Source organism: Phacochoerus africanus, chromosome 8 (assembly GCF_016906955.1).
Source record: "Phacochoerus africanus isolate WHEZ1 chromosome 8, ROS_Pafr_v1, whole genome shotgun sequence".
Classification (NCBI taxonomy): Eukaryota; Metazoa; Chordata; class Mammalia; order Artiodactyla; family Suidae; genus Phacochoerus; species Phacochoerus africanus.
In genome coordinates, this window is record NC_062551.1 from 11,871,350 (window position 1) to 12,005,221 (window position 133,872).

General features: G+C 44.2%; 4 protein-coding genes, 1 long non-coding RNA gene and 1 pseudogene across 13 annotated transcripts; 4 read left to right on the forward strand and 2 right to left on the reverse strand.

Moving 5' to 3' along the window:
• Positions 1–27,701: 27,701 nt before the first annotated feature.
• LOC125133162 (40S ribosomal protein S18-like) lies at positions 27,702–31,362 on the forward strand (annotated as a pseudogene).
• A 457-nt stretch (positions 31,363–31,819) lies between these two features.
• Positions 31,820–44,083, forward strand: DUXB (double homeobox B). The gene is made up of 5 exons (XM_047791302.1): positions 31,820–31,823; positions 38,341–38,495; positions 41,056–41,161; positions 41,531–41,685; positions 42,656–44,083. The coding sequence occupies exons 1-5, from the start codon at positions 31,820–31,822 to the stop codon at positions 43,199–43,201; spliced, it is 966 nt and encodes a 321-aa protein (XP_047647258.1). The 3' UTR covers positions 43,202–44,083.
• Positions 44,084–57,097: 13,014 nt separating this feature from the next.
• Positions 57,098–66,792, reverse strand: TERF2IP (TERF2 interacting protein). Its single transcript, XM_047789810.1, has 3 exons — positions 65,999–66,792; positions 60,891–61,015; positions 57,098–58,467 (listed from the first exon to the last, which is right to left on the reverse strand). The coding sequence occupies exons 1-3, from the start codon at positions 66,675–66,677 to the stop codon at positions 58,066–58,068; spliced, it is 1,206 nt and encodes a 401-aa protein (XP_047645766.1). The 5' UTR covers positions 66,678–66,792; the 3' UTR covers positions 57,098–58,065.
• A 22-nt stretch (positions 66,793–66,814) lies between these two features.
• KARS1 (lysyl-tRNA synthetase 1) lies at positions 66,815–83,407 on the forward strand. 2 transcript variants are annotated; one of them, XM_047789808.1, is made up of 15 exons: positions 66,863–66,966; positions 69,174–69,353; positions 71,529–71,688; positions 72,528–72,693; positions 75,804–75,897; positions 76,245–76,431; positions 76,518–76,643; positions 78,488–78,607; positions 80,065–80,227; positions 80,338–80,511; positions 80,671–80,756; positions 81,086–81,171; positions 81,752–81,878; positions 82,506–82,649; positions 83,130–83,407. In XM_047789808.1, exons 2-15 carry the CDS (start codon positions 69,208–69,210, stop codon positions 83,226–83,228), a joined length of 1,878 nt encoding a protein of 625 aa, XP_047645764.1. In that variant the 5' UTR covers positions 66,863–66,966; positions 69,174–69,207; the 3' UTR covers positions 83,229–83,407. The 2 variants fall into 2 exon arrangements, with proteins under 2 accessions (XP_047645765.1, XP_047645764.1); XM_047789809.1 differs by lacking the exon at positions 69,174–69,353 and having other exon boundaries at positions 66,815–66,966.
• Positions 83,408–86,351: 2,944 nt separating this feature from the next.
• Positions 86,352–114,518, forward strand: ADAT1 (adenosine deaminase tRNA specific 1). 8 transcript variants are annotated; one of them, XM_047794046.1, is made up of 11 exons: positions 86,352–86,403; positions 89,423–89,613; positions 89,886–89,954; positions 90,898–90,952; positions 91,573–91,703; positions 95,582–96,185; positions 98,259–98,404; positions 99,426–99,525; positions 103,898–103,981; positions 110,400–110,486; positions 113,625–114,518. In XM_047794046.1, exons 2-11 carry the CDS (start codon positions 89,445–89,447, stop codon positions 113,755–113,757), a joined length of 1,578 nt encoding a protein of 525 aa, XP_047650002.1. In that variant the 5' UTR covers positions 86,352–86,403; positions 89,423–89,444; the 3' UTR covers positions 113,758–114,518. The 8 variants fall into 8 exon arrangements, with proteins under 8 accessions (XP_047650002.1, XP_047650005.1, XP_047650001.1 ...); XM_047794045.1 differs by lacking the exon at positions 86,352–86,403 and adding an exon at positions 86,410–87,044; XM_047794044.1 differs by lacking the exon at positions 86,352–86,403 and adding an exon at positions 86,414–86,492.
• On the reverse strand, positions 112,630–113,826 carry LOC125134578 (uncharacterized). Its single transcript, XR_007136690.1, has 2 exons — positions 113,677–113,826; positions 112,630–113,597 (listed from the first exon to the last, which is right to left on the reverse strand). It is a non-coding gene; the product is annotated as an uncharacterized LOC125134578 (long non-coding RNA).
• Positions 114,519–133,872: the final 19,354 nt, after the last annotated feature.

Consider the following 133,872-nt stretch of genomic DNA (forward strand, 5'->3'; position numbering starts at 1 on the left):
TCACTTATAACTGGAATCTAATATCCAGCATAAATGAACATCTCCACAGAAAAGAAAATCATGGACTTGGAGATAAGACTTGTGGCTGCCTGATGGGAGAGGGAGGGAGTGGGAGGGATCGGGAGCTTGGGGTTATCAGGTACAACTTAGAGTAGATTTACAAGGAGATCCTGCTGAGTAGCATTGAGAACTATGTCTAGATACTCATGTTGCAACAGAACAAAGGGTTGGGGGAAAAAATGTAAATGTAATGTATACATATAAGGATAACTTGATCTCCTTGCTGTACAGTGGGGAAAAAAAAAAAGAAACTAAATCAGTTTCACTGTTATGATAGCCTCTAATGTGCAATTGGCTCTGAAATATCCATTAATTATTTAAATAACACCATAAAATGTATTAATTCTTGCTCCAGTGGAAAAAAAAAAAAAAGAATGAACAGGACACTAGCACCGCGGCTTCTCTGGTTTTGACATGTTCTCAGTCTTTCCAAAGTCTAACACTGTTACCAATAAAGCATTTTCATTTTAAGCTTCCGAATACCATTGTTATCATTACTCCTCGCCTGACATGTGATTTTATTTCCACAACATAGTAAATTTTGATAGATCACAGTAATTTCAAACTCTGAGGATCTTTCAACTGTAGGAGTGAATTAGAAAGATATTTTTATATTGCCTATTTGAGATAACAGGTCCCAGCAACATGCTTCAGGCAAAACACATCAAAAGAAGGAACTGAAGGTTAAGCCTCCTTTTAGATCACAATTTTTATAACATCACAAAAACTTCTTGCCTAAAAGCAACCCAAATTATTAACTGCAAGATATTCTATATTCACCTCATTCAGCCTAGGGGAAAGAACAAAGCTGGTAGCTGGAGACACTTCCAGAGTTGAGGCACATTCGTCGTCTCATCGTGTCCTTCTAAGTCACTAGCACCAGAGAACAACATCGACGCACTCAGAGAGAAAATGCAAGTAAAACTCTCTGCAAAGCATTCTATTGCGTCGTATTTGAAAAGGTAATTCTCACACGGGAAGAAGCCAGAAGAAATTCAAGTCACGAAATTTAAATACCACGTCCAACAATTATTACCAGTGTATCCTACCCAAATCAGTTCATTATATTTAACACTCTCCAAGTTAGTGTTGGGGAGGGATCCCAATTCGATTTTTAAAAAATGTTTATGTATGTCCTTGGTTGTATGAAAAAGTTTCTTGCTGTGAAAATGAATCGTAGAGAATTGAAAAGGTCAAAGCTCTTTGCCTAAGATGCCGCTTATTATAGAGCAAGGTTTATATTCAGGGTAAGGTGGCTCCATGGGGCTCTGTACCCAAAAGAGTGTATTTACTGAACTATCCAGAGATACTCATTATGAGATGATTTCAAACATAAATGAATCCACTGACATTATCCATGAGCAACTTCAATAATAAGTTTGTATTGAATCAGGACTTTCTTGGTTTCGGTCCCTTTTGTGCAGGGCCTGATCTTTGACACATGCACAGACCCCACGAGGGTTGTATTAATACGGCGGCCCTGCTTAATAAATGCTTCTTTTTTCATCTTTATTGAGATATGATTAATATATTAAAATCACTTGCTTTGGGAGTTCCGTTGTGGTGCAGCAAAAATGAATCCGACTCGTATCCACAAAGATACAGGTTCTATTCCTGGCCTCACTCAGTGGGTCGGGGATCCGGTGTTGCTGTGGCTGTGGCATAGGCCTCAGTTGTAGCTCTGATTCAACCCCTAACTAGGGAACTTCCACATGCCGCGAGCGCGGCCTTAAAAAGAAAAAAAAAAAAAAAACAACTCACATTTATTGTATCCACCTTAACCAACGTAGACATATGCTTACACCTGTGATACCATCCCCACAGCCAAGACACTAATCAGGTCCATCACCTCCAAAATTTTCCTTGCATTCTTTTGAAGGTTTTTGTTTGCTACTGGTTTAGAGAGTTAGAACACTTTATAGGAGGTCTACCCCCTTGATGGATTTTAAACTGCACCGTAATGTGTTATTGAACGTAGATACTCCACCGAATAAGTGCCTTGTGATATCGATGGTGATGACAATGGACATGACATCAGGTACTATCACACATGTTCACTTATTCACACAATCAATGATTTCGTATTGATCACTCAATTGGTGCCAGGTCTCGTCTTGGCATTGGCGACAAGATGATAAAGAAAGAAAGCATGGCTCCTGACCTCAAAGTTTTATTACGTTTTAGTGACAGGAGAGAGAAAATACACACACACGTTGGGTGAATAAGGTTACTTTGAGAAAATGCTACGGAGAGTGCTAGGGAGAAGATACAGTCAATGGCGAGATAGGAAGTGATGGGACGGCTTCGCTGTAGTGAAGAGAGAGTGGTCAGCCCATCAGGCTGTCCTGCCCCTCCAAGGACCGCAGAGCTCCTACACTGAGAACACTGCGGGAAGCTGAAGTACTCCAGTAACAGATGTTTGAAGGTCAGATAAGGAATCAGGGCACCAACAAGAACATTCAGCTCACATCTGGTTTACACTGGGGTCTGCTTCAAAAAGTCTCCTGCTAGATTTGGCAGATGTACCTTTATACACATATAGCTCTATCCTGTTAGTGCTTTCAAAGGGTGTCTGCCTAAAGACGGGCCATCACTCTGACATTTCATACTGAATAGAAGAAGCACACTTTAGGGGAGTTCCCATCATGGTGCAGCAGAAACGAATCCAACTAGGAACCAGAAGGTTGTGGGATTGATCCCTGGCCATACTCAGTGGGTTAAGGATCCAGCGTTGCCATGAGCTGTGGTGTAGGTCTCAGATGTGGCTCAGGTCCTGCAGTTGCTGTGGCTCTGGTGTAGGCTGGCAGCTGTAGCTTCGATTAGACCCCTAGCCTGGGAACCTCCATATGCCGGGAGTGTGACCCCAAAAAGCAAAAAAAGAAAGAAAAATAAAAAACACTTTCAATTTTGTCTGGAAAGCAGAATTCGAGAACTGTGAATCCTGAGGGATTCCACGGAACTGTAGATACCATCATCACTCAGAAGTAAGAAATGAGAGGAGTTCCCTGGTTCACAGAAGGAAGAAAGGAAAGGGAGAGAGAAAGGAAGAGAGAGGGAGGGAGGGAGGAAAGAAGGAAGAAAGAAAGAGAGGGAAGGAGGGAAGAAGGGAGGAAAAAAGGAAGGAAAGGGAAATGGGATGCAATCTTCCTTTTTTTTTTTTTTGTCTTTTTGCTATTTCTTTGGGCCGCTCCCATGGCATATGGAGGTTCCCAGGCTAGGGGTCGAATCGGAGCTGTAGCCACTGGCCTACGCCAGAGCCACAGCAACGAGGGATCCCAGCCACGTCTGCAACCTACACCACAGCTCACGGCGAGAGCCGGATCATTAACCCACTGAGCAAGGGCAGGGACCGAACCCCCAACCTCATGGTTCCCAGTCGGATTCGTTAACCACTGCGCCACGACGGGAACTCCGGGATGCAATCTTCCAATCGACAAATCAACAAGGTAAAAATGCAATTTGGGAGGGAAAAAATGAACTGCAAATGGTCTGGGTATAAATGATAACCATTACTTTTAAAACATCTATTTTAGAACATCACATGACATTGAGACAAACCTCCTCTGAATTTATGTAAGATCTTTCGTGTAGCCAATGCAACTTGTTAACAGTAATTGATAAAATTCATACAAGAAAGATACCTGTAAAAGTGAGGCAGAAAGTGTAATGCTCCTCGCTATACTTAGGAAACTCAGCATCTTGAGTGAAAAAGCTGTGTTTATTTGAAGGACTCATGGGTGGGCAAAGAAATGGAAAGCTGGGTGCCAACTCCAGTCTTCTCAGGCCCCTTCTACAACGCGGTGGCAGATAACATAGGTCAGATATTCCAGTTTATCTCTGTTCTTTGTCCCAGTCCATGTGAGCTGCTCAAGCAATAATACTGTGGTTTATAACTAACAGAAATGTATTTCTCATAGTTCTAGAGGCTGGAAGTCTAAGATCAGGGAGCCCTAACAATTGGGTTCTGATGAAGCCCCCCTCCTGGCTGTGGACTGCCAACTTCTAGCTGTGTCCTTACAGGTAAGGGGTTGGCCTGAGAATCAATCACAAAGTTTTCTTTCTGAGATGATCCATCTTCACTTGTAATACGATAACGTTTTAGAACCTAATTGCTCTTTTTAATGTCTTTGCTATGTTAATTTACAAGAGGCGGAAATAAAATATATTTTTGGCAACATGTGGAAGTTCCCTGGCCAGCGATCAAACTTGAGCCACTGCAGTGACAACACTGAATCTTTAACTGTTAGGCTACCAGGGAACTCCTGAAATACATATTTTTTTAACCTGGACTGTAACTATTTATCTCAGTCTTAATTGAGTCTAATTCTTTGTCAACAGACAAGAAGGTCGTGCTTGGCATGTGGGGCTGTCCTCCTGCCTACACTCTGTGGTCTCTTTGTGCTGCAGTCCTGGCCGCCCAAACTGGAAGTCCTCTGAAAAGGCACGTGAATCCCAGGGTGCACAGAATGGTCCACAGAGGAAAAAGAGACTAGCAGCTCTCTATTAGCATTTGCTTTATCTAATAAATAAGAAGGAAATTAGACCGCTAATATTTACTGAGAAGAGTAATCTTCCTCAATTTACATGTAAAACGGTCGTGTGGCACATTTGCATGGACACCCTGCCAGGCTCAAAGAAATGGAACTTCACCTAGACATCTGCACTTTTTTGAAGTGAATAAAAGAATGCCAAGATGAAAATGTCCTGGATTCCCCTTAAATTAACCTCATTATGACATAAAACAGTGCTCTAATAAGACTTGACATAGGATCTGCAAAAATTCCTAAATTATCAATGCTTTCATTATTAACACAAAAGTTGTTTTGTGTAAACTTTGTAATCTACATAATGTACTATATAGGTACAATTTATAAATAATTAGATATAAATATACTGGATGTTTACTAAACTAGCCTTTTATTATAAAGGCTGTTGGTTCAAAAGACTTTTGGACACCACTTTAATCACATCAATCACTTAATCAAAAACTGCTGGGACGTTCCCATCATGGCGCAGCAGAAATGAATCCAACTTGGAACCATGAGATTTCGGGTTCGATCCCTGGCCTTGCTCAGTGGGTTAAGGATCTGGCGTTGCCGTGAGCTGTGGTGTAGGTCGCAGAGGTGGCTCGGATTTGGCGTTGCTATGGCTCTGGTGTAGGCCAGCGGCTACATTAGACCCCTAGGGCTCCGATTAGACCCCTAGCCTGGGAACCTCCATATGCCACAGGTGCAGCCCTAAAAGGACAAAAGGACAAAAACAAAATAAAATAAACTGTCATTGAACTTCCACTGGCTAAAAGGTGCAGTCCAAACTCTTATTGCGGCAAATCTGGCGCTTCACAAAGTGGCCCTTATTCGTACTTTCTGCCACTCCTCTAGGGCTCAGTCTTCCCTGAACTTGCTGTAATATTTTGAGCACCTCCCTCCTTCTACATGATATTTGCACTGTTGCAAATAAAGTATTATTTGCCCCCTTTCTCGAGTGGAAAGTTTCTACACATCTGCGAGTTGCCCACCTGCGTCTGCTCTCTGAGGCAGGGGACCAGCTTACCATTCTTCTCTGGAAGGGTCTTCTACACTGGACACGAATGCGTGTTAATCAGTGCCGTCATAAACATATTTAAGTGCATTTGAAGGTGGAAAATCACCCTACCCACTATATCATTTCTACTGCTGGGTCTTAGTGAGGAGAATCACTAAGGAATAGCACGCGTTATTTTAGGCAGAATGTCTTTATAAGTTTCACAATGAAGTTAAAAATCCCATGATAATGTATATGAGGATAAAGTAGAGCGCACGCGCACACACGCACACACACACACACGCACACACACAAAACAGGCTGGTATACTCAAAACAAATATATAATTTTCTGCATCTCGTGAAAGAACCTAGACTTTCTTTGCTCTTTGCCGGTTCTGAAAAGCATGTCAGCTGTGTAACATTGCCACCTAGTGGTAGACATCAAAACGCCAACTCAAAATAATCCTGTTTTCACTGTTTCAAAGATGTGTACATAAATGGTACCTTAACTTCTGGCCATGATAGAATAATAGGGAACAAATCTTCCCCTCCACCAGGGGAAAAAAAGAAGACAAAATACATCACATAATGGTTTGCAATATACTGAACAACAGGCAATATGTGGGACAGCGGTTCTGTGACACAGAAAAAACAAAACAAGCAAGGTCAGCCCTACAATCTCCCCACATTGCTGCCTGGAAAGAGATCCCAGGCCACAGAGCAAGGAGAGGAAGTCAGGGGGTGGGGGTAGGGGAGATAAGACAGCCTAGTGACTCATCATTGATCATGTATCAGCACTGGTTCATATTTGGAAGAAATGTGTGGCACTTATACAAGATGTTAACTATAAGAACTCTCTGTGCTCAGTTTTTCTGTAAACCTGAAACTGCTCAGCAGAGTGTGTGTGGGCGTGCAGTGTCGAGTGTGGCCAGGGCCAAATGGGGGGCCCTAGGTGAGGCATTCACAGAAGCTCATGGGCAGGCTTCTTGATGGAGTCTGCAAAGCAGTCAGTAGGATCTTAATGCCCTCTGGGAGTCCTACCTGCAACTCTCCCAGCCTCTTCCCAACCCCAATCCCGCAGCTCACATTCAGCCAAGAGCTGTCAGGAGCAAGAGAGGACCTTCCCCAGCGGCATCCCGTTTTCCTCCACGGGAGATCACAGGCTGAGAAGCTCGCTCTCTCCTGGCCCTAAGCTGTGCTGCTTTGGGGAAAGTGATGGCAGCAAAGTTAAGTTATTCTCTTATCCACTCCAATGCATCCAGACTTTTTTTTTTTTTAACTCCAACAGTGTGCTGGAAGTTTTCTGGGCCCTCAGACTTCCACAAAGGCTCTCTTGTCAGTGTCTTCTAGAGGCTCCTGGTCTGAGATAGAGCAGGGCTAGAGCTCCTTCACAAGCCCCTGCAGGGTCATCGCCAGGACCAACGCAGGGTGGGTGGGTTCCTTGGCACATGGTACTGGGCCCCGCAGATCCCACGAAGGCAATCTGTCTGTGGATGGATGCCAGATGTGTGCAGCTGGGTAGGTGGGACAATAAAAATGACTACCATCTGACACTGCCATGATGCTGACATCCTGGAGACATGCTGACATAGTGGGGAAGGATGCTACTGGCACCCAGTGGATACAGATAGTGCTAAACATCCTCCTCCACCTAGGACACTTCCCACAAAGAAGGATCCTGTACAAAACGCCAGTGGAGCCACAGTGGGGAAATGCTGATGAGCAATATCCAGTTTCAAAAAGGAAGAACAAAGCTGGGGGAATTAAACCACCTGACTTCAAGACTTAATATAAAGCCAGGGTGACCAAAACCACACAGGTAGACAAACAGATCAGTGGGACAGAATAGCAAGTACAGAAATAGACTCGGGCATGTCAGTTGATTTTCCACCAAGGCCCCAAGGCCATTTGGTGGGGAAAGGGTAATCTTTCAACAAATGGGACTGAAACAAGAAAAGGGATGTGTAGACCTCTACCCTTAATCTCACACCATATGCACAAATTACATTGTGGCATAGACCAATTTTAGGAGCTTAATCTATAAAAGTCTAGGGAAAAAAATCTAAGAGAAAGTCTTGGTGATCTTGGGATTGACAAGGTTGCTGAAATACAACACAAAGAGCACAAAGGTTTTTTTCTAAAGCAATAAATGAGACTTCATCCACGTATATTTTACATTCCTAGAAAAAGGTCTCTGGTCAGATCATGTGTGCATGGTCCGAAGCCAGGGGCTGGGAGGGACCCACCAGCTCAGGACACCAAGACTGCATGGGGGTAACCTCACTCTGTGCCGGCCAGAGGAGCAGAAGGTGGAGTCCATGCTTCCTCTTCCCACATCCGTGCCACTCTGCCTGGGCCTCCGTTTCCTCATCTTTGGAAGAGATGGCGGTGTGGGTCAGGCACACCCACAGCACTGACATTCACGGTGTGACAGTGGTACAGCTGGGGCTTTGCATTCTCAACATGGGGGTCACTCGCATTGAGACTGTGAGACCCAACATCATGTGGATTCCCACCGCCCCTGCCTGGAACCAGCTCAGTCCAGCCAAGCGACCAGATCAGGCTCTTGGTTTGCGTGCTGTGACCAAACTCCACACAAAGGGTGACACAAAGCTCCACACGAAGCTGTGCCCCATGAAAAGACAAAGCATAGTCCTGTGTGGAAACAATGGGCACCAGAGGATGACAAGAGAGCTGGACTTTGTGATCGGCCCTGGGCCAGGCCCTGGGTGTGCTCCCACCTGCCTTGTTCCTGATTCAGCCTGAAGCCCCCGGCCCCAGGAGGAACAGGGTTTGCCACCGTCAGAAACAAAAGATGAAGAGCAAAGTGTCAGGCTGACTGGAATACTGGGCATTTGGGCTCTTACCGTGGCAATTAAAAGGTTCTCTAAAGCACATTAATACTGACTTTTGTCCCACTCAGTAAGTTTACTTGAATCATTGAACCTTACATTTGGTAGGGCATTTTTTTTAATATGTAAAATGTACCTGAAAAAGGAGCATTGGCCAGGGTTTACTCTATTTGTCCCTCTCCCTCACCTCACCTGGTTGCCAGGCACCTGGTGTGGTTCTAGGCATGATGCTCTGAAAGTTCTCCAAAGTCTACTATGACCAGCAGTGTTCTAGACATGAGGCATCACAACAGTATTCATGATGCTGTGTCCTGCTGGACCTGGACATGTAGAGCTAGTCAGGAACAGCACTTCAGGGACCTCACACCAGACCCAGCTCTCCACTCATTGCTATATTCTGTGGCAGTCACGTTGGTTGTGATCAGAATGGTCATTATCAAGGTGTGTCTTCATTCAAATAGAGACGATCTAGACATTGGAGATTCTGCCTCTCTGGAGGAAAGACAATATGTCTTAGAGGTTTGCTTAACTGAAAATTAATCTGCTGGGAGTTTGGGGTTGCAAACTATAGTGGTTGCAAACTGTTACATTTAGAATGGATAAGCAATGAGGTCTTGCTGTATAGCACAGGGAACTATATCCAATCATTTATGACAGAACAGGATGAAAGATAATGAGAAAAAGAATACATATGCATGTATAACTGGGTCACTTTGCTGTACAGCAGAAATTGACAGAACACTGTAAACCAATTATTTAAAAAACATCACTGAATTTGAAGGGCTCAAGTCAACTTCAGTGGAACGCCTTTGAGAAGCTACAGTATCCCCAATAAGAAAATTGGAGACAAAAAAAAAAAGAAAGAAAATTGGAGGCCATTAATAAAGACCTAGGAACATTTAATCCTTTTCTTAGATGTAAAGTGGATGTTCCAAAGACTACCAAAAGAAAAATCTCAAAATAGAAAACAAGCTGAATTATGGCTGACATTACCAGAAAAATCCAGTCTTTACAAGGTACAGCATAGGACATAAAAAGTCAGGCAGTTGCTACTGCTACATACTTAAAACCCATTGGGAAAATGGAGAAGGAATTCAGGGATCTCATAAAATGCTCTGGAGGAAAATTCTCATCTTCAAGGAAAACTAACACTGTTTTCAAGAACAGCTGAATGAGTGTACAGGAGAATGCACACTCATTCATAATACGAAATAAAAAAATATTACAAAACTCTTCTTAAAAAGCCATATCAAGCTTCTGGGTGAACACTGAGAAAGATGGGGGATTGGGCACCTGCTCCTGAAGAAGACATGTGGATACTGGGAGCTTAGAATTGGATGTAACAAGTTCACCACCAAACAGAGACCACAGGGATGAAAAACCAAATGGGGTTTTGAAGACAATAAGTCATGTGGCCAAAAGAAATACCTATTTATCAACTCTTGAAAAAAAGGAAAGAAACCAATTGCATACTAACTGAACTAAGGAACATGAGACAATTGGTGTCCTTAACTCATAAAAATGTCTCCAAACTGGGAAAGCTTCACTGAAGTCAGAAAAAAAAAAAAGCACAGATAGAAAGGGACCTGTCACAGCTCCAGTGGAATTATAATTCAAATTCCTCCTTGAATTATATCAGGAAAAATAAAATGTTCACTAGATATCTAACCCATTTTAGAGGGAATGTATCTGCAAAGAAACGTACAGCAGAATCTTTCAAAAGCAGACCACAAATCCAGCCATTTGGACAAAGAGCTCAAAATATACAAAAGTACAACCAGCATTCTTTCAGGAAAATTTGTAAGAATTGCACAATATTACCAAAGCCTATTTAGAGAAAAGTTCTTGACAGTGATTGAAACCTCTGTTGGCTGAGTTCTGTACAGTGTCCCTCCATATTTTAAGAAAATGTATACCTGAGACAAACAGAGGAAGAAGGTAAGGTTTTGGGAAAGATGCTTATGTCCGTGAGTTTCAAATAGGACATTGGGTAGAGGCTGAAGAGGACCACTGTCCAGATCCTCAAGGAAGGAGCAGCCTCAGGCTGTAGCTGGTTGAAGATCCAAGCCCCTTCCAAGGATCAGGACCCCAGGGGATAGATCCCTCTAGCAGGTCAGCTTCATCCTGACACAGCAGATTTTTCTCAAGATCAAAAGAGACCCTGCCCTGGTCAGCTGCTAGGGACTTTGTTTTAATTCAACAAATCATGGGATTAGTTAGAAAAAGAAGAGCAAATAAAACCTAAAATCAGCAGAAGGAAGGGAATCATAAAGATCAGAGAGGAAATCAATAAAATAGAGTTTCAAAAAACAATAGAAAAAATTAATTAAACCAAGAGCTGGCTCTGTGAAGGGTAAACAAAATTGACAAACCTCTGGCCAGACTCACCAAGAAGAGGAGAGAAAGAACCCAAATAAATAAAATAAGAAATGAAAAAGGAGAAATCTCAATGGATATTGCAGAAGTACAAAAAAACCATAAGAGACTACTATGAACAATTATATGCCAACAAATTTGAAAACCTAGAAAAAATGGACAACTTTCTAGAGGATTGCAGCCCACCAAAACTGAATCAAGAAGAAATATATTAACTGAACAAACCAATAACTAGAAATAAAATCGAATATGTAATAAAAACACACCTTACAAACAAAAATCCAGGACCAGATGACTTCACAGGTGAATTCTATCGAACATACAAAGAAGAACTTATACCCATCTTTCTTAAATTTTTCCAAAAGGCTGAAGAAGAAGGAACACTTCCAAAGACATTCTATGATGCCACCATCACCCTAATTCCAAAACCAGACAAAGATACCACCAAAAAAGAAAACTATAGGCCAATATCTTTGATGAATATAGATGCAAAAATTCTGAACAAAATTTTAGCCAACCAAATCCAGCAACATATAAAAAAGATCATACAGCACAACCAAGTGGGATTCACCCCAGGTTCACAAGGAGGGTTCAACATACACAAATCAATCAACACCATACACCACATTAACAAAAGAAAAGTCAAAAACCACATGAGCATCTCAATAGATGCAGAAAAAGCATTTGACAAAGTCCAACATCCATTCATGACAAAAAAAACTCTCACCAAAGTGGGTACAGAGGGGACATAACATAATAAAAGCCACTTATGGCAAACCCACAGCAAATTTAATACTTAATGGAGAAAAGCTGAAAGCCTTCCTGCTTAAATCTGGAACAAGACAAGAATGCCCACTCTCACCACTGTTATTCAACATAGTATTGGAAGTCCTAGCCACAGCTATCAGACAAATGAAATAAAATGTATCCAAATTGGCAGAGAAGAGGTAAAATTGTCACTCTATGCACATGACATGATACTATATATAGAAAACCCTAAGAACTCCACACAAAAACTATTGGAACTGATCAATGAATTCAGCAAAGTAGCAGAATATAAGATTAATATTAAGAAATCAATTGCATTTCTGTATACTAACAATGAAATATTAGAAGAGGAATACAAAAATATGACACCTTTTAAAAATCACACCCCAAAAAATTAAATACCTAGGAATAAACCTGACCAAGGAGGTAGAAGACTTATATGCTGAGAACTATAATACATTAATCAAGCAAATTAAAGAGAAGTCAAAGAAATGGAAAGATATTCCATGCTCCCGGGTTGGAAGAATTAACATCGTAAAAATGGCCATACTACCCAAAGCAATCTACAGAGTCAATGAAATCCCTATCAAATTACCCATGACATTTTTCACAGAACTAGAACAAACAATCCAAAAATTTATATGGAACCATAAAAGACCCAGAATTGCCAAAGCAATCCTAAGGAACAAAAACCAAGCAGGAGGCATAATTCTCCCAGACTTCAGGCAATACTACAAAGCCACAGTAACCAAGACAGTGTGGTATAGTACCAAAACAGACATACAGACCAATGGAATAAAATAGAGAACCCAGAAATAAACCCAGACACCTATGGTCAGTTAATCTTCAGCAAAGGAGGCAAGAATATAAAATGAGGAAAAGACAGTCTTTTCAGAAAGTGGTGCTGGGAAAACTGGATAGCCACATGTAAATCAAAGAAACTAGAACACACTCTCACACCATGCACAAAAATAAACTCAAAATGGCTTAATGACTTAGACATAAGATACCATCAAACTCCTAAAAGAGAACATAGGCAAAACATTCTCTAACATCAACCTTAAAAATGTTTTCCTTAGGTCAGTCTCCCAAGGCAACAGAAATAAAAGCAAATATCTCCCAATGGGACCTAATCAAACTGACAAGCTTTTGCACAGCCAAGGAAACCATTAAAAAAAAAAAAAAAAGACAACCTAAGGAATGGGAGAAAATAGTTTCAAACAATGTAACTGACAGAGCTTAATCTCTATACAAACAACTTATACAACTCAACATAAAAAAAAAAAAAAAAAAATCCAATTGAAAAATGGTCAAAAGACCTGAATAGACATTTCTCCAAGAAGATGTACAGATGGCCAACAAGCACACGAAAAAATGCTCAACATTACTGATTATTAGAGAAGTGCAAATAAAAACTACTATGAGGTACCACCTCACATCTGTCAGAATGGCCATCATTAACAATTCAACAAATAAAGGCTGGAGAGGGTATAGAGAAAAAGAGTACCCTCCTACACTGTTGGTGGGAATGTAAATTGGTACAACCACTATGGAAAACAATATGGAGGTACCTCAGAAAACTGAATATAGAACCACCATATGAACCAAGAGTCCCACTCCCAGGCATATATCCAGACAAAACTTTCCTTGAAAAAGACACATGCACCCATACCTTCATTGCAGCACTGTTCATGATAGCCAAGACATGGGAACAACCTAAATGTCTATCAACAGCTGATTGGATAAAGAAGATGTGGTATAGGTACACAGTGGAATACTACTCAGCCATAAAAAAAATAAAGTAATGCCATTTGTAGCAATATGGATGGACCTAGAGACTCTCATACCAAGTGAAGTAAGTCAGAAAGAGAAAGACAAACACCCTATGATATCACTTATATCTGGAAGCTAATATACAGCACAAATGAAACTTTCCATAGAAAAGAAACTCATGGACTTGGAGAACAGACTTGTGATTGACAAGGGGGAGGGGGAGGGAGTGGGATGGACTGGGAGTTTAGCAAAATATTGCATTTGGAATGGATAAGCAATGAGATCCTACAGTATAGCACAGGGAGTTATATCTAGTCACTTGTGATGGAACATGATGGAGGATGATGTGAGAAAAAGAATATATATATATATGTATATGTATGTATGACTGGGTCACTTCGCTGTATAGTAGAAATTGACAGAACACTGTAACCAACTATAACAGAAAAAGTAAAAGTCATTAAGTTTTTTTTTAATCATGGGATCAGGAGTAGAGCTCACCTCTTATAAAAGCAGCAAAATTACAATGAACTGCTGAACAACCTTCAACCAAATAGACTGAAAACTATCAAAAAAGATATGCTACTCCAGAAGACAAAGAGGAGGCCACATCAAGATGGTAGGAGGGGTGATTTCATGATATAAGCAACCCCATGCTTATATCATGTAGGCAGCCAACAGACTGCAAAGTAACTGTATCACAGAGACTCACCTGCAGGAGTGAGAGTTCTGAGCCCCATGTCAGGTTCCCACTCCTCGGGATCTGGCACTGGGAGAAGGAGCCCCAGGAGCACCTGGCTCTGAAGGCCAGCAGGGCTTGTGTGCAGGAGCTCCACAGGACTGGGGGAAATGGAGACCCCATTCCTGAAAAGTTCACACAGGCTTTCATATGTACTGGGTTCCAGGGCAAAGCAGAGACTCCATAGGAATCTGGGTCAGACCTTACTGCACTGCTTGGAGGATCTCCTGGGGAAACAGGGGATATCTGTGTCTCATTGTGGGGGAAGGACATTGGAGGCAAATGTCTCTAGAATAAGCATCAGCATGTGCTCTTCTAGAGGTGGCCATTTTGGAGAAATCTGGTCCCACCCATCAGGACTGAGAAGCCCCAGGCCAAATAATAATCCAGGTGGGAACATAGCCCACCACCCCACCCATCAGTAAATAGACTTCCTAAAGACCCTCAGGCACACAGCCACCTCTAATCTCACCCAAAGACAAAGCCCCAGCCACCAGAGGGATAAGAATCAGCTCCATCTACTAGTGGGCAGGCACCAGTCCCTCCCATCAGGAAGCCTACAGCAAGCCCCCACACCAACTTCAGCCACAAGGGGCGCAGATATCAGAAGCAAGAGAGGCTACAACTCTATTGTCTGTAAAAAGGAGATCACACCAAAAATCTATACAAAATGAAAAGGCAGAGAATTATGACTCAGATAAGGGAGAGAAAAAAAAAAAGCAGAAAAACAGCTAAGTGATCTGGAGATTACCAACCTCCATGAAGAAGACTTTAGACTGATGATAGCAAAGATAATTCAAGATCTCGGAAATAAACTGGAGTCAAAGATTGATAAATTATAAGAAACACTGAGCAAAGAAATAGAAGATTTAAGGATTAAGCAAGCAGAGATGCAAAATACAATAACTGAAATAAAAAATTCATCAGACGCAAGCAACAGCAGAATACGGGAGGCAGAAGAATGAATAAGCAAGATGGAGGACAGACTAGTGGAAATCACTGATGTGGAACAGAAAAGAGAAAAAAGATGGAAAAGAAATGACGACAGTCTAAGAGAACTCTGGGACAACATTAAACACACCAACATCCGTATTATGGGACTCCTATAAGATTAAATGAGGTTGATAGTGTGGGCCTAATCTAAAAGGACTGGTGTGCTTATAGGAAGAAGAAATTTACACAGGCAGAAGGAAAATCCTGTGAGGGCACAGCAAGAAAGAGGCCCTCTGCAAGCCACCAAAAGAGGTCTTAGAAGAACTCAAACCTACCAACATCTTTACATAGGACTTCTAGTGTCCAGAACTGTGAGGAAACAAATTTCTGTTGCTTACGCCCCCCAGTCTGTGGTATTTTGCTATGGCAGCTCTAGCAATATGAAGCTAACATAGTGATCCCAGGAAGCTGACTTTTCTCTGGTTCTGTTAAGCGTCTGTTAAGCTTGCTGTGCTGTTTGCTGTAGCATGGAGCATCACCCTCCTCTTAACTCTTCTTCACCAGCGTCTCCATTGTGTTTGACAACACTCAGGCGTGGAATTTTCTCCAAGCTTTGTTCCATGAAGTCATTCCTTTCAGGCAGGCTTTTGGAGCTCCTTGTCCATCCTACACCCCAGGCAGAACTCCAGTGCCACTGCACCAGAGCTGAGGGAGGAGACTTGCTTTTCCCAACACCGGATCCTTAACCCACTGATCAAGGCCAGGGATTGAACCCGTATCCTCGTAGACACTATGTCGGGTACTTAACCCACTGACCCACAATAGGAACTCCCCTCAATGTGGATTTGATTTGCATTCCTCTAGCAATTAACGATGTTGATCAGCTTTTCATGTGCGTTTTGGCCATTTGTACGTCTTCTTTGGAGAAATGTCTATTTAGATCTTCTGCTCAATTTTTGATTGGGTTATTTGGTATTTTTTTTTACATGGAGCTGAATGAGCTGTTTGTATATTTTGGGAATCGAGTCCTGGTCAGTCGCATTGTTTGCAAATATTTTCTCCCATTCTATACACTGTCTTTTCATTTTGTTTATGGTTTCCTTTGCTATGCAAAAGCTCGTAAGTTTGATTAGGTCCCATTTATTTATTGTTAAAGCTTTTACAGGCAGGCAGACGATATCAAAAATTTTAGGATAAGAGGACCTCTCATGGAGGGAAATGGTCATTTACTCAGGAGGAGGAGCCCCAGAGATTGTGAAGAGGCACGTAATAGGGCCAGGTGTGTACAACTTGGAAGCATATGAGTACACTTTCCAGAGGCAGATACAAACATCGGGCAGTCGGCCTTGACTGCAGATCACAAGAGCAAGGGAAACCGAGAGTAAAGGGGGTCACTTTCAGGCTCACTGTGAGTGGGGAAGGAACAGTGGGAACATAATTAGCAAATGCAATTCTAATTAGAACCACAGTGGGGATTCTTTCTGCAACTGGGCAGAACATTTTGGAAATAACTATGGGAATAAATGTGAGAGGTAGTCAAATAAGCAAAGTAACAATGGAAACAAACTTGTGTGCAGCTCTGCAACAATAACAGCTGAAACCCACTGAGCAGTCCTTCTGCCTGGCTCTGAGCACTCACATCCGCAAATGTGTGTCACCACCTGGTATCACCACCATTTGAGTCTGAGCCTCTTTTCAGGTTCAGAGTTTGGAGATGTTTCTGCCTCACTCTTGGCCATTAGTGACCTGCAGAGCTTTCCACAGAACACTGACTGCTCCATATGAGAACTTGATAGGATTGTAATCCTTAGGTAATGCTCCATAACTCTTATCTTGGTGGAGACATGACAGGTGTCTCTTAGACGTCCTTCCATGTTTTTCTATTTGTAGGTGGTGTCATGACAGTATTTTGTGGCTACCAACACATCCGCTAAAATTTTCAGAAACACACACTTTTCTTTTTCTTAAAATGATTATTTTCTCTTCTGTTTTCATTGCTAGTATTTAAGTAAGGGCAGAATGTTGGTTGGTTCTGTTTAACAAGTTCCCATAACATGAACACTAAGAGGGCATTTTATACAAGTGGACTCCCAACTAGAAAGACTTGGAAGGCAAAGTTCAGCTCAATGTAACAAGAGCTGAGTTACTCTAGTTATAACATCAGTATGTTGAACAAAATTGATTTTTGATTTAAGAAAAAGTAGGTTGTGAAACATTTTATATGGCCCAGCATCCCTTTCTTCAGCATCCATCATGCAGAGTTTTGTGCTAAAGGCTCCTAGGAGTTCAGCCACCTTCCCCTTCAGCTTCAGACTAGAGTTCTGGGCCCACCATCGGCAGCCCAGAGTAGGCGCTTCCCTCCAGAGGCGGCCCAGTTTCTCTCTCTTAGGAAGCAGTGTTCTTCACCCACCCTCCACCACCATCTCAACACTGATTAACATCTCCCAGACGAGCCTTTCAAGGAACGTGTTTCAGTTAAGGTGGGGGGGAGAAGAAATGGAGTCATCAATATATGTAAGAGGGACACTGAACTCAGATTTAATCCTAGAGCTCAAGCTAAACCCCCCAGGACAATCCTTAAGATATAACCCTAATCTCGATCCGGCGTGGCCGTGAGCTGTGGTGTAGGTCACAGATGAGACTCGGATCCCGCGTTGCTGTGGCTGTGGTGTAGGCTGGTGGCTACAACTCCGATTGGACCCCTAGCCTGAGAACCTCCATATGCCATGGGAGCGGCCCCAAAAATGGCAAAAAGACCAAAAAAAAAAAAAAGATACAACCCTAATCTTAATTCTGAAATGTGCCCCAGGTGCGCCCCTACCCAATTCACAGGTGGAACCCAGCATTTTTCGGCCAGGCCAGCCTATGACAAGAATACAACTGTAACAGAAATTTTCTCCAGGACTCTGATCCCCTACTCTCTCCTTTGTCCTTCACTGCCTGTCCTCATCACAAGTCTGGACCTGGGGTTGGAAAGGACCTCAGAGGTCAAGCTGACAACACTGGCTCCTCCTGAGTTGCCACCTGCATCCTCTCAGTCGCTGCGTGGTCAACCCAGTGACAGAACCTATGTCCACGGACAGTTTAGAACTCTACCTTCCATCAGGGAACACCTTCCTAATACATCAAGGTTAATTTTTTTCAGAGCCTTGCACTGACGATTTCCTCTGCCAAGGATGCCTTTCCCCAGACAGGCTGGTGGCTGTCTTCTCCATTTAAAAACCAGCCCTGCTCCTGTCTCCTTAAAGCGCCCTTTCCCGACCACTGCAGGCTAGTGCAGTGCTAACTGCATCCCTCTCTTCTCCTTCGCCCTATTTATGGCTTCACAACACTCATCCTCTCTGAAATCATTTTATTTTCATGTTTGTTCCTTGTCTGCATTTTCCTCTGACTTGTAAAGGTTAAGACAAAGATTATCTTATTCCCATGGAGCCCTCTCTCCTATCTGGTACATGACAGGCATTCATTAAGGACCTGCAGACCTGAGCAGGAAATGAACAAGTGAATCCAGTGGGAAGATTGGAGACCTCAGATCTTTCTAAACATCAGAGTAAGACAGTTCTTGGCTTCCCAGTGCAGGAGCCACACACCTGTGGATGCCTCTGTAGAACATTACCGGGGACCCTATTGTTCCCCCCTGCCCAGGCATTCCCTGAGAAACCCTGACTTTGTCTTACAGCCTGCCCCACCCTGGTGCATGGGTGATGGGCCAGGCCCTTTGCGGTCAGCCCCCAACAGTGAGTCCTATGACTCAACATTAGTGTGGGTCATGGAGATGGCTGGCAATCCCAAGGTTATGGGAAAAGAGGAAGGAGATGCTGAGAAAAGAGACATGGTAGGGTGGCCACTGGACTCTTGAACCAGAATTGAGCAGCAAAGTTTGGATGCCTTTGCGGTAAAGGAAAAACCACTGGGCCTCGAGGACCCAGACGGTTTCATCTTTAGGAAAAGTCCCTAGCGAGAAGGCAGGAAAGTTTCAGCACTACCAGCTCTTCCCTGGGTGTGCTCACTAATGTCTGGGTGTGCTCACTAATGTCCGTGGACACACAACTCACAAAGGAGAGAGTGCCATATTGTCCCCAAACCATGTTTTATTTATGCCATTTAACCCCCCACCACCGTGGCTACCTCATGAAAAGGAGTTGCAGGCTGGGGTGAGGAAACTGAGGTTCAAACAAGCTCCAGGTCACACCACATTCACAGCTGGCTGACAGCGCAGGCTCTGGAGCCAGTCTGCCGAGGGACCTTACTGGGTGCTTGGGTACACCTTCCTCACTGGGTACTCAGGATAGATATTTTATTTAACTCTTCATCCTTCAACTTCTGCAACACTTAGCATATCTAAGGGTTGTTGGACGGGTTAAATGAGATGAATTTATGTAAAACTCCTGGCACATGGTAAACCCTCCAGGTAAGCTGTGCTTTTTTTGCTTTTTAGAGCCAAACCCTCAGTGTATGGAAGTTCCCAGGCTAGAGGCTGAACTGGAGCTGTCTCTGCCAACCTAGCTATAACCACAGCAACACCAGATTCAAGCCTGCACCAGCTCAGTGACCTGCACTGCAGCTTGTGGAAACACCGGATCCTTTAACCCCCTGAGCAAGGCCAGGGATCGAACCCTCATCCTCATGGATGCTAGTCGGATTCTTATCCCGCTGAGCCACAACGGGAACTCCTAAGCAGCACTTTTTATCATCACAAACCAAGCACTGAATCCAGGACTTCTACCCCCAAATCCCGTTCACTTCCCACTCTGAAAAACGGTTTTCCTGGGTTTCAGCTGGGCTTGCCTTATAGACTGCTTCACACTATTGAGAGTTCCTAGAGGGAAATGGTAAGCATCACTGGCTCAGGAAGGGCACTGTGAGTAAGTATCGGCCGGGGCCAGGTGTGTGCATGGCAGCCCACTTCTCAGGGCAGATTTGACCATCAGTGGGGACATGGAAGGAGAGCAGGCCTGCAGGAAGCTTGGAGGGCAAACAACTAGAACTGCCCCTGGGGTGAGGGATACCAGGGGTGAGAGGGCATTTCTGGCTCAGCGAGAGTAGTAGAGAAAAGCTGGGAAAGTCACTAACACATGTGATCCCAACGGGTCCCCTAAGGGATCCTTTCTGTACATGGACAAAAGATTTTTGAGCTTACTACTGAACCAATGTGAGTGGGTACCTTAGGTAATATTAGAATAAAGCAACACTCAGGGACGTCTCTGAAACGAGAGCAGATACATCTCAGTGAGTGATTCCTCCACCACTGCCCTGCTCTGAGCACTCATATTCACTAATTCATGTCACCATCAGTGGTCACCAACCTTTGAGTTTGAGCCCTTTTCACGCTCAGAGTTTGGAGATGTCTCTGCCTGACTTAGGGCCATTGGTGACCTGCAGGGCTTTCCCAGATCACCCACTGCTCCAGAGGATTTTGATCTTCCATGCTCTAAAACCATAGATTATTCCGTATAACCCTTGAAACCAAGTGTTTTCTTGTTACTCTGTCTGTAAGTGGTATATCTTCGGTCTTGTTAACAAGTCCGCTAATATCATCAGAAACACAGCAAGAACTTTGTCTTTCTTCTGAAACAGTTTTCTTTCTCTTTGCTTTTCTGCTATTGTTTTAGTGATCACATAATATCTCAAGAGGAGGATTAATAGAATTTTAATGTGTAAGATAGCATTTTGTAAATGTTCATTATACAAAATAAATTAGTGTTTTGTTTCCATATTATCTAATTCCCAGATAGTAGAGAGAACATTGTTGTTATTTAATCTAGAAACAGAAATATCTTTTCTCTCTTTTGATGTAATTTTGAACTTTCTTGCAATTGTTTTCACTACTGTTGCTAAGTAATTGTACATTTGCTCAAGTTGAAGCATGACAGAATTATAATTTCTAAGATGGTGATTCGTAAATGGATTTCACTTGGTAGTAATTTGATGAGTGCCTTGTTTCTTATTCCTCTGTATCTAGACTGTGTAAGGACAGTGTTTTGGTGATGGATGTTTATTAGTGTCCCGTAACTAGTGAAAGTTTATCAGGAATGGTCTTACAACTACAGAGATTTGAAAGACAAAGTTTACTTCTGAGTGCAAAGAACTGGATTTACTTTAGTTTTTAGCTTGGGGAGTTTGTTGGGGGGTTTTTTGCCTTTTGTCTGTTTGTTTGTTTAGAGCTGCACCCACGGCATAAGGAGGTTTCCAGGCTAGGGGTCGAATTGGAGCTACAGCTGTCAGCCGACACCACAACCACAGCAACACCAGATCTGAGCCGGGTCTGCAACCTACACCACAGTTCAAGGCAATGCCAGATCTTTAACCCACTGAGCAAGGCCAGGGATCGAACCCACATCCTCATGGATCCTACTTGGGTTTGTTAACGGCTGAGCCACGAAGAAAGCTCCTAGTTTTTGTTTTTTAAAAAAGTTATTTTTGTTTCAAAAAGAAAACAGTCTGCGAAAATTTTTCTAAGCCAAGCATTACTTCCTTCAGTGTCCATCCAAGGTGTGTAATAACAGCATCAAGGAGACTTGCTTTCAAATTCAGCCACCTTCAGCCTTGAGCCTCAGAATTCACCTCTGCTCAAAGATGACCAACATGAGAGTGGGAGTTCTTCTCCAAAAGTAACACAGTTTTGCACATTTTTTTCCTGTGCTACCCTATTTCATGCTCCCTCACCCTATTCCATGCTCCCCACCCACTGCTGACCTACTGTAACCCAAATGAACATATCTCAGAACCAGCCTCTCAGGGTGCACACTTGAGAGAAACAGAACGTAGGTAAAACAGAGTCTCTGTGATGCATAAGAGGGAAACGGAACTCACATTTAACTCTGAAATCATAGGATGCTTCACCCTCCTCCAGCTGAAACTCCAAACCCAGCCAGCCCAAGGCCAAATTATGATAATGAAAATATCTTTTTAGGCCCGCTGATTCCTGTCTCTCACCTTCACCTCTCCCTCACCATCCCAAGTCTTGTCCTGGGAACGGAAAAGACCTCAGCCAAGCTGTGACCCTCCCCCACTCCCAGGTAGCCATCTCCATCCTCAGCCACTGATTGGCCAACCCAGTGACAGACAAGGTTGATGTCCACGGACAGCCTCTTCTGGGACAGAGCAAGGGCATGTGGTGCAGGAGGCGCAAGCTCCCACTGAGGACCAGCCTGCCACGACTGGGCCTTTGGGAACCACCAACCTATGCCAGAGCCACAGCAATGCAGGATCTCCAGGGATCATTTTCCACTCACCATTGCAGATGGCCATGAGGCATAAACACGGTGGTAGGCAGGCAGCTTCCCTTTGATCCTCACAGCATTGCCAGTGCCCAGGTCACACATGTCACAGGCAGAGACCACCATCTAACCAGCTGGGCTACAGCAGGCCACCTTCCCAACGAACTGAGGAACTTGAGAATGGCTGATCTGAATGAGGTAGGGTACAGAAATAAATGTGTACTTTGTTGCTCAAATTAATGGAATACAGGCCACTTCCTGGTCTTGCAGAGATGGGCATAAAGCATGCAATAGTGCATGCCTCTGACCTTGGCCACCTTGTGAGTGAGACTGCTATCAATCCTATGTAAAAACTCCAAAGTATCTCTTACTCCACCTTTTTTTTTTTTGCTTTTCAGGACCGCACTTGCAGCATGTGCAGGTTCCCAGGCTAGGGGTCTAATCAGAGCTGTAGCCACTGGCCTATGCCAGAGCCACAGCAATGCAGAATCCGAGCCATGTCTGCAACCTACACCACAGCTCACTGCAACGCCAGATCTTCAACCCACGGAGCAAGGCCAGGGATCAAACCCACAACCTCATGGTTCCTAGTCAGATTCATTAACCACTGAGCCATGACAGGAACTCCTGGATAGACTCGTTTTTATTCCTTCCAATTAATGGAATATTTAGGACATATCAGAAAGGCAAGTGGTATTTTTCTTAGACAAGATAATAGAAGAATATTATCATGATATATGTGTCTAAGTGTTCTATAAGTAAATATACATGCATATATATTAATCCATATATATAGTGTATTCTTTTGTTGTCTTTTTAGGGCTGCACTTGCGGCATATGGAGGTTCCCAGGCTAGGGGTCCAGTCAGAGCTGTAGCCACCAACCTATGCCAGAGCCACAGCAATGCAGGATCCAAGCCACGTCTGCGACCTACACCACAGCTCATGGCAATGCCGGATCCTTAACCCACTGACCGAGGCCAGGGATCAAACATGTGTCCTCATGTATGCTACTCAAGTTCATTAACTGCTGGGCCATGACAGGAACTCTTAGTGTATTTTATTCTTAGAAATATGAAGAAAGTGCTACATTCCATTATTTCTGAATGTATGCTGGGTTAGATACAAGGTTAGAGATAAGATGTGTGAAGTTTCCTTGTGGTGCAGCACGTTGAGGATCTGGCTTTGACACTGCAGCAGCTCAGGTCACTGCTGTGGCACAGGTTTGGTCCCTGGCCTGGGAACGTCCACATGCTGCAAATGGGGTGCAAAAAAGAAGATGTAATATGACATAAAAGTTGGTAGTAAAGGAAATCTTAAGGCCTGAATACCATTATGAAGTTTTTAGCTATTTGTGTCAAGTTTTCTAGGTTTTAGCCTACAGTAATATTTACTAGAGGGCCTCAAATTTTCTCCCAGATCATTAGCATCCCAGCCAAGGCAGCTTAATCAATTTACTTCTGGAAAAATGTTGCTGGTGTGTCATAATCATATGCATATGAAACAATTCCAAAAAGGGCCCCAGGATTGAATGAGAAGAAATATATTTAATATGTTCCCAGTTTCATTGTATTTAATACATTTCATATTTTATTTGAACTTACTTTGAATATTAGGAATCTAATTAATATATTATTATTACATGTATTAATATATTGATGTATATTATATACTCATGTATATTAATGTAACCTACTTACATTTCTTCCTGCAGCACCCAGACAGCAAGAGGCCTTGGATTTTAGAACAGCAGGATTCAGTGGTATGTTGATTTTTTATTAAGTCTGAGAATCAAGAGAAAAGCAACATGAAGATTTGGAAAAAAGAATGACATTAAAGCATTAGCAGAACAGAGTAAGTTTAAATGATATAATGATTATAACTTTAATGATTGAATGATTTTTAAAATATTAAGCATGAATTATAATTTAGTGTTCTGATGGTAAACACTGTAAATTCCAATTTTATTAACATTATATCATCTCTGCTTATATTATTGCTATTGGGCTATGAAACAATTATTAATAATGAGAAAATTCTATTTTATCTATATAATAATTACGTAGTACTATTAAAGTGTTAATAAAAATTTAATTTTGAATTTAAAATATAAACACCAATAGTATATTAGTATTGATTAAATATTATATTTTTATGTTTTTTGGAAATTTAGATTCTTTATTAGTCTTTTTACAAGAGCAGAAAAAGTTTTTCTAGAAAATATATTTTTTCCAATTACAAAAAAATAACATACACTCTTGGTGAATAATTTTGAAAATGTAAAACAATGCCATGAAAAATCAATCATATATTTTTATATTCTTTTAGGGCCATATTTTCCAAGTTTATCATTAATACTTATATAGAATCATATACAATATCTGTTGCCCAATAAATAAAATGATGCTCCTTATACTGATATCATTTTCCATTTGACTGAAAAAAAGAAAGTGAATAACTAGAAAACAAATGCTTTTGAGTTATGTTTTAATGTCCTTTTATTTTCAACATAATCAGGTCATATTATTCATTCCATACTTTCTAAATTTCCAATATGTGTTAATATCCTCATTTGAAAAACTGAAATTATTTACAAAATTAAATGCATATTTAAATCTGTTTTCTAGTCAAAGGGACTTTTTATAAATATTCAAGTTATAGTCAATGAGGCTCTTTTAATCTAAAATGTGTGATCAGTATAATGTGTTGACAAGTGTTAATACTAATGGCATTAAATTTCACCATAGTGTGTGACTTTAACTTACACTTTCATTTTAAACAATTTTGCAATGTTCATTGTTCTCAGAAAGTGCCCTCTGTAGTTTCACTTATCCAGGTGGCAGAATATTTCATGATCCTTTCCACTATACTTTATTTTTATAAGCTACTCTCTTTTTTTAAGGTATAATTATTTATTAAGGTATAATTTATTTACCATAAAATTTATCCTTTTGGATGTGCAATCCAGTGGCTTTTAGTATTTTCAAAGAGCTGTGCAACCATCAACATTAGCTAAATTTTTTTTGTATTTTTTTGTATTTTTAGGGCTGCATGCATGGCATATGGAGGTTCTCAGGCTAGGGGTTGAATTGGAGCTGCAGCTGCCAGCCTACACCACAGCTACAGCAACCCAGGATCCAAGCTGAGTCTGTGACCTACACCACAGCTCACAGCAATGCTGAATCCTTAACCCACTGAGCCAGGCCAGGGATCGAACCTGCATCCTCATGGATACTAGTCAGATTTGTTTCCGCTGAGCAACAACAGGAACTCTAGCTAATTTTTTTAAGTTTTCATAATCTCTAAAGAAAAATCCTTATCAATTATCAGTCAATCCCCATTCTCCCTCCTCCTGGTCCCTAGAAACTGCTAACCTACTTTCGTTTCTATGGATTTATCTATCCTGGACATTTCATAGAAATGGGATCAAACAATGTATATCCTTTTGTGTCTGGCTTCTCTCACTCAGCCTAATGTTTTCAAAGTTCATCCATACTATAGAATGCATTCACTGATATGTCACTATAACATTGCATTGTATAGATGTCCCACATTTGATTTGTCCATTCATTAGTTGAATTGGTCTCACATGCTAACATTTATTAATTAAGAACATCTTTCCTTGTCACTCTTCTCCTTAAGTAAAGAGCTTGAGAACAAAATCTGGGCAACAGAAAGAAGGCACACTCTCCTGGCAGAGAAAAAAGCCCTCAGCTTGCAGCAAAGGATAGGCAGGCTTTGTTTCACAAAGATGCTCTCTAAACCCAGGAGGAAATTTGTCTCTAAGGGAGTCAGCTCATTGTGCACAGATGAGAATCACTCAACTTGACACCCAAAATTTATTGAAAGAATGTGTGCAAACACACACACACACACACACACAGATTCCAGTTGGACCCAATGTGCAGAGTGTCATTTTATTCTGTTGAATCATAAATGGTTTAAACAGCTATTTTCAGAGTAACAGCCAAAATCTTTTTTTCTCAACTGAAGTACGCTTTTTAGTGCTATGAATATTTTATGCAAAATGCTTTTCAGGATAGAAATTTCTATTTCACATCAGTTTTGGAATATTCTCAGATGTGCCATAGGATAAGTGCTACATCACACAAATGTGGGGTCACTGCTCAGCCCTTGGGTCTCCCTTACCCCTCCAAGTTGTCATCCAGCAGCAAGGGAGCCTGAGCACTTCCCAGCCCTCAGACCCGTGGGGCTGACGTTTAAGCAGTTTCCAAGACTGAGATGGCTGATGTGAGGTGGGAGGGGAGGCAAAAGCTGGAGGAGAGCTGGAGAGAAGGGAAGAGAGTGACATCTGCTCCTGATGGAGGAGGAGAGGGAGGAAAAGAGGTGGTTCTCAGGGGGGATGGATGGCCCAGGGCTCCCAGATGCTGAATCCTGGTTTCTTGCTTTGCAGAAGGTCCTGAATGCCACCAGCCTTGGCTTCTCTTCTCCCGCAGCCAGGCTCACTGCGGTTCCATCATATTCTAATGCCTTTTTGTGTGTGTGTCTGTGTGGCCACACCCACAGCACGTGGAAGTTCCTGGACCAGGAATCCAACCCACACCCCAGCAGTGGTGACCCAAGCCACTGCAGTGACAATGCTGGATCCTTAACCCACTGTGCCACTAGAGAATTCTGTGACAATACCTTTCTTTCCCTTCTCTTTACCTGGACCTATATTTGAGAACAGACACCACGATGGACCCAGCAGACAGGCTGCAGTTCTCCAGCTCACCTCCTGCCCCCACTTCTCCATGAAATGTGTGAGAAAGAGTAAAGCCAGGTCTGATATCTGGGAGCCAGCCCGTACCCTCAGTTACATCTTGGTGTTCTGCAGTATACAGACGTTTTTAAAGACTGTCAATATCAGGCAAGTCCACCCTGTGATCAGAATACATCAAGACACAAGATCGGAGTTCCCATCGTGGCGCAGCAGAAACGAATCTGACTAGGAACCATGAGGTTGCAAGTTGGATCCCTGGCCTTGCTCAGTGGGTTATAGATCTGGCATTGCCATGAACTGTGGTGTAGATTGCAGACGCAGCTCGGATCCTGCGTTGCTGTGGCTGTGGCATAGGCCGGCAGCTGTAGCTCCAATTCAACCCCTAGCCTGGGAACCCCTCATGTGGGTGAGGCCTTAAAAAAAAAAAAAAAAAGAGACACAAGGTCACTTTGGGATCCTGGCTGAACACAGACAAACTGGAATACCATCTAAACCACAAAATTTCAACCATCCACTCTTGGGACCCGTATAAGTACCTCACAGCTCTAGCCTTGTGCAAGTTTCTCACCCTAAACATAAGATTTATTAAAATACCGATCACAGAATTATCTGTTTTGTGACAGCACATAATCCAGAGAAAATGTCTGTTTCCATGAACTCACCACAAAAATCACCTGGCATAACTGGAAACCCTACAGTGAGGCCCTCCAGCAGGGGCAACAACTGCCAAACCATGGAGGATGTGGGGGAACCAGCAAGGAGCGCAGCAACAGAACAGGGAACAGTGTTGTTGACAGCTCCTCGAAAGGCTCAGAACAAATTCCTTCAGCTACTGCAGACTGAAATGGAGCCAGCAGGAGAATTCTGGCTGGGAAGATGCCCTCCTCCTCCCCCCTCCTCCTTTAGCGGCTGGGCCATGCAGGCAACTGGTCACCTTCATTACAAAAACTGTGGTTGGACTCCACACCCTCATCCACGTAAGGCTTGTTCATCCACAGTATCCATGCAGGTGAGTGAAGCAGTAGGTAGAGCTGCCCCTGCTCAGAAAGTCTGGCTACTGAACCACATCAATGCTGCCACCAGGCCCACTCCCTCTTACTGAGGGAAGTGCTGTTCAGCTTGGTAATGCTCCCCTGTCCTGCATCATGGGCCAAAAGTCCAACACAGAGGAGCTGTGAGCAGGTGGTAGGTAGTAGAAGCACAGAGCAGCCAGCAGGGAAGCAGCCCAGGGCCAAGAGCATGCTGTCCTTCAGTAATGACCTGCAGGACAGTGTACCCAGGCAACTCTTCCTGGCCTGCTCAGATCCTTCCGGAGACTCAGGGCTGGAGAAAATCTTCCTTCTTACCTGGCCCCCCACTCAGGGTTTAGACCCTCCAGGATACAGCACCCATAAAACAAAAGCAATAAGGGAATAAAATGAAGATTAGAGAAGTTAAGTGCAATAGTTAGGGTCAGCCTACCAGCAAGTGATGACAATTGCTTGCTTTATCTGTAGACATCAGTGCATAGAAGAATTATGGTGCATAGCTGTGTGGGATGTCAGAAAGCACATCATTAATATACCCAATCGGGCAGCCTGAGTGAAGCATCAGTTGTAGGAGCAATGCACTGTGCTGGTAGGACAGCTGTGAGCCTCTTCTGTAGAGCAGTGAGGGTTTCTTAGTGAACAAGAGGGTCCTGTATCCTGAAGAGCCTCGATTTACATACAAACCACAGGGCCAGTGCCTTCAGTGGAGGAGGTTGTGGTTCTGGAAAAGTGCAGAGCACAGCCTCCGTAATCACATGTGCCACCCTGGGAGAAACAGCCTTTATTTGTGACGTGCTCCACCCACTGTCTGAAGAAAGTGTCTTGACATCCCTTCTGTCCCATCTGCTCCAAGGGTATGCGTATCTCACCCCTCTCTGGCCAGCAACAAATCTGTTGTCACACTCATTCTGAGCCAAAGTGCCGTCCATTATATTGGCCCTGAGACTGTGGGTTGGTCTTCGCTTTTTATAAACAAATAGATAAACAAATGGATTAGAATCTGGGTAACGAAATCTAGACAGGTCTTTGTTATACTTTCTTCCTGAAGTACAAACATCTTCTCCAGGACGAAGGAAACACTTGGATAGATTCCCTCTCTTCTCCCACGTGTAGGCAACATCCTGAGTCTCTGTCTCGCAAGTCCAGATCCCCTCGCTGTCTTCACGTCACATGACAACCTGGGCAAACAGCTTCCCAGGATCATCATCATGGTCGGTCCTGCACTGTGGGTACCGCCTTAGGCTTGATTCCTGACACAAGGACAGGTCTCTTGGAAGATTTCATTTAGAAAATAGATTTCACGCTCTTCTAAATTTCACGAAAATTTACTTCTGAAATTGAAGAAAAGGGGAGGGGGTGGGGCAAGGCTTTAAATTTTTAACAAATAGTTTTCTGGAAATGTTCAGGTAATTGTTTTCTTTAAAAAACACAACTCTGGAGTTCCCGTCGTGGCGCAGTGGTTACCAAATCCGACTAGGAACCATGAGGTTGCGGGTTCGGTCCCTACCCTTGCTCAGTGGGTTAACGATCCGGTGTTGCCGTGAGCTGTGGTGTAGGTTGCAGACGCGGCTTGGATCCCGCGTTGCTGTGGCTCTGGCATAGGCCGGTGGCTACAGCTCTGATTCGACCCCTAGCCTGGGAAGCTCCATATGCCGAGGGAGCGGCCCAAGAAATGCCAAAAAAAAAAAAAAAAAAAACACAACTCTGGTCATAGAACTTCAAGAGATGCAAAGCAAACTTGTCTATCATCTTAGTCTCAATCATGTCGTAGTAATAAATGACCTCCAAACACGACTCACATCAACAAAAGACTACTTCTCACTTATCCTTCTGGGATTCAGGTTACTGGAATCATTATCTAGGACAAAGAAGGCTCACCATAGTGAGAAGAGAACTAGGGCCCCCAAAGATGGGGTGCAGAGATGGCACATGCTGCTTCATTAAATCCACTCATATTTCACTGGCTGAAATAAATCACAAGGCAAAAACTGAAATCAACAATTTGGAGGTCAGTCTTAGTGCCTGGCAGCGGCGCACAATGGAGCGAGGAGCAGTGTGAAGCTGCCACGGGCCTGAAAAATTAAAAAAAAAAAATTTGCAAAGTATAATCTTTCTGGTGGCCTGACTGGGCTGGTGCCATGACAACAGGCATGAAATATTCAGCCCCTATAAAATATATTGCAAGAGTGGCCCAGCGGAAACAAATCCGACTAGGAACCATGAGGTTGTGGGTTCCATCCCTGGCCTCGCTCAGTGGGTTAAGGATCTGGTGTTGCTGTGGCTGTGGTATAGGCTGGCGGCCACAGCTCCAATTAGATCCCTAGCCTGGGAACGTCCATATGCCATGGGTGCAGCCCTAAAAAGGACAAAAATACAAAAACATATGTATACATATATATTGCAGACAATCTATTTGGTCAAAATTAACTTCCATCCCTAGTGTACACAAAATAATATTACCCTTCTCCACATGGTACAATATGAGTGATTTTTCCAAGCACTGCTAGGGCTCAAAGTCTAACACCTTCATTCACAACTCAAAGCAGCTCAAAGATCCAGCCTTGACTCTGCTTAATCAAAATATCAAAGAACAGCTTTTCCACTGGAGGTCTACACCCCACCGCTGGAGTTACGGTCAGGTCTCTAGTAATCCCTGAGAAGTTTCAGCACATTTTGCAAGTACTTAATACTGCCATCCATGGGCAGTGGAAAACTGCCTTTCCTATCACTGCAAGTAAAGATGTGGGGTGAAGACATGCTCAGGTGGTGTTGACGAAGGCAGACACGGACCTCACCAAGAGGGAAAAAGAGCTCCCAGAGGATGAGGTAGAATGTGTGATCACCATTATGCAGAATCCACATCAATACAAGATCCCAGACTGGTTCTTTTTTTTTTTTTTTTTTTGTCTTTTTGCCATTTCTTGGGCCGCTCCCACGGCATATGGAGGTTCCCAGGCTAGGGATCTAATCGGAGCTGTAGCTGCCAGCCTACACCAGAGCCACAGCAACGCGGGATACGAGCCGTGTCTGCAACCTACACCACAGCTCACGGTAACGCCGGATCGTTAACCCACTGAGCAAGGCCAGGGATCGAACCCGCAACCTCATGGTTCCTAGTCGGATTCGTTAACCACTGCGCTACGACGGGAACTCCCAGACTGGTTCTTAAATAGACAGAAGGCTGTGAAGGATGGTAAGGTCCTGGCCAATGGCCTAGACGACAAGCTCTGTGAAGACCTGGAGCCACTGAAGAAGATTCCAGCTCACAGTGGACTTCGCCACTTATGGGGACTTCATGTCCGAGGCCAGCACACCAAGACCACAGGCCACAGAGGCCACACCAGGGGTGTGTCCAAGAAGAAATAAATTTATCAGTGTTGTCTGTTAATAGTTTATACAGTTTTTTCAATTTTTTTGTTTGTTTGTTTTTGTTTTCTAGGGCCACACCCGCGGCATATGGAGGTTCCCAGGCTAGGGGTGTAATCAGAGCTGTAGTCGCTGGCCTATGCCAGAGCCAGAGAATGTGGGATCAAAGCCCCATCTGTGACCCACACCACAGCTCCCGGCAACGCCGGATCCTTAATCCACTGAGCAAGGCCAGGGATCGAACCCGCAACCTCATGGTTCCTAGTCAGATTCATCAACCACTGAGCCACGATGGGAACGCCTTAATTTTTTTAAATCTTGAAAAATATCAAAGAACAAAAGTTCATATTATAAGCCAGTTGGAATAGGGACTGGATCAATATAACATCCTGTCATGATATGAAAGAAGCAGAAAGACACTGCACCCATTGAAACAGAGCAACAGCAAGATTTAGCTATGGGTATGTTTTGAGGAAGAGCTCCCTTTAACTGGGGATACTTTCCTCCAATTAGGTCAATTTCTAATCCAAAATGATCTCCCTAGACTAGATCCTTGGATGTCCCTTATCTTGCTTGGCCTCATTTGTAGTGGCATCAGAGGCAGGGCTCTTTGGAAGTTTTACCATCTGGGTATGATATGAGCAGGTGCAGTACACAAAATATAGTTTTTATCCAAGCAAAGTTTCTTTTAGTTAAAGCATGTCAATTTTCTGAGAATCGCACACATGTGTCAACAAAGGAAAACACACACAAAGATAATTAACCTACCTAATTATACCTATTTCCTGATGCAATTAGCCCATTCCCCAATTCATTATGCCTAATTTTTGTTTCTCATCTAAACTGAAATATCCTAAGTTTAACAGCCATCTGTAACAAAAGCATACACCTTTTTCTTCCCCCAGAGTCAGTTTAGAGTAATGCTGAATTAAATAATAGAGGAATGATTGGTTTTAATGCAATCACTGCTTTAAACCAAAGGTTTTTAGACCACAACTCTGTTTTTTATGCTTTTTTTTTTTTTTTTAAGCCACTCCCATTTCAAGCAGAAGTTCCGGGCCAGGGATGGAACTGTGCAGCAGCAGGGAAGCTCGGCCATGAGGGAACCCCCAGACTTTTGCTTTTTTTAACAGCTTGTGAATTTTTTGTTAGAAAGTATGTCTCCAAGTTTGTATTTCCTCATATGAACAATATAAAGTCTGCCTGTACACTTTACCTTGCAGTTCATACATTTTTTTTTTTTTTTGGCCACGCTGTTGGCATGCAGAAGTTCCCAGGGCAGGGATCAAATCCAAGCCACAGCAGTGACCATCCCATATACTCTTTCTATATCCTTGCCTTGTTCCTATTAAGGAATACATTCCTTTCTGAGCTCATTTGTTTCTAGATGTTCCCAAGACAATGTTGGCCAGGAGCGCATGGGTCTTAGTAGAGATACTCTGTTGTCCTGAAGTCAAGGCATAAGAGTTGTATTTTTTGCCTTCCAGTTTTGCACAACTGACAGAGATTTACCCAAAAAAATCTACAGCAGCATAACATAAGCTGCCACTTTGCCAGGAATCTATAAATTTCTCTATCACCCATGGCCTGTCTGCATGAGAGATTCACATAAATACTTTTTTCTTGTTAATGTCATCACTTCAAAATAAACAATTTGATAATTATATCCAATGATTACATTCAACAAGAGAAGCAGAATCAGTGTATATGTAGAGATTTATTGTAAGGAATTGGCTTACATTACTGCAGAGACTGGCTTAGCAAGTCCAAAATCCATAGGGCAGACTGATATTCTTGGGCAGGAGCTGAAGCATCTGTCTATAGGCAGAATTTCTTCCTCTCAGAGAAGCCTTCACTCAGTCCTCTAGTCTTTCAGTTGATTGACTCAGGCCCACCCAGATTATATAGGATAATCTCCCATAGTCAAGTGATTATGGATTTTAACCACATCTATAAGACACCTTCGCAGAAACACCTAGATAATGGTGTGAATTACTAGGGCCTGTAGCCTCACCACACTCACACAAAACTGGACCATCTCTGTCCACACCTTATCAGCTTGGAAACCACACACATCTCCTAAAACCATGAGTAATTTCCAAATAAAGACAGTAACAGCAGTTCCCACTCTGGTGCAATGGGATTGTGGCACCTCTGCAGCACCAGGACACAGGTGTGATCCCAGCCCAGCACAGTGGTTTAAAGGATCTGGCATTGCCACAGCTGTGGCATAGGTTGCAATTGTGGCTTAGATCTGATCCCTGGCCTGGGAACTCCATATGCCACAGAATGGCCAAAAAAAAAAAAAAAAAGACAATAACAAAGTGATATTTCTGCCTTATATGGTACAACTATCCTCCCTAAATAGAAACATTCTAATCCTTTTCCCCAAAATCCTTAGATAATGTGACTCCTCCTCTTTTGAAGCCCCTTACATATTGTGACTTAAGGTTAACTGTTATTTATACATCTTATGTTTAATCATCAGGGAATAACAGCAGAAAGAAAGCAAAATATTGCGTTAACATTTATACAAACACATTCAGAATGCAATTTTCACAATTCGTATAACTTCATTTATGCAAATGGTCACATGGAAAGAGTTGTTTGGGTTTTTTTTAATAGCCATACTGGCAACATATAGAAGTTCCTAGGCCAGGCATCAAACCTGCGCCAGCCAAACTACTGCAGAGACAACACCAGATCTTTAACCTGCTGTGCCACAAGGGAACTCCATCACATCTTTTTAACTCAACAAGTTGTATTATATTAATAGTTGTACAACGATCATCACAACCAAACTTTACAACACTTCCATCCCAAACCCTCAGCCCATCCCTCCCCACCAAACCTGTCTCCTTTGGTAATCATAAAGTTTTCCAAAGCCTGGAAGTCAGTTTCTGTTCTGCAAAGAAGTTCATTGTATCCTTTTTTTAGATTCCACATATAAGTGATAGCATATGATATTTGTGTCTCACCGTCTTACTTCACTTAGCATGATAATTTCTAGGTCCATCCATGTTGCTGCAAATCCCACTATTTCATTCCTTTTTAATGTGTGAGTAATATTCCATTGTGTATATGTACCACCTCTTCTTTAGTCACTTCTCTGTCAATGGAGATTTAGGTTGCTTCCATGTCTTGGCTATTGTGTAGATCATTGGAACAGGATAGAAAGCCCAGAATTAAACCCACACACCTATGGTCAACTAATCTATGACAAAGGAGGCAAGAGTATACAGTGGAGAAAAGACAGTCCCTTCAATAAGTGGTATTGGGAAAACTGGACAGATACATGTAAAAGAATGAAATTGGAACACTCTCTAACACCATACACAAAAATAAACTCAAAACGGATTAAAAATCTAAACAGAAGATCAGCTAATATAAAATTCTTAGAGGAAAACACAGGCGGAACACTCTCTAACATAAACCACAACAGTATCTTCTCAGATCCACTTCCTAGATGACAATAAATACAAAAAATAAATGGGACCTAATTAAACTTAAAAATTTCTGCACAGCGAAGTAAACCTAAACAAAAAGAAAAGACAACCCACAGAATGGGAGAAAACCTTTGCAAATGAATCGACTGACAAGGGATTAATCTCCAAAATTTATAAACGCCTCCTGCAGCTCAATACCAAAAAAGTGAACAATCCCATCAAAAAATGGGCAGAAGATCTAAACAGACAGTTCTACAAAGACATACAGATGGCTAAAAAACACATGAAAATATGTTCAACATCACTAATTATTAGACAAATGAAAATCACCTTACACCAGCCAAAATGGTCATCATCAAAAAGTCTACAAAAATAAACATTGGAGAGAATGCAAAGAAAAGGGAACCCCCTTACACTGTTGGTGGGAATGTAAACTGATACAACCATTATGGAAAACAGTATGGAGAGGTCTCATAAAACTAAAAATAAAATTACCATTTGATCCAGCAATCCCACTCCTGGGAACATGTACCTCAGTGTTTACGACAGCACGATATATAATGGCCATCACATCTTCTCATCTCTAACCTTATATCCAATATAGCATACATCGAGAAATAATTGCACAGCACTTTCTTCATATTCTTTGTGTGTGTGTATGTGTGTTTTAGGGCCACACCTGTGGCATATGGAGGGTCAAATTAGATCTGTAGCCACTGGCCTACACCACAGCTCATGGCAACGCTGGATGCTTAACCATGGAGCAAGGCCAAGGATCAAACCTGCGTCCTATGGATACTAGTCAGATTCATTTCTGCTGAGCCACAACGGGAACTCTTTCATATTCTTAAGAATATAACACACTATATATATGAATAGGCATAAATATATACATGCATGTATATTTATTTATAGAACATTTATGCACATATATCCACAGCAAGAACTCTGGTAATAGTCGGTAATTTTTTTTTGAAATTCTCAAAATGCATATATATTTTTTTAACATTTTTATTTTTTCTATTACAGTTGATCTACAGTGTTCTGTCAATTTCTTCCCTAAGGCAAAGTGACCCAATCATACACACACACACACACACATATATTCTTTTTTCTCACATTATCCTCCATAATGTTACATAACAAGTGACTAGATATAGTTCCCTGGGCTATACAGCAGGAGCTCATTCCTTATCCACTCCAAATACAACAGTATTTTTAACTATTTACTTCCACCAGTTCACATTTCCTTTTCCCTCAGCAACCACTTCAGATGGTTTTAGTTCTTTGCTTTGTCAGTGACCCAAATATTTATGCACATATATAAATGTATGTATACATGTATGTACATGATATATACATTTATCTATAAGAGTCTCTTACAGAACTGGCTCTAGTACCAACATCTGTATCATTTAGTGCTCAATGAGAGAAACAGAATCTGTGACTTTTTTTTTTTTGTCTTTTTGTCCTTTCTAGGGCAGCACGCGCGTCATACGGAGGTTCCCAGGCTAGGGGTCCAATTGGAGCTGTAGCCGCTGGCCTACGCCAGAGCCACAGCAACGCGGGATCCAAGCCGCATCTGCGACCTACACCACAGCTCACAGCAACACAGGATTCTTCACCCATTGAGCAAGGCCAGGGATTGAGGCCCCAGCCTCATGGTTCCTAGTCGGATTCATTAACCACTGAGCCACGACGGGAACTCCCAGAATCTGCAAATTTTCTAAACACAAGTCACGTAGGGAACTAGTGAAATCATACATACACTTGTGTGTTCACACACATATACATACACATAAACACATTTATTAAAAGGAATTGGTTTATACAATTGTAGGGGCTGGCTAGGCAGTGAGATTTCTAGGGCAGACCCTTTGGAAGGAAAGGACAAAAGATGAAGCTTGGTCCACAGATGTGATGTCTTCTCAGGAATGCACTCAGCTTTGTTCTTAAGGCATTTTGCTGACTGCATCAGCCCCACAGATTATCCAGGATAATCTTCTTTACTTAAGGCCAACTGACTACATAATTCAATCGATCTGTAGAAGACCTTCACAACAACACTTCAATTAGAGCTTTTTTGAAGAACTCTGGACTATAGACTAGCTAAAATAACACTTAAACCCAACTACTTTAAACCCTACTATGGGAGTTCTCCTTGTGGCTCAGTGGGTTAAGAACCCGACATAGTGTCCATGAGGATGCGGGTTTGATCCCTGGCCTCGCTCAGTGGAGCTCAGTGGGTTAAGGATTTGGCGTTGCTGTGAGCTGTGGTGTAGGTCACAGATGTGGCTGGGATCCTGCAGTTGCTGTGGCTGTGCTGGCAGCTGAAGCTCTGATTCAAATCCTAGCCCAGGAACTTCCATAGGCTGCGGGTGCGGCCCTAAAAAACAAAAATGAAATAAAAAATAAAAATAAGCCCTACTATGAAATATGTTTCAGTGAGAGATAAGGAAAACAGAATACAAAGTGAGTAGAAATAGCTATATAATATCAAAATAATATCATGAAGTCAAAATAATTAAGAAACAAGAGTACTAAAACAAAACAACGCATTTATATATATGTGTACTATGTAAACTAGAAAGCAAATTTTAAGTCATATTTGGAAAGATAATGATAGATGCAAAATTAGAATCTGATAGACTCTGAATTTCCTCTAATCTGATTACTTAAAGTTTCTACCTACAAGTTTTAAATATTTAAAGAAGGGATTAAACAGGAGAGTATTTGAGAGGTGGGTGGGTCACCCTGGGCTTTACAAATCCTGTGTCTGGGGAACTGCTCAGTTGTGCATTCGTCTCTGCAGAATCCAGATACCTCTTCCCAAGATGGATTTTAACGGCACTTCAAGTGGTAAATTCCCACCTACTTTTTACTCTTTGATAATGCCGCATGCTTTATTTTCCAGAGTTTATAAAAAGTAAAATCACAGTTACAATCAGAGGAAAGGATTGTTGAAGCAGGGGCTATTTTGCAAAGATAAATTGTGTCAGGTGATCAATGGGAGCTTTGAAGTTGGGAGAATGGAATTTCAAATTTAAGAGACAGCCATGAGTCCCATATGTGAGTTGTTGAAAGTTAACACTTTAAATGGAGAAAAACAAATATGGAATAAGCAATATTTTATATTTATTCCATACCTAATAATTCAATATTTTATATTTAAATAGTTAAATCACAAAATATCATCTTTAATGTTTTTCACATTTTACTTGTCTGATATATTTCCATTTATTTTCCTAACTCCTATTTTCTTTGCATGTAATTTTGTGGATTTTGAGTAACTTCTGCCTTTGGTAACTCAGATCACAGATTGTCATTTTTTTCCATCATATATATATTTGACCTATACGTCTCCAATTTAGAATGACTTTAGGGACTCTAGGGGTATCCCTAAAGTAAAAATACAGAATAATCACTGGACCTACAGGCTTTTAACCTGAAATAAATTATGAGATAGATGCTCACACAAGTCTTTCATCCATAAACACACCCTTCATAATTCTCCCCATTTTCTCTTCACCAGGTATACTACAAAAAGAAACCTGGGAAGGCAGGATTGTTTACAATCAGAGTCAAAAGAATATCCTTCAAGCTCGGTTTGGACATGACCCTTACCCTGAAAAAGCAACCAGGAAACAATGGGCCAAGGAAATGGGTGTTCCAGAATCTAAAATTCAGGTAAGTGTCAGGTTTCTATTTCATTATCTGTCATGTTCAAGATAAAAGAGAAATGCTGGGCTTGGTACTGGCAGGCAATTTTTAGGTCAGGTATGTTTCCCAAAGGGTTTTTCCTATTATATAATATTAGAAACGAAATAAAAACAAGAACTACCCCTTTTACCAATGGCAGAAACATCTGTTACTTCTTTTACCAACTGGTTGGGTGTATTCACTAATGGCAGAAAGGAGAATATACTGGTTCAGGCTCTCCCCACAGGATATAATTAAATCAACTTTTGAGATTTAGAGAACACAGGAAATTGAACCACTATGATGGTAATATTGCAGAATAATGATTAATATGTAATTACAAGGAAATCATGTAAATTTCCAATTCTCAGGTTAGTTTTTTCTGTTGTTTTAACTAAAGTCTTGAACCTGAGTTTGACACTTGCCATCTGCCTCTACATGGATTAAATCCTGAGGCACTGCAGCTGCCAACCCTCAGCACCACCAGCATCGCTGAGCGGAGTTCAGGGTGGAAACCAGAAGTGAGGCACTCTGTGTTCTGGAAAAACTGGAACAGCAGGTCTTCAGATAGTTAGATATTTTTAGGAGATTTTTATGAGCCCACTTCTTGCATCTCCTCACATCTAGAAAAACACTAAAACCCTTCATGGCGTCGTCAGGTCCTCGTGACTAGTAGTGACCTGTAGTGACCTTCACGAGACCAGCAGCAAATTCTGTAAAATGTGTGCATGGCTGTATGCACCTCCCCCTTCACCTTTATCATCTGTATCTTGATATTTCCCCTTTTCTCTTTGAAAAGCTCTGAAATACTGCCTCCTGGGCTGTAGTTAAGTGGACAAAACAAAAGCTGTCACAGGTCCTCAGGCAATGCAGTCCCTCCCAAGGGTGGGCCGGTGAGCCCTGAGGAAACTCACTAAGGAAACAAAAAATTCTGGCCCATAGCTGTGGTGCATATCAAAGGAGTGATTCCTATAAGGCCAGATCTTTACATCTTCCCGTAGAAACTAGTTTTCTCTAAATCTGTTTATCTGTAAATCTTTTGTTCCTACTATTTTCCCTTTTTTTTAAAAAGTGGGCAGTCTGAAATGTGATTCATACACATATATGAAATAAAATCCCATATTGTATTATTGTGAATAGAACCGCCAATGTAAAAATAAGTTGGATTCCTTTAGTTAGCAGAGATAGCTATAAACAGTACAACTATACCAAGTAAAGCAGTATTGAAACCAAAAGGAAGTCAACAGAAATGTGCTTTTAGAGAATAATGAGTTCAGAATTTTTGATCAGGGAGTTTCCGCCTGGCTCAGTGGGAACGAATCTAGACTAGTATCCAAGAGGATGCAGATTTAATCCCTGGCCTCGCTCAGTGGGTTAATGATCTAGTGTTGCCATGAGCTGCAGTATAGCTCACAGATGCAGCTTGGATCCTGCATTGTGGTGGCTGTGGTGGAGGCTGGCAGCTGCAGCACAAATTCGACCCCCAGCCTGGGAAACTCCATATGCTTCAGGTGCAACCCGAGAAAGACCAAAAAAAAATAGTCTCTAATAAGTCAGTGGCTATAAGGGCATCAGTCCGAGGAGACGCTGGGGAGAAGAAATTTTCCTTTTCTTTTAATGCATTCGTTTTGTAGGGTGTTTTCCAAAATCCCACTAATAAAGTGCACTTTGGGGGCATATGTAGCAGTTGGCCCATTTGCATTGAGGTGGAGGATGGCAAATCCAGGAAACAGTGTTGGATGAGGTCGCCTCTGAGATTGTGTTCACTAACCTAATAGTTTCCAGTCTCCTCCTGGGCTTAATAAGACTTATTGGAAAATATTTCAAGTAATTAATTTATAGAATAGACATAACCTTTTAGCACAATACCTGTGACATAAGTGGTTCACCAGATATTGGTTATCATTGACACTCTAATCTCATGAACTATCAAATTATCAAAATAAAACACTCAGAAATAATTAGAAAGCACACTGCAATGCCAACACTCACATAATGAGGGAAACAAGCAGAATACAATTGGCTAGTTAGTGATAATAGTTTTAAAGTGAAATGTACAGGGTCCCCAGGAGTCTCATTAACTATCTATCCCTATAGGATGAAGTAAGCAAGAGGAAGTGTGGATGAGCTAGTCCAGCTCTCGACGGTGGCTAATTCTACTGCCCTACATAAAGAAATTCCTGAGATCAATTCCATATATATTGTGCATTATGAAATGGTACTTCTTATGACGAGATGATGCTACACAGGGAGCGAGAGAGACAGTGATTGATTTCCTTTGAGGGAATTAATAGTGTTTCTTAAATCAGGGAAATTGACTTTGGACGCCCTGAGGATGACCATACAAGAAACGCTCATTTGAGTTGAGAGCAGATTGTATGCTGTCCTGAACTGAATGCTAATGATAGCATATTCCTAGGATAATACATCACCTATCCTTTAGGGATATGATCACAAGAGGCTGTATTAATTAGTTTTGTTTAATTGCATTGATATTTGGAATGAGAGACCAAGTTACATGACTTTCACGTCTTCTTTTCCCACTTAGATGTGGTTTAAAAACCACAGAGCAGAACAGAGAAAACTGGGGTTCGACTCCTCCTCAGAAGAAGACAAAACCCATGGGCAGGAGCAGCCTCAGCCTTGTACTCAAGGTAAGAACCCATGAGTCCAAATGCAGTTCAAAGTCAGTGGGTCCCATTGAGAGGAGAATCAATTCTGCATGTTGTGCCCAAATTCTCCACATAGAATCCTTCGCTTTGGAGCCAGTTTCAGCTTGTTCTGGGTAATCTAGGTTCAGCAATAAAAGCATGGTCCTGCCGTTGGCTGGGAAAGTCAGGTTATGAGCAACCAAAGCTTTGGAACTTTTGGTCCTGCTGCTCTAGGCAGGGCAACATCCTCCTCTCCTGTCATCTCACAGGGACTCAGAGGGAGCAGGTCAGCACTATCCTCAAGTTTGAATTTCCAGCCTGAACGCAAAAACTGTCCTAAACCCCCCGCCTTGTCCCTGCATTCTCCTTTAGAATACTTAACAAAAGGAGCCAGACAAGACCAGACATCCAAACCAAGATCTCAATCAAATGTTCCAGTTCAAGCCTTTGAGAGAAACCAATTCCTAGATATTGCAACTAGGGAAACACCAGTCAAACAAACAGGCATTCCAGAATCAAGAATTCAAGTAAGTTTTATGTCTATGGCACCAAATACCTCTATCTGTTAAATGACGTTATCTTCTGAGTGGTGGCTGGAAAACCTTGACTAACCTAGATTGTCACAGAAATCAAGGACAAAGTATTCCTTGCAAGCACCTGCCATTGAGAGTCACACTCCTGCAAAAGGAAGAATTTTCTGATTAAATTGTCAGTGGTGTATTATTCAGAATCACTAGCAGCAAAACTGGGAAAAGGTGAAAATTAATGCCTATTTTGAGAACACGGTCAGCTTTTCTATAGCTTGGCACTACGGTCATATTGGGCCAGGTAATTCTTTCTTGGGGAGGGCAATCTATATATGCTAATATTTTTCAGCATTCCTGGCCTCTACCAACTAGATATCCTGCCCACCTCTCCTTCCTACATTTGTAACAATCTCCCCCAAAATACAAGACTTAAGTCAAATTGGGGAATAAAATCACCCTCATTAAGTACCTTCTACCTAAGTTGCAGAGATAGGGATTTAGTATATGCTCAATACTTAAGATTAAGAAGTATGTTCATAGATTTATCAACGCAATGACCCTCAAAAATACTTATGTGTATCTGCTAGAGCTTATTCAGATGTAGACACATTTGTAAGATATGTATTCCTGTGCATACACTGATGAAGAGGAGAAAAATGTCAAGAAACCATGTTCCATGATCCATTGTTGAAGTTAATGGGTGGATCCTAGAGCATCTGTCTTTCAGCCGGAGTTTCAATTAGTCTATAGTTGACTGCTTGAATGTGCTATGACCTAAATCTGTGTTTTATGCACATTTATGTACACACATACATACACACACATACTGACCACAGGAGCCAGGGTAACTCATTTCATATAAATATCTTGAGATTAGGGCCTATATAACAGGACTTTGCTTTACACAGTATGAAAACATAGCCAGAAGAGCTTGTCTCATGATGTCCATGCCTCCCTTTTTCTTACATAGATGTGGTTTCAAGACCAAAGATCTCTGTACCCTGGGCAGAGCAGAAGCGAGCATGTGAATTCCTCTGTAGACGGCCCACATGGGAGGCCTGGTCTGACAGTTCAGCAGCATGAAATTGACTTGTCCACGCTCCCAGGCAGATCTTTCATCAGGAGCCAGTCACTTCCACCTATTCTTCTCCCTTGTGTTATCCAAGGGCAAACTGTCACGATGCAGCCCATGAAGTCTGTGCAGGGAGGAGAGAACTGCCCCTTTGCTCTAACTCTTGGGAATTATGTGCCAGTACTGCTGACCGTGGGAGGAGACCCAGATACTCAGCACCCTTTCTGGCCTCCACGCCAAGATCACCAGGATCAGCAAGAAGAGACGGCCATGGGACGACCGCAGTTGGAAGATTACTCTCAGCCTCAACCTGAGCACAAAAAACCACCACTGCAGGATCTGGGTGAGGTGGATATAGCTTACATTTTGCAGTGCTGGGATGAGTCCTGCCAGGCTCTGCTTGCAGACTGGGATCCTCGAAAAGGGCTCACTGAGACAGATTAGTGGGTGCAGCACACACAGGCAGCTGGGAAACCAGCTCATGCCCTTGGTCAGCCATCCAGCAATATACAGAAGCTTCAAGAAACCTTTGGGTCAACTCCTGACACCTAGAGATTGCCAGTAAAAGGTACAAACATTTCTGAATCCTCATCCATAGGAAGAGGACCCTCCAGGATTCCAGTGGTGCTCAGGGAGTAAGACTCTCAGCCCCTTCTAAACACGCGGCAAACCTCACCAGGGCTTGGGCTTCAGGAAGAAGATGGCATTCCTGGAACCTGATCCCAGCCTCCTTTCTTCTGACGCAGATCAGAGCAATTTGAAGAATGATGATTAAGGAGGCCATCCTGTCAGGGGCAAAACTTAAAGCAAGGGGAAGGAAAAACCACTTGGAAGCCCAAATGGAGGTTGTTTACTCTGTCTTGTGGGCAGTCATCTTCTGTACTCACTTCACTAAGTACAGCGTTGTTTCCAAGCTCCACACCTGCCTCTGGAAGCACCATGGGCACGAGGCAGTGGACACGTCTGCTGAGTTGTTGTGGAAAAAAGGTATTTTACTGACAAATATTACCTCTTCTCTATAATCACCATATCTGCCATAGCCTGGAAAATCTACAAACCAACCTAACTCAGGCAAAAATAGGTCTCTGAGGGACATATCAGAACTTCTTTCCCTCGTGGCAACATGAGAAGGCAAACTTGAAATTAGTTTGCTGTGTGGAAAATGAAAGGCTATTTTATTTCCTTCATATAAGTGACCTTCTTCTCTAAGTTCTGAGGGTCTAAATTGGGAACTAGACGCTACCTCATTAATAGAGGTATTAATGAGTATCAGTATCCATCATTAATAGAATGAGTAAATGGATTAGGACAAATCCATAATACTGAGTATACGGTTCTACTTCAACTATTTAAAACACAAAAATGTACAAGGACGTTATAATAGCAATGCCATATAATCACTGAACATAGTCTAATGATACTAATATTTCCACTTTTTAGGGTTTCTTTTGTACATATTTGCATGTATGTACATGTATATCCATAAAATTCTCTCAATTATGTTAACCTAAAACCCGAGATAACCAATTTCACTCTCAGTCTTCTCCCTTCATTTGAAAAGGTAACTTCTAAAAATAGACTTTGGGGCTTTCCTGTAGTGGCTCAGTGGTTAACGAACCCAACTAGTAACCATGAAGTTGCGGGTTCGATTCCTGGCCTCGCTCAGTGGATTACGGATCCAGCATTTACGTGAACTGTGGTGTAGGTCACAGATACGGCTCAGATCCTAAGTTGCTATGACTGTGGCGTAGGCTGGCAGCTACAGCTTCGATTCAACCCCTAGCCTGGGAACCTCCATATGCCGTGGGTGCGGTCATAAAAAGACAAAAAATTTAAAAATAAAATACATTTAGAAAAAATAAAAATAGACGTTGGCATGAAGGTACAGGTGGATTTCCCTTGGCAATAAACTGTCTTGAAAAAATACCACTTCTTGTTCATTTTATCAACTTGCTATTTTGTCTTATTTGCGTTGTTTACTTTCCACATGAAGGTATTGGAACAAGATCATCACACAAAGCTCTAGTTCTACAAAGATACCAGTTGTGCACAAATACAATTGTGAGGTAGACATCCTATTATCTGGGTGCGTTACACGCAAGGGTTTTCTAGGTGGTTACACACTGAAGCACAAGTGCCAGAATAGTCCAACATCAGTATTTATGATCAAATGACACTCAGCACAAGGTATTTTCCCCAATATCCTCATTAATCACGTAGGGAATTAAGATTCACATGCATATAGGCAGGTATCTACCAAAAAAGTTTGATGTATTTAACAGTATGGATGCCATACCTAGTTTGATTTTTAAATCGTTCCCCTAGATGATTCTCATGTGGCCAGAGATGAGAACTTCTAGTATCACCAGTCACTTTCCTACACTCAAATATGTGGACAGAGAAAACAAGCCTAATTATTTGTAAAGGGAAAACTATATATGTGTGTAATTGACTTTTTTTTTCTAGGGCTGCACCTGTGGCATACGCAAGCTCCCAGGCTAGGGGTCAAATTGGAGCTGCAGCTCCTGGCCTGGGCCACAGCCACAGCAACTGGGGATCCAAGCATCATCTTTGTTCTACACACAGCTCACAGCAACACTGGATCCTTAACCCACTGAGAAAGGCCAGGGATCAAACCCACATCCTCAAGGATGCTAGTGGGGTTTGTTACTGCTGAGCCACAATGGGAACTCCTCGACCTCTTCATTTTTATGTACATCTGTATCGCATGTCTATTGATGTGTAATACTCGTGTAAACACACATCTATCACTCATCTGCATTGCCTCTGCATCTCCCCTCTGTACTCTTGCCTATTCCTACCTCTGTATCTATGCATCTATCTCTAGCGTCTGGAGTGAGCTATAGATAGGATGGCCTCCTCTAGAGAAAAAAGGTAAATTTTCACTTCTGAAGCAAATCCTGGGATTAAGTCTCTAGAGAAAAAGGTAGAGATTATTGCCTGACAAAGGGAGCCAGCCTGACCAGTGAGGCTCCTTAGAAACTCCTGTGAGTCAGATGTATCTTTCAGGAGCTGGATGACCAGACGTCCCATTCTTAAACCATATTAAGGTGATCATGAACATGCACTGGAGCCAGTGGAGACCTTAAAGTTTGTCATGGTTAAGGCCACCACAGCCTGAAAGTGGGGCTGAGAGCAGGGATCTTGCATGGTTTTGATGCAGAGTGGCAAGACCGATAGACCTTGTCTGGTGCCCAAGGCTGAAGCGTCTGATTGTCCCAGGCCAGCAGTGCCTCCACAAAAAGGTTTCTGCCCTCTTTCTTCAAGTCTTTTAGGTCCCAATAAGCTGGTCCTTTAGTTCTCAGGCCTCTTGGGGCCGAAAACCTTTGGACGGCAGGGATCATGGGTGAAGTCATGCACTCATAGGCCAGATCTGGTGTAGGTTGTGTCCACTGTCTGGCACCACTTTGGTAGGGACTTAGCTCTGGAGAAGAAATCAGCATTTATCCTCTTAAGGAGGAATTGGGCAATTAGTCACTAGGAGCATAGGATATTTTTTAAATTTTAAAACTCACCATTTTTAAATGCAAAATTCAGTAGTTTTAATATAGTCACGAGGTTGTACTACCACTACACCACTGCATATTTCCAGAACACATTCATCACTCCAAAAATAAGCCCTAGTCATTAGCAGACATTCCACATTCTCCACATTCTCTTATGCTACTGGCAACCTTAATCTACTTGCTGTCTCAATGGATTTGCCAATTCTGGACATTTCATATAAACGGAATCATATAATATGTGGCCTTTGGGTCTGGCTTCACTTCGCATAATGTTTTCAAGGTTCATCCATATTGTAGCAGGTACCAGTTCTTCATTTCTTTTTACTTATCTTTTATGTCTAACCATTCATCAGTTGATTGACACTTGTAGGGCTTCCTTTTTGGGGCTATTATGAATAATGCTGCTATGAACATTCAAGTGTTTGCATAACCATATATTTTTCATGTATCTTGTATATATACTTAGAAGTGCCAGGTCACATGGTAATTCTATGTCTAGTTCCCTGGAACCTCCAAACTTTTCTATAATAAATGTTAAAAACCTTGTTTCTGAATTTACAATGAAATGTATTTCCTATTTCTATTCTTTAGCATAAATATTTAGATAAAAATTAAATTGTTTACCAGTGGAAAAGGATATTTTTGTGCTTAAAATAGTAACTTTTTCCTAGACAAGGTGTACTTACTTTTAAACATGATTAAATTCCTACACATAAAGATATTTGAGAGGGAAATTAATTGCTAGTGTCAAACAATTACCCTGCTTATATTAGAGGACTTTTTCTTAGTATGAATTATGTAAATTGCTTAGATTTACTATTTGTATTTCATAATCTCCTTTTAATTTCAAAATTTTCTCTTTTAGTAGTAAATCGGTTTTTTTCCCAATATGTTTAATTGGCCATTTTTTTTTTTCATACAAGTTTCACATATTTCACTTAAAGGTATTAACACAAAGAGTCTTCCTTCAAGAATAAACATACTTAAATGAAAATGAGACAGGCTGGGACCTAGGACCCTATGTTGCAGGGGCTGCAGTGCTTACACCTGGACAAACAACTCCTCCAGCAACAAAACACAAAGAAACTGTAAGGTACTAAAAATAACTGCATGCATGGCCCCAGAGGCAATTACGAACAAGATACAAAAAAACTAAAAGACCAACTGCCATTTCTAAAGAGCCAAGAGCAAAAGCAGGGTACTATGTATGCCCCCTACATGCAATATCACCCAAGAGGTAGGCAAACCACCTAGGCCACCCCTCTGGCCCCACCCCTGGCCCCAGGCCTACCCTCACCCTGCAAGAGCAACCAGCTTGCCCCTCCCCTTGGGGAGGACGCAAGCAAGGGAGCCTGCTGCTTGTTTTTGCTCCCTTTTGCTGCAGCAGGGGCCCTGAATAAACCCTGCCTGAATTTCTTGTCTGACCTCTTATCAATTTCTATTGATTAAGGAAGGCCAAGAACCCAGGTCAGTAACACAACTATGAGTTGATGGCAGAAAAAAATCATATGGCCTAATTCTTGAAGGAGAATCCAATAAAAGGACATGGGGTGGTCAGTTTTGTCTAAACCACCAGTGTTTAAACTTTTTTTTTTCTTTTTATGGCCACACCTGAGGCATGTGGAAGTTCCTAAGCCAGGGGGTATAGAATAGGAGCTGCAGCTGCTGGCTTACACCAGAGTCACACCACCACCAGATCCTTAACACCACTGAGCGAGGCCAGGGATCGAACACGCATCCTCATGGACAGTGTTGGGTTCTTTAACCGCTGAGCCAAAAAAGGAACTCCCCATGTTTAAACGTCAGGAGATTACAGTGATCTTTGTGCCAGAACGTTCTTACTTGTCCCATATCACTATACACAACCCCTTCCCCTAGGGGCAGTGAAATCTCTCCAAAGGCCCCACATCTGAGTTCACAGCTCCAGCTGAGCTCACTGTACCTCAAGAAACAGCCATATGAGTGAGTCATCTGAGTCACCTAGCCCATTTGGGCCCTTAGGTGACTGCAGCTCTCACCTCCACTTCCTTGGGCACATAGAAGATCCCAAGTGAGAGCCTCCCAGCTGATCCCTGTGAACTAACAGAACTGTTAGAAATCATAATAGGAGTTCCCATGTGGTTCAGCAGGTTGAGGACCTGGCATTGACACTGCAGTGGCTTAGGTCACTGCTGTGATGCATGTTCAATCCCTGGCCCAGGAACTTCCACATGCCATGGCGTGGCCAAAAAAAGAAAAAAAGAAAAAAAAGAAATCATAATAAATTTGTTTTAAGCCAGTAAGTTTTGGGGTTCTGATAACTAAAAGAGTAGTTTTAACTTAAATCATACCGAAGTAACATTTTGTATCTTTGTAGGAATACAGAGATAAGGCAGAGATGACTAAGCAATGTTACCTAAATATATATTTCTCATACATGAAACCAGATTCTTTCCAGTCTTTAAAAAATCATTATGTGTTTATATGAACAATCTGTACATGCTTATTTTGTTTTAAACTACGTTCCTTGCTTCAGCGCCCTACTTGCTAAAAAAAAGAAGTGACAAAATTTGAGTTAATGCAGACCCAAAGACTCTGCTCAGTATTACTATAACATTATGAAATCATTTAACTACTTTATTATCTTTCAATTTTCACATACTGTCTTTTCTTGTATATCTAAGTTGCTGCTGATCATTTTGTATGCCTTCAGCTCACATTTGATATGCTTTGCTTCCTTCCTACTATCTTGATATCTAGATATCCATGTGCCAGTATCCAAAAAAATACAGGGGAGCAGCTAAGGCATCAGGAAAGAAGAGTCTTGAAGAAGGGGCTGTCTTCGGTCAGGCTGTCAGGAAGCAGCTCTGGAGGTGCAGAGTTGTGTAAGTAACTTGAGAGGAGGCAGCTTTCAGGAAAAGAGAATGAGAGAGGTACAATACACCAGGGAGAAAAGCTATGCAAGAAATATAATTCAGCTAAAACTACCCTCATCTAAACTGGGAAAGAAGAAGTTTAGGCATTGTTTCTTTTGGGAGAACTGGGCCTCAATTCCTGGCAGCAGAAGTCAGGACTATAGTGCCTGGCCCAAGAAATCAGGTATGAGTATCAGATTAAAGGCATGCAGGCCTTGTCCCTGGCCAAAAGTGATACCTAGACCCAAATGATGGCCTTTTAACACTTTCCAGAGTCTACAGAGGCTTCACTGTGCCATTGCTTCACCTCCCAATCGGTCTCAGCTGACAAGCCAGGTGCAAGAGGAATCAGAATGGAGGCAGCTGGATAGTCAACTACAAAGCCAAGTACATGGGTGCAGGGCTTCAGACTGTCCTGATCACCACACAGCTCCCTTCAAAGGGCTCTGGAAACTAAACCAGAGGCTCCCTGGAAGCCACGTGTCAGGGGGAACAGGTTAAGGGTAGGCGGCCAGTGGTTGTACCCATAGTTGTAAGAGGAATAAAAAAAAAATCAAGTACTTGGAGCTCCCATCATGGCACAGCGGAAACGAATCCGACTAGGAACCATGAGGTTGCAGGTACAATCCCTGGCCTCATTCAGTGGGCTAAGGATCTGCCATTGCTGTGGTTGTGGCGTAGGCCGGCAGCTGTAGCTCTGATTAGACCCCTGGCCAATGAATCTCCATATGCCATAGGTATGGCCCTAAAAAGCAATAGCAACAACAACAAAAATCAAGTACTTGAAATAGATCTGCAATGACCCTAATTCCAAATAAGATCATGTTCTGAGGTACTGGAAGTTAAAATTTCAACATGAATTTTGGGGGAACACAATTCAACCCACAACAATACTCTCTCAATAACTGCATTAAAGCCTTTTTGTAATTATATCGCTGCACTATTAAGAAAAGATTATTATGACTAATTCAAATTTATTTTGTTCAATAGGTTCTCCTTTAGTCAACCTACTTAGGTAGCAGTTTTTTTCTCCTATAATAATCACTTTTCAAGTATCTTCAACAGAAATACAGATTTAATAAGACTTGCAGGAGGAATGGCTTTCTATGGTTAAGGCAGGTGGGAGTGAGAAAATCAAGGTAGAATATTGACAAAGGATGGACTTCCTATTATCCATCCCTCCAAACTACACCCCACATCTCCTAAGGAGCCCTCCAGGTTGCAACTATTCAAAGATGCTTCTCGGAGTTCTCGCCGCGGCTCAGTGGTTAAGTAACTTAACTAGTATCCATGAGGACGTGGGTTCAATCCCTGTCCTTGCTCAGTGGGTTAAGGATCCAGTGTTGCTGTGAGCTGTGGTGAAGGTCACAGACGATGCTTGGATCCCACACTGCTGTGGCTGTGGTGTAGGCCAGTAGCTACAGCTCCGATTTGACCCCTGGACTGGGAACCTCCAAATGCCTCAAGTATGGTCCTAAAAAGACCAAAAAAAAAAAAAAAAAAAAAAAGCTTCTCACACCTCCACCCCCTCAAGAGAAAACCTCCTCCCACAGAAATGCTCCATATAAAGGCATACAAGAATTTTAATACATTCAGACGTTAATATCTCTGTCAAATCCTTAGGACTATCATTGGTGAGGAAAAAACATGAAAACGATCTTGACCAAAAGAGTATTTCACGGAAATCATAATCAACCGAATTCCACCTCACTCCTCCACCCAAACCAGGAATCATAAACTAAGGGATATTATTATCATTCATTATTAAATTAAGAACTGAACAGGACTTAGCTACTAAAAAAATCTCAACTGTTCCAGTCACATAAATCTCTTAAAATAGCTGCTGACAAGCAGGACTTGGCAGAGATGATAGATATTAATATTTTCATTAATAACACTAGAAATTTATATTAAAAATTTCATAGGTTCTTTAGTTATCCTTGCACAGAAACCTTGTGAAATCTATGCCTAGAAGTGCATTATAATCAGATTTATCAATAAATCAAAATCTTAATCAGAGAAATATACCTTATTAAATATTTCAACCAACACATAAGCCTATCAATATTGCTCCCTGAATAAACGGATTTTTTTTTTAATTCAAAAGCATTTTAACTTATGGGCCTCTCACTAAAATCCTTCTAAGTAAAATGAAACGTCAAAATAAATTAACAAGAAGTCTCATGGGTTAAGAATCCAACTGCAGCAGCTTGGGTCACTGCAGAGGTGCAGGTTCGATCCCCAGACAATCAGTGGGTTAGAGGATCTGCTGTTGTCGCAGCTGTGGCTCAGATTCAACCCCTGGCCCAGGAACTTCCATATGCTGTGGATGCAGCCATAAAATAAAATAAAAAATTAAAGTAAGGGTTTTTATTGTTCTTCTATTGTCCTTAACATTACTATGAAATTTTAAACAACTATCCTATTGTTATTAAAGAAATACAACTCAAAGTAACATATTTGGCTGTCCTCTGTCACAGAAATCTCTCTACATATGATAGCTCCTGAGAAAGAGTATCTCTACATATTATCATTATTACTATCAGGGTGTTATTGTAAAAATAAATCTCTGAACATATTAATTGACTGTACCTTTCACCAAAACTATAAATATATGCCAAGAAAAAAAAAAAAAGGTAAGTGGATACTATTATTTTAATGTTATTCCTATAGCAACCATCACTAATTTATTTGATTTAAAAGGTGAAAAACCCCTATGGTCATTGGGGGATTAAAAAAGTCAAAAACCACTTTAATCCTTTGTCCATTTTATAGAAACATCTCTGAAAGAAATATATCTTGCAAGGTTGAACTTCAAATAAATTGGAGCTATTGTTTTATTATTTCCATCAATAAACTTTTTTTGACAGTATTAAATGTCCATAACCAGCATTCCCATTCACAGAAAATCCCCCTTGACAAGAACCAAAAACATTTTTTTTTTTCCCAAAGCCACACCTGTGGCATGTGCAAGCTCCCAGGCTAGGGGTCAAATCGGAGCTCCAGCTGCTGGCCTACACCACAGCCACAGCAAGTACAGGATTCGAGCCGCATCTACGACCTATACCACAGCTCATGGCAACACCAGATCCTTAACCCACTGAGTGAGGCCAGGGATCTAACTCACGTCCTCATGGATACTAGTCAGGTTCCTTAACTGCTGAGCCACAAAAGGAACTCCAAGAACCACAAACATTTTAAATAGATTTGGCTTTACTACTACCATACTTATTGAGGAAGAGACACAACTAATGAAGGTTCCTGGCCACCAGGCAGCGTGAACACCCTGTAGCTTTACCACAAGGAGTGAATGATCGCTTCTGGAAAAAGAAACACTGAGCATCTGGGAGGCACCAGACCCTATAGGTTAAAAGTCGGACCTGCTGGCCCCTCACAAAGGACCTGTTAAAGTAGACTCCACATTCAGGAGGTGGGGGAAGATCAACGGAGGAGAGGCACGGATTGAGCATGACCCTAAAGACTGAAAAGGGCACTTCCGGTGGGCTCACAGAAGGAGGGAGAAAATGTAAAAATAAGGACAGAGAAAAGGCTGGACTGTGGAGAAAGGATTTACCATTAACTATGAAGGCCCTATAAAAATCAAGGCATTTATAATTGTACCTGGCAGCCAATGAAGGACAAAAACTGATCATCTATTTTATTTCTTTAACCATAAGATGTATATGTGTGGCTATGTACATATACATATTTAGATATGAGCCCAAGACATACAGTCTGTAAGTTCACGAGGGTTTAAATGTTAAGAAGTAAGTATTTCCACAGTTCATCTGACCCTCCCTGGTCCCCCTGGCCTAAATAACCAGGCTTGTTTACCCAATGAAGCAGGGACATAATCTCAAGACCAGGGCATGAAGTGTCATGAGAGAGACATGAGCATCTTTCCCCAGATTTAAGGCCAGGACTGTTCAGGAGTCCATCTCAGGCAACTTGCTCCTTTAAAAAGTCCATTTGCGGAGTTCCCATCATGGCTCAGTGGTTAACGAATCCGACTAGGAACCATGAGGTTGCAGGTTTGATCCCTGGCCTTGCTCAGTGGGTTAACGATCCGGCGTTGCCGTGAGCTGTGGTGTAGGTCAGACAAGGCTCGGATCCTGCGTTGCGTGTGGCTGTGGCTTAGGCCGGTGGCTACAGCTCCGATTAGACCCCTAGCCTGGGAACCTCCATATGCCGCAGGAGCGGCCCAAGAAATGCCAAAAAGACCAAAAAAAAAAAAAAAAAAAGTCCATTTGCTATATTGCTTTGCTAGGACTACCATAAAAAAACATCAGGTTAGGTGGCCTAAACAAGAAAACGTTTATTTTCTCACCGTTCTAGAGGCTGAAGTCCACAATCAGAGTGTCTACAGGTTTTATTTCTTCCAAGGCCTCTCTGCTATGCTGATAGCCATCGTCTTCCTGGGTCCTCACATGGCCTTTCTTCTGCATGCATGTCCCCGGTGGGCCTCTTAGTGTATTCAGATTTCTTCTTCTTGAGTTTTATTTTCTTAGATTCAAGTGCACAGGCTCTGGCTTAGGTTTTGGTTTACAAGGCAACCAAAAGCACTAGAGCTACTCCAGTCTAATGGGCTCCTTGGTTAACTATTTTAACACCTGTAAAAATCTAAAGTTTCCACTGTTGGCTTTAAAAATGTTAGGAAATAGGAGTTCCCATTGTGGCTCAGTGGAAACGAACCTGACTAGCATCCATGAAGATTCAGGTTCTATCACTGGCCCTGCTCAGTGGGTTAAGGATCTGGTACTGCTGAGAGCTGTGGTGTAGGTTGCAGACATGGCTCGGATCTGGCATTGCTACAGCTGTGGTGTGGGCAGGCAGCTGTAGCTCTGATTCAATTCCTAGCCTAAGAACTCCATATGCCACAGGTGTGGTCCTAAAAGCAAAAAAAAAGGGAGTTCCCGTCATGACTCAGCAGAAATGAATCTGACTAGCAGCCATGAGGAGGCAGGTTCAATCCCTGGCCTCGCTCAGTGGGTTAAAGATTGAGCATTGCTGTGAGCTGTGGTGTAGGTCGCAGACGCGGCTCAGATCTGCCATTGCTGTGGCTGTGGTGTAAGCCGTCTGCAACAGCTCTGATTCAGTCCCTAGCCTGGGAACCTCCATATGCTGCAGGTGCGGCCCTAAAAAGACAAAAATAAATAAATAAACAAAAAAATAAAACACATCATCCTTTCTCCAACTGCTTCCTTTCCTTTCCTGCTTTATTAAAAAATAATAAAAAAAATAAAAGAAAATGATTTGACTTACTTAAATCTGTATTGTAGACTACAGCTATTATTAAATACACAAGCCATGGGGCAGAAGAGTCATTAGCAAGCTTCTCTGCAGAGCCCAGATGAGCTCTTCAAATCTCTGGTCACAAATTTATAATTTCAAGTCCTAGGCAGACCAAGGTAGCTGGATGATCAGCTCGGAAAACCCCGATGTATCTTCAGAAAGGTCTCAGAACTAGTAAACTAGCAAAACTGACAGCAGCAGGTAGAAAATCAAAAGAATGAACTGGAAAGCTTTTCTTATTAACAGCTACAACTATATCAAAAGCTGCAGAACCTGAAAGACCAGAAAGATATACTGAGTGAACTTCAAAGTATTACTATTGACAGAGAAGCATTAATGGCATTTGATACAAGAAAACATGCTCAAGCAGCAAACTAAAAATCCTAAAAATTATAGGGGAGATGAGACAACAAAGAACTCAAGTCCGGATTGATGATTAAGGATGGTAATATTTGACTCCTGGGTAGAACATTTTTGCTCCTGAAAAAAGTAACTAGGATTTATCTGTACATTAAGTTCTCAGAAGATCCTAAACTCCCTTCTACCTGGGTATTCACCTCCCCTTTCAGGCCACATTCCCACGGAATGATATATAACCTACTGCCCAAGCAGGATGGACCTTGATTAATCCAAGTCAATTTCATTTACCACACTTAGAGATGGAGTTAGGAAGGGGCATGTGCCATAATTCTGGCCAATGTTATGTCTATGAGGGACTTTTGAGAAAGGCTGCCCACCACAAGAGGAGACACTTAAGGAACACTTCTTCTTCTGCTATTGGAGCCATAACAGCCACCTTTCAACCACAGGGGGAGCAGCTGACAAGACAAACCAAGGATGGCAGAGTAGAAAAATAGAAACTGGAAACCTTGCTTACTCATTATATAAGTAAGATATAAATCACCTTACAGATTAAGGCGATAGAGCTAGGTTTTCTAAGTTACATGCAATGATATGTACCTTATCGATACAGCCAGGTGGACATGTAACTCAGCAAAGAGAATTAGTCCCAAAGCAAGAACAAATCAGAACAATTCAAAGAGCAGCTTAAAGTTCTAAAACTCAAGTGCACCCACTTAAATGGAATAGGGAACAGAGGAAAACAACACCAGAAACATAGACCACTGCTGCAGAAAAAGAGAAAATAGAATGTTTCTGCCATTAATGAAGCTGTAGAGGTTATGTGAGGCGTAGAAAATTTCAAAAGCTGGAGGGAGTAACGGGGAGCCAGGAGGGAACAGTGAAGGCCCAGAACTCAAGAGGTGAAATGATGTCTCCCGGATCATAAGCCGAAAAGCAAAGCAAGACTCATGAAGTTGAGGAAAGAACACCCAAAGAACAAGAACCTGGCAGCTCAAGGCAGATGTATCTCGACTTCAAGACTTGAAAAGCTGGTCTTTGGAACAGGTGCAGCCATAGCTCAATGCTATTACCCATTAAGATCCAATTCATTTTCCGTGCTTATACTTGTGCTCCTGAAAATACTTCTGATAATTTGTTTCCCCACATACATCCCAGCCCAAGGGATGAAGTGACCAAAGAAATTACAAAACCAGATACTTCAAAATTACTGCTTTATAATGAGCACCGCAGGTTGATGTGTGTTTTGGTTTAAGCATGTCTTTTGGGAGTCTGGGTATAATAAAGCAGACCCTTTTGCACATGACTGAGAAAGCTGCAGTTTCTAGCTCTGTAAGGCCAACAGGCTTCGGTAACTTTACTAAGATACAGACAAGCTAGATGACATTTCCATTCCACACCAAAAGCAATGATTTTCATCCTAGGGTCACATCACAAAGAACACATTTTACAGAAATATCCATCACCCAGCCCTTCCCAGTCCCCACTTGAGAATCACTACTATAGTGAGCTAGTTACTACTCGGTGTATGTTGTATCCTTCCAACCTGCAAAGGAGGGGGGAGAGGTTAAATGCTTTGATGTAAGCTGGGTTCTCACAGAAGCAGACTTTAAGGACAGAACGTGAGTGTAACTGATGATTCCAGGACGCAGTACTAGGGAAATGGGGGTGTGAAATAAGAGAAGGAAGCCTATGTAGGGGCATTGATACCACTGTGGGCAATGCTTTCTTCTAAGGTGGCCACTGAAAGATGGCATGGAAACCACTGCCCACTCAAGGGGTAAGTCAAATAATCAGCTGTCACTTCTCTGGTCAGCAAAGAAGCTGAGTATGCATCCTCAGATGCCCATTTGCCATTAGCTGAAAGCTGCTCTGAGGGGGATTAACTCCACAAACTTCAAGCAGAGAGAACCTCAGGTGGGTACTTGCAGTAGGACTTCTGTTGGAGGCATGTGCTGGAATGGTGAGTGTTTAGGGGATCTGGGGTGGGCACTGATACCTTCTGTTACAGACCTGATGGTTCCTTATTGGCTTCTCTCCCCTTTGGCTCTCAGCAGTTCACCTTGTTATGCCACCTTTCACAGTCCTTGACACGGATCGTCTCTGTGCTCCATCCAGAAGAAATAGCTTCCTTCTAATGGCCTACTAGTTCTAAAATCCTTTATTGATTCTAATTACCAAGAGCCAAAAATGTTAGTTCCTTTACAGTTTTATACCTAAAAGGTTTTGTGAATACATTCAAAGAAAACACTTTGTGAAGACTCATATACAAAGTTCTATTTATTTTTAATAATGAAAGCAACACAACAAAGAGGAATTAATCCTCTAATTTTTAAATCTAACACAGTTCTTAGCACACAACTATCCTCAATAAATAAAATCACATAACTGGTAACCAAGTAAGACTTTTCTCGAGACTCTATAGAGTTTTTGTGTATGTTTTAAACAGAACAGGACAATAGGTAAAGAAACACATGCTAGAGACTGAACTGACACAGACTCAAAGAAAAGAACAGCCAAGGAACAGGGTCACCAAATATTAACATGGCAAAAGGAATATGGGATTTTCAAAGGAGTCTATAGAAATCAGAGCTCACCGGGGAATGCAAGGTTTTGGGACAGTCCATGTTCAAGGCCTTGTGATTAAATCACTCCACATTTCTAGCTTGGGGGGGGGGGGGCACACCCACAGTATGTGGAAGTTCCCAGGCCAGGTATCAAATCCATGTCACAGCTGGGACCCAAGCCACTACAGTGACAACACCGGATCCTTCAGCCACTGCACCACAAGAGAACTCCGTTCACATTTCCAGATTGATCTGGATTCTGTAACCATCTAGAGGAGCTTCTGCCAAAGGACATAAGGCTCTTTTTTCACACTATCTGAAAAGACCCATCGGATTTTCCTCCTCTGACTCTGTCACTAGCTCCTGCCACCAATACAGATAGCAGGGATTTCATTCCAGAAAAGGATTACTACTACGTAGATCAACCTCTCTCTGGTTTTCCTTTCATAAACACACTGCCAGGAACAGTTCTAAATAAATCTAACTTCTTTTATTTTTATCCTCCTACGCAACTCTACTTGGCTACAAAATCTAGGACTCAGAGAGCAACAGCAGCATTGGTCAAAAGATAAGTGTCGGCTCCAATGTAAAAATCTCTGAAGTTCAACAGTCACAAATTTTAACACCTTATCCATCAAATCTTTCTTCTTCTCTCATTATCTTGCCAATTATTTCTTTCGAAATTCAATCCTCCGAGCTACATTCTGAGCACCAAATTTTTTGACCAATGCATCTCGGGTACCCTCGTCATCTTTTTGCAAATCTAAGTCATCCTGTCGGGACCAAATGGGATACCCATCAGCCCTCTGCCCAGACTCTAAAAAGGAGGAAGTAGCCTCCAGCTCACCACTATTTTTTAGGAAGGCCTGTGTAACTGTTGACAGATCCAAGTTAAACTTTTCCATTAACTGCCGGATGATCTTAATGGCAGCTCCCACCTCTGGTGCAGAAACTTTTTCTTCTTCTTCTTCTTCCTCCTCATCAGGCTGTGTTTCTGAGTCTTCCTCAGGTGTGGGTGGATCATCATCACACATTGTTATGTGTATTTCAAAATCAGGGCTCTCGTCCACCTAAAGAAAGTGATGAATATGACCAGTTCCTAATTACCAAGTCACAAACTCTCACTCTTGCAACATCTGGTCACTCCTAACTACCACCTTCTTGCACTTTTCATCCCGATCACAATGGACTTCCTTCAGTTCCCCTAATGTGCTATATTATTCCTCCTTACATTTATCCATGCTGGATATCGGTGTACCTGTATGAACATGTATATACATGTATGTATCTGATATGGCAAGGGGGGGCATTGAAGAGGTATACATGTACTGTGTGTACATGTATGTAAAATTAAATATGGTATTCCAACAGACTAGAAGCTACATTGATTATGAAAATGTATGCAAAAAAAAAAAAAATGGGGTTCCCGTCGTGGTGCAGTGGTTAACGAATCCGACTAGGAACCATGAGGTTGCGGGTTCGGTCCCTGCCCTTGCTCAGTGGGTTAACAATCTGGCGTTGCCATGAGCTGTAGTATAGGTTGCAGACGCAGCTCGGATTCCACACTGCTGTGGCTCTGGCACAGGCAGGTGGCTACAGCTCCAATTCGACCCCTAGCCTGGGAATCTCCATATGTCGCAGCAGAGGCACAAGAAATGGCAAAAAGATAAAAAAAAAAAAAAGGAAAGAAAATGTATGCATGTGCATACACATACCTATATGTGTGTACACATGTACACATCAGATTATTTGTTGTTGCTATTTTCGGCTGCGTCCACATCATGCAGAACTTCTCAGGCCAGGGATCAAACCCGTGCCACAGCTGTAACCAGAGAGCAGGAATAACACCAGATCCTTAACCCACTGAGCCATGCAGGAAACTCCATCATTGGGTTATTTGTTTAAAATATGACTTCACTCTCAGACCATAAGCTCCACAGGGCAGGAATTCTATCTATTTTGCTCACCACTACATGCTCAATGCTTACCAACACCTTCCTGTATGACTATATTACGCCCTCCACACTACACAACATTTAGGCACATTATGAAGCATGTTATGTGAGAAGAGACCTATGTAGGCCATGTTTGAGGGTTGTTGAGAGTTCTTCAAAGCTTATAAAAAAAATGAACCAACTTTAAATTAAATGAACTTTCGGAGTTCCTGTTGTGGCTCAGTAGTAACAAACCCAACTAGTGTCCATGAGGACATGGGTTCAACCTCTGACCTTTCTCACTGGGTTAAGGATCCAGCATTGCTGTGAGCTGCGGTGCAGGGTGCAGACGTGGCTCAGATCAGGCATTGCTGTGGCTGTGGTATAGGCCAGCAGCTACAGCTCTGATTCGACCCCTAGCCTGGGAACTTCCACATGCCATGGGTGCAACCCTAAAAAAGACAAAAGTAAATGAATAAAAAAATTTTTTAATTAAATGAACTTTCAACTATTTTTCTGTTTTAGACTGAGGTCTAACCATTTTTCTTGGTGTTAGTAAGAAAAGTTAATTTACAAGATCCTTCCTCTTAAGGAAGATATGCACAAATTACAGTGTTCTTTTATTACTCATTCTTTTATGGTTATCTTTCTCTATAACTATGATGAAATATGAGATACCAACAAAGTATTAGAAATCAAGTGAATATGGAAGAGCTAAAAAATTCAATAAAGTTTTAAGTATACAAAGACCTGAAATCACTTGATAAATTATTATTATTACTATTATTATTTTGCCACACCTGTGGCATATGGAAGTTCCCAGGCCAGGGATCGAATCCAAGGTATAGCTGCAACCTATGCCGCAGTTTCAGCAACACAGGATCCTTAACCCGCTGTACCAGGCCAGGGATCAAACCTGCACTGTCAAAGACACAATGCTAGATGATTAACAGGAACTCCAAATTCTTTTAAAAATTACTTTTACCTGAGAAGCATAAAAACATTTTTAAAAGTTAAATACATGATCTTGACTGGAAAAATTACACTGAGATCAAAGTACTCAAAATGAGGTGCCTTATACTGTTTAAAAATAATTCTCCCAGGAGTTCCCACTGTGGTGTAGCCAAAAATGAATCCAACTAGGAACCCTGAAGTTGCGGGTTTGATCCCCGGCCTCACTCAGCGGGTTAAGGATCCGGTGTTGCCGTGGGCTGTGGTGCAGGTTGCAGATGTCTGGATCTGGCATGGCTGCGGCTGTGGTGTAGGCCGGCAGCTATAGCTCCGATTGGACCCCTAGCAGCCTGGGAACCTCCATATGCCACCGGTGCAGCCCTAAAAAGACAAACGACAAAAAAAGAAACAAAAAAAATCTCCCCAATCTTTTGTCCTAAAAGGTACAGGCCTGTAGATCAGTCCCACTTTCCATTTTCCTCCTCCATCATGAACTTCTTTCTCACCTTTCTAGGCCTTAAGTGTGTAAAAAGCACAGATGGGATGACTTATTTCAAAGGAGGACAATGGATTATGAAACACATGTGAGTTAACTCTAGATAACGTACCACAATCTCCTCAAACTCCCGGGTAGCTTCTACAAGCATCTTTTTGACCGCTTCTTCATTCTCTTTAATCTCTTCCTTCACAAATTCTTCCTCAGGCAAGTCTGGAGTCCTCTTGTTCTGTGGTTCTATTAAAGAGAACACCACCAGATTAGAATTAAGATTCTTTTACAATAACCAAAAACATAGTAAACACTTAGTGAACTCTGGGCCAGGGTGAACCTGCAATTTTTTCCTATAAGCAGACACTGTTTTTGATCAGAAGGGTAAGAAAAACGTAAGACATGCATGTTCAACAATTTCTACTCTTGGAATTCCCGTCATGGCTCAGCAGAAACAAATCTGACTAGCATCCATGAGGACAAAGGTTCGATCCCTGGCCTCATCAACATGGCTCAGATCTGGCCTTGCTGTGGCGTAGTCCAGCAGCTGCAGCTCCAATTCAACACCTAGCCTGGGAACCTCCATACGCCGAGAGTGCAGTCCTAAGAAGCAAAAAAAAAAAAAAAAAAAAAAAAAACCCAGAAAACATAAACAAACAAGAAAATGTCTACTCTTTTGAAAAATTACACTAAAAAATGGTGGCACTTTTCCTAGGTTCTGATATGTAAAATAAAAACTCAAGCCTAATTCATCTTTTGCTTTGTATTGATAGATTTTGCACATTAACAAAATTAGGCCATAAATTGGGTTCTCTGGGAAGCAAATTCTGAGATGTAGATTAAGAAGTAAGGTGTTGATTAGGGATTGTTCCTGGAGAAATTCCTGCTGAAGAGAAGAAAGCAGAAATTGGCAGAGAAGTGAAGCTATGGAAGAGTTCTAACAACTGAAACCATGGAAAAGTGTGGAGCTAGGGAGCCCCTTCAGAGTTGACCAATTTGGGACAAGGGAGCCAAAACGTCATAACCCCAAAGAATCAGTCTTTGGGTGCCAGCCTAAGACAAAAGGGCCTTGGGTGAGACCCGGCTCAAGACAGCTGGGGTGGAGGGGGGGCTACCACAATATACCATCTACAAAAAGGAGGGCCTCCTAAACTTAAACATCCTATTTCCCTTTTACTCTTTGTTCTCTGAGGATTTAGCTCTGCTCTTTTCCACTTAACAAAAACTGACTACCAACAGGCCACCAGTCTATGCCAGAGCCACAGCAATGCAGGATCCGAGCCGCGTCTGCAACCTACACCACAGCTCACGGTAACGCCGGATCGTTAACCCACTGAGCAAGGGCAGGGACCGAACCTGCAACCTCATGGTTCCTAGTCGGATTCGTTAACCACTGCACCACGACGGGAACTCCCACAACAGAGTTTTTTATATGAACTGTTCTGTATCCTGATTTTGGTGATGGCCTTTCCTTTTTTTTTTTTAGGGCTGCATCCACGGCATATGGGAGTTCCCAAGCCAGGAGTTGAACTGGAGCTGCGGGTGTTCATCTACACCACAGCCACGTAGGATACAAGCCGTGTCTGTGACCCACACCACAGCTCTTAACCCACTGAGCAAGACCAGGAATCAAACCCGCAGCCTCACGATTACTAGTCGGATTCGTTACTGCTGAGCCACAGTGGGACCTCCCACTGGTGATGGTTATATAAATCTACATGTGTTAAAACATTTAAGTGGAAAAGGGGATGGCAGTTCCTCAAAATACTAAACATATATCATATGATCCAGCAATCTCACTTCTGAGAATATACAACCCCCACAATGAAAGCAGGGTCTCACATAGATACTAGTACACCCAAACCATACGCGCATTACTCACAATAGACAAGATGCGGGAACAACATTGTTCATCAACAGAAAAATGAATAAACAAAATGTGGTATTAGAATATTATCCAATCTTAAAAAGGAATGAAATTCTCACACATGCTACAACATAGATGCGCCTTGAAAACATGAGCTTAAGTGAAATAAGCCAGACACAAAAGGACAAACAGCATTAGGATTTCACTTATTCCAAGTACAGAGAGATCAAATTCATAAAGACAGAAAGCAGAATCATGGCAACCAGAGGCTAGAGAAGGGAAGAACGCAAATTGGTGTTTAATGGGTACAAGTTTCAGTTTTGGAGGACAGAAACATTCTAAAGATGGATGGTGGTGATGACTGCATCACAATGTGAATGCATTTATTGCTACTGAAATGAACACTTAAAAATGGCTAAAATTGTAATTTTACAATAAAATTTTTTTTAATTTTTAAAATATGTAATCATGTATCAAAATAAGTCAATTTTATTTTATATAAGCTTAAAACAAAAAGCCTTTTCTTTTAGAGATATAAGCTAAAATAGATAAAATGGGATGATGCCTGGCACTGGTTTCTAAATAACCCCAGAAGCCAGGATGAAAGGTACAGACGAAAAAAGTTGGCCACAACTATAATCAGGTGAAGCTGGGTTATGGGTACCTGCAATATAGTTCATTCTACTACTTTTGGAAATGTTTGAAATTTTCTATAATAAAAAGTGGAAACAACGTATGGCTCACATAATGAAACATGCAACGAACAAGAAAAGAATGAGACAAACAATGAACAAACACACAAAAGCTTCAAGATATATTAAAAAAAGAAAGCTAACTGCAGGAAGAACTGCTGTCTAGTGCGGTGTTATGGTGAGCAAAAAGGACGAAGGTAGGAGACCATACAAAAACTGTGGTTGTCTCTGGAGAAGAAGCAAGGAGAGAGACATGGAGCAGGGAGACTTTTCACTACTGTATTCTTTTACACTTAAGAGTATATTGGGGAGTTCCCATTGTGGTGCAGTGGTTAAGGAATCCGACTAGGAACCGTGAGGTTGCGGGTTTGATCCCTGGCCTCGCTCAGTGGGTTAAGGATTCGGTGTTGCCGTGAGCTGTGGTCTAAGTCGCAGATGCGGCTCGGATCTGGCATTGCTGTGGCTGTGGCTTAGGTCGGCGGCTACAGCTCCGATTAGACTCCTAACCTGGGAACTTCCATATGCCGTGAGTGCAGCCCAAGAAAAGACCCCAAATAAATAAATAAATAAATAAAGTTCTTCATGTTTAAAAAAAAAAAAAAAGAGTATTATCTGTATGATAAATCCCTAGAAGCAATACACGGTTTAGGTTTACGGGGAACATGTGTTTTAAATGTTGTCAGATTGTGTCAAAATTTCCTCCATTGAAACTGTACTGTTTTCCTTCTATTAACAATGTAGGGGTGTACTTGTTTTCATATATATATCATTAACTCTGAATGTTACTCATTTTGTTAATTTTCCAGTCTAATAGATGTGACACTGCCTTGCTCTGATTTACTTTTCTATAAAACACCACCACACACATTTCCATTTCCATGGGTCAGAAGTCCAGACAGTCCGTGTACTGGTCCTCTGCTCAGGGTCTAACTTCCTTTAATTTAAACAACATCTCTGCATTTGTTTAGTAGCCGTTTATTTATTTCCTCTTCTAACTTTCTGTTTCATTTCCTTTGCTCACTTTTCTACCAGTTTTTCTTTTACTTACTATCTTCTCCAAGCTCTTTGGACATTAAGGAAACGAACTCTGTTTCAATGTACTGGTACTATTTTTCCAGTTTGCTCTCTGACTTTATCATGAGAAGCTATAAATTTAAAATAATCAAATACATAAAAATTTTTTTAGTCTTCCTGGTTTCAGGACCACCTACACGCTACTATTAAAAAGGAGTTCCCTTCATGGCTCAGTGGTTAATGAACTTGACTAGGATCCATGAAGATGCAGGTTCGATCCCTGGCCTCACGCAGCGGGTTAAGGACCCAGTTTTACCATAAACTATGCTGTAGGTCACAGAGGCAGCTCGGTTCCATGTTGCCGTGGCTGTGGTTTAGGCCAACAGCTACAGCTCCAGTTTGACGCTCAGCCTGGGAACCTCCATATGCCACAGATGCTACCCTAAAAAGACAAAAAAAAAAAAAAAGGAAAGAATTCAGCTTACTTAGTCCCAAGTTCTGACTGGTCTACTAGACATCTCCATACTACTAATTTAAAAATCAGGGCCCTACATGATCTCCTTTACACATAGCCTGTCCGCTCTCCTAGAATTCTCTCTCTTGCTTTATTCCATCCCAGCCACACTGGTTTCTTGTTGCTACAAGTACACACCTCAGGGCCTTTGCAGTTACCATTCTCTAAGCCTGGAACGCCCCGTCTTCAGATAATCACCCGGCTAGCTCTTTCATTTCCTTTGGTCTGTGCTTAAGTATCAGTTTAAAATAGGTAACTTCCTTTCCCACGCTGCAGAAAACGACCTCCTCTTCAGCCCTTACTTAGATTTATTTTTCTCTATAGCACTCACTAAACTAGCATTTTAAGCAGGGAGTTTTAGTGTTTCTATCCCAGCAAGATAAGTGTCTCAAGCTCAAATATCTGTTGAATGAATTTCAAATGTCACTTTTACCGAAACCAAAACAAGAGGAACAGTTTTTACCTCCCCAGACCTCACCTGTGATGCAACAGCCACATAAGAATAGGGAAGTGGGAAGAAGTATGCCTCTTTGAACAAAAGGGTCAGGTTCAACTGTCAATATCCCTTATATCAGAAGTGAAGCATCTGACCAGCTTTGCTGTATCCTAACCACACATGAATCCCAACATTCAACTCAACTGCCTTAGAAACTCACCTCACCTGAGCGAAACTAACAAAACCATTTCCAATTGCTGAGAACCTTCTATGTGAATATGCATCTGTTTCAGCCAAGACATTACAATAAACTGGTCTGGCAGGGCTTATGCTGAATTTCCTTAAACACTGGAGAATTGTTTTTAAAAAGGAGTCTGTGAAATCTCTCTGAAAAGATACCCAAGAAGCTGGTTCCCCAGTGCCTCGCGGGATGGGGGGTCGGGGCGGGGGAGAGACTTGGTAGCTAATGGGCAGGAAAAGGGGGAGAATTTTCCATATACTCTTTTTGTACCTTTGTAATAGCGAACCCTGTCAACATCCTAGCTATTGGAAAAGTGAATTCAAGATCAGAAAATGGTGTAGTTTTACCCGGATGTCAAAGGGGGGCGGGGCGGGGGATGCTACCAAAGACACAACATGGTCGCCCCTCGGGACAGGAACGACGCCCCCGCCCCCACGCCGCGCAGGTGCCAGCGACAGGCCTCACCCCCGCTGTCAGCAGCCTCGGGGTCTTGCTCAGCTTTCCGCTTGAGTTTCTGCGAGGAAGGGCTCACGGGGGCCTCCCCCAGCAGGTACTTATGCTCCTGGCCCCGTAGGCGCTTGAGGTAGCGGTCCTTCAGGGACTGCCACGAATGCTGGGTGAGCGAGCTCTTCTCCATCGCTTTCCACAAGGCGTTGCCGGTGACCGAGCTGGGCGAGCGGGCATGTTCCTTCACGTAGGTCAAGATGGCCACGTCGTCCGCGTCCGTGAAGCCGATCCGCCCCGCGTGCGACTGCGGCTCGGACTCCGCGGCGGCGGCGCCGCCTCCGGCCTGCCCCCCGGGCTTCGTCTCTGGGGCCTGGTCGTCCGCCGGAGCCGGGCCCAGCCGGTAGGCCTCCAGCTCGAGCTTCTCGTTGCGCTCCACGCAGTCCAGGATGTACTGCGTGGAGATGAAGTCGCCCGAGGCCTCGGCTGCCGCCTCCCCGGGCTGGGCCAGCAGCACGGCCCCCGGCTCCTGCACCCGGCACAGGGTGCCGCCGCCGTGCAGGATGAGCGTCGAGAGCCGGCGCTTCGCCGGACTGGGACGCACGTAGAAGGACATGGAGCTGCCATCCTCCCTCACGAAAAGAGTCGACGAATGGGTAGGCCCATTGGGGTCTTTGCCCAAATCCATTGCCTCCGCCATAGCGAACGCGCAGCGGAAGAGCTGCCCCCTAACGAGCGTCTGGCGCACGGAGCCCCACTGCCTGAGGTAACGTACCAGATGCCGCGGCTGCTGGCCCGAAATGCGCCTGCGCGACAGCTGCGCGTTAACAGTGTGCGCCCCTTTCCCCGGAAGAGGCGGGACTTCCGAGCGTGACCTGGAAATCGCCCTACGAGTCTCATCCTCTTTAGGTCCGGCCCTCGGGGAAGATGGCTGCGGTACAGGCGGCTGAAGTTAAAGTGGACGGCGCCGAGCCGAAACTGAGCAAAAAGTAAGTGTCGATGCGGGTCGTTAAAACCTTTGCGATCGGAGAGTCTGGACTAAGAAGTACCTCGAGGCTTCGGCCGTGGCGGCTGTGCTTGGGGCCTTCCTGCCGGCTCTCGTGGGTACCCACATGCAGGAACGTAGCCCCTGCGCCCTGAACTACATCCCCCAGGATGCCCGAGGGCCCGCGCCGACCGCGTCCTTCCTCCCCGTCGTACTCCTGGAGTGAGAGTATGCGGAGAATTGGGAGGCGACAGAGAAAAGGGAAAATTACTTCCCCCTTTGCTCCCCCTTGAGAAATGCGTTATTATTGAGCCACGCCCCAATAAGGAAATTGGAGAAATGTTAAATACCCTAGTTTTTCAGAAAGACCTTCAAATTATCCTTGGCCTAGCCAAAGCCACTGTGAACCTTTAGTATTAAAAAGGTCAGTTTTTCAACTGTGTTGTGCACCTATCTGTATGAGTTACTCAAAGGATCTGTGATTATTGAATAAATCACCAGTGTCCAGCAGTAGGGACTGTCAGCCGGATATACCAAGCTGCACTCAGCATTGCTGGATGTATCTTTGGTGATCACCCCAAGTCCCTGGAGTATGAAAGTATTTATAAATAAAGATTAGCTGCCTTTTTCACTGGCTGTGTCTTTTGTTCTCTGAATACTGCACTCCTTCTCAACCAAAGTTCTTCATAAAACATGAGCAATGATTGAGTGACTATTTCCTCAATACTCCCAAGTCTAGTACATAAATACAGTGCTCTTCCAGTTGCAAGGAGAAAAGTTAAGTTTAGTGCATATAATGATTGCTTTAGCATTCAGGCAGTTAGAGTTGCCATTTCCTTTTATGTCTCTGGGTTTACGCTTCACATATTCTAGGGAAATGAGAAAGGAAATATGTAAGCTTTTGGTTTGATGGCACCCTAATAACGTTGTTTGTAGAGTGTCCAGTAGATCTTTGTAAAAGTTTGGAACCTAGTCTTGAACTTCTCCCTTGAGGAAGATTGAACTTTGATCCCGTTATGTCAGTAATTGAGTATTAGAGTTATAAATCATAGATGCCTCCTAAGTAAAAACTCCAGTTGAGTGTAATTTTAGGGTAAACTGAGGAAACTGGCCAGTTCCTTTCTGCTGACTTCTTAGATTAATTACAGCAGTCACTTTTTAAAGCATCTTTTTTTGTGTGTTGGGCACTGTGCTAGAATGTTAGAATTTCCTCTAATCTCAATGATAACCTTGCAAGGAAGGTGTTAATACCCACTTTTCAGTTTAATAAACTGAAGCTCTGGTGATTATATACATTGCTGAAATTTGCATGCCTAAAGTTTTGTCCGCCATGGATTCAAAGCTCTGGAGCAAATAATCTAAAATCAGGTCTGCAAATTCTACAGCCCATGCTCATTATCCTGACTGTCATACCTCCTCGTGTCTAAAAGAATCTGCTATTGATGTATATTTCTCTAATGGGCTGAAATAGTTTATGGCTAACATTTCCTTCTGTTTCTTAATTGTTCTTGGAACTTCCTTGATCTGAATCTTTAGTGAACACCCCTGTATGCCAGTTATTTTTCTCCAAGTTCAAAAACAGATGGCTCCCTGCCAGGTGACTCATTCTTAAATGAAGGGCCAAATTTATTTTAATGAAATCAAGAACATAGTTCCTGCCATTCTGTTGCCTTCCAGTGTTAATGTATAAACATAATGTAATCTACGACTCATCTGAAATTCTCCTTTCCTCCTTGTTCCTAGAGCTCCAAACAAGTCTTCTCCTTGACACAATTGCTTTTGTGTGGTTTGTTTTTAGCTTCGTCCAGAGTTTGCAGTTGATGGTGATATTTTATGTGCTTCCCATTGCCATCTTTGTGGCCAGGTGCTTAATCTCCAAGAGAAAAACCACCTGTCAGGGGCTTGTCTCCTATTTTCTAGAGTGTTGTGATCATTTCTGCCCGTAAACTGTTAATTGACCTGCTTTTGACTTTTGTCCCCGGATACGCACCTTTTTACCATAGCCGAGACTAAGACTGTTATCAGTTAGAGTTGTAGCACAGTGTTAGAGGGTTGCTGTCAGTTGAGAGGGTAGAATGGAAAATGGGATGTTAAAAGATTGTGCGACCTCCGCCCGCACCACCACCACCCAACCCTTAAGAGTAGGAGTGCTGCTTGGAGGTATGTGTAATGTCTGTCCATCTGACACCACCTCTCTGTGTTTCCTGTTAGGTGGTGGTAATCATTAGTTCCAGGGTATTCTACCATGTTGACGCAAGCTGCTGTAAGGCTGGTTAGGGGGTCCCTGCGCCAAACCTCCTGGGCACAGTGGGGGCAGAGGGAGCTGCGCCTGTATCAACTTGCCCCTTTCACAACGATTCACAAGGACAAGCCACTTTCTGATAAAAGAAGGTTGGTGCCAATTACCTTCTTTATTGCTCTGGGAGCAAAAATCCTTCCCTTACTTAGTTTCTTATTTGTTAAGCTTCTGGTTGAGTCCTTAGACTTGTTGCTAAGGAAACAGCCCTGCTACCCACCAAAACCAATAGTCTTTTCTCCTTTTCTCTTTAATAAATTCAGAGTCTCACTCCTTGGGTTCTTGAGATGACTTTTAGGTCTTATTCTAAAACAGTGCTGAAAACAAAACCTTAGTATGAATAAAGAATTTCTAATGCAGGTTATTTTCCCTTCTCTGTCTTTCTGGAATTTGCTCCTGAGATTAATTTGGTTTCTAGTCTTAGTTCTCATCCCTAGGACCTTTTTATGGTTGTTTTGATGATTTAAAGAGCAACACCTGGTTGACTGGAAAACGGATTTATTATGTTAACTCCAGGAGGAACCAGATAGGCTTAGGTGCCCCCTGACTGCAATACAGCACGTAAGCCCAGCACACTGTTCTGGAAAGGTGGCTGCACATCTGCTACAAAATAGTTTCTCTCCAGACAGAGGCACCTACTTTAAGTCCCTCTGAGTCAGATTTCTTACTGAAAAGATAATCACTTCAAATCTCCAGTTAAGTTTTTATTAATTGAGCTTTTCTAAACTCATAGTTAACAATGTGCCCTGACACCAAACGAAATGCAACCATGCATGAGTAATGATCCTTTGCCATGGTTCATTATTATTAAATACTCATTCAGTTAACACTGGTGACTTGGAAGAATGATCAATTCTATTTGAATAATGAGGGTATCCCTCTCTATCCAAATTTGGTTTCTGGATTTAGATCGCAAGATTTCAAGTCACTTAAACCAAGTTGTACACATCGCTTGAGTTTTTGAGTCTCAGGTGACAAGTATCAAGAGTTTGGATAGTGAGAGATTTGACCAGAAATGTATCCACATCCGTTAAGTTTCTTTCCTGGTGGAGGTGGAGAGTGAAGGGTCAACATGGTGAGAGACACCTAGAAGAGTTCACATTTGCGTGCTTCCTAAAATGTGAGGAGCAGGATCTTCTACGTACTCATCTCAGTCCTCACACCAACATCTGGGGAGAAGAGTGTCTTACTGTTTCTCAGATGAGGAGAAAGTAAGTCACTTGCCCAAGGTCACGTAACTGGCAGGTGCGTGTGTCAGCTTTTAGTGCCCAAATAGTCTGAGTCCAAAGATGGTATATTATCCCCTATTCCCTGCTGCTTCGTATGCTCTTGCACCCAGTTTGTTGTCCAAGTCAGGCTTGACGGAGGAGAGTGAGGCCATTGCTGAGGGCCACTGTCCACGCACGGATCGATGCTGAGGGAGAGACTGGCAGTGGAGCATCTTCTCTGAACTCGGAAGAGCCACCCCTCCCTCAGCCAACCCCAGACCAACCCACTCCCTGGGGGAGGGGAGAGAAGACAGACAAAGCTCGAGATGTTGCCTTTTCACACGTGGAGTCTGGTGCTGTAGGAACTCTTGTCCTGCGGAGGTTATCAGACAGCTAAGATTCAGTCCTCGCCCTCAGGGAGCTTCCAAACCTAATAGGCTTTTCTCAAGCTGTTCTTGCCAATTTGCTGGGAAACCTTTTTTTCCTGTTCTGAATATAAACTAATATGTAGGATTTTCTTTGTCCTCTAGTGTCTTGATTTTAGTTGGGACCTAATGCCAGCCTGGGAAAAAGACTTTTTGAAAAAGATCTCTCACATCTTTATTCTAAGTTTCTTTTTTTCTTTGTGTCTTTCACATTTGGAGTTTACTGACTAAGACACTAGCAGTGGGTGTAGACCTGGGCAAGAGCGTTTCCCCAGGCTGTTCGTGGTTTTGATAAACATCTATGGGGCAGGAGTTCCCTTTGCGGCTTAGCAGTTAACAAGCCCGACTAGGATCCATGAGGATGTGGGTTCGATCCCTGGCCATGCTCAGTGGGTGAAGGATCCAACATTGCGGTGAGCTGTGGTATAGGCCCCAGATGCAGCTCGGATCTGGAGTTGGTGTGGCTGTAGCGTAGGCCAGCAGCTATAGCTCCGATTCAACCCCTAGCCTGGGAACCTCCATGTGCCACAGGTGTGGCCCTAAAAAGCCAAAAAAAAAAAAAAAAAGTGTCTACCTGGCAGAACATAGAGGACACTTTAGGCACCTGTCACATTGAACATTTTTATCTTCCCAACAGTGAGCTAAAGAGACGCCTTAAAGCTGAGAAGAAAATAGCAGAGAAGGAGGCCAAGCAGAAGGAGCTCAGTGAAAAACAGCTAAGCCAGGCCACCACTGCTGCCACCAACCACACCACTGACAATGATGTTGGTGCGGAGGAGGAGAGCCTGGACCCAAATGTGAGTCCTTGGGAAAACCGCCCCCGCTGGCCACAGGGAAGCTTCTGATGAGGCTTATGGCAAATTCCATGAGGCCAGACAGCAGGAAGGACCAGTGGCTAAGGAGGTGGATGAGAGTGGGCCCACCTCTCCATCTGGTTAAAGGCACAGACCCTGCGTGTTTTTCTTATCCACTACTTGCAGACATTTGGGAGAATCCAGTACTTCCAGGTAGGCTAGCTGGGCCTTAGAGCAACTCAGAGAAAACGTCTCCCTAACGGTGAGCTTGGGTTTACTTTAGCCCACACATTGGCCAACTGTGGCCCACAGGCCAAATCCACCACTCCCCCACCCCTCCTCCCTGGTTTTATAAGTAAAATTGTGTTGGGACGCAGCCACGCCCACTTATTTACATATGTCTACGCCTGCTTTCACACTACAGTCGAGTAGTTGCATCAAAGTTTGCTGCCCCCTGATAGAGAATATTCCCTTTTCACACCCTCTAGGCCGGTGGGCTGCTTTGGGGGAAAGTCTGGTATGTGGCCAGGGGAAGGAAAGTAGGCTGATAACTAACTCGCCATGCAGATGCATCCTTGAAAGTGGTAACAGGGCCACCTGTACCAGTTAAACTTAAGCAGAAATCAGATTTTTCTTTTTGTTGAGTCTTGCATTTTGGGATTCTGGCCTTTATTCCCAGCTGTGGATCTGGCCACCCTGTATAAGTGCAAACTGCACCCTTTATCCATTCCTTTGATTTCAGGGATGCAGAGGGCTTGATTAAAGAAACCTGGCTATGCTAGTCTGACCAGGCTCAACTTCTCAAAAGCTCATTTTGTTCTGCTTTGTTTTGTTTCGAATAGCAATACTTCAAAATCCGCAGCCAGGCAGTCCACCAACTGAAGGTCAGTGGGGAAGACCCATACCCACACAAGTTCCACGTCGACATCTCGCTCACTCACTTCATCGAAAAATACAGTCACCTGCAGCCTGGGGACCACCTGACTGACATCACCTTAAAGGTGGCAGGTAGGAAGAGGCCCTGGTGGTTTGGGAACTGGCCTCTCCAGTTGCACAGAGGAAGGTCTGGGATGGTCTGGCTCTCAAGTAGCTTGTGTCGGAGGCTCCACTACTAGGAATGGTGCCAATAGGTCTGTTCACAGAAAGAGCAGCCCTAAAGCACGAGATCACATTCCAGCGGTGATGCCACGGAGGAAGGGGGCATTCTTTGTGGGGAACTCCTAGCCTGATGCTGCTGTTGTTTCATAGTCTTTTTTAAGGACTTCTTTTCATCAGTGGGAGTCATGGCGCTAAGCTCCTTGAAATTCCAACCTGTGTTCTGAGATTGCTTTACACTATTAGGCTATACTTCTAGAAAGCTGTTATTTTGGAGTTTAATATCTCGTGTGGAATCTTCTCCTTAATTTAAAAAATAACTAGGGAGTTCCCGTCGTGGCTTAGTGGTTAACGAATCCAACTAGGAACCATAAGGTTGTGGGTTCGATTCCTGGACTTGCTCAGTGGGTTGAGGATCCGGCGTTGCCATGAGCTGTGGTGTAGGTTACAGATGCGGCTCAGATCCTGCGTTGCTGTGGCTCTGGTGTAGGCCGGTGGCTGCAGCTCCAATTCGACCCCTAGCCTGGGAACCTCCATATGCCACGGGAGTGGCCCAAGAAATGGCAAAAAAAAAAAAACTACAAAAAAAATAAAAATAAATAAAAAATAACTAGGAGTTCCTCTTGTGGCTTAGAAAGTTACAAACCCAACTAGTATCCATGAGGATTGGGTTTAATCTGTGGTCCCACTCAGTGGGTTAAGGATCTGGCATTACTATGGCTGTGGCTTAGGCCGGCAGCTGCAGCTTTGACTTGACCCCAAGCCTGGGAACTTCCATATGCTGGAAGTGCGGCCCTGAAAAAGCCAAAAAAATAAAAATTAAAAAAGAAAACCTAAATTCTGTTTTTGATTTACACCCCCCACATACAAAAAAATAATAAAACTGTTGGAGAAAATTTAGAATGTTGAAACATTCAGAGAGGCAAAGAGAGAGAAGTTTAATGACCTATATAATTTTACCACCTAGGGAGAACCCCTGCTTTAAAGTGCCCCTTGGATTTCTTTTTCCTTATAAAGTCCAGTCATTTTACTAAAATAGGTGCTTTTTTTTTTCCCCCTTTTTTTTCTTTTTACAGCCGAACCTGCAATATATGGAAGTTCCCATGCTAAGGGTTGAATCCGAGCTGCAGCTGCCAGCCTACACCACAGCTCATGGCAACACCAGATCCTTAACCTACTGAGCAGGACCAGGGATTGAACCCGCATCCTCATGGATGCTAGTCAGGTTCATTACCACTAAGCCACAACGGGAACTCCCTAAAATATATCCTGATGGTAGTTATTCTGGGTCAAGATTCTTAGGTACACAGTGTGCCCCTTAAATAGGTATTTTCAACAAGTCTTTTTTTTTTAAAAGGATCTTTTTCTTGAATATAATTTTCTTTGTATTTATTATGTTTCTTGCTTAAGTTTACCCCTGAGACTCCTTTTATCTTTATGTTGTATCTCTGCTTCATTTCAATATTTTTTGTCACTTTCTCAAATTCTGTCTTTTTACACTTTTTTTGGTTTGTTTTTTGGGTTTGGGTTTTGGTTTTGTTGTTGTTGTTGTTTGTTTTTTGGTTTTTTAGGGTGGTGCAGTATATGGATGTTCCTAGGCTAAGGGTTGAATCAGAGCTACAGCTGCTAGCCTACACCACAGCAACGTGGGATCCGAGCCAGGTCTCTGACCTATACCACAGCTCACGGCAACACCAGTTCCTTAACCCACTGAGTGAGGCCAGGGATTGAACCTGCATCCTTATGGCTACTAGTTGGGTTTGTTACTGCTGAGCCACAATGGGAACTCCTACACTTTGATTTTTAAATTTTATCTTCCTTTCCACTTTTTTTTTTTCTTCAGGCTTTATTTGTTGTATTTATTCACTTTTATTTCCTTCTAAGTCTAGGCTTCATTTCTGAGATGACTTTTCATTTCATTTCTGATTTTCATTTATCACCTCATTTCTTAGCTTTTCTAATTCTAACTTGTGTTCTTTCATGTCATGTGTCATATCCTTAATGTCCCTCAGCTCATGAAATGGGATTTTTCTGTTTTTCTAAGCATGTCTTTCTCGGGTGCTTTCATTGTCTGAAAAGACATTATTCTCTCTTGCTCTCTCTTTTGGCCAGGCCACAGTAGTGACAATGCTGGATCCTTAACCACTAGGCCACCAGGGAACTCCAGGTGTAGAGAGTTCTTGGTGGCTACACGAAAGCATTTCATCCCCTAGTCCTTCCTAGAGCAGTGCACTCTGCTCCCCTCCGTGACAGTAGGCAGGCCCCCTCCCAGTCTCAGCTGCTGTCCTCCACCCAGCCACGTTTCCCAGTGAATACCTTTGGCTTTTAGTGACTGTAGGGAGACTTCTTCTCACGCTCACTGCTTCCCTCAGCTTCTTCCTGTGTGGGGGCTCTTGAGGCCCTTAGTGGTTTGTCCCATTGCTTGTATTTGGGGATTCTTGGGAATATCTTCCCACACAATTTTGTTGTAAATTTTGTCCATGGCTTTTTGGCCTTGCCAATCTAGTTATGCAGTCTTTTTTTTTTTCTGGGCCTGGGGGGGGGGGTGGTGCCGTGCTGTGGCATATGGAGTTCCCAGGCCAGGGATTGAGCCAGGGCTGAGACCTGCACCACAGCTGCAGCTACATCAGATCCCCAACCCACTGCTGGGCAGGGCCAGGGATCAAAGCCGTGTCCCTGCCGCTGCAGAGGTACCGTCAATCTCATCGTGCCACAGTGGGAACTCCCCTGCTTTCTGTTTTTGTGTGAGCATTTAGGAAGATCCAGAAACCATGCTGCCTCCAGAACTCCAGGAACCCAGTGAACACCTTTAAAAAGCCAGATCTTCCTGCATATCTTTAACTGCTTTGAATTGGGGTCCAGCGTTGTCATGAAGAAAAAGATAGGGCTTAGGGCTTGGGTTAAAATCAAGTTGTTCTGGTTTATGCCTTCCCTGGATGTAAAAGATAGGAGAAAACTTTCTTAGCACTGATATTATGAAACAGCTCTGGTTCTGTCAGTGTATTTGCTGTTTTTTTCTCTAGGTAGGATCCATGCCAAAAGAGCTTCTGGGGGAAAGCTCATCTTCTATGACCTTCGAGGAGAGGGGGTCAAGTTGCAAGTCATGGCCAATTCCAGGTATGTAGAAATAATCCAGTTACGGGCCTTTGTAGGCCCAGAGCAACAAGACTGGGGACAGAGGCCCACTTAGTCTTCTTTTCCCATTGGAATTTAAAGTTAGAGGAGGTAGCATATGGTTGGGAAAATAAAAAGGCCATCTGGTCACCTGGAGAATAAGGACTCCTCTCAGCTATGTAGCAGTCAGTTATGTAGCAGTTACTTTTTAACAGTTGACATTGAACCTGAGATTCTTCTTGGGCTCACATTAACTAGGCATTGACAGTTTATTGAGGGTTCCAAAGTAAACCCGGGGCCACTTCTAATTTGGGATTTTGTCTACTGAATTACATTTTCCTTTCATTCAGGAATTATAAATCAGAAGAAGAATTTGTTCGTATCAATAACAAACTGCGCCGGGGCGACATAATTGGAGTTCAGGGCAATCCTGGGAAAACCAAGAAGGGTGAGCTGAGCATCATTCCCTATGAGATCACGCTGCTGTCTCCTTGCTTGCACATGTTACCTCATCTTCACTTTGGCCTCAAGGACAAGGTAAGCGCTCGTGGCCGCCTGGCTCTGCTCTGTGGTACCAGTGAATCGGACGCCTCAGTGATTTCTGTCGGTTACTTTTGATTTAGGAAACACGGTATCGTCAGCGATACTTGGACTTGATCCTGAATGACTTCGTGAGGCAGAAATTTATCATCCGCTCCAAGATCATCACATACATAAGAAGTTTCTTGGATGCGTTGGGATTCCTAGAGGTGATGGAGAGCTCTTAGCCGACAGGATGAGCTGCTTTGCTGTGCTTGCCTCCTGCTCTTCCTTCCCTTCCCTCCCTTCTCCACGGGCATCTCCAGTGTCAGTATCCTTCATGCTCAGTGAACAGTCCCCTTTTCTTGCCAGTGTCTTCGTTTTACCTTGTTTAGTGCCCTGATTAGGAAGGTAGGACCAGAGTTCTAAGATAATAGAGTGTGAGTATAGGACCATCCATGTGCTAACAATGCCATGTTCAATGTCTTCTCAGCTCATCTTGCCTTTTTCTTTTCTTTTCTTTTCTTTTTTTTCTTTTTAGGGCCTCACCCGTGGCATACAGAAGTTCCTAGGCTAGAGGTCGAATCAAAGCTGCAGCTGCAGGCCTGTGCCACGGCCACACTAGACCCAAGCCATGTCTGCAGTAGCACAAGTTTGATCCCAGGCCTGGGAACGTCCTTGTGCCATGAGTGCAGCACCCCACCCCCACCCCCCAGCCCAAAAATTAGTTTTGGAGTTTTCTCTGTGGCACAGCAGGTTAGGGATCCAGCATTGTCATTGCAGAGGCTTGTGTTGCTGCTGTGGCTTGGGTTTGATCCCTGGCCCGGGAACTTCCACATGCCATGGTGCAGCCAAAAAAGAAGAAAAAATGGTTTTCTTAATTTTTATTTAACTCTAAAAAATGTTTAGGAAAATTTTTAAAGCAAAAATGTTTTTTTAATATTTTCTAATTATATGAGAAAGGTGAGTACATGTTATGGCAAAACAGATCCTAACAATAAAGGAGTTCTCTAGTGGCCTAGTGGTTAAGGATCCGGCATTGTCAGTGCTGTGGCTTGGGTTTGATCCCTGGCCCGGGAACTTCCACATGCCTTGGGCACCGCCAAAAGAAAGAAGGAACTAGAAGCAAAGCTAAAAGCCTCCAGCTTTTCATTTTTCCAGCTAATTTCTCTCTCCAAACTTGAATTTGAATATGTATCCTTCCTTGCCGTTTACTCTGCGTCTATACATTGCATGTTTAGATGCGCGTGTGTGGGTAAGTGTTTTGGATGGATTTTATTTTTTGCCTTAAACATAAATGAAGTCACATTGTATGTATCATAATAGATGGGCTTTCTCCACACATACCCCCCCAAAATATAAATATTCTGGGCCCTTTGCATGTCTGTGTGTGTGTATTTATTTTTAATGCTGCATAATTATTTCCCCTATTCACAGTTTAAGTTTCTGATTTTCTCCTGTAATGTTTCAGTGAACATCTGTACCAGTTTTTCTATAGGATGGGTTTCTGGAATAAGTCAAAGGATATAACCAGTTATGTTTTTAATAAATACCTCAAATTGAACTCAGAAAGGCTCTACCCAGGAGTTCCCATAATGGCTCAGTGGCTAACGAACCCAGTAGTATCCATGAGGATGCGGGTTCAATCCCTGGCCTTGCTGAGTGGGTTAAGGATCCCGCGTTGCTGTGGCTGTGGTGTAGGCCAGCAACTATAGCTCCAATTCGACCCCTAGCCTGGGAATCTCCATGTGCTGCGGGTGCAGTCCTAAGACGAAAAGACACCAAAAAAAAAAAAAAAAACTACCCATTTAGAATCCCACTTAACACCTTGTGAAAACTTATGGTGTTATATTAAAGGTGTTTGGTATTAATAGGAAGAGACACTAGAAAATGGAGCTATCTCTACTTTTTTGTCGAGTCAAGTAGACAAAAAAGTACCCATTACTATTGAACTTAATTTTTACTTGAGGCGTAACAGGCTTAAACTCTGTCGCATGTAAAGCATGAGCCATCCCCAAGGCCTCTAGTTTGAGGACCTCTGTCTGAAAACTAACTGTTCTTCTCTGTCTTTTAGATTGAAACTCCCATGATGAACATCATCCCAGGGGGAGCTGTGGCCAAGCCTTTTATCACCTACCACAACGAGCTGGACATGAATTTATACATGAGAATTGCTCCAGAGCTCTACCATAAGGTAATCCGTAACATGATGCCCTGTGTCTTTAAGAAGCTAAAAGCTGGGAAACCATTGGCTAGACAGGTGCAGACAGAAATAAGAGGAACTGTGAGGGTAGAGCAGCCGGGAATGCGTTCTCATTTGTCAGGCTTGTGAGTATTTACATTTCTAGAATTCCTCCACAAGATCAGCAGGACTTACAGGTAGGGGGCAAAGGGATTGTCTTTCCTAGCTGTACAGCTCCTCCTTCCATACTTTGGTTCCCATAATACTTTTAAGTTTATACTCCTCTTTGGATTAACTCTGATTTTAGTCTTTTGTAGAAGAGTTGAGTCTGTCTAGAAGTTGGAAACATCTTCAAATCACCAGACTAAATATCAAAAATAGTCATTTAAGGAGTTCCCGTCGTGGCGCAGTGGTTAACAAATCCGACTAGGAACCATGAGGTTGCGGGTTCGGTCCCTGCCCTTGCTCGGTGGGTTAACGATCGCCATCCGGCGTTGCCGTGAGCTGTGGTGTAGGTTGCAGACGCGGCTCGGATCCCGCATTGCTGTGGCTCTGGCGTAGGCCAGTGGCTACAGCTCCGATTCGACCCATAGCCTGGGAAGCTCCATATGCCGCGGGAGCGGCCCAAGAAATAGCAACAACAACAACAAAGACAAAAAGACAAAAAAAAAAAGTCATTTAAGATTCTTAGTGGCAGGAGTTCCTGGTGACCTACCAGTTAAGGATCTTGCATTGTCACTTCTGTGGCTTGGGTTTGATCCCTGGCCCAAGGACCTTCCTTTTTTTTTTTTTTTTTTGGTCTTTTTGCCATTTCTTGGGCCCATCCCTCAGCATAGGGAGGTTCCCAGGCTAGGGGTCTAATAGGAGCTGTACCTGCCAGCCTACACTGGAGCCACAGCAACGTGGGATCCGAGCCGCATCTGCAACCTACACCACAGCTCACGGCAACGCCGGATCGTTAACCCACTGAGCAAGGCCAGGGATCGAACATGCAACCTCATGGTTCCTAGTCGGATTCATCCACCACTGAGCCACGACAGGAACTCCCCAGGGACCTTCTATATGCTGTGGGCGCAGCCAAAAACAAAAAGAGTCTTTTTTTTTTTTTTTTTCCTTTAAGGGAAAAAAGATTTTCCAAATATTCCTACCTAAAAAAAAAAATTATTCTTAGTTGCAGACAGTAGAACCTGTTATAACTAGTATTTAAGCAAAATTAAAATGCACTCAAATGTATCTGAAGCTCACAGTTTGCAGCAGGATCAGAGAATGAGGCTTGGAGACCCCACCACAAGGAATGACTGAGTCCTCTATCACTGGGCTGCTCCCATGCAGAACCCAGACAGTTACCACAGCTCATACCTGAAAGCATCCCCCGAGCAGTGAAAACCGAGTTACAGCTTTCGAGGACAGTTTCTCAAGCTAGTGAGATAAGATGAGCCGCCGTGACCATGGCCATGTGTCATTACTAGATGCTGGTGGTCGGTGGCATTGACCGGGTGTATGAAATTGGACGCCAGTTCCGGAATGAAGGAATCGACTTGACTCACAATCCCGAGTTCACCACCTGTGAATTCTACATGGCCTATGCGGACTATCACGATCTCATGGAAATCACAGAGAAGATGGTTTCAGGTAAAGCCCTCCTGCTCCCTTTGTCTTCCACGCCTGTCTGAAGGGCTGGCACGCTGCTCTCACGTGGACGTCCTGTTGGCCCTGCTTTCAATGACGGATTTCTTTCCCAGGGATGGTGAAGCACATTACAGGCAGTTACAAGGTTACCTACCATCCAGATGGCCCAGAGGGTCAAGCCTATGAGATTGACTTCACGCCCCCGTTCCGGAAAATCAGCATGGTGGAAGAGCTTGAGAAAGCCCTGGGAATGAAGCTGCCGGACACTAACCTCTTTGAAACGGAAGGTAAAGTGATGCGCGCGCTTCTCTGCTGTAGGGCCTGCCTTCCTTTTCAGCTCTGAGTTAGGTTAGGTCGGGACTAGAATGTCCCCTGCTCTTCTCTTTGTGTACTTTTTAAGGGGTGGTATGATGTCTTCTGTCCTAAGGTGTACATTCGTATTACAGAAACTCGCAAAATTCTTGATGATATCTGTGTGGCAAAAGCCGTGGAATGCCCTCCACCCCGGACCACAGCCAGGCTCCTTGATAAGGTGAAAGGCCGTGCACCTCCAGTACATGCCCTCATCCAGTGGTAACACCCCCTGCTCCCGTGAAGGTGAACTCCGCTTAGAGAACCTCTACAGCTTCGCAGGAAGGCTCTAGAGAGAGAGGGGAGGGGACAGGTTTGAATTCCTGCTCTCCTTAGCTCTGTGTCAAATAGTTACGTGTGTTCCTTCAGTTAATCTTTAGCAACCGTTGAAAAGCTTGGGCCCCTATAGCAGCAGTGGGTAGGAGCGGGGTCCTCTTCCACCAAGAGTGAAATGGTGATCAAAATGCCATTGAGAAGGGATCCCTAGCTCTGCTTTGCTTTCTCCTTAAGCTTGTCGGCGAGTTCCTGGAAGTAACGTGCATCAATCCGACATTCATCTGTGATCACCCGCAGATAATGAGCCCTCTGGCCAAATGGTAAGGTACAGCGTGCTGTTCCAGTTACCTATTGCCGCATCATCTCAGGACTTAGCCACCTGAAACAACGATGTATTCTCAAGAGTTTGTGGGTTCAGTGGGTAGTCTTTCTGCTCTGTGTGGTATTGGTTTGGGTAACTCAAGTGGCTTTTTTCAGCTGGGAACTTTGCCAAGATGCCCTGCTTCTCCACATGGGGCCTCTTTGGCAGCGCAGCCAGGGCTTCCTTTCACGGTGACTGGAAGTGTTCCCCAAGAATAAATCCCGGTGTCCAAACGCACATCAAGCCTCTGCTGATTTCCCTTGACGCGAGCAAGTCACACGGGCGGGCTTGAGTCCAGGAGGCGTGGTTCAGTGTATGGGTGTCCCGCACGGGTCTGCTGTGAAGATCGTTAAAGCTTCCTGGTCTCCAACCCGCCTCACTAATGTGTCACATGAGTTGGTGCCAAGGAATGCACGCAGGTTTCAGGTCACAATCACTGACCCTTGTGAGTCACCTAGAATTCAGGAATTCTTGTGTTTGTACCAGATGTTCTTAGCGAACCTGTGTATTCAGCCTCTCCTCTGGTCTCCTGTCCCCAGGCACCGCTCTAAAGAGGGTCTGACTGAACGCTTTGAGCTCTTTGTCATGAAAAAGGAAATATGCAATGCCTACACGGAGCTGAATGACCCTGTGCGACAGCGGCAGCTTTTTGAAGAACAGGCCAAGGTAAGGAAGGAGCGTGTGTGTCCCCTCACCAGACGATGGCGCCCTTACCCCTAGTCTTGCTGCAACTCCCGGTGACTTGAATAGAAATGAAAGATGCAGCCACAGGCTTGACTGGAGGAAGTCACATTTCAAGATGGAAAGCTCGACTGGTTTTGGCGCTAGGATTTCTCCAGAAATGGAGCTTGGCATAATTGTCTGTGTGGGGAGTGTGGCACTTGTCTTGACAGGGACATCATTTTTCCTTAGATACCACATTTAACGAGGTGGCATGGGCATGAGAAGACAAAGCGCCCCTGGGCTGCCTGCACTAGCCCTGCCACTGAGGGGTCGTTTCAGGAAGTGGGAGGAAAAAAACGTTGGGAATGAGCAGTCTCTGAACATCAGTTTCACTGGACTCGCAAAGCCCCAGGCGCTGGAGGGGTTTTCATTTCACAGGGAAAGTTGCATGTGTTCATTGGTCCTGACCTCCAGGTCTTTGAAAGAAATGGCTCCGTGCTGGAGTTTCTGGGAAACCAGTCCCCAGCAGGTGCGGGGCCTTCAGAGCATCCCTGGCAGGGCCATGCCTCTGAACGCTTCAGCGTGCTCACTCACTCGCAGAGAGAGTGCCACTGCATGGTTCTCTTCTAGGCCAAGGCCGCTGGCGATGATGAGGCCATGTTCATAGACGAAACCTTCTGCACCGCCCTGGAATATGGGCTGCCCCCCACAGGTGGCTGGGGCATGGGCATCGACCGCGTCACTATGTTTCTCACGGACTCCAATAACATCAAGGTACAGGCCACCCTGAAGGCGCGCGCTGTGTGGGAGGCCAGGGGGAGGGGCAGGCAGAGCCCTGACACACAGCCACACAGGATGGGGGTCATCTGACCTGACAGCATCTGGGGGTTTTCTGCTTGAGGCAGGAGAAATACTAATTGTGTTTCTTGAGGCTCCAAGGAACACCCTAAGCCGTTGACATGCATATCTCACTTAAGTCAGCCTGTGACATGCAGAAACTGTTGCTATCCCAAGTTTATAGATGAGGAAGTAAATCATAATTGAAGGGAAGCTCTCTGTTTATTCTTACTTTGACATCGTGCCCTCGGCAGTGCGTGCATCTCTGCTCTTCCATCCACTGTAACTGAGAGGGACTGAATTGAAAGAACACAGATCTCTGGATTTTGGTGCCAACAGTAACCAGGGATAAAAGGAATGGGTAGATGGCTGGGGGAAAGGGCTGCTTCTTATCAGAATGCATTCTCTCTCCTGTAGGAAGTGCTTCTGTTTCCCGCCATGAAACCTGAAGACAAGAAGGAGAATGTAACCGCCACTGACGCGGCGGAGAGCACAGCACCTGGCACGTCTGTCTAGAAAACAGGGATGGCACGCCACACGACGTGGGCATCGTCGCTGCGTCTCTGCCCAAGGACCTCAAGGAATTTCCCGTGTGTGGCTGTTTGGCTGTCATAGTCCACTTCAGCCACAGAAGAGGGAAGAGGAATTAAGAATTCCTTTTTACTCCTTGTTACCAAATAAACCATTTGTCTCTACTCCTGTCTCATCACTCTTTACCTTTGGAAAGTCATCTTATTTCCAGGACAGCTGGCTATTGAAGGTTTAGGATTATAGCACTTTATTCATTCACCAGATTTATATAATGTCCAGCGATCATTCTAAGGAGCTGGAGGCACAGCAGGGAACAAAAGCCAAGTTCCTGCTTTCATGGAATTTATACTTTCTTTAGGGGCAGGGCCTGGGTGTGAGAAGCTACTAAACAAGACTCAAGTAAATCCTTATTTCTGGTAGTGATGCATACTAAGAAGAAAAAGGCAGGGAGAGGGGACGGGCGCTATTTTATAAAGAGGTGGATGGGGCAGTGCTCCTTACATATGTGATCACGGAAGACCTCTTCTAGGTGACTTTTGAGTGGAGATACGGAGACCGGAAAGATCTACATGGCACAGCATGATCCGGAATAAAGGGCTGCACTTACGGGGAACAGCAAAGGGGTCTGGTATGGCCAGAGAGGAGTAAGATCAGTAAGGTGCCAGATGTAGGGGTGAGAGGCGAAGCCATCGGAGAGTTTTGAGCACTACTGTCCTAGTTAGCATGTGGAAGGCAAGACAAAGGGAGACATGTAGCTGTGGGCTGAGGTGAGATGATGGATTAGCCTTGGGAGGTAGCGGTAAGTGATGGAGATGCTTATGCGTCGGTGGACTTTGTCTTCTTGAGGTCAGCAGAATGCTGCTGGAAAAGGAATCAAGATGATTTCAAGGTTTGGGGCCTGACCAACTAGAAAGTAGAGTCGTCACTGACTTGAAATGGAAAAACAGTGTAGGTTTGAGAAAAGCAGGTTTGAATGGTTTTGTGATATGCTTGTTAGACGGTGGGGAAGAGTGAGGAAGGTTTTCACTTTCTGCTCAGTTCAGCTGCCCTAAGCATGTGACTAGGGCCTGCTGGTAAAACAGAGCCCATAACACAGGGAGGCAGCTGGGGCAACTCTTCTCCAATGAGTCTGACAACAAACGACTTGGTCTTTGGCATCTCAGCAAAACCTCTGGGAGCATCTTTGTGTACTTTCACAGAGCAGGTGTCTACTTCTGCGGTTGGTAAAATGATCTAAGCACACCAAACTACTAACAGGGAACAACTTCAGAGCATGCTGAGCATCTCAATCTTTGCTGGTGTTAAAGCATAGACTCCAGAAGCACTTGGGAGTGGTGGTTACATGACGAGGTGGTATCTCAGAAGAAACACTTCTATGGCACATCCTTTAGCGAGGTGCTGTTAACTAAAAAAAACAATCATCTCAACAAAGGAGGGGGTGTGGGGTCAAGATAAGGGACTGGACTTCTGGCAACACTGTACCATCAATGCGGACCACTGGAAAGGCAACAAGGATTAATGAGGTCACAAGTGGTCTTTAAGGAGCTGTTTAGGGAGTTCCCCTCATGGCTCAGCAGTTAAAGAATGCAACTAGTATCCATGAGGACATGGGTTCCATCCCTGGCCTTGCTCAGTGGGTTAAGGATCTGGCATTGCCATGAGCTGTGGTGTAGTTCACAGACGTGGCTCAGATCCTGTGTTGCCATGGCTTTGGCGTAGAACGGTGGCTACAGCTCCAATTTGACCCCTAGACTGGGAAATTCCATATGCCAAGGGTGCAATCCTAAAAAGACAAAAAAAAAAAAAGTTGTTTAGTAGTAGACTGTTTAGAGCAGAGCCAGCTGTCTGGCCTCAAGAATGCCAGGGATAGAGAGGAAATGAAGCAGCAGTAGACATCTTATCTGTGGCATTTGGCAAGAAAAATGACAAATACCTCCTTAAACAGCTGAAGGCTCACACTTTGCTAACTGCTGTATGGGGGTGAACAAAACAAGCATGGTCCCAAGTTCTAGACTTGTAGGAGAGAGAGGAAGAGCAAGGTCCTTATCCTTGGAGGAAGCCTGTGGCCCTTTTCCTGTGATCTAGGGAGAAGGATGGGGTCAATTAAGTTGTACTCCTCTAGCATTTGAGAGAACTAACTCTCTCATCATTAGGAACTGAGTTAAAACAAAACAAAACAAAACTGCTGAGTGATACAGGCTTCTGAAATGTCCAAACAGCTATACTACCTATTTTTGGCAAACCGAAGGTTTTAGACTGGCACTGTCCAATACAGTACCCAATGGCCATACGTAGCTATTGAGCATTTGAAATATGGCTGGTAAGAACTGAAATATAAAATACACACCAGTTTTCTTAAGTTAGTGTAAAAAAATGTAAAATACGTGAACATTTTTATTAAATATTGATTACTCGTTGAAATATGTTGGATAAGCTGGGTTAAAATATATGGTTAAAACTAATTTCAGGAGTTCCCGTGGTGGCGCAGTGGTTAACGAATCCGACTAGGAACCATGAGGTTGCGGGTTCGGTCCCTGCCCTTGCTCAGTGGGTTAACGATCCGGCGTTGCCGTGAGCTGTGGTGTAGGTTGCAGACGCGGCTCGGATCCCGCGTTGCTGTGGCTCTGGCGTAGGCTGGTGGCTACAGCTCCGATTGGACCCCTAGCCTGGGAACCTCCATATGCCACGGGAGCGGTCCAAGAAATAGCAAAAAGACAAAAAAAAAAGAAAGAAAAAGAAAATTAAAAATTACTTTAAAAAAATTAATTTCACCTTTTCTTTTGACTTTTTAAAATATAGCGCCTAGAACATTTTAAATTATATGTCTGGCTCGAATTATATTTCTACTGGACAGACCTGTTTTAGACAAAAATTCAAACTAGTGTTCCAACATACAACCTCATTCTACCATACAAATCTATCTTACCGGGGAATCAGCCTCCCTGAGCCCCTTACATCTGTATCTACGCACAGCAGCGGAAATCGATGGACTCTAAGGATCCACCCTGCAGCCTCCTGGCTCCGCCCCCTGGAGGACTACAAGGGCCAGCGTGCACTGCGTGCCTCCCGGGAACAGGCTTGGAAGGGCCGCCTCATTGTGACGTCACGTCCGCTGCGCCGCGCGGTCTTCTTGCTCCCTTCGAGAGCGCGCGTCGAGGAGGTGGGAGGGCGGTGTCCGTGAGCGGTTGCGGTCGTGGGGCCGAGGGCGCACGTGATAGGGAGGGCCCTGGGGCTCCCGGGGAAGATGCTGTAGGTCTGACTTTCTCGACCCCTTTTTGGGTGGGAAGTGGATGTTGCGGACCTTCCCCCGCACCCAGCCGCGTGTCTGGTGGGAAAACGCGGCTCCTTTCATGCTGACATCCCTGCGCCGACAGCGACTGCCGCGGGCGAGCGCGGGGCGCGTGACCCGGGGGTTGCATTCCGCATAACTCAAGCGGGCAGGCGTGCACGTTGTCCCTGCTGCGCGGGCCTGGAATTACCCATACCTGGCCGAATGGGCCTCTGGAGGGTGTTGAGGAGGGGAGGCTAAGGAAAGTAGGCGTCCCTTCCAACCTCGCTAAAGCCTTTTCCCCAGACAGCCTTCCGGACTTGAATTTTCTTTCAAAAGGAAGTGGGTTCTTAAACTTTTTGCCGCTGTTAAAACATGCCGCCTCGTGGGCAAAGAAGTGCATGTCTAACTGAACTGTTGTTTCATATGAAGAAATAATTCAGATTCTAGGAGAGAATAGTGGACTTAGTACAGCAAAACATTTATTCATTTCCGCTACTGGGCACGCTCCTCCAGACTCAACTCTGAATAAGGTAGTGATACAGTTTTGAGCCGCTGTATCGTAGGGAGTCAGCGTTTCTTCTAGCAAGTTGTCTTCTTTGGCTGTTATGGTTTGTGATGCTTGCCTCTGGTTTAATTTCAGTTTGATGCCAGAGTATCTGCCTTCATAAAGTATACTGCCTTGTTATGTCCCCTCTCCCCCTGAAATGAGAGAGAAATCCCTTCTAAATGGAGGATTCTGGGCTCTCCCATGCTTTTCTTTTGCTCGAAGAGATACAAGACTTAGGCTGGTTCTCTGACTTTAAAGTCCTAATTTATGTCAGTGCCTTCCGGATTCTTGTTTTAAATCACTGTGGTCTGATTTACCGTGACCATTTATTGAAATAACAGGCCTGCACATCCGAACTGGTAAATTATAAACTGAGGCATATTAGAACTTTTATGAGTTTATTTGAGCAAAAATCCATTCCAATCAGGCACAAGCTAAGTGGAAGTAGTTAGGAGCCCTCTGCAGACAGGAGCCAAGGTAGAAACTGATGTAGAGTAAGTGCAGGAGCAAGAAAAGAAATTGTTTAGATCTTGGTTTGCTTAGATAGACCACCACAGCATTAGAGTCTCTTCAGTCTGATGGCCTCCTTGTTTAATTAGTTTAACAGAATAGGAGCATGGGGCTCCTTGTAGATAAATCATTTGTCTGCTATATACACTATGGCTCAGCAGAGCCTTTTTTTTTTTTTTTTTTTTAAACACACTTGACTTTGTCCATCGCCATCTGATCTCATTTTCTCCTAAGAATCTTTTCATATATTTGAATCCAAATGAAGTCATTGAATGAGCATCAGTAGAGTCAAGAGTGGGAAAGTTTCTATCGAACTATTCTAGACCTCTGCTTTCTGGTTTTATGTGTCCATTACTTTTTCACTACCTTTCAAGGAGCTCAAGGCAAAGCAGTCGGGAAAATCAAATGTTTTTTTTTGTAATATTATTCTCAGTTGAAGAGTTCCCTTGTGGCAGAGGGGGTTAAGGATCTGGTGTTGTCATTGCAGCAGCTTGGGTCACTGCTGTGGCACGGGTTCCACCCCTGGCCCAGGAACTTTACATGCTGTGGGTGTAGCCAAAAATAAAAATTAAATCTCAGTTGCTGTTAATTATGCTCAACATTGTACCAGTTGCTCTTTTTGTTTGTTGTTTGTTTGTATTCTTAGGGCCGCAGCCAAGGCATGTGGAGGTTCCCAAGCTAGGGGTCAAATCGGAACTGCAGCTGCCAGCCTACACCACAGCCACAGCAACACCAGATCTGAGACACATCTGTGACCTACACCACAGCTCATGGCAGCGCTGGATCCTTAAACTACTGAGCAGGGCCAGGGATCGAACCCTTGTCCTCATGGATACTAGTTGGGTTCCCTACCACTGAGCCACAATGGGGACTCTGTAATTGCTTTTTAAAAATTTTTATTAAAGTATAGTTGATTTACAATTTTGTGACCAATTGCGTTTTATAAATTTTAAGCCCCTTGATAACCCCAGTGGGTTAAATACTACTGTCTCTGTTTCTTTTTTTTAATGTCCACACCTGTTCATATGGAAGTTCCCAGGCCAAGAATTGAATCCAAGCCAAAGCTTTGACCTGCACATCTGCAACAATTCCAGATCCTTTAACCCACTGTGCCAGACTGGGGATCAAACTCACACCTCCACATCAACCCGAGCTGCTGCAATCAGATTCTTACTCTCTGCCACAGCAAAAACTCCTGTCTCTATTTTAGCACATGAGGAAACAGACCCAGAGGAGGTTAAGTAATCTACCCAATATTGCACAGTTAATTTGTAGAAAAAGAATAACAGGGTTAGAATCCAGAAAGGGTCGTTCCAAAGTCCTCACTCTGAGAACACTTGACTGGTGAGAAACCTCTAGGCTCTGTCACTTCTCCCCTTTATGTCATAATAGGTAAGAGAAATTAAAGTGTTGCTTTCCTGATGGGGGCACCAGTAGAGAGTTACTGGAGAGAGCTAAAGAACCAACCTGCTGTGGGGGAAAGGAGAGAAAAAGACTTTCTGGGAAAAAAGGATGGAAAAGCTCTTTCTCCCCAGAAAGATAAACTTTGGTGAGGTTCCATCCAAAGCAAGTTGAGGTCTGCAGCCTTTTCCATGCTATTTCCAAATGAAAATTGGAGTAGCAAGGAACCTTCTCCCTCCTATGCTTTCCTTTTGAGAAGTTTCTTCGATCTTTTCGTTAAAAATGAAAAAGGAGCAGAGAGGTAATAGAAAACAGTATACTGAGTTCCAAAGAGAAGCCTCAGTATGATGGTGGATGGGCTACATCTGCATGCCTGTTGAAGCACTGGTGCGGGGACTGTAGCATCTTGCATTGCTTCTTTCTGTCCTGACGGTTCTGGGTTTTGCTCAGGGCCTCAGCACTAGCTCACACCATGTGGACGGCAGATGAGATTGCACGGCTGTGTTACGAGCACTATGGGAGCAGGCTGCCCAAGCAAGGGAAGCCTGAGCCCAACCGCGAGTGGACGCTGCTTGCAGCCGTGGTGAAGATACAACCTGCAGCTGACCAGGTCTGCGACTGCCCTGACAGACCCGTGCAAGGTGAGACCTTTTCTCCCTGGGAACGCTCCCTTTCCCTGTCAGGGGTGGTAGGCCCTTTGGTGGCTGGATGTAAACCTCGGTGATGGTTCCGCTGCTCCCCGCCAGGTGGCGTGGTACCTCTGGTGGCCAGAGATGGCCCTGCTGGAACTCCAGTCCTCAGGTGGGTTAGCCAACTGACCCGAGAACCCTCAGGAGGAATGTGAGGTCTTGCTAAACCTGCCGACCATTCAGATTCCGAGAGCTCACTTGATGATTTGTTTTTTTCCCCTCAGTGACAAAAGAAGTTGTCTCAATGGGAACAGGAACCAAATGCATAGGCCAGTCCAAAATGAGGAAGAGCGGTAAGCCCAGATGGGGTCTAAACAGGGCCTGTTAGGGAACTTTGGAACGTGTCACCCACTCCTCTTGTCAGAGCAAAGGGGCCGTATCGCTGAGCTGGCTCACCTTTGGTTCCCACGGGCTGTCACTCCAGTTGGAAGGATGAACTCATTTAGAGAATGGAAATAAGCTGTGGAAGCAAAGGCTGCCAGGAACGTCTTTCTGAGTGGATTGGAAGTTGGCCAGTCTTTTCGTGCTCAAGCCCAAAGTTCCCTGGGCTTAACCATTCCGTATCACATCTAAAACCCCACAAAGAGATCTTGAATTAAGTGAAATTCTGAAAGACTGTGGAAAACCCTTAGGAGTCTGGCATCTTTGCCTTCATCGATGCCGTTTAACAGATTCCTGCTCCAGTTTGCTTCCCTTATTTTCCTAGCCTCGCCTCCTGGTTATGAGGAAGCTGTTCCAGGACGAGAGTTGATTGAATTTGATGAAATTGTATTACCATGAGCACAAGTTTGGTTCCAGGGTACAAAAGATCTGGACCCCTGTCCTCCAGATAAAGATTTCCCTATAAATCAGAAGTTCTCAGCTAGGGGAGATTTTGCCCCCAGAGGCTATTTGGCAATGTCTGGAGATATTTTTGGTTGTCAAAACTGGGGAGAGGGGCGTATGCTGCTGGTATGTAGCGAGTAGAGGCCAGGAATGCTGCTAAACATCCTATGATGCACAGGATAGAGCCCCCCCTACAACAAAGGATTTTTCAACCCAGAATGTCAGTAGTGCAGAGGTGAGGAAACCCTGCTGCAAATGCTTTGCCATTAGTGATGGCGATACTCTGTGGCAAAGCCCTCCAGGGGCTCTGTGGTCATTCTAGATGCTGGAGGAACTGCTGCGTTGTGCTTCTAGGAACCAGGGCCTCTTCAGTTTCCATATGTCTTCATTAGGGTCCTGTCTTTGCCGCAGGAGACATCCTCAATGATAGCCATGCCGAGGTCGTAGCCAGAAGAAGTTTCCAGAGGTAAAAACACATCCCCAGAGTCTCATTTGGGTAGGGGCCCCAGAATTTGCATTTCTTTTTTTCTTTCTTTCTTTTTTTTTTTTTTTTCTTTTTTGGCCTCACGGGCAGCAAATGGAAGTTCCCGGGCAAGGGATCAAATCCAAGCCACAGCTCGGACCTACGCCACAGCTCTGGCAATGCCTGATCCTTAGCCCACTGTACCACAGCAGGAACTCTTGCATTTCTAACACACTCCCAGATGTTACTGATTACATGTGTTTCTGAACCGCACTTAAAATAGTGCTGGTCTAGACAGTGGTTCTCATACTTGATTGTGCGTCAGAATCAACCGTAGGGTCTGTTAAAACCCACATTGCCGGGCCCACCCCCTGAGATTCAGATTCAGCAGGTCCAGGTGGAAACTGAGAAGTTGCCTTTCTAGTAAATTCCAGCTAATACTAATGCGACTGGTTCCAGGACCACACTTTGAGAGTCACTGGTCTAAACTGTTCTCATAGTTCAAAACTGCTCCCAGTCCCATTGATCTAGAATATTTCCTTCTTAGTAATCACCCAGCCAGAGTCTCTCCCTTTACCGCAGAGACTGGTTGTTCATTCTGATGGCCTCCTGCATCCCATTAGGTACCTCCTCCATCAGCTGCACTTGGCGGTCACTCTGAAGGAGGGTAGCATCTTTATCCCAGGAACTCAGAGAGGACTGTGGAAACTCAGACCAGACACCTTGTTTGTGTTTTTCTCCAGCCATACACCCTGTAAGTATATTCGAGTCTTTGGATTCATGTGACAGTGTCTACTTCCTTATTGCTGTCTTACCCATAGATAGATTTCTCAAAAAAAAAAAAAAAAAAAAAAATTGGCTGAAGTGTAGCTACAACCAGTAACAAGGCCTTTTTGTGAACAGGCCAGTGTGTCTAATCACTTTTGTACAAGGGAAAGTGGGGAAGCTTCACTCGTAACATTTATTCAGTTCTCAGTTCCCAGTCAGATTAAGGAAGCTTAGAGTTGAAACCTCACAAAGCCTGGAACCAACATTAGGGCCTAGAAGTCCGAAGCCCTGAGTTCTGTAGTGATTTTTTCCTGAAACTCATTTCACTCAGTCAGCATATATTTTCTGCTACTCCTCAGGCACATGTGATATACTGGGTGTGTAGCACTGAGTGAGGCTAGTCCCTTGTGGCCTTCCTTGTGGTGCAGGGGATTAAGGAGCTAGTGGTGTCACTGTGCTGGCTCAGTCGCTGCTATGGCATGGGTTCAGTCCCTGGCCTAGGAACTTCCACATGCTGCAGGCTCAGCCGAAAAAAAAAAAAAACTGGTCCCTCACTTACCTTTTCCTAGGAGATGTAGACAGTGGTTGTTGAGGTAAATTTTGGTGAGTTATAAGGGGGTATTCAGGTGCTGTGGATGCATTAGGCAGGAAGATCAGACCTGGCCAAGGAGATCATTTCTGTCCTTTGTCTTTCTGTCTTGAAAACTGAGAAAAATTTCTACCCTCGGTAGACAACAACTCAAGGATGGTCATAAAATTTCTCCACCCTAAACATTTGAAATAAGGATATAAGATTTTTCTCCTGAGTATTAAACTTTAAAACTAGCATATGCAATTAGAGCAGGTGGGAAATCACTCTTACAAGACAATAATCGAGGATCATAATTCAGATAAAAAACATAATAAGGAGTTCCCGTCGTGGCGCAGTGGTTAACGAATCCGACTAGGAACCATGAGGTTGCGGGTTCGGTCCCTGCCCTTGCTCAGTGGGTTAACGATCCGGCGTTGCCGTGAGCTGTGGTGTAGGTTGCAGACGCGGCTCGGATCCCGCGTTGCTGTGGCTCTGGCGTAGGCCGGTGGCTACAGCTCCGATTCGACCCCTAGCCTGGGAACCTCCATATGCTGCGGGAGCGGCCCAAGAAATAGCAACAACAACAACAACAACAACAAAAAGACAAAAAAGACACACACACACAGCAAAAAAAAAAAAACAATAAATTGGGAGTTCCCGTTGTGGCACAGCAGAAATGAATCCAACTAGTATCAGTGAGGATGTGGGTTCCCTGGTCTCTCGGTGGGTTAAGGATCTGACATTGCCGTGAGCTGTGGTGTAGGTCAAAGACATGGCTTGGATCTGGCGTTGCTGTGGCATAGGCGGGCAGCTGTAGCTCCGATTTGACCCCTAGCCTGGGAATCCCCATATGCCTCGGGTGCAGCCCCCCAAAAAAGAGCAAAACAAAAAGCTATTTCTTTAGATTTTAAGGTTATGAGATTTTTTTTTTTTTTGTCTTTTCAGGGCTGTGCCCGAGGCATATGGAAGTTCCCAGCTAGGGGTCTAATTGGAGCTGTAGCCTCCAGCCTATGCCACAGCCGCAGCAAAGCCAGATCAGAGCCACGTCTGTGGCCTACACCGCAGCTCACGGCAACGCCGGATCCTTAATCCACTGAGCAAGGCCAGGGATCGAACCTTCGTCCTTGTGGATACCGGTCAGATTCATTAACGCTGAGCCACAACAGGAACTCTGATGTATCTTTTAAATAATGACTAATGAGAGTTTTAAGGACCTTACTTGAGGGAATAAAAACTCAGCAATCCTCTCTTGATCTTAAAATTTTCTGGAAATGTTACTGGTCTGTGAAATCAAAATCTAGATCCATCGCACTCACTCCCTGGGCCATGGCTAATCTTTTCCATTCTGATGTCCACCCCTGGTTTGCAATGTGCCTGTCTAGCTCCCTGGGCGTATATTCCTCATTACTTATTGATAAGACGGTGCCTGAGTTCGCTACCTCAGACACGTCCTTGGGAGTTGTATCAGCGTGAGTCAGCCTTTCGAGTTCAGGAAACCGTCAAGGTCACATCGCCGAGCTTCAGGGTGGGAGGTGGGCCCCGGCGAATTCTCCAAAGTCACTGTCACCTTGGGAGGTCTCTGGAAGCCCGCCAGCCGCCTCTCTGACAACACTCCCACTTCTGCATCTCTTGCCTTTCTCACTCTTAGATTATAAAGGCCGCAGATGTATGACTTTAGAAAAGCAACGCGCATCAGGTTAGAGTTTGAAGAAGTAGCTCCCTTCTCAAGGGGAAGCTGCCTTTTACTGATACCTGGTTTTCTCAGCGTCTCTGTAGACACAGAGTAGGTCAGAAATCTCTGAACAAGCACAGGGAAACGGCAGTTGTGTCGCTGACTGAGAGTCTTTTCCGTGAAGATGTGCACGTAAACCTCCAAGATGGAGAAATTGTGAGCATTATTTGCCAAACTCATTCAACTATGAAATCAACCACCCGCTTTTGTTTTCCAAGGCATCTGATGGGATAACATTGCACAAAAGGCCCTTGGGAAACCTCGCTCATTTTAATCCAGAGGTTCTCAACTCAGGGCGCTTTTGCTCCCCGGGGGACGTTTGGCAAGCTCTGCAGACGTTTTGGTGTCACATGCGGCGGGGGGATCTAGAAGGCAGAGACCAGGGAGGCTGCCAGACATCGTGTAATAGACAGGACAGTCCCCGTGGCAAGAATTACCTGGCCCAAAATGTCAGTGTGGAGGTTGAGAAACCTGGTCTAAACCAGTGTTTCCAAAACTTCCTGTGATAAGAATCACCTGGGATTTTTGTTAAACTGTTCAGTTTTCAAGACTTCTCCCCCTGGGAGAGTCGAACTCACTGGGTCTTGGATGAGGTCTTTGGCAACAGCCCCACAGGATTCTTTTTTTTTTTTCTTTTTACAGCCACACCTGCAGCATATGGAAGTTTTCAGGCTAAGGGTCAAATCAGAGATGCAGCTGGGGTCTCTGCCATAGCCACGGCAATACTGGATCCAAGCTGCACCTGCGACCGACCTGGCAGCTCTCAACAAAACTGGATCTTTAACCCCCTGAACAAGGCCAGGGATTGAACCTGCATCCTTATAGAGACAACATCAGGTCCTTAACCCACTGAGCCACAGCAGGAACTCTGAGAGGAAATTTGTTTATTTTTTATATACATACACACACACACATATATATATTTTTTGCTTTTTAGGGCACCCAAGGCATATGGAGGTTCCCAGGCTAGGGGTCAAATGGAGCTATAGCTGCCAATCTACACCACAGCTACAGCCACATGAGATCCAAGCTGTGACCTATACCACAGCTCACAGCAACGCTGAATCCTTAACCCACTGAGCAGGGCCAGGGTTTGAAACCACATCTTTATTGAAACTGGTTGGATTCTTAGCCAGCTGAGCCACAATGGGAACTCCAAAATCTGTATTTCTTTCTTCTTTTTTTTTAATTTTATTTATTTATTTATTTATTTTTGTCTTTTTGCCTTTTCTAGGGCCACTCCCATGGCACATGGAGGTTCCCAGGCTAGGGGTCCAGTCGGAGCTGTAGCCGCCGGCCTACACCAGAGCCACAGCAACACGGGATCGGAACCGCGTCTGCGACCTACACCACAGCTCACGGCAACGCTGGATCGTCAACCCACTGAGCAAGGGCAGGGACCGAACCCGAACCTCATGGTTCCTAGTCAGATTCGTTAACCACTGCACCACGATGGGAACTCCCAAAATCTGTATTTCTAACGAGTTCCCAGGAGATACTGATGCGGCTGGTTGGGGGCCACTTGGAGAACCACTGGTTTAAGGGGTTTCTTCTCGTGCAGGTGGCGATGCCTCCATCATTCCAATGCTTGAGTCTGAAGATCAGCCTTGCTGTCCTGTCAGCAGAGATTGGGCCAATAACCCATCAGTAGAAACCAATAATAACCTAAAAGCCCCCGAAGGTAAAAGGAAATGTGAAGACCCAGATAGTCCTGGGACCAAAAAGACGAGGCTTGAGCCGGGGCCTCCTGATGGTATGACTCACGATCAGAGTTTTGACAATCAGGAAAGTGGCCCAGTCCCACCAGATGTCAACAGCTCTCATCTCACTGCAGAGGAACTGGCCACCGTCCCTGGAATGGCCCACAGTGGTGCCAAAGTGGTGGACATTTATAGAACTGGAGCTAAGTGTGTGCCTGGAGAAGCTGGCGACTTGGGAGGGCCTGGTGCTGCGTATCACCAGGTAGGGCTGCTCCGCATGAAGCCAGGCCGAGGGGACAGGACTTGCTCCATGTCCTGCAGTGACAAGTTGGCACGGTGGAACGTTCTTGGATGCCAAGGGGCACTGCTGATGCACTTCCTGGAAGAGCCTGTCTACCTGTCAGCCGTGGTCATTGGGAAGTGCCCGTACAGCCAGGAGGCCATGCAGAGAGCACTGATTAGAAGGTAAGAGAGCAGGGAGGGAAGTCTCTCCAAGAAACAGTCTGAGCATTTGTCCAAAAAGCCTTGGACAGGAGCTCCCACTGGGGCACAGTGGGAACGAATCTGACTAGTAGCCACGAAGATGCAGGTTTGACCCCTGTCCTCGCTCAGTGAGTGGGTTAAGGATCCGGCATTGCCATGAGCTGTGGTGTAGGTCGCAGACGCAGCTCAGATCTGGCATTGCTGTGGCTGTGGTGTGGGCTGGCAGCTGTAGCTCCAATTCGACCCCTAGCCTGGGAACTTCATATGCTTCAAGTGGGGCCCTAAAAAGCACACACAAAAAAAGCCTCGGACACACATGCATATATACATACAAAGACTTGAGAACTGTCATAAGGAAATAATTAAGTGCTGAAATATTTAGCTTTGAGTGAACTTATTTAAAAAAAAGGAGAGGACAAAGAAAAAAAAAAGAAATGATCAGCAATAGAAGATTGTGATTTTTTGGTTTGTTTGTTTTTTTTTTTTTTTTTTGGCCAAACCTGAAGCATGTGGAAGTTCCTGGGCCAGGGATGGAACCATCGCCACAGCATCAACCCAAGCCGCTGCAGTGACCACACTGGATTCCTAACCCACTGCACCACAAGAAAACTTCAACAATTGTGATTTTTGTTACAACTAATATTGATGAATATGGGAAGAAAGATGCTCGTTGAGTTCTCTTTGTGGCTCAGCGGTTAATGATTCCAACTAGGATCCATGAAGACTCGGGTTTGATCCTGGCCTTGCTCAGTGGGTTAAGGATCCGGCATTGCCATGAGCTGTGGTGCAAGTCACAGACGCGGCTCAGATCCCATGTTGCTGTGGCTGTGGTGTAGGCCGGCAGCTGTAGCTCCGATTTGACCCCTAGCTTGGGAACTTCCATATGCCGTGGGTGCAGCCCTTAAAAAAAAAAAAAAAAAAAAAGATGCTCATAAAGAGCAATTTAGAAGATAAAATTAGTTCATTCTTGTCTTAAAGTATATATGCACATAGAAAAACATTGTAGAAGGATACACACCAAGGTATTGATAGGATTACCTCTAACTTGTGGTGTTATGTGGTTTTCTCTTCTTTGTATGTACTCTATTTTCTAATTTTTTATACAGTGTGCATATATTACTATTACAATGTTTAAAAACCCTCAAACATTAGTGTTGAAGTGTGATCTCCCTGAAGAAGGGCAGATTAATGCTGTAGTAACGTAGGGCAGAATTAGCCATAGCCTGGAGAAGCCCGTGGGCCCTTGTCACATATACTACTCCTGAAGCAACTCTAGGAAGCAGCCCCGGGATATGACCCGGAATTAGTAGAAATATCCACATAAAAATTGTGCACGAGGAGTTCCCGCTGTGGCACAGCAGTTTAAGGATCCAGCATTGTCACCACAGTGGCTCAGATCACTGCTATGACATGGGTTCAGTCCCTGGCCCTGGAATTTCCACATGCCTTGGCCACAAAAAAAGGTGTGAATTTTATGGTATATAAACTATATACCAATAAAGATGTTAAGGGGTAAAAAGGCAACCCTAGGCAATGTGCCCAAGACATTTTCTCTGTTTTCCATGTTTTCCTGATTCTGACACTTTTAAGTTGTTGTCGGCTCAGTTGTACCTCTACTTCATGTTGGCATTTGGTTTGTACAAAATATCCAAGAGAAAAATATGAAGCTTTTATATTATAGGATAATTCTGGTTTCTGGCATGATTGAAGGATTCCCTAGGAAGCAGATCCCAACAGGTTCTACTTAAGGTTTTCAAATCTTTCAAAGGCAGTATAAGGAATGGAGTTTGGTGTTAAAGTCCCTGAGGAATGGTGATTCAGTTCATAGTTGCCACTTTAAGGTGACGGCATGGCCCTTCCTCCAGCCATGGGGGTCAGCTAGATTCTGTTTTGTCTCAACATTCTGTGCCATCCGCCCCATAAATAACTAAGTCCACACACCTCCGAAGGCCTTGGCCTCCCCCTGAGACGTGGATGGCGATGCAGTCCACAGTCCTCAGTACTCTCTTTCTTGCGGAACGAGCCTCATCTGCGTGCGTTTTCCCTCACATTTAGGTGTCGGACCATCTCGGCTTTACCCAAAGGCTTTGGAGTTCAAGAAGTGAAAATACAGCAGTCAGATATACTATTTGAACAAAGCCGCTGTGCGGTGCAGGCAAAAAAGGCTGACAGCTCAGGCCGACTTGTTCCTTGTGGGGCAGGTAAGGGATCCGGGTTCCACTTGTCCTGGAGTAACTTGTCCCCAGACCACAGAGTTCCTAGGAGGGGCTGCATCCTCCCAGCCTGGGAAGGCAGTTTATTGCCCGAGCGGTCAATAGTGTGGGTTCAGGAGACACCCACGCTGGGTCAAGTTCATGCTCTATGTGACCCTTGGCACCTTGTCCTCTCTTAGCCTCAGTCTCTTCACCTTCAGATAAGAATATCATTTATTCCTCAGGGTTGTTATGAAGATTAAATGAGAAACCCTGTTTCATGCATGTACTGTGTGTCCACCATGGAAACGCGTGATGACCGTTAGCTATGATGATGACGAATCATGAACTACTTTTACTGTTGTGCTCTGGAGGCCAGGCAGCAGCAGCCACTGTCTCTGACGTCATAGCCAGCTCTCACGGTCTGCAGAGATAGGAAAATATTTTTATTAAAATATCTCTGACAGGAGTTCCCGTCATGGCTCAGTGGTTAACAAATCCAACTAGGAACCATGAGGTTGTGGGTTCGATCCCTGGCCTTGCTCAGTGGGTTAAGGCTCCGGTGTTGCCGAGAGCTGTGGTGTCGGTTGCAGATGCGGCTCGGATCCCGAATTGTTGTGGCTCTGGTGTAGGCCGGCAGCTACAGTTCCGATTAGATCCCTAGCCTGGGAACCTCCATGTGCTGCGGGAGCGGCCCCAGAAAAGGCAGAAAGACAAATAAATAAATAAAATACCTCTGACAGGAGTTCCTGGCATGGCGCAGCGGAAACAAATCCAACTAGGAATCATGAGGTTATGGGTTCGATCCCTGGCCTCACTCAGTGTTGCCTTGAGGTGTGGTGTATGTCACAGGCACAGCTTGGATCCAGCGTTGTTGTGGCTGTGATGTAGGCTGGCACCTATAGCTCTGATTCGACCCCTAGCCTGGGAACCTCCATGTGCCATGGGTGTGACCCTAAAAAGACACAAGGCCAAAAAAACCCAAAAAACCTCTGATGTTACTTAACCTCAGAATCTTATCTTTTCGTAGCCATCAGCTGGAGCGCAGTTCCTGAGCAGCCTTTGGATGTCACTGCCAATGGTTTTCCACAGGGAACAACAAAGAAAGCAATCGGAAGCCCTCAGGCCAGGTACAGCATGCTGGGGCAGAGGGAGGCGGGGGCTGTGCTCACGCCCCACCCTGCAAAAAGAAACCTCACGCCTGTTAGCAGCCCCTCCCCATCATCTTCTCCAGCCCTTGCCATCCACAGATCTATTCTAGAATTTGACTACATGAAATCATACAAAAGGTGGCTTATTTCACTCTGCATAAGGTTTTCAAGGTTCATCCATGTTGTATCATGGGTCACTCCCTCATTCCTGAATTCCAGTGGATGGATATACCAGGTTTTTATCCATTCATCCATCGACGGGCATTTGGGTCATCGAACGTTTTGGCTGATGTGAATAATAACGCTGCTATGAACATTCATAGACAAGCTTTTGGGTGGACGTGTGTGTTTGTAGTTCTCTTGGGTATACCTAGGAGTGGGATTTCTGGGTCACAGGATAACTAACTTGGGAGGAACTGCCAAACTGTTGACGTAACATCTGTACCATTTTAAACTCCCATCAACAATGTGTGAGTGTTTCAGTTATCCACATCCTTTCCGACATTTGTTATTGTAATCATTCTCCTGGATGAGAAGTGCCGTCTTGTGATTTTGATTTGCATTTCCCTAAGAACTAATGATCTTGAGCATCTTTTCCTGTGCTTACTGGGCATTTGTATATCTCTCTCTTTTTTTTTTTTTTTTGGCCGCACCTATAATAGCATATGAAAATTCCCAGCTCAGCTATCAAATCTGTCTCCACAGAGATAGTGCCATTATCCTTAACCCACTGCACCACAGCAGGAACTCCCTGTATATCTTCTTTAAAGAAATGTATATTCAGATCCTTTGCCCCCCTTCCTTTTTTCTTGTGGCACCCTCAGCAGGCAGAAGTTCTCGGGCCAGGGATCTTACCCACACCACAGCAGCAAACTAAACTAGAGCAGTGACAATACTGGACCCTTAACCTGCTGAGCTGCCAGGGAACTCTCCTTTGCCCATTATTTATTTATTTATTTATTTATTTATTCTTTTTACCACCATACCTGCAGCATATGGGAGACTCCTGGGCCAGGGGTCCAATCAGAGCTGCAGCTACAGGCCTATACCACAGCCATAGCAATACAGGATCCAAGCTGCACGTATGACCTGCACCACAGCTTGCAGCAATGCCAGATCCTCAACCCACAGAACAAGGCCAGGGATTGAACCTGCATCTTTATGGATACTAGTCAGTTTCATTACAATTGAGCCACAGCAGGAACTCCTGTCTTTTTCTTGTTGATTTGTAAGATTTCTTTGTATTTTCTGCTTTTGAGTCCTTTGTCAGAGATACATTTGCAAATATTTTCTCCAAATCTGTGGGTTATCTTTTCTTTTTTTTCCTTTTTTTTTTTCTTTTGTCTTTTTAGGGCCACACCACCTGAGGCAAATGAAGTTTCCCAGGCTAGGGGTTAAATCAGAGCTGTAGCCACTGGCCTATACCACAGCCACAGCAATGCCAGATCTGAGCCGCATCTGCAACCTATACACAGCTCATAGCAACTCTGGCTCCTTAACCCATTGAGCAAGGCCAAGGATTGAACCTGCCTCCTTGTAGATACTAGTCAGATTTGGTTCCACTGAGCCACAACAGGAACTCCTGTCTTTTCTTTTTTTTTTTTTTTTTTTTTTTTTTTAGGTCCGAACCCACAGCATATGGAAGTTCCCAGGCCACGGGTTGAATCTGAACTGCATCTGCTGGCCTACACCAGAGCCAAAACAATGAGGGATCCAAGCTGCGTCTGCAGCCTACAGCACAGATCTTGCCAATGCCAGATCCCCAACCCACTGAGTGAGGCCAGGGGTCAAACTTGCATCCTCATGGATCCTAGTTGGATTCTTTTCTGCTGCGCCACAAAGGGAACTCCAATCTTTTCATTTTTGGAAAGTGTCTTTAAAGCAGAAGAGTTTTATTTTGCTGTATTTTTTTATTTTTTATGTTTTATTTTTTGCTTTTTAGGGCCGCACCTGTGGCATGTGGAGGTTCCCAAGCTAGGGGTCAGATTTGAGCTACAGCTGACGGCCTACACCACAGCAGTCTGGGCCAAGTCTGTGACCTACACCACAGCTCACGACAGTGCCGGATCTTTGACCCACTGATTGAGGCCAGGGATTGAACCTGCAACCTCATGGTTCCTACTTGGATTTGTTTCTTCTGTGCCACAATGGGAACTCCAAGCACAAGAGTTTTAAATTTTAGAGTTCCCATTGTGATTCAGAAGGTTAAGAATCCAACATAGTATCCATGAGGCTGAGGGTTCAATCCCTGACCTTGCTCAGTGGGTTAAGGATCCAGCGTTGTCACAGCTGCAGCTGAGGTCACAAGTGCGGCTTGGATCTGATCCCTGGCCCAGGGAACTCCATGTATCACAGGGTGGCCAAAAGAAAGAAAGAAATGTTCACCTTGCCCACTCTGCTCTTTCCTCCTAGTGAGCCGCGGGAGGTCTGCAGTAGCCGGGGGCGGGCCAGGCTGTGGGCTAGCAGTCTCTCCACCACAGGGATTTCCTACGCAGTCTGAATTAAACTGCCTCTCAGTGACTGTTGTAGGACCCCCACAATTTCCAGGTAGTTCCTTTCACTCTACGTGGCTTTTCCGTTTCTTTATTATCCCCCATAACAAGTTTTGTTGTTAAGTTCTCTTGTAGCACTGCGGGTTAAGGGTCCAGCATTATCGCTGCTGTGGCACGGGTTCAGTCCCTGACCCAGGAATTCCTGTGTGCCTTGGGTGCGGCGAAAAAAAAAAAAAAAAGTTTTATTCTTCACAACCACTAACCGGGTTCAAATAGCCTAGACAGCAGACCTAGCCTGTTTCCCGGTGGCTTAGCTGTTGAATGAGTAAAATTTGGGGGTAGAGATTTTTTTTAACCAGTTTTTCCCCAAGAGCCTCCTGGCTTCAGGCCACCGTCTGCATCTCTCAGGGGACCAGCCCTTAGCCACTGGCCCGGATATGTAAGCAGGACAGGTCACAGGGGACAGGGACCACATTTCCTGCTGAGCTGTGCCTCTGCTGTCAGCGACAGGCTAGCAGCAGTTCATACTGGCCCCACCCCCTGACTGTGGCTTCACTTTGCTGCTTTGCTCAGGTCTAAATACTCTTCACTATGAACCTACATCCTCTTTAACCTTGAAAGCCCAGCTCAGTTACTACTGCTTTCTGGCTCAAAATTACCATCTTCTCCGTAGATTCCCCAAGTGCTGTTTTCCAGCCTGTCCCGATATGGCAATGCTTTCTATGCGATTAGGAGTCCCCCAAGTTCTCTCTCTGGGTCTCTCTCCAATTATGCAGGTAACTTGAACAAGTCCAGTAGGTCTTTGGGCCCCACCGTGTTCATATCTGTAAACCAAGGATGTTGGAGTAGATGATCTGAGGTCTCTGACACGTTGTGATTGTCTCTCCACTTATTTTATTTTATTTTGTCTTTTTGTCCTTTTTAGGGCCGAAGCCATGGCATATGGAGGTTCCCAGGCTAGGGGTTGAATCGGAGCTGTAGCCACCAGCCTACACCAGAGCCAGAGCAATGCCAGATCTGAGCCACATCTGCAACCTACACCACAGCTCACGGCAACACCGGATCCTTAACCCACTGAGCGAGGCCATGGATGGAACCCACAACCTCATGGTTCCTAGTCAGATTCACTTCCGCTGTACCACGACGGGAACTTCTTGTTTCTCCATTTAGAAGGCAGACTCCTTACAGGAGGAAGGGCATGGTGGAAATAGCAGAGGCTTGGCAGTTCAGGAAACCACTGTTTAATTCCTAGCTACCTTTCCCCCCAAGCTGTGTGAACTTGGGCACAGTACATTACCTCTCTGAGGAACGATACAGCAGGGGTAACTCAGAATGTCTGCCGCACAGGAGTGTTGTGAGAGTTGAATGAGGGCGTGTCTCTAACATGGTGCAGGGCTTGCAGTAGACATCTCATTAAGATAGATTTCGGAGTTCCTATCATGGTGCAGCGGAAACGAACCTGACTAGGAACCATGAGGTTGTGGGTTCGATCCCTGGCCTCGCTCAGGGGGTTAAGCATCCGGTGTTGCCGTGAGCTGTGGTGTAGGTCACGGATGTGGCTCAGATCTGGCGTTGCTGTGGCTGTGGCATAGGCCAGCAGCTGTAGCTCCGATTCTGCCTCTAGCCTGGGAACCTCCATGTGCCGCAGGTGTGGCCCTAAAAAGCAAAATTAATTAATTAATTAATTAATTAAATTACTGGTGCAACACTCAAAGGTAATATTTTATTTAAGTCTTTATGTTTATTACAAACAACAAGATAATAACAGGAATCAGATGAAGGACCCCCATTTTCAAGATGCTTAATTTTACCTTTTGCCCTAAACTGGTGAATCTTTTTCAATTCTCTTTGCCCTGAAGAGACAAATCCTCTTCCCATCTGGCGAAATACCAGAGCATCCTGGAAAGATTATTACATGCCTCGTTGGATTATAAAAGAGGAAGGTAAGAGATTTAAAAAAAAAAATCTAGGAGTTCCCATCATGGCGCTGCGGAAACGAATCTGACCAGGAAAGATGAGGTTGCAGATTTGATCCCTGGCTCTCTCTGTGGGTTAAGGATCCAGCGTTGCCGTGAGCTGTGGTGTAGGTCACCAAGACAGCTTAGATCTGGCATTGCTGTGGCTGTGGTGTTGTAGGCCGGCAGCTATAGCTCCAGTTAGACCCCTAGCCTGGGAACTTCTATAAGCCTCAGGTGCGGCCCTAAAAAGCAAAAAAAAACAAAACAAAACAAAACAAAAATAAAAAAACAAAAAAAACTTAAAAATTAAGAAATTTTTTAAAAATCAGAGTTCCCGTCGTGGCGCAGTGGTTAACGAATCCAACTAGGAACCATGAGGTTGCGGGTTCGGTCCCTGCCCTTGCTCAGTGGGTTAACGATCCGGTGTTGCCGTGAGCTGTGGTGTAGGTTGCAGACGCGGCTCGGATCCCGCGTTGCTGTGGCTCTGGCGTAGGCCGGTGGCTACAGCTCCGATTCAACCCCTAGCCTGGGAACCTCCATATGCCGTGGGAGCGGCCCAAGAAATAGCAACAACAACAAAAACAACAACGACAAAAAAAGGACAAAAAAAAAATCTAGGAGTTTCTTTTGGTGCAGCAGGTTAAGGATCTGATGTTGTTGCAGCAGTGGCTGAAGATACTCCTGTGACACAGGTTTGATGCCTGGCTAGGGAATTTCCATGTGCTATGGGTGTGGCAAAATCTCAGTGTGTCAAAGTATGTAAGAATAAAGGTAGGAATAGACCGAAATGTAAATGTATAATCTTTAAAAAATTATGTATCTCTGTGTATAGCTTTCCTTGCTCTTTGATGCACAAACCAGCAGTGTTAACCAACTCATCAGGAAAAATCTAACATCTAAAAATGTAATCCTCACTGCTAAAAGGAACCAGGGCTCATTGGAGCATAGCATCTAGCAGCCACCAAGATTATTTTGCTCCACAGATGACACCAGTCGTTATTTCTGGATGTCACTTTGACAGAGGAATTACTAGTATGGTCACTCGGTTATGTTGTTGACGAGTCTTGAGAAGGGTCTTACTTCTGTGAAGGGAGCTCTTCTCCAGCAGAGGAGAGATTCCCAGTGTGTCTTTATAGCTGCAACACCTTACCCTTACTCATGAAATGACTTACACCAAAAGCATTCACACGAGAAAGTGCCATTTTCAGATGGCATGTACAGATCTGGTCTCAAGAAGCTGTTAAAGTCTCTATCACTGATGGCTCCTTACAGTGACACCAGAGGCTTTGACATTCCACCACCTGTTGGTGGTGAATACAGTCCATTTGGCTCCTTGCATTGAGGTGTAAGTGATACGTTCCTTTAATGAACCTGGAGCGGATCCCATTTCCAGGATACAGATCATGACATGGTTGGTTGCTAAAGCTTCTTGTTCTTACGAATGAAATGCTTTGATACACTTCAGGAAGGTCGTGTGATGATAAGAGCCAAATCTTCTCTCCTTGATGGACATCCGTGACCCCTGGGTTACAGCAAACGTTTCAATCCTTTGGTGATCACCCATTGGATAGGTTTCACTGACAGTGAACTGTCAGATTGACTTGTTCTTGAGTAATGGTTTTCTCAGTTAAACACCTGCCCAGTGTTTTGGTTCTATAGTTTTGTTAGTTCATTTTCAGTTCAAGGGGATTGATATCTCAAACTGACATTTCTTACTTCAGCTTTAGCTGCAAGTCTTTATTAGCTTAATCAGGCCACTTTGTTAATTGAGTGGAAAAAAATATGAGTACTTTGAGCTGCAAGGATTTCATGTATCTAACCTGCAATGACCCAGCGCATGGTTATGTATCAAAAAGGCTCTCAGGTCCAATACAAGCTCCCTGTCAGAGAAACTCATTTTATTTTCTCCTCTTTTAGAAAAAGAAACTATAGGAGTTCCCATCATGACGCAGCGGAAACAAATCTGACTAGGAACCATAAGGTTGTGGGTTCGATCCCTGGCCTCACTCAGTGGGTTAAGGATCCGGCTTTGCCCTGAGCTGTGGTGTAGGTCACAGATGCGATTCGAGTCTGGAGTTGCTGTGGCTGTGGTGTAGGCCGGCAGCTATATCTCTGATTCGACCCCTAGCCTGGGAACCTCCCTATGCCGCGGGTACGGCCCTAAAAAAAAAAAAAGACAGAAAAAGAAACTATAGTAATTTTTTGGGAATCTATATGTTTTAAGAGAACACATATCAAGGAGTCCCCACTGTCCCACAGTGGCTTAAATAGCCAGTGTTGCTGAAGCTGTGGCATACGTCACAGCCATGGCTTAGACTAAATCCCTGGCCCAGGAACTTCTATATGCAACAGGTGAGGCCAAAGAAAAAGTGAACACATATCAAATCTAGAATATATGTTTTGGAGTTCCCGTCATGGCTCAGTGGTTAACGAATCCAACTAGGAACCAAGAGGTTGCGGGTTCGATCCCTGGCCTTGCTCAGTGGGTTAAGGATCTGGCGTTGCCGTGAACTGTGGTGTAGGTTGCAGACGCGGCTCGGTTCCTGTGTTTCTGTGGCTGTGGCGTAGGCCAGCAGCTACAGCTCCGATTAGACCCCTAGCCTGGGAATCTCCATATGCCGCGGGTTCGGCCCAAGAAATGGCAAAAAGACAAAAAAAAAAAAGAATGTATATTTTAATATATAATATATTTACATATTTATTATATAATAGCATAATTTATATATTATATAATAGTATATATTGTAGATTAATATTATATAATAGTGTAATACTGTTATAAATATATAATATCATAATTTATAATATGTATTTAAAGTCTATTTCATTTCTATTCCATTGGTCTGTTTGTTTATCCTTGTGCCAAAACCATACTCTTCCTCCCACCCCACTTGTTACAGCCACACCCACGGCATATGGGAACTCCCAAAACCAAACTGTTATTAACTGTAGTTTTATAAGATGGTATCTGTTAGGGAAAGTCCCCTTGCCTTGTCTTTCAACAGTGTCTTGACTTTTCTTGGACTTTAAATCTCAAAATCAATTTGTGGAGAATTAACATCTTTCAGTGTTAATTCTTCCAAACCAGGAATGTGGTGTATATCTCTCTCTATAATCCTGGTGCCAAATTGGCAGATGTGCCCCAAACTTAAAACAAGCAGTTACTTAGGTCTTCCCTCCTTAAATTTCAGTAGATTTTATTATTTTCTTCACGTAGATTTTCTTTTATTAGATTTATTTCTTGAATGTTGTATTAGTTATCTCTTGCTGCATAACAGATTATACACACACCCTGAAAAAAAGACTTACGGGCTTCAAACAACAATTAACATTTATTATTTCATAGTCTCTGTGGGTCAGGAATTTGAGAGGAGCTTAGCTGAGTAATTCAGGCTCAGGGGCTCATGAGGTTGCAGTCCATTCTGTCAGCCAGGGCTGCAGTCATCGAAGGCTTGACTGGGGCTGGTGGGTCTAGTTTCAAAATGCCTCACTCATGTGGCTGCTGGGTCAGTGCTGGCTGCTGCCAGGAGGGCTCAGTTCCTCTCAACTTGGATCTCTCCATAAGGCTACAATTATTCATGTTCACACCATGATGCCTGGTTTCCCCATAGAGTGGGCAATCCAAGAGAGCAAGGCAGAAGCCACTGTCTTGTATGACTAGCCTCAGAAGTCACACTCCATCTGCAGTCTCCTAATGGTTGTTCAGGTCAGCCCTATTCACTGTGGGAGAGGATTGCATGAGTGTGAATTCCAGGAAGCGAGAATCATTTGAATCATTTGGAATCGATTGAAATCAAGAATCATTTGAGATTAGCTACCATCAATACTCTCTCTCTCTTTTTTTTTTTTTCGTCTTTTTGACTTTTCTAGGGCCACTCCCGAGGCATATGGAGGTTCCCAGGCTAGGGGTTGAATCGGAGCTGTAGCCGCTTGCCTACACCAGAGCCACAGCAACTTGGGATCCCAGCCACGTCTGCGACCTACACCACAGCTCACGGCAACACCAGATCCTTAACCCACTGAGCAAGGCCAGGGATCGAACCCGCAACCTCTTGCTTCCTAGTCGGATTCGTTAACCACTGCGCCACCACGGGAATTCCATCGATGCTCTCTCAAGTAATTCATTTCATTTTCTGGCCATTGCTTTTGCAATCAATTTTTTTGTGGTTTTCATTTTGTTTATTATTTCATTTTGTTTATTTCATATTGTTAAATTATTTCATGTTTATTTCTCTCTGACAGTTAATGTTTGTATCTAACAACTTAGCTAACTCTTTTTTGCGGCGGGAGGTGGGGGGGCACACCCACAGCATATGGAGGTTCCCAGGCTAGGGTCGAATCAGAGCTGTACCTGCTGGCCGACACCACAGCCACAACACCACCAGATCGTTAACCCACTGAGCGAGGCCAGGGATCAAACCTGTGTCCTCATGGATGCTAGTCAGGTTTGTTTCCACTGAGCCACGATGGGAACTCCTGCTAACTCTCATTATTCTACTAATGTATCTGGGAATTCTTCTGGAATTTTTTTTTTTTTGTCTTTTGTCTTTTTTGTTGTTGTTGTTGTTGTTGCTATTTCTAGGGCCGCTCCCACGGCATATGGAGGTTCCCAGGCTAGGGGTTGAATCGGAGCTGCAGCCACCGGCCTACGCCAGAGCCACAGCAACGCGGGATCCGAGCCGCGTCTGCAACCTACACCACAGCTCACGGCAACGCCGGATCGTTAACCCACTAAGCAAGGGCAGGGATCGAACCCGCAGCCTCATGGTTCCTAGTCGGATTTGTTAACCACTGCGCCACGACGGGAACTCCTGGAATTTTTTTAATGCAGACAATCTCTTCCAAGTAGTCCTTCTCTATACTTTCACTTCCTTTGATTTTCTATATTTTCATGACTTACTGGGCTGACCAGAACTGACAATATCACAGTCATCTGCAAATAATGACTTTGGTTTTTGCTTTACAATCTTTATTCTTGTTGTTTCTTGTCTTACTGGCCACACCTTCTGTATAATGTTGGATGAAAGCAGTGATAGCAAGTATCCTTATATTAATCCTGATTGTTAAGGACATAAATTTCCTGTAGGCTTTTCATAGCTATCCTTTATAAATTTAAATCCTGTCTTTTCTAGTTCTAGTCCTAGTTTGCTAAAAGGTTTTAATTCACTCAGTGGATGTTGAATTCTAATAAATGCTTTTTCTGTATATATTTTCCTCATAACTGTGTTACTTTTCTCCTTTAATCTATTAATGAGTTCCAGTAGTTTTTTGGTTGTGGCTTTTTTAAAATGTTAAAGCAGCCCAGAGAGAGAGGCATGTGGGAGCCCAGTGTTCCCTTTCCAGCAGTGATTCCTCCAGGAGGCCAGGTCCCAGCCAGATAAGAGGGCTTTTTAGCGCACTGTATAATTCCCTATTTCATATGTGCCAGAGCCAGCCTCTGTGTCTGAGCCGATGGTACAATTTTCAAGGAAAGGTACAGTATATAAAACAAGAGTGTACGTTGTAGGCACGCACAACACATCCCAACTTCTAGATCAGCCCACAAATATATGTGTATATGAGGGAAAGGAAGGTGGCACATCCCTCTAGGCCCCAGCTGGCGTGAATGGGCAAATCCAAGAAGGCCTAAGTGGCTGGTAGGCATTCACACTGATTTCCTTCACTCTTCCAAACCATGACCCCCATGGAGCTTGATGGATTCACCTCCAAAGGAGCGTGTGGAGATTCTTTGTTGAGTGACTTGTCCAAATGGGCTTTATAACCACGTTCTCACAATGAGCAGGAGTCCCATCTCTGAAACAAAGCTTTCCATTGCCTGTGAGCCATCTTACTCGAGAGGCCAGCTCCCTTGAAAGGAGGTAGCCAAACATGGCTGATGGGTGTCCTGGGGGCAAAATTTAATAATTCCCTCTCTCTCTCTCTCTCTCTTTTTTTTTTTTTTTTTTTGGTCTTTTGTCTTTTTAGGGCCAAACCCACAGCATATGGAGGTTCCCAAGCTAGGGGCTGAGTTGGAGCTGTTGCTGCCAGCCTACGCCACAGCCACAGCAGCACAGAATCCAAGCTGTGTCTGTGTCCTGCACCACAGCTCACGGCAACCCTGGATCCTTAACCCACTGAGCAAGGCCAGGGATCGAACCTGTGTGTTCGTAGATACTAGTCAGGTTCGTTAACCACTGAGCACCATGGGGACTCCTGATAACATAATTCTTAAGATGAGAATAATTTTTGTTCCTCAACCTAATCAGACTCTTAGGTCTGGGTTTTTCTTCTTGCCAAGGGCTGGTGAAAATAGGGACTCTGGGACATTCATAACTAAAAAGATACAGTGTGAAGCCCAGTATCTTTGATAGGGGCCTGCTACATGGCAAACAATAAAACCTCTTGATTTTCTTTTTCCAAACAGATCCCGAATCAGCAAAGTAGAGCTCTTTAGATCATTCCAGAAGCTGCTAAGCAGTGTTTCAGAGGACAAGTGGCCAGACTCACTCAGGTAATGCCATTGACCTAAGTGTTTTCTTATTTAGGAAGTCATGTGGTTTAATTTTGGCTTATGAATGGCAGAAAGCATTGGCAGGCATAGTGGATCAGTAGGCCAGTGGGTACTTATTACTGACCTCGTGTTCTTCTTTCCCCATAGCCACAGGTGCAGATTCGTGCATGATCGGAGGTGTGGTAGGTGGGTAGTTGGGTGGTACAGAGTCCCGAGACCCTAAGGGTAGCGCTGGGGCCTGGCCCATCCCAGGCCCTCCCTGTATTCTGCCCCACACGGAGAGCATTGTGGAAATGAGTGCTTGGGGGCAGCACCTTCGGACAGGAACATCGTTCTCTCCCCTTTGTTCCCTCAGTGGTTGTTAACCGCAGCCCCTTGACTTAAATTACGTTCCACAGTCATTTAGAGAGTGCAGAGAACTATGAAACCACTTCAGGGGCAGGCGGGGGCAGGGGCAGAATTCACCAACCACTGCCCAGAGTTAGGCCACACCTCATGGGGTCAGGGCACAGTCCCCACGGCTGGCCTCACTTCAGACACTAGCCACAAACTGGGAGGCCCCCAAGTCACTCACACTTTGACCAACTGACTACAAACCTGAGGGTTCCTACTACCCCCTCAGGTTCAGTAATCCACTCAACCACTCAAAGAATTCAGGAAGGCAGCATACTTACACCTCCTTTTACTGTCTTTTGTCTTTTTAGGGCTGCACCAGTGGCTTATGGAGCTTCTTTCCAGGTTAGGGGTCAGATCGGAGCTGTAGCCCCTGGTCTATGCCACAGCAACACCAGATCTGAGCCTCATCTGCAGCCTACACCACAGCTCATGGCAACGCTGGATCCTTAACCCACTGAGCAAGGCCAGGGATCAAACGTGTGTCCTCCTGGATGCTAGTCGGGTTCGTTAACCGCTGAGCCACGATGGGAACGCCTTACCTTTTACTGTGAAAGATGCAAATCAGGACCAGATAAAAGGAGGGACACACAGGCAAGACCTGGGAGGGGCCCAAACCCGACACTTTGGTGTCCTCAGGATGCATCACCCTCCCAGCACATCACTGTCACCAACAGGACACTGACCCGAGCTTCCGTGTCCAGAGTTTGGGGTTTCATCCGTACACATGACCGGTAGAATCGTTGGCCACGTGTGTGATTGAACTCTATCTCCACCTCCCAAGTCTTCCCACCCCAGGAGGTCACACGAAACAGATGGCCCAAAGCCCCAGCTCTCTAACCTCATAATTGGTCTTTCCGGCCCGGCCAGCCCGGCCTGAAATTGTGCAGGGCCCACCACGAGTCACTTCATTAAGCATAAACTTGAGTGTGATCTGAGGGGCTCACCATGAATAACAAAGATATTCCTCTTTTTTTTTTTTTGTCTTTTTGCCATTTCTTGGGCCGCTCCCGCGGCATATGGAGGTTCCCAGGCTAGGGGTCTAATCGGAGCTGTAGCCGCCAGCCTACGCCAGAGCCACAGCAACACGGGAGCCGAGCCGCGTCTGCAACCTACACCACAGCTCACGGCAACGCCGGATCCTTAACCCACTGAGCAAGGGCGGGGACCGAACCCGCAACCTCATGGTTCCTAGTCGGATTCATTAACCACTGTGCCACGACGGGAACTCCAGATATTCCTCTTATTAGGAGAATTCTAAGGGTGGTGTAAGTCACCTCCCAGGAACTGGCAACAAAGACCAGGAGACCAGCCAAATTCTTTTTTATACAGCAGTTTTGGGAAGCAAAAGAATGTAGACACTTCTTTTTGAAGAGGCTAGTCACCTGTTCTCACCATCACGTGTCCTGTGTATTGATGCCCTCCAGTCATCTGTGGTCAGTTTTCTTGTCTGAAAAGTGTATCAGACTGGAACTGCATGGGTTTCCATACATTGTGTGTATGCAAAACATATCTGGACTTAGGTAAGGAGAGACTTCATTTGAAAGGGTTATTGCGGAGTTCCTGCCATGGCACAGTGGGTTAAGATTCTGACTGCAGCAGCCTGGGTCGCTGCGGAGGCACGGGTTCATTCCCCAGCCCGGTGCAGTGGGTTAAAGGAACTTAAAGGAACTTCCATTGCCACAGCTGTGGCTCAAATTTAGTCCCTGGCATGGGAACTTCTCTACACCATGAGTGCAGACACAAAATATAAATAAATAATAAATAAAGGATTATTGCAGTAAGAGAAGGGGCCTGTGACAATAGGAAGAGGAGGACTCATGCACTTGCAGGAGTGCCACAGTCTCAAGATCTGTAAGCCTCTCTAATAGCAGGAGCAGAGGTGTGTACACGGAGAGGTTAAGTTAGAACCAGGAATGAGAACAGGATGGATGAGCGGGTGCTTTGATGACCGTTGAACAGGAAATGTTGACTTTGAGGAGGGGCCGTGAGGAAGAGGTTCTTAGACGTGCTCATGGTGGCTCAGGCCAAGGGTGCCTCGCAGTTCGGGGTCTGGGGAAAGGAGAGAAGCATAACTAATATTTGGCTAAGTTAGCAGGTTTTGTCGAGATGCTGTCAGTGGGTATGAACAGTTCAGTAATCCTGAGACAACGAATGGGCGTTCGGAGGGTCTGTGTCTGGCCTTGTCCCAGGTAAACCAGGGGCGTCCGTGAGTGTATACGCCATGAAGAAGGGCAGTTCTGGAGTCCCTGTTGTGGCTCAGCAGTAACAAACCCGACTGGTATCCATGAGTATGCGGGTTCGATCCGGCATTGCTGTGAGCAGTAGGTCACAGACGAGGCTTGGATCCTGAGTTGCTATGGCTTTGGTATCGGCTGGCAGCTATAGCTCAGATTCAACCGTTAGCTTGGGAATTTCCATATGTCACAGGTACAGCCCTAAAAAGCAAAAGTAAGGAAATAACAACTACAAAACCAAGAGGAAGATACAGTTGTTCTTCTTTTATCTGATTCCACCAGGACCAGACCAAACTAGCATTCTGCTTATTCTTACCTCTTTTAATCCATGTTGTTTTCTGGTGAATTCCTTACAGAGAAATAAGAGTCGCTCTAGGACAGCATAACAATATCCTTCTGTTCCTAAGTCTCTTGTAATAAATCTGTCCAGTCGATTGCTCAGGTGTCCTGCTGGCAATGGTGGTGAGCTGTCCAGTGAGACCTGTGTTTGGTCGTGTGTGTGCATTAGGGTGCAGAAGCTAACGACGTACCAAGAATACAAAGAGGCTGCAGCCACTTACCAGGAGGCCTGGCGTGCACTTCGGAAGCAGGCATTTGGATCCTGGATCAGAAACCCACCAGATTATCACCAGTTTAAATGAGAAAAGCTTGCTGGCAGCAGGTGTTCTCCGTTCCTTCATGCTGGATCACCTTCTTCCTACACACTGAACAAGCCTTAGCTTCCCCTGCAACTGATAAGGGAAAAAAAAAAAAAAAGACCGCCACCTACCAGAGCAATATATATCTTCTGTGTGAGATGGGTGGAATTCCCAAACATGGCACAGTCTATACTTGATTGAAGTAGCTCTCTGCTAAAGTAGCATCTTGCTAGTGACCTTGGTATGTGTCCTGTGTTTTACTGCTTCTCTAAGAATAAGAATTTGGAATATGATGCTTTAAAAGTACTCAGCAGTAGCTCCATTTTATGTGTTCCTACGTTGATGTGGCAAGGATTCATTGGGCTGAGAGGATAATTGAATCTCTGCAAGTTTTAGAGCTTCGCCTATCATAGTGGACATGTATTTTGCACCCCCCGCCTTTCTTCCTTTGGAGAGCCACCCTGCTCTACTCTATCCACGAGACTTGGTTGATGCAAACTTTACTCCTTAGCTCCAGAAATGTGAGCCAGACCTGAAGAGTCTGGAGTTATTGCCAGAGCCGTCAGGTAAGATTCTCTCCTCTTGTATCAGGAACAGTAAGCTCCATGCAATCTGGGACTGCCTGTGGCTGCCTTTGAGAACAAAGGCAAGAGAAAGGAAAGAGCCAAGAGAATCAAAACTCTCCTGATCATGTCTAGATCCTTGAAGCTAGTGCCTACTCTGCCTTTCAGTTGTGTGAGATAAATTCCTATTGTTTTGCGTAAGCCCGTTTGAGACTTTTCTATGACTTTGAATGGAAAGAGTTCTGTCTAAAAGGCCAAAAGTCCCTATAGCAGCTGAGCAACTGACCTAGCAACCAGTCCTGTTTTTACTAACATTTAATGTTTAACTCTCAACCTCTTCACACCCTAATTTATTGACTGAAAATGGGAGCTCTCCATGTTAGGATTAATCAAGGTCCTTGGTGGGTCTTCAGTACTTGTTTATTGCTGCTTTTTTTTTTTTTTTTTTTTGGCTTTTTAGGGCCTTATCCACAGCATAGATCCCAGGCCAGGGGTCTCATCAGAGCTACAGCTGCCAGGCTACACTACAGCCACAGCAACATAGGTTCCGAGCCACGTCTGCGACCTATACCTCAGCTCACAGCAGCACCAGAGCCTCAACCCACTGAGCGAGGCCAGGGATCGAACCTGCAACCTCATGGTTCCTAGTTGGATTCGTTTCCACTGTGCCACATTGGGAACTCCCTGCTTTAAATATTTTTAAACAACGGCTTTATTAAGATATAATCCACATGCCATAAAATTCACCCATTTGAAGTGTACCACTCAGTGGTTTGAGTAAATCCATGGTAAATTTTAGAACACTTTTGTTCTGTCCAGTACAGTGCCCATTAGCAGTCCCTCCTCATGACCCCTCAACCCACCAGCCCGAGGGAAGGCTGTAATCTACTTTGTGTCGCTATGGATTTGCCCGTCCTAAAACATTTCATATAAATGGAATAAAATTTTTGATTTGTAGTTCCCTTTGTAGTTCAGCAGGTTAAGAACCCAACTAGTATCCATGAGGATGTGGGTTCAATCCCTGGCCTTGCTCAGTGGGTTAAGGATCTGGTGTTGCCATGAGCTGTGGTGTAGGTCGCAGATGTGGCTCGGATCCCACGTTGCCGTAGCTGTGCAATAGGCTGGCAGCTGCAGTTCCAATTTGCCCCCTAGCCTAGGAACTTTCATGTGCTGCAGGCGTGGCTGGAAAAAAAAAAAAAAAGAAAAAAAAAAGAGAAAGAAGAAAGTGAATCCTAACCATTATGTTTCACCCAACGAAATTAACAATAATTCCTTACTATCTATCATGCAGGCTGTGCTTGGTTTCCCCTGTTGTCTCAAAAATATCTTTTGACTTTAGAGTTGTTCAAATTAGGATTCAGGAAGTCTACACAGTGCATTTGATGGATGTGTCTTGTGTCATGAAATCCGTAACAGTTCATTCTCCCTTTTTTGGGCTTCACTAATGGGTCATTTGTCCTGTAGACTCTCCCCCACTCAGGGTTGGGCTGCTTATTCCCCCAGTGTTGATGACAGGTTCCTCTGTATCCCATGTTTTCTACATATTTGTGCTTATTACATGGAGAGGCTTGATTGCATTTGGATTCAGTTCTTTGCCAGTGATTCTGCACACTTCTCTTGCGTCATATCCAGGGGACCATAATGTCGCGTTGTTGCCCTCTCTGTGATTGATCAGTGCATTCAGTGCTCCCAGCTATGAGCTGTCCCATCACGCTTTCACGTAACTATTTTAGCAGCTGCTTCAAGGCCCCCTCAGGTTGATTCACTAGACAGCCACAGCCATGCCAGATCCAAGCCACATCTGTGACCTACACCACAGTTCACAGCAACACCAGATCCTTAACCCACTGAGCAAGGCCAGGGATCAAACCTGCATCCTCATGGGTACGAGTCAGGTTCGTTACTGCTATACCACCACAGGAACTCTGCCTCCCATGTTTAGAACTCCCAGGGGAGCCCCTCTCTCTCTCTTTCCCTCCCTTTCTCTCTTTCTCTCTGTCACATACACATACCCACCCACACCAGCTAATTCTCCTGGCAACGATGTGCAACAGTAAGTACAAAGTACTGCCAATCGGGAAAGTTCACCCCAGCCTTGGGTGCTGACACCCTGTGGTGCGCAGAATAACCCCCCACAACAAAGAATTATCCAGTCCAAAATGTCAGTAGTGCTGAGGTTGAGGGGTTGATTGTGAGTGTTTTAAAGTCACTTGAAATAGTTCCTCTCTAGTTACTGCTCCAAATCTATAGTAAATTTTATTTCATTTTGCTTTCAACTTATAGGAGGGCTTTTTTAAAAAATTATATATAGTAAAATATTTAGGAGTTCCTGTCATGGCGCAGCGGAAATGAATCCAACTAGGAACAGTGGGGTTGCGGGTTTGATCCCTGGCCTTGCTCAGTGGGTTAAGGATCTGGTGTTGCCGTGAGCTGTGGTGTAGGTCGGAAATGCAGCTCGGATCTGGCCTGGCTGTGGCTCCAATGTAGGCCGGAGGCTGTAGCTCCGATTAGACCCCAGCCTGGAACCTCCATATGCCGCGGGTTCGGCCCTAAAAAAGGACAAAAAATATTTATGTGGTTCCCAAGTTGACAAGTTTTTAAAAAAGCTGCATTCAGAGGGGTCTTCTATCTTTGTCCCCTCACCTCTGTTTCTTGTTGCTGCCATTAGTAACCATTTTCATTAGCTGTTGATGGATATTTCATTTTTTCTACTGAAATACTCTGTGACTAGCTTATATAGAATATTTTGGTTTTCTGCCAATATATCTTTTGGATAGATTATTAGAGGTGGGACTTGCTATGTCAAAGGGTAGATGAACATATAATTTTTCTTTATTGAAATAGTTCTTCAAAATTGTTCCTAAATACGAATGTAAAAAACAAGTAAAATGTAGGATGACATTATAACATTCCATTTCCATAAAAAAGGGTAGTTCCCTTCTTTATCTCAGGTAGAGGATGCAGCAGCTTCGGTTGCTGCTGTGCTTCAAATTTGATCCCTAGCCCAGGAATTTCTACATGCCATTGGTACAGCCAAACAAAAACAAAAAAGAAAGATGAAAGGTATATATCTATGTTTTGCTAAACTATCTCTGAATAGACACACAGAAACCACTAACACAGGGCCTATAGGGAGAGAGAGGGAATGGTTGGGACCTGGGAGTGGGAGGGAGACTTTTCACTGTTACTTTAAAATTTTTGAACCACGTTAATATAGTACTTACTTTAAATAAATGTGAGAGGGAGTTTTTCTGTGTCGCAGTGGGTTAAGGATTCTGTGATGTCACTGCAGCAGCCTGCGTCAGGTGTGGGCATGGGTTTAGTCCCTGGCGAGGGAACTTCCACATGCCCTAGGCGTGGCCAGAAAATAAATTTTAGAAAAGATTTTAAACACGGGGAACATTTAAGATGGTTTTAAACTACCGACACAGCACACATACTCAGAGGTGACGTTGTAAGCAAAGAGGGAGTCAGCACGATTTAGGCATCTGATCTCTTCTACTAAAAAATATCTTCCAGCATTTGACTCTTTCAGGGAAGTTTACACTTTCAGTATTACTTCCTCTTTGTTTTGTGTTCACAAGTGGGTTCTTATTTTTTTGTTTTTTAGGACCACACCCGCGGCATATGGAAGTTCCCAGGCTAGGGGTCAAATTGGAGCTGTAGCTGCCGGCCTACACCACAGCCACAGCAATGTGGGATCTGAACCACATCTGCAACCTACACCACAACTCACAGCAATGCTGGATCTTTGACCTGCTGAGAGAGGCCAGGGATCGAACCCGCATCTTCTTGGATCCTAGTTGTGTTCGTTAACCTCTGAGCCACAAAGGGAACTCCCACACCACAAGTGGGTTCCAATGTTATAACCATGTATGCATAATTTTTGTACTCTTTTTTTTCTTTAGAATTACACAAAGTTGGCTTGATTTAGATAATTCTGTGTATATATTCCATTTAGTCATTTCTGCCTCAAAGCATGGGCTTAATGCCTTATTTTATGGGGTTTTTTCAGCGCCAAGCATTAGCTCACTGTCTGGGGAGACGAGCTGATGTGGAGAAAATGACCTGTGCTGGCCGCCACCGGCGTTGCACTTGGAAGAGAAGCAGGCCTTGTCTGATCTGGTCGTGTCGTGTCTGTGGCTGATGGAAAGCTGCCTTCACCTGGCCCTTGGCAGCACTTTTTGGCTTCAGACAGTGTTTGGAGCAAGCCTTGGGCAAAGTTTTCCAGTCTCTAAAACCCAGAGCTTGCTAGTTAGTTAAATGGCTTAGGACAGTGTTAGATTTTCAGCTGCTACTTCCCTCCTGTGATGGTGTCTGGGGGTGTCAGAGGAGCTGTTAAAAGAAGTCCCACTGCAGCAGAAGGTTATTGAAACTAAGAAACAGCTTCCAAGTAAAAAGATAAATGCACTTGTACTCACTTTCAAGGGTGCAGACATTTCTCTCCATAGGAGGAATTCCCTTGGTGGTGCAGCAGGTTAAGGGTCCGATGTTGTCATTCCTGTGCCTCAGGTTGCAGCCATGACACAGATTCAATCCCTGGCCCTGGAACTTCTGCATGCTGTGGGTGCAGCCAAAAGGAAAAAAAAAAATCTTTCCATAGGAAAAAAGGCAGCACGGCCCTGGAGGAGTAGTGAGTAGAGAAAAAAGCCAAGGCGGCAAGCATTCTGGAGAAAGCTACTTTCCAGAAGGAAGAAGTGTGTTTTTTAGGGGTTTGTTTTGTTTTGTTTTTTGCTTTTTAGGGCCACACCCTCAGCATATGGAGGTTCCCAGGCTAGGGGTTGAATTGGAGCTACAGCTGCCAGCCTACACCACAGCCACAGCAACGCCAGACCTGAGCTGCATCTGCGACCTACACTATAGCTCACGGGAACGCTGGATCCTTAAGCCACTGAGTGAGCCCAGGGATTGAACCCACCACTTCACGGTTAAGTCAGATTAGTTTCTGCTGCACCACAGTGGGAACTCCCAGAAAGAAGAGGTTTTTTTCGTGCCACGTAATGAGGAACCGTAGTTGACCTTCACATCTTGTAAGCATGAATCCCTTTAAACTTAAATATATGAAGTTCCCGTCGTGGCTCAGTGGTCAACGAATCCGACTGAACGAATCTCCATATGCCTCGGGAGCGGCCCAAAGAAATAGCAAAAAGACAAAAAATAAATAAATAAACTTAAATATATGTGCACTGGGGCTCACACTGACTTTCTGGAAGAATGTCCAAGTGGATCCAAAACAAATCTTAAGTAGTACTTGTGGTTCAAAAAAGAAAGGAAAATTCTGCAAAGAGACACTTCAGGGCTGCAGGCAGGGTCACATGCATTTGACTTTTATTTCTTAAAACTGGAGCCCCAAAATTAATCAGAAGGGATGGAAATCAGAGCAGGATTTGTTGCCTGGTGGGGGAAGATGGGAGAAGGGAGTTGGGTGGAAAAAGGCTTAAGGGGGAGTTCCCGTTGTGGCTGAGTGGGTTAAGAACCCGACTAGTATCCATTAGGATACAGGTTGGATCCCTGGCCTCGCTCAGTGGGTTAAGGATCTGCAAAAAAAAACAAAAACAAAAAAAAAGGAGTTCCCGTCGTGGCGCAGTGGTTAACGAATCCGACTAGGAACCATGAGGTTGCGGGTTCGGTCCCTGCCCTTGCTCAGAGGGTTAATGATCCGGCGTTGCCGTGAGCTGTGGTGTAGGTCGCAGACACGGCTCGGATCCCACGTTGCTGTGGCTCTGGCGTGGGCTGGCAGCTACAGCTCCGATTAGACCCCTAGCCTGGGAACCTCCATATGCCGCGGGAGCGGCCCAAGAAATAGCAAAAAAAAAAAAAAAAAAGGATCTGGTGTAGCTGTGGCTGGTGTGTAGGCTAGCAGCTGAACTTCTGATTCAAACCGTGGCCTTGCAATTTCTGTATGCCACAGGTGCGGCCATTTAAAAAAATTATAAAAGGAAAGAAAAAGGCTGAAGGAAACTTTCTAGGGTGATAGAAACATTCCACGTTTTTTTGTTTTGTTTTTTGTCTTTTTTTGCTATTTCTTGGGCCGCTCCCACGGCATATGGAGGTTCCCAGGCTAGGGGTCTAATCGGAGCTGTAGCTGCCGGCCTACGCCAGAGCCACAGCAACGGGGGATCCAAGCCGAGTCTGCGACCTACGCCACAGCTCACGGCAACGCCGGATCCTTAACCCACTGAGCAAGGGCAGGGACCGAACCCGCAACCTCATGGTTCCTAGTCGGATTCGTTAACCACTGCGCCACGACGGGAACTCCTCATTCCACGTTTTGATTGAAGTGTTGATTACATGGAAGTAAACGTTTGCCAAATTTTATTAAGCTCTACACTTAAACACTGTGCATTTTATTGTATGTAATTATATCTTAACATAAAAAAAAACAAACAAACCCTAGTCCTTATTAATTACTTGACATAGCAGAATAAACTTTGGTCTGGATAGTCAGGTAATTATTTTCTAGTGCTAACTCTTCCACTGCTTCTTCTGTGGATGTCGGGAAAGCATTTAATCTCTGAATTCTAAACTGTCACCTGATCTAGAAAATAAAGCCCCAGGATTAGGAAAGCTCATTTTTTTCAACTTTGAGATAGGATTTTTTCATAAAAATTCTTACTTGGGTCGATAATGCAGAGAGAAAGTTTCTCCAGGAAACTAAACCCATTGACCCTTTGAGATAGATGTGGCCTCTGTCGTGTTAGTACCAAAGGAGGGACGGAAATAATTTTTGTCTTAGTACCTTGCGCTCTGAATTTTGATGTGGAGTTTTTGTCCCTCATCCCAATGACCTAGCAGAGTGAGGAACCAGCTTTTTTTTTTTTTTTTTTTGCTATATCCATGGCATACACAAGTCCCAGGCCAGAGACCAAACCCCCACCACAGCAGTAATAGGAGCCACTGCAGTGACAATGCCAGATCCTTAACCCATTGTGCCACAAGAAAACTCCAGGATTTTAGAACTAAGTTTGTTCGGAGTTGCCATTGTGGTGCAGCGGAACAGAATCCGACTAGGAACCATGAGGTTGCAGGTTCGATCCCTGACTTCACTCAGTGGGTTAAGGATCCAGCGTTGCCATGAGCCGTGGTGTAGGTCGGATCTGATGTGGCTGTGGTGTAAGCTGGCAGCTGTATCTCTGATTGGACCCCTACCCTGGGAACCTCCATATGCCGAGGGTGTGGCCTTAAAAAGAAAAAAAAAAAAAAAAAGGACTAAGCATATTCAGCCTTGCTCTCAGTCTCCACATCCAGAAATGTATCTTGATGGGAAAAAGGAAAAGGCGGAAAGTCGCTCCATCCAAGACCCAGGCTGCCAAATGCTGGTCTCAAGCACATGTTGCCTCAACTTGGGCTTGGCTCCAGAAGGGGAAGAGCTCACAATGGAAACAGTGATGGCTGTTTGCTCAGGCAGCCAAGAGAATGAAAAGCTCATTGAAACCCTCTCCATGGGGAGAGGCACGGTGGGCCGCTGGGTGGTGAAACCAACCTGACAACAGAGCAGGATCACAGAACCCATTCCCAGCGTCTTTCTTCAGTTCAACAACAGACCTTTCTGTGCATCTGCCCAGGAAATGGCTGAGAAATTAAACTGTGGGCAACCCAAGCTTTGCTCAGCAAAAGATGCACATCTGCTTCACCCGTATTTTCACTGAATTAGAGCCTGTTACCTGGGAGAAAGCAAAGAGATCGTGTATGTTCCCAGTGCCCACCTCAAGATCTCCTCAACTTCCTTTTTCGTTGCTACCACTTGTGGGCCACCTTGACCTCCAATGAGTGCCTTTTCAGTTGGTCTGTTCATGCTGAACTTTTCCTCCTTTCTCCAGTGGTATTATCCGTGCCCTCCTGTCCCAGCACACCAGTACCTGCTGGGCTGGGAAGCAGCTGGCAGCTGGAGAAAGGGGAGAAACCGGGCCTCGGTGACAGAGCGGCAGGACACTCTCAACCAGCTTCAGATGTGCCAACGCAGGCAGATCCCGCAGCCCGGCTCTTTGCTGCTCTCAGAACAATGTGGGCCCACGTGGGTTAGTATTTTGCTTCATATGCTTTGGAGGAATTCTGTTCTAGAAGAAAGGGCAGTGCACAAACTGTAGTACAGAGGTTTCCAACCCAAGTATACCCAGGAATAGGAAACTTCGAGTAGGTGGAGTGAACTAGAAAGCTATTCCTTGTCCAAAGAGCAGCCATTATTATGTTCCGGCTGATTGTGCTGGATCTTCGGGATTTTGGGGGGAGAAGCCAGAAAGTTGGATTTTTATGTGCATATCTAGGGGCCACATAGATGCAGACCTTCCATTTGTTACCTCTGGTCTAGCAAAACAGGGATGGATTTGGCCCATAGACCTGTTTGAATTGAGGCTCCAGAATGGACTGAATGTGTGATCCTGGGTGGGTAACTGCCTTCTCAGAGAGTCCTCACCTTGGACATGAGGGCAGCAGCACCCAGCCGTGGGGTTGTGGGGAGGAGATGAGGTAACTGGACAGCATAGACGGGAGAAAGGCTGCCCACCGAATAAACAGTGCCTGGCACTGGTCTCCCAGTGCCACTCATAAGGGACTTGTTCCCATTTCTAATCCTGATTGCCAGAGCTTTTGATAATAAACGTAAGAAGTCATCCTTAGGAGAAGCCTGCTGGGTCATGTTTGTGGAGCCTCCTGCTGTGTGAGCACTGGTGTTAGCGCCTTTGCTCGTGCACACCACCCCATCCACATCTGGAAGCAACATTCCGTCTCCAGCAGCTAAGGAGGCGAGCAAGCGGAGCTCTTGATCACGGAGGTATATATAGATCCTCCTACCTAACTCCGGTGGCTGTGCCTTCCTGATGGCAACCGCCAGATTGGGTTTTTTCTCCCTGAGGAAATAAAGATGAAAAGGGGGGCCAATTGTGCTTTTTAGAGCATACTGCCACTCAGTCTAATGAAGAGCGAGGCTTTTGAGAATAAGAACATTTATACTGCCGCTTTCTAAATTCTTGAAGGAGATGCTTGGGCCACTTTTAGAAATGGTGCCCTGGTGCACGCACCTGCCTCTCCATGTGGCCCTCCATGTAGCCATAGTGGGTTTCAGCCACTGCCACATTAAGATACCTTAGCACTTGCTAAGCAGGCTCTCAGCTCCAAGTAGACCCATCCTATCTTTCTGAACACCAACAAGAGGGCAGGCCTTGTGCTGTGCACCTGAAGTACAAGGATGGGGCTTAGTCGTCTTGTTACTCCTTGACTGAGGAAACATGAGTATGGCCGTGATAGAGGTCTAACACCCCCTTGGGAGAGGGAGAGGCCCAGGAAGATCTCAGAGGCCTGGGTACACTTGAGCAGAGCTGATGGAGAAGTATTAGGGGGCAGCAAGCGAGGAGAAACGGGTGGTGCCTATGGGGACAGCTTTGAGAGAGGGGTATTTGAAGCCAAGAATCACCATATGCAGAGGTCAGAGATGAGAGCCCTGCGTGGCTGGGCTGGTGGAGTCTGGGAGGGGTAGGAGAGTCCCTACCCCTCCTGGGGCAAGTCAGGGGACACTTTGGAAGTCCTGGGAAAGAGAATGGTTTTATCTTGATGGCTCAGTACTTCAGGGAGTCTTGAGGAAAGGGTTTTGAGGTGGAAGGTGCATTTTAGAAAGATCGCTGTCCTCTGTAGCACGGAGGATGAATTGGTCGGAGGCCAGGATGGTGGCAAGGAAACCACAGTTGGGGGGTTACTTTAACAAGAAGAGAAATGATGAGGCTTAGACAGTAATGGTTTAGGAGCCACTGGGAAGGGACTGCCTGAGAAATATGCAGGGGCTGGTGAGGCTGACTGACTGACTGTAGGTGGGGGATGTGGATGACGGTGTGTTGGGGATGGCGCCCAGGTTCCTGGGTGGGTGACAGGAGGGAAGGAAGTGTCACGTATCGGGAAGGGGATCTAGGAGGAGGGGTTGCACTGGGACGGGAGAGGGGCGGTGCGTATGGAGAGCTGCAGGCAGGGGACATGAACTCAGCCAGTTTGGGACTTCTGTGATACCACGGGATGGGGACCTGGAGGGAGCATTTGGAAGGACTGGTTTGGGGCTCAGGAGAGAGATGGACTACAGATAGAGGGTCTGGAATGATCTGTTTAGAGGAAGCCTTAGAAGACTTGGGTCAGGGTAAAACGACCCAAGGAGAATGAGTACAGAATGAGAAGAAGAGGGGGCCTTGGACTGAACCCTGGAGAGTTCAGAAGTGGGTAGAGGAGAACAGGAAAGAAAGCGACCAAGAGGCCAGAGGAAAATCAGGAGAAGGCCAGTTAGGAGCTTCAAAGAGGGAGAATCTGGAGTGGAGAATATGTTAAAAGAAAGACAAGGAAGGTAAGAACCAAGAAGCTTGTAGTTCTCCTCCAGCCCCCCCAGTTGGGGAACAAGGTTATTTTCGGTGACCTCAGCAGACCCAGAGTCAGGGAAGTGAAAGCCTCTCCTGGGCTCAGGGGTGAAGGAGAGTTAGAAACAGAGAGGAACCCACTCCCTGTTCTCACTGATGGAACTTAAATATAAAAGGTTATGAAATAGTTCAAACATAACAATAAAAAGAAATAAGTATTTTGCAATCTTTGCTTCACAGTTTTTACTTTCTGGAGCAATGAAACATGACTAGCTGTATTTTTGTTTTGTTTCGTTTTTGTCCTTTTTTCTAGGGCCACACCCACGGCATATGGAGGTTCCCAGGCTAGGGGTCTAATTGGAGCTACAGCCTCCGGCCTACGCTGGAGCCACAGCCACGCCAGATCCGAGCTGCGTTTCCGACCTACACCACAGCTCACAGCAACACCGGATCCTTAATCCACTGAGGAAGGCCAGGGATCGAACCCACAACCTCATGGTTCCTAGTCGGATTTAACTACCACCCGACGAGAACTCCATGACTAGCTGTAACTGAAACCCCACACTGACCCCTCTCTGATACTCTTCCCCTCCCTCCATTAGGTAACCACCATCCTGAATTTCATGGTTTATACTTTTATTATACAACTTGGCATCTCTGAGTAATACATACGATTGTTTTCCATGTCTTGAACTAGAGAAATGATATCATGCTGAATATACTCCTGCATCTTTTTTCATTCATCAGCACCATTTTGGACATTTATTTGTGTTAACATACATAGCTCTAGTGCATTCATTTTAACTGCTGTGTAGTATTCCTTTGTTTGAATATACCATATATTATTTTGCATTCTCCTATGATGGACATTTAGTTGGCTTCCAGTTTTTGGCTCATACAGAGAAGGGTACATTGATCATTGTTATACATCTCATGCACATGGGTGGGGGATATTTCTAGAATATATTCCTAGATATGGAATTTGCTATGTTATGGGTTATCTACATCTTCAACTTAACTGAATATTGACAAATTGCTTTCCAGTGGGAGAGCATCAGTTTACACCCACAAGAGCAGTTTATGAGGATTCCTGATGCTTCATATCTGTCCTAACATTTTATTGAATCTTTAACCTGATGGATTAGATGAGTATGAAAAGATATCCCATGGTTTACTTTCCTCTGCGTTTCACAGGGCCACCAACTGTATAGTGTAAGTCGCTATCTTTGAGTGTGGAGTTTGTGCACTGCACAACTCTAGGGGGCATTGTTCACATTGTAGTCTTTCTGTAGGGTTGGGGTGATGCACAACATATACAGTGGCCTTGAGTGAAGTTAAGGATTCTTTGTCACCTTTTGCCCACTGTTCACTTGGGTTGTCTGTCTTATTAACTGGAAGGGTTCTCTATTTACTTGGGATATTAATTCTTTTTTGGTTTGTATCTGTTGCAAACATTTTCATCTAGTCTGCAGCATGTTGTTTTTTTTTTGTCTTGTCTTTGTGGGGCTGCAGCGGTCGTACATGGAAGTTCACAGGCTAAGGGTTGAATTGGGCTACAGCTGCTGGCCTACACCACAGCCACAGCCATGCCAGATCCAAGCCATGTCTGCAACCTACGCCACAGCTCATGGAAACACTGGATCCTTAACTCACTGAACGAGGCCGGGATCGGACCCACATCCTCATGGACACTAGTTGGGTTCATTTCCCCTGAGCAACAACGGGAACTCCTGCAGCATCTATTAATTTTGTTTAAAGTATCTTTTTTTTTAAATAAAGTTTTTCAGAGTTTCCATATGGTTCAGCAAGTTAAAGATCTGGTGTTGTCAGCGCAGTGTCTTGGATCGCTGCTATGGCTCAGTGGTAACAAACCTGACTATTATCCATGAGTATGTGGGTTCAATCCCTGGCCTCACTTAGTGGGCTAAGGATCTGGCGTTGCCTTGAGCTGTGGTGTAGCTTGAAGATGCAGCTCAGGTCTCTCTGTGGCTGTGGTGTAGGCTGGTAGCTGCAGCTCCATTTCGACACCTAGACTAGGAACTTCCATATGCTGCAGGTGCAGCCGTAAAAAGGAAAAAAAAAAATCTATGAGAGAAAGAGATGCATCATCCTCTGTGGGTTAAAGCTTCTGCCAGTCTAGGTTATCTTTTTTTGGTGGGGAGGGGGCTGCACCCCGTAGCATGTGGAAATTCCACCAGGAATCAAAACCAAGCCGTAGCAACAACCTCAGCTGCTGTAGTGATAACACTGGATCTTTAACTCACTGCACCACAAGGGAACTCCTTAACCGTTTTATTTAAAACATGGGTCTGTTTCTGGATTTCTGTTGTGTTCCCTGGTTTATGTGTCTATCTCTTAGCCATATGGCATAGTCTTTAATTACTTAATTACTGCTAAGACAAATCTCCCCAGCTTGTTTTTCTTAACGCTCTTAGTTATTCTTAGCTTTTGCTCTTCTACGTGGATTTTACCATCAGTTGTCAGATTACATGCACACATGGGCTCGCGCACACACGCATACACACAAACCTGATTGGGATTTTTATTGAAACTGCATTAAATTCACAGATTAATCAGATGGGAATATGCATCTTTATACAATAATTATGCATCCTTGAATACAGTATGTTAGTATATCTCTCTTTTTATTTAGTTCTCTTTGGGGTTGAACCTGAGTCCTCATAGATTTTAGTCAGATTTGTTTCCACTGAGCCACGACGGGAACTCCCTTTTTTTTTCTTTTTACAGCCACACCTGCTTCATATGGAAGTTCCCGGGCTAGGGGTTGAACTGGAGCTGTAGCTGTCACACAGCCACAGCCACAATCTGCATCTGCAACCTATGCCACAGCTTGTGGCAACACCAGATCTTTAACCCACTGAGTGAGGCAAGGGATTGAACCCACATCCTCACAGACACTATGTCAGATTCTTAACCCACTGAGCCACAATGGGAACTCCTGGCATATCTTATACTAAGTTTATTCCTACAGATTTTGCTCCTATTGAAAATGAGATTTTTTTTTTCTCTTACACTATTCCTTAATTGGTTACAACTGGTATTTAAAACCATCATCAAGGTTAACTGATCTGGAGTTCCCATCGTGGCTCAATGGTTAACGAATCCGACTAGGAACCATGAGGTTGCGGGTTCGATCCCTGAGCCTTGCTCAGTGGGTTAAGGATCTGGCATTGCCATGAGCTGTGGTGTAGGTTCGCAGATGCGGCTCGGATCCCGAGTTGCTGTGGCTCTGGCGTAGCCAGGTGGCTACAGCTCCTATTCAACCCCTAGCCTGGGAACCCATATGCTGCAGGAGCGGCCCTAGAAAAGATGAAAAGAGAACAACAAAAAAAAAGATCCTTTAACCCTCTGAGCCAGGCCAGAGATTGAACTTGAGACCTGACACTGCAGAGACACAGCCAATCCTGTTGTGCCACAGTGGGAACTCCAAGAACTTTATTTGTTCTAATATATGCATATTCTCTCAGATTTTTCTGTGTAGCCTCTCACTGTGTATTATACAGTTAAGTCTTCCTTTCTGATTCTTAAGCCTCTCATTTACATTTCTTCTCTTATTCTATTAGTTTTATGCCAGAACAATGTTGAGTAAAAGCACTGATAGTGGACTTTAACAGCTTCATTGAAATATAATTCACCTACTATAAAGTTCACCCTTCAGACTTCTTTTTCAGTTCCTGTTTTTAATAGGAATGCCTCTAAAATTTTAACATAAGTAACCAGTTGTTGCAGTACCATTTGTTAAGTGGCTCATCATTTTCCTGATGACTTGTCATGCCGCCTCTGACATGCTTTAGACACAGATCTAGTTCTGGGTTCTGTTCCATTAATGTATTTGTCTATCCCAGTGCTAGTACCACACTGCCTCATTCACATAGCTCTGCATACTGCTGTACACATTCGCTGTAGATTTTTCATGAATTCCCTTCATCAAGCTAAGGAACTCTTAACTTGCTAAAAGGTTGTTTTGGTGTTTGTTTTTGTTTTTGGCCGCACACAGCATATGGAAGATCCTGGGCCAGGGATCAAATCCGAGCTGTAGCTGTGACCTATGCCACAGCTGCAGTAATGCTGGATCCTTAATCCACTGTACCACAGCAGGAACTCCCTTATTTGCTAAGAGGTTTTTAAAAAAACTATCAATAGATTTTGAGTTGTTTCATCTATGAGATGATCAGATAGTTTTTTCTGTGTGATCACGCCATCCCAGATGCCTATTCTCTTGCCCTCTGTATATCCTCTGCTCCAGTTCCCTGCCTCACCCACACCATGACTGGCCTTCCCTCTTAATCTCAGAGCCTCATCAGTAAATGCCTATGTACTTAGCCCTGGCCCCAGCTATTTATTGTTCTCATCTTTAGATCAGAAGGGCTCCAGCTTGCTAGTTTATCAAAGGGGCTACGAGGGATGTGCCTCTCTGCTGGTTTCCATGGTAATGTAGGAGCCAACATGACATCACTTCCCCCTGTAACAGGTAACTTCTCCCCTCCCTCCACCTCCAGTGCTGCCATGTCCTGCCTACGTTGTTTGCCATCCACAGCGGGGCGTCATTCCAGGACTCTCTTGCTTCAGTCTGTAAGATCCCTGCCTATGAAGCCACTCATGTCTCTGTTGCTGACTCTGGGCTCGTTCTTTAGTCTTGAGGCTGGGTAAGTGTAAGCACATAGGTTAGGGGTCCTTGGAGAAAGAGAAGCAGGAATGGCTTTCTTGACAGGACCAATTTTAGCCCAAGCCATTTTGTGATCTAAGCCTGGTTGAATGCTTGCCCTTGAATGGGTCTCAGTAACCAACCTTAAGGGAGGGAATGCAGAAAGTAGGGAGGAGCAGTCAAGAAACAGTAGTGCAGCTTTGGTTCCTCAGGGGGTATATGTAATATACCTTTGAGTTCTGTAGGAATGATAACCTTGACCTGACTTCAGTGAACCACAACAGACTCTGCCCCGAGGGCACTTCTGGTATGTTTAGTAATAGACATACTGATGAACTATATGACCCATTCTTGAGCTAAGCTCTACCTGGTCATGATTATTTTAGTATACTGCTGTATTTTATTTACTTATATTTTACTTAGGATTTTTCTATGTTGGTAAATTGAGATCAACACATAATTTTTCTCATAAAGATTGACACTGAGATTTTTATAAGTCTCAAAGGAGATCCCTTGTGGCGCAGTGGGTTAAGGGTCCCATACTGTCACTGCAGCAGCAACTGTCATTGCTGTGGTGCAGGTTCAATCCCTGGCCCGGGAATTTCCCCACATGCCCAAAAAATAGTTATTATTCCCTTTGCCTAATCTCTGAAAGTTTGAGAGTTAAGAATTCCTTACATAGTTTGATAAAATTCATCTGTAAAATCTTTCCAGTGTCTGTTAAGGACTAGAGTTGGGGAAGACTAGCACCTTTTTTTTTTTTTTTTAAACCTCTCATCTGCATTTTAAAGCCAAGATTAACAAATCCATTTTTATTGATATTACAAATACAGCTGCTTTTTTCAATAGTTTTTATAGGTGATAGCAATTTTCTCCTCTGTTCCATCGATACTTTCTACTATAGCACTTCCAACATTGCTCTGTAATTGTTTATGTGTTTGTGTACCAGACTGTGAACTCCTGGGGTAGGGGGGTAAATGTTACCCAAAAACTGGGGTGGCCTCTTGGTGGATGTTGAGCCAAAAGACACAACCACATCAGAGATTGTAAGAAGGAAGGATTTATTACCTGGATCAAGTAAGGAGAACACCAAGGTCTTTCCCAAAGCAGTGTTTCCTGAACAGCAAAACTGGTAAGTTTTAAGCTAAGGGTTCATGCATATTCATGAAGGGGCTTTGTCAGATGACAGAGTTCAAGGCTTAATTGATTGAAGTCATGAAGGTCACAAAAGGTCATTATACTTGAGCCTCCAGTAGATCTGGTAGTTGAGCACTTCAGGCTAATCTCTTTTTTTTTCTTCAGGCTAATCTTTACCATTGAAACAGAACTGGGAGTCTTTACAATTGATGTATTATCTTTGCTATTGTTACTTCACTTGCCTGATTCAAGGACAAACATGGTGGCCAGGTTTAGATCACAAAATAGCTCAGGCCAAATAGCTTCTTATGTCAGGAAAGTCATACCTTGGAGTTCCCATTGTGGCTTAGTGGTTAACGAATCCAACTAGGAACCAGGAGGTTGCGGGTTTGATCCCTGGCCTCGCTCAGTGGGTTAAGGATCCGGCATTGCCATGACCTGTGGTGTAGGTTGCAGACATGGCTCGGCTCCTGCATTGCTGTGGCTCTGGCGTAGGCCGGGGGCTACAGCTCTGATTCGACCCCTAGCCTGGGAACCTCCATATGCTGCAGGAGCAGCCCAAGAAATAGTTAAAAAAAAAAAAGACCAAAGAAAGAAAGTCATGCCTTTTTCTCTTTGTCTGGGGACCCCCTACCTCATCTTCTTAGAGGAAGAAGGGGGGTATTCAGTGGAGGTCAGAGTTCTCTGAAGGACTTTTGACATTGCTCTCAGATGTGCTCTTACTCCACTTGCTAAGCTGGCGGGGCCATCTTCGCCATATATAGAAGAAATCTGCCTGAGGATGAAGTCAACACAGGAAAATAAAACCAAGAGATAGGCAGAGTTTTGATGTTATCATTTGATCTCTGGTTTGAGCCTGTGCCTGAAGCCAGTGAACTATCCCTTTATAAGAGTTGAAGTAATTGCTTTTTTAGAGCTTAAGCCAATTTGAGTTGGGTATATGTCACTGCAAACAAGATTCCTTATAATACAGTGTTCCTTTGCTTTACCTTGCTCAGTAAGAGGGTAGTTTCTTCCTGCCTCTACTGTGTTACTGAAACCAAACCACCTCTGACTAAAACCTAGCCCAAACCCAGAGTAGGGCTTGAACCCACTGTTTTTTCATTCGAATCACTCACCTGGTGTCTGGACTGAGGTTCCAGTTCTTTGTGCCTCAGCAAGAAAAAAAAAGTGACAGGCAAGAAATAGATTCAGATAGGACACTTGTGAGGGATGCAAGCAGCAGGCTCTGCTCTGAGGATAAGGTAGGCTACACTTTTATAATCCAAGGCAAGTAGGAAGAGACCGCCTTCTTCCTCATTCTTCAAGTAAACATCAGGCTCACATCATTAGCTCCTCCTTCCTATCAGGTAAGAGAGTGTTTGACCCTAGGAGGTCAAACCGGGACTGCCATGGTGCTTATTCAAATCAGCAGAAGGGTGGAAACATATGCTAAAATGTTTTATCATCTCTGTTTTATCATAGGTTTCCGTATAATGAGGCTGTGCTACTTTCCCTTAAATGCCTGTCCTTGGCCCTAAGGACCATTATCTTGCTGAACTTGAATGCTAGGCCCCATTTTATCTTTCACATAATGACTGAGGCATATCTCAGGTTTTATAGTTCAGCAAGCCTGCTTCATTCCAAGACATTCGGATGGCTTTCTTGAGTGATCATTAGCCTACAGGGCTCTCCCAAAGTTCCCTAGGTTTCTGTCTCTCGGGCCCCTACTGGAGCTTCTACAACTCCCTGTGTAAGTACTTCCTCCATCCCTATCATTACTACCAGCAACAAGTCCAGACTTGGAGTTCCCGTCGTGGTCCAGTGGTTAATGAATCTGACTAGGAACCATGAGGTTTCGGGTTCGATCCCTGGCCTTGCTCAGTGGCTCTGGTGTAAGCTGGTGGCTACAGCTCCAATTCAACCCCTAGCCTGGGAACCTCCATATGCTGCGGGAGCGGCCCTAGAAAAGGCAAAAAGACGAAAAAAAAAAAAAAAAAAAAAGTCCAGACTTGATTGGATCATGTTTGGAAAAGACCAACGAGATGCTTATGATAAGAATGTTTCTTCTGGAGTGCCCTTTGTGGCTCAGCAGTTAGCAAACTTGACTAGGATCCTTGAGGACACTGTTTTGATCCCTGGCGTTACCGTGAGCTGTGGTGTGGCCCCCAGCTGTAGCTGATTCAACCCCTAGCCTGGGAATCTCCATATGCCACGGGTGTGGCCCTAAAAAAGTATCTTCCGATCCCAACTGGGAAACTGACATTAATATGGAGCTTTGAAGGGTTGCTTACATAATTTGGTAAAGGTGAAGTTAAAGATCTTCTATTCCTTCCCCAGTAGAACATTTGCCATTTTAACTACATGTTTTTAGATCACTAGGTTGGTGATACCTGGTTTCTTAATTCTGATGATCTGTGTAGGGCTCTAACCTCCAACACAGTCTGTCTGATGAAGATTCAAGGAAGTAAATAAGCATTTCCTCTTAGATGCTTGCGTCCTGGCTTGCCTACACATCTATTTAATTTGTGAGAAATCATGACACAGAGTTCCTTTTGTGGCTCAGCAGTAATGAACCCAACCAGTTCCCATGAGGATACGGGTTGGATCCCTGGTCTTTCTCAGTGGGTTAAGTATCCGGCATTGTCGTGAGTGTGGTATAGGTCCCAGACGTGGCTCGTGACCTGTGTTGCTGTGGCATAGGCAGGCCGCTGCAGCTCCAAGTTGACTTCTAGCCTGGGAACTTCCATATGCCACTGGTGTGACCCTAGAAAGCAAAAAATAAAAATAACAAAATCATGAAACGTGGTCCGGAAAAATCTAAATCTTCATCTGTAGAAAGACTGAAGAGAGCACCATGAGTGCAGGTACATGTAAAGGCTGTATGTCTATGGTTGTCATTCCAGCATGGAATATAATAAAGATTGAAACCACCCAAATGCCATTAATAGGGCACTAGTTAAGTAATGATGATGCACCCACACAATGCAGTACTATTTCCTATAAAAATAAATGAAAAGGCTTTCTACAAACTGATATGGAAAGATCTCCAGGATATGTAAATGAAAAAAAGCAGCAGACATGGCATATAAAATGTGTCTTCTTTGCAAGAAAAACAAGAAACCAATTAGGACCTATTGGCCACACCTGTAGCATATGGAAATTCCTGGGCCAGGGATCAAATCCAAGCTGCAACTACACCGAAGCTGTGGCAATGCTGGATCCTTAACCCATTGTGCCAGGCTGAGGACTGAACCCACACCACCAGAAAGACAATGCCAGATATTTACCCACTGTGCCACAGAAGGGAATCCCCATAATTTTTTTTTTTTGTCTTTTTGTCATTTTAGGGCCGCACCCACGGCATAGGGGGTTGAATTGGAGCTCCAGCCGCTGTCCTATGCCACAGCCACAGCCACAGCAACAAGGGATCCGAACCAAGTCT

Excerpts from the sequence above, each read along its gene's own strand:
- DUXB (XM_047791302.1), top strand. Across the intron at positions 38,496-41,055 it reads TTCCAGAATCTAAAATTCAG|ATGTGGTTTAAAAACCACAG; the intron begins GTAAGTGTCAGG and ends TTTCCCACTTAG. Across the intron at positions 41,162-41,530 it reads GCCTCAGCCTTGTACTCAAG|AATACTTAACAAAAGGAGCC; the intron begins GTAAGAACCCAT and ends ATTCTCCTTTAG.
- TERF2IP (XM_047789810.1), bottom strand. The coding sequence starts at position 66,677 with ATGGCGGAGGCAATGGATTTGGGCAAAGACCCCAATGGGCCTACCCAT. Across the intron at positions 61,016-65,998 it reads CGAGGCTGCTGACAGCGGGG|AACCACAGAACAAGAGGACT; the intron begins GTGAGGCCTGTC and ends TCTCTTTAATAG. Across the intron at positions 58,468-60,890 it reads GGGAGTTTGAGGAGATTGTG|GTGGACGAGAGCCCTGATTT; the intron begins GTACGTTATCTA and ends CACTTTCTTTAG.
- KARS1 (XM_047789808.1), top strand. The coding sequence starts at position 69,208 with ATGTTGACGCAAGCTGCTGTAAGGCTGGTTAGGGGGTCCCTGCGCCAA. Across the intron at positions 69,354-71,528 it reads CCACTTTCTGATAAAAGAAG|TGAGCTAAAGAGACGCCTTA; the intron begins GTTGGTGCCAAT and ends TCTTCCCAACAG. Across the intron at positions 80,228-80,337 it reads CACAGAGAAGATGGTTTCAG|GGATGGTGAAGCACATTACA; the intron begins GTAAAGCCCTCC and ends TTTCTTTCCCAG.
- ADAT1 (XM_047794044.1), top strand. Across the intron at positions 99,526-103,897 it reads ATCGGAAGCCCTCAGGCCAG|AGACAAATCCTCTTCCCATC; the intron begins GTACAGCATGCT and ends TTTGCCCTGAAG. Across the intron at positions 110,487-113,624 it reads AAGTGGCCAGACTCACTCAG|GGTGCAGAAGCTAACGACGT; the intron begins GTAATGCCATTG and ends TGTGTGCATTAG.